The sequence below is a fragment of the Equus przewalskii genome, chromosome 21 (assembly GCF_037783145.1).
Source record: "Equus przewalskii isolate Varuska chromosome 21, EquPr2, whole genome shotgun sequence".
Taxonomy (NCBI): domain Eukaryota; kingdom Metazoa; phylum Chordata; class Mammalia; order Perissodactyla; family Equidae; genus Equus; species Equus przewalskii.
The window spans coordinates 650,178-772,073 of NC_091851.1; the positions used below are offsets into that span (position 1 = coordinate 650,178).

Sequence of the window (121,896 nt, forward strand, 5' to 3'; positions counted from 1 at the left end):
GGGGGTCCAGACCCTGGGACCTGAGAACAGCCATCAGCCTGTCACGAGTGACTTGGGGACCACTGGGCACCCCACGTTTCCTGTTTGTTTCTCAAACTCAGGTTTTATCACAGACCAAATTCACCAAACCTGGTAAAAGTGTATTCAAGTTGACTTTTGGATACAACAAAGTGACCTTGTTAACCTGCTGCCGCTTCTAGGGGGCACTGCCCTATTTCCCCTGCCCTCCCCAAACAACTTTGCCTCTCAAAGTCCATCACAGCCTTGACTGCCATTCATTGTATCCACCTCTCCTCCTGTGCATGTGACCTCCTGGCTCCGTGTGGCCCACAGACCCGCAGCATCGTTGCCTGGGAGCCTCGGGCCCCCAGGCGACGGAGGCAGAGCCCCAGGGGCCCTGTGCACACTGGAGTCTGAGGAGCGCTGCTCTAATAAACAAACTGGCTACACTGTTCTTTGCTATTATTGGCCCAACTTGGTTCATATGTGCTTCTTCAGTAAAAGATTAAGACGCTATGAGTTGGGGGTGGAGGAGCTAACCACTTGGATGCTGGAGATAGAGCAGGTCCGGCGATGGACTGACTTCCTCCCACAGCCCCTCCAGCATGCCTGGACCCTGGGGCGGGTGGGCCCTGTGCCATTCCGCCTTGGCCCTCGCTGGCCGCCGTGTGCATATGGAGCCAGTGTGCAGCTGCCTAGAGCAGTCTGAGCCCCTGTCGAGACATGTGGTTAAACATAAACCACGGGGGAGTTTCAGGGCTGCAGCGGAATGTTACAGCGAAGGACAAGGTTGGTCCCACAGCATCAAAGCAGCCCCAGGCAAGGGAGAGACTTAGAGCACAGGCAAAGGCTCTGCTATTTCTCTCCGAAGATAAGCAGCCTGAAGTGGTTTACAGACTTTAGCGGGGCTCGGGGCCAGATGACTATTTCCATCTACTGTGTGAGTAGAAAGAAAAGTCTGTGTACAGGTTGTCTGTAACTGCAGTGGGTTTTTGAGGGACTTGGGTTAATTATTTTCCTGGTCATTTTAGGTTTTTGACATGAGATTTTCTTCCTCTTCTCTCAGAGGAAAGCCACCTACACACTGCTGCTGGTTGTCCTGCCAGCACACAAGCCGCCACTAAAATAAGTGCTGTCCTGCCCCGTGTCTTGTGGTGGCACCCGAGGTGCCCCAGGACGGCCACAGGGCTTGTTGGCCTGAAGACCACATTCCGGACTTGTAGCCGGGGCCCTTAGGAAGCCCCGTGGGGTGCTGGCAGCAGTGCAGTTTCCTGGGGACCACGCCTGCCTTGTCTCTCTGAAGCTTGGGGTGCCCTGTCTCATTCCTCAGGTGCCACAGCCTCTCTGTGGGAGTCTGCTGAATTCGTTTGACGAGGCGCCTTTCTGAAGAGTCACTGTGGAGCTTGTAAGGTGGCCCAACGACCCCTCCCCCGATGACACTTGGTGGCACCTCCACCCCCTCACTGCAGTCGCCTCTGTGGCTGTGTCTAGGCAGACACACACGTGCACGCACACGTGGGCACACGTGTGTGCACCTAATGCAATCACACACGGACATTTTAAACGTGCTCATTCTCCAGACACATTTCTCCAGCTGCTCTTGTGTTGGAGGATCCGTCTTGGCAGTGTCTCCCAGGGTGCAGGGCGGCCCTGCCCATCCTGGGAGCTGGGCCCGTCCTGGGAGCTGGGCCCTGTGATGACTTGGCTATGGCCTGTGGTGCACTCTTAGGTTGCCTTCAAGTGTCTGCTCTTCTGAATACTGGCGTGTATCTGTAACCTCACCTCCCTTGGGTGGGGGAGGCCTGGGAGGATCAGCTGTAGGAACCTTGCAGAGGCCCCAAGTCCCACCCTGTCCTCACCCCACCTGCCCCATCAGTTCTTTCCCTCTGCGACACCAGCTTCACCAGTTCCCAGGAGCCCCCTACCAGACTGCCAAGGCTGTTGGGGTGCACTCACAGTGTGGTGGGCCTTGGGCTGGCGTGGCCACGTGGCCCCAGGGGTAGGAGAGCCTTGTCAGCAGTGGCTCTGTGCAGCTCTGTCCCGCAGAAGTGCAGTACTCACTTCCCACTGGGAAGCGAAGGGGCAGGAGCGCTTTGCCCGGCAGGGGTCAGCCTGGGATGGTCTGTGCACATCTCCCAGGGATGACGGCAGCCTGTGACCTCAGGCTGGAGCCAAGGCCAGAGGGCTGCCCCAGCCCGATTTCCAATCTCCCTCTGCCCATCGGTGCGTTCAGAGCTGGCCTGAGGAAACTGTTTCCTCATAGTGAACCAGCAGGACTGCAAACTGTGGGCCCCACTTGAACTGCCGGAGGCCTCCAAGGCCATGTGGGTGCAGATAACCCGGGTGGCTCCCCGGGCTGTGCAGCCAGATAGCACCCTGGGGACTGCTCCTTTCAACTGTCCACGTGAGCTTCTCTGGTATGGTGCCTATTTTACAGGATTGTCCTTCATGTCCAGTTGGAGTAGGCAGACTCTAGAGGCCCTGGGGATGGGGTGTGGAGAAACACGAATCCCTTTCCTTCAGGAAGGTGGAGGGGGTGGGTCTTGGGTAGATTCATGAAGCTTCAAGACCACTGCCTGCCTGTAGCCCAGGGGTCTGGGCCAGGCATTTTCAAGCTGGGGAGGGACACCAGGTGAGCAGAGCAGACTGAGGCCCTGTGTGCAGGGGTGTGGGGTGTGCATGGGTACCCTGAAACAGAGGACAGGGCAGGTAGTGGGTGCTGTGCTGGAAGTATTTACCAAAGCTCTGAACTAGCTCATCTTTTATCTGAGTTTCTCTGAAGACGGCCTGAATTTGAACCTGAGCCCAAATGTGACCCTTTTAATTAAGCTGGAACAGGTTTTAGCCCTGGCCAATTCTGTGACCCAGAGGCCCGCCAGCTGTGGGCCTCAGTGTCTTCATCTATAAAACAAGGGACCAGAGGAGACCAGCACTGCCCCAGCACAGCAGGCATGGCTCAGGGCGGTGGTCGCAACCAGCGCTGTGAAACACTGCAGTGGAGCTGGGCATCCGTGTGCTGTGCCAGGAAGGGCAGACGTTTTGCAGGCGCCTGCAACGTGAGCTGAGTGTAGTTTTCATTGTAGGTCGAGCCCCTGGGGGGGGGGGCACAGGGGGTGTGCGTGTGATTTCGCGGTTGTTCCATCTGGGCCTTCTTCCTGGGCAGGGGAGTTGTGCACAATGAGGGACCATGTCCAGAGGAGCAGAGGGGATGCCAGGACCCCTCCACCCGGCCTGACTCAGAGCCCCTCAGTATGCCAAGGGGGCAGCTTTCTCCCTGGGCATGCCAGGCCAGGCATTAGGTGTTGCTGAGACTCTATGTGGCCTGGTGCCTCATGTGTAGGGTCCACAGAGAATACAAGATGGGGCCTGGCCCTTTGGGGCACCCCTCTGGGGCAGCTAGACCAATACATGTGGGCTGAGGGAGCTGGGTGGGCCTGCAGCCTGGAGGCACCTACCCGGGAGGTTTGTTTGTGTCCTTGGTCCTGGGTGTCTTCGAACGTGGCCATTTGTTAAGGTCACAGATGTGGCCGGTCCCTGTGGGCTCCAGCGGTAGGAAGCAGGAAGCCTAACCAGGGACCCCCGGCTGGAGAAGGCCTTGGGGGAGTCGGGAGGGCTGGGTTTGAGAGGCAGAGGAGGGGAAGGCATGCTGATGAAGGCAGAGGGGGTGATGGCAGGTGAGTGTGCCAAGGGCTGAGGCCGCCAGCTTTCGGGAAGGTGGAGGCCTGCGCTCTGCACCCGCTCTGCCCCTAGCTGTGGGACCCGCAGCAGACCCTCCACCTGTCTGACCTCAGTTTTCTCATCTGCAGAATGGAAACATGCTTCTCCTTCCCTGAGTGGCTGAGTGTTGAACAGCACATGGGCATGAAAGCCCAGAATAGTGTCTGGAGGGGCATCTGTTTTAGCTATAGGTCAGAGCCAGCTGAAGGGAGGCCAGCCGAGGATTTCAGATTTGATCAGGGGAAGGCATCAGAGTGGCCCTGTGGCTCCTGGGTTCCGGAGCGGATGGGGTGGCATGTTCAGGGTGAGGACTCCACCTGGGAGAACAATCGCCCGTCAGCTAAAAGGGGGCCCCTCCCCTTCTCGTGGGCCCAAACCTTGCACCTCGCTCTTTTCCTTACCCCCACATTAATTACTTTAGTGAGCAAACGCCTTTATTAAAATATCAGGGCAATGGAGTGGGAGGGTCCTTAATAGGCATATAATGAGGTTGGGTGGGGTGCTTTGAGGTGAACCAGGGCCAGTGATCACCTGTCACACAGGGCAAAGTCGGCTTGTTCAGCGGGCTACCCTGGGCGAGGAGAGGCCAGTGACTCCTGGGCTCACGTGCGGTATCCCAGCTTCCCCGCCTAAGAGGAGGGCATGTCCTGGGCAGATCTCCTTCCCCTCTGACCTCTGAGTAACTCTGATCGCCAGACTTGGCTGGGAATCTGCATGCTGACTCCCAGAATCCGGTAGAAACCCTGGGTCACTTGGATGATGCTGGTTTTAAACCCGCATCTACCTTTCCTTAAGACTCTGCTCCAGATACTGAAGCTGGGAAGTGTTTTGAATCCTTCACTACGTGACCACACATTTTTGTTTGTCCTTTTGGGCAAGCTAAGGCTCTTGGAATTTCGTATTTTAGAATGGCCATATCTTGGGACTGCAGGAAGAATGACCCACGCCGAAAGAGTCTATCTTTATGTCCAGGGAAACCTTCTCGATGGGGACCTTTCTGAGAATTTTCTGGGGTCAAAAAGGGGTAGAGATTTACCTCAAGGAGCACACACAGGCAAACACCTCCTTGGGACTGGATCCCTGCTTTTGTGAACCCCTTTCTGCCATGTAGGGGTATTGGGGGGGCTGGGTTATGGGAGGTGGAGGGTGCAGCCTTGTAAGGGGGGATGCAGGCTGGGGGGGCTGCCAGCTGGGGGGGGCTGCCGGCTGGGGGGGTGCGGGTTGCTGGCTGGGGTGGGTGCAGGCTTGGGGGGTGGTACAGGCTTGGGGGGTGCAACCCTGCAAGAGGAGGGTGCAGGCTGGGGGGGCTACAGGCTCGGGGGGGGGCCGGTGCAGGCTTGGTAGGCTCCCGGGGGTTTGCAGGTTCCCTGGGTGTGCAGGCTCATGGTGGGGGGCGGGGGGGGGGGGGGAATGCAGCCCTGCAAGGGGAGGTTGCAGGCAGGCTCGGGGGTGGGGGGCGGGCAGTGCAGGCTTGGGGGAATGCAGCCCTGCAAGGGGAGGGTGCAGGCTTGGGGTCGGGGAGCAGGCTTGTGGGGGTGGGTGCAGGCTCTGGGGTGGTGCAGGCTTGGCGGGGGTGTAGGCTCAGGGGAGGCTGCAGGCTTGGGGGCCGGTGCAGGCTCGGGGGAGCGTGAAAGCTGGGGGGCAGTAGGCTGGGGCAAGGGGGTGGGGGGGAGTGCAGGTTCCAAGTCAGTGCAGGCTGCGGCTCCGGGCTCATGCAGCCCTGCAAGGGGACGGTGCAGGCTCAGGGGGATGCAGTCTCGGGGGTAGTGTAGGCTCAGGTGGGATGCAGCCCTGCAAGGGTAGGGTGTAGGCTCAGCGGGGAGGGTGCAGGCTCTGGGGCAGTATAGGCTTGGGGGTTGGTGCAGGCTCGAGGAGGGGTGGTGCAGGATGGGGGCTGGTGCAGGCTTGGGCAGGTGGGTGCAGGCTCTGGGGTGGGGGGTTGTAGCCCTTCAAGGGGAGGGTGCAGGCTCGGGGTGGGGGTGCAGGCTCGGGGGGGGGAGGTTGTAGGCTTGTGGGGGTGGGTGCAGACTCAGGGAGGGTGCAGGCTCTGGGCGGAGGGGTGCAGGCTTGCCACTGGTTGCCTGGAGATGAATCTTCTAGAACAGGGTCTGTTGTTCCTGTTTTGTTTTCTTCCTTCTGCTTCTGGAGGGTCAAGACAGCAGGGTAAGCCTGACTCAAAGCTTTGCTGTGGGCTGTGCTGTGGTGTCACGTGGCCCTGCCCGATGTCCAGTCCCCATCAGGGCCTGCCTGGGACAAGGGGCACCAGGAACAAGTCCTGGGAAGGTTGTAGCAGCCATCCTGTAAGCTAGCTTGGGAATGGGGTGTCCCAGCTCTCTGTCCTCCTGAAGTCACACCTGACCCTGTGGCCTGAGGGCCAGCCTCTGGCTGATGAGGCAGGAGCTGATACAATGATCGTGGTTCATATTCACGGTCACCCCTTGTTTTAAAGCCCAGGACCTGATGCCCAGCCAGTTTCAGGAGCTCTCCTGCTCACCAGCTGGAAAGGCCAGAAATAGGGTTTGAATTCAGCTTAGCTTGGCTCTGGCAACGTGCTGAGGAACCTGAGTCTTTCATCCCCAGCCTGAGGGAGGAGGTGAGGTGTAAATGGAGCCCCAGTGCTCTGCAGCACTGACTTGATGACAGGCGCGAGGCTGGCGGTTCCTGGGGTTGTGTGCAGAGGCTGAACTCTGCTGTGTGCAGATGATATGCCCTTGCACTGACCAGGGCTATGTGTTCCAGATGTCGTCCCCCCACCCCCAGGAGAAGCAGACACACATTAAGTTTTTATGCCAGCTGGGGAGGAGGGGGTTCATCAGTGCCGGAGGGACAAGGGACAGCTGCAGGAGAAGGCGAGGCCAAGGGCTGTGGGGTCTTGGTGTGATTGTGGGACATCGAGGAGCAGGAAGTGCATGGGCTCGGGTGCCTTGGAAGCAAGGGGGGGTGTCACTGTGTGTGCCAGAGGAAGGGGTGGTGGATGGGTGCTGGCTGCTCTTCAGAACAGGGGCTGCCCAGCCTGGTGCTCCTGCACCCTTCATTCTTTCTCCTGACCCTCCCAGTGGCTGTCTTGGACCTCATCTGAATGTGGTAACAGTAGGGGGTAGGGCTGGGTGAGAGGCTTGACAGTTTCTCATCAGCACATCCAGTCAAATTTCCCCTGCGAAGCCTGGAGCAAGGTTTCTGGGCCGCTGGCAGACAGGGTGGATTTGTTTGCTCCCTGCCCGGGCCACCACAGCTTCATTCTCCCTGTTGGTTCTGCTTGGAAGGGGACTTGGGGAGAAAAGCCTTGAGCAAGTTGATGAAGCCTTGTGGACATGGAATTCAGAAGAGGCCATGCGGGGTCTTCACAGATGCAACCATCTTCAGAAATTCCCTGTGGTCTCCACACAGCCAGAGCTGGAGTGAGGTGTCACTGGTGGTATCAAAAGCAGTGACTTCCAGCTCTGGGGAGGTTTCTAACAACACAATACCCAGGCCCTGCTTGGGCCCTGCTGAGTCAGAATCTCCCAGTGGGGCCTAGGAATCTTTATTTGAAGATGCATCTCTGGTAATGAGGCTGCCTGCCCCAGTCAGCAGGAACGGATCCATCAGGATTCAGTTGCAGATAAGGGAAGTCACTGCCGCTCTTTTAAGCAGAAAGGGTTTATACAGGGTGCTTACAAAGCCACTGCATGGAGGAGCAGCCTCTGGGCTGACTCCCAGCCCCAACCTCTGGCACAGTCAGAATGGACTCAGGAGACCCCACAGGCACTGCTGAATTTCCAAACTCGCCGCTGTAGCTTTGGTCCAGGGGTTGGGAAACCATGATTACTGCTGGTTCAGTGCCTCTCAACACCCTCGCAGCTGGTGGAACCTCTCCAGGAAAACCCCAGCATCGCCGGACCGTGCTGGCTAGCAGCAAGGCAGCAGCTTACCTTGCATCGCTCTTGCATGCAGCTACCTGGTGCAACCTGAGTCACATGTAGAAGCCCAGATGTGAGGTGTCTGATGTAGAGGATGCACCCTGGGGAGGCTCGACTAGACACCAAATGAGAGAACGCCATGGTGACCACAGGTAGGTCCAGTCCAGGATGGGTTTGTGGACCCATATTCTGCTTGATGCTTGACTGTTACATTATGGGGACTGGAGCTGTAGCTGCCCAGATCCTAGGCGGCTCCAGTGGGGCCTGGTGGTGATGAAACCCTCTGAGTCACTCCTGTGTGCAGGGGCCTTTGGTCACCGCAGCTGTTCAAGGTGTTCTCTAATGAATAGACTCTGGTTTTCACTCTGTAACTGAGTACTTCCACCCAGGGTGGGCCCGACTAGATGTAGATTCATTGCAGGCCAGGCCGTTTTCCAAAGGGATAGCCTTCAATTCTCACATTATAAGCCAATTGTTTTCCTGGACTTTACAACTAAACTGTAGACAGTTTTCCAGGCTGATGTTCTACATGAGGAGGTTTTTGGCATGTTATCAGTCTTGTGCAATTGGGGGCACTTTTGTGGAACTACAGAAGGGTGCCCCTTCTAAAGGGGTGTGAGCCCTACTGTGGACTTCAGCATCCTGGGGCCAGTGCCCTGGAGCAGGGTGGAGCTGCACAGCCATCTGCAGTGGCCCTGGTGACAGGGCTGCCACAGGGTGTGTGAGGGTGATCTCTGCCTTTGTCCCAGGCACGGGAGTGGAGCCTGTGGAAGCCCAGTTTCTGAACCTACACAGAACTCAGTGCCTTAACCCCAGGGTCAGGGGCCTGTGGCCTGGAGGAAGAGGTAACCTGGAGTGGAATAAGAGAGGTGAGCAGGGGCTCCTCGACCCTTCCTTCCAAGTGAATGATTTTCATTTTTATTAGCAATTATTTATTTATTATTAAATGAATGATTATTAAATAAAATGAATTAAATAATTAGTCAACAATTATTGTTTTTTATGAAGGAAAGAATTAGTTGAAGTGGCCTTTAAGGACAGCCTCATGGGTGTCACAGGCTGCTTTTGGGGTGCTGAAGGCCCCCAGGCAGGGTCTGGTGTCACTGGCTCCTCCTCCCGACCCCCTGCTCACTGCTCAGTGAGTCGTGTTGCAGCTGCAAGTGAGCATGGTCGGAGCACTGACACCACAATAACTGGCAAATGCTATACATCAGGCTTTTTTAACCTGAGAAAACTAGTTGTTAAACATTTGCCGGCACAACACTGGGCTCCTACCTCCTGTTCCTTTCAGCAGATTTCATGTTTCTCCGAGCTGCCACCAAGAGGCCAGGAAAGCAGTATGGGCCCGAGGCAGTCACACCAATTCTTGTACCCTCTGAATTCCCATGTTGTGGCCCTGTCTCCCTGCTTACTTTTCTCCAGGCACTAATTTGGAATGTGCCGTGGACTCACAGTAAAGCCTGAGAAATAGGGCAGCCCCCTCCTCACGTCTCATCTCAAAGTTTCCGTGTGATCTCGCCTGCCCTGTGTTTTGTTGTAGTCATTGCAGCCCCGTGGACTTGCGTGGAGCAATGCAGAGAGACCCACTTGATGACACGTGGGCATATAAACCTGGAGCAGGACCTGAAAAACATCCTGTGGTTTTTTTGGTTTAAACCACAGGGGAAAGTAAATGTTTTTAGAAAGTTAAAACCTACATCTTCTTCCAAATTCTGCCAGGGAAAGCACATCACTTCTGTGGCTTTCCCTGGGAGGTAAACAAGCCTGTCTGGTCCGTGGGTGAATGTCCTGCTAGGGCCCCAGCTGTTTTGGCGCTGGTCTCTAGGACTGGAGTCACCAGTGCACTCTTGCCTGGGGTGGCCAGCCTGCAGGAGCTTCTGGGGCTCCTGGTGCACTGGCTCCTGGCTCCCTCAATGATGCGAGCTGGGCTTTGGGTCTGGAAAGGAAGGAACTTCTTTTCCGGAGACAAGACTCAGGCTGAAGGCCAAGTGCTGAGGTCCAAGATGTTAATTAGGGAAGAGGACAGAGCTTTTCTCAAGTCTGACCCTTACTTCCATTCTGTGAGGGCTTGTTTGGAGGCCAGCTGCAGGCGGGCTGTGTTGGAGTCGGAGAGAAAGACTCAGGATTGGGGTTCGACCTGGACATGCCTAGGGAGACGAACCCTGGGGCAGGTGGTCCTGAGGGTGAAGGTCCTGAGTGTGAGTGATGAAGGAAAAGGCCATGCACTCCCTCTCCCCATTCTCCTCCATCCCAATTATCAGAAAGGCTCAATGTAACTACCAAGAGCCGGCTTTTAACTCTTCTCTTGCTAATTTCCCTTTTGAACAGGGTCAGCCTCAGAGCCTTTAGTTTATTCTTAAAGTAAATTTACATTAAAAAAATAAGCCAACCCCTGCCACCCCTAAATGTTACATAAATAACAAGAGAGTTAGTGGATGGCAAAAATCATGAAGTTTGGGAAGCTGTGCAATGGAAGATGGGCTGTTCTGATGCTGAGGGTTATGTGAGGAGCTGATTAAGAGCAAGACCCTTGGAGCCAGGCCTGGGATCAAATCCTGCCCTGACCCTTTCAGCTGAATAGTCTTGAGAAGTCACTTAACTTTTCTGTGCTTCAGTCTCCTCATCTGGAAAATGGGGGTGGCATGGTGATAATAGCTCATAGCCCCCTGGCTGTTGTGAGGGTTAAATGGGTGTTGAAGGATTCAGAGCAGGCCTGGGCACAGCACATTTGCTGAATCGCTGTTACTGTCATCCTTCCACAGGAGAGAAATGTGAATAGGAGTAGGGAGGCAGGAGGACAGCATTCTGGATAGTAACACGTTGGGGCTGGGGAAGGAACCAGCTCCCTTGACGCTGAGGAGGTAGGACACGGCGGGCCTGAAAGTGGCTGTGGCTGGCCTGAGGAGGAGGCTCCCTGTGCTCACATTGGGCAGCAAGTGTGGCTGGAGAAGGTGAGGCAGCTGGTAGAGATGGCAGGGTGACACAGTCGGTGACAGCCTGGTGGCATGCGCAGAGCATGTGGGTGGGCCTGCCTTCTTGCAGCCTCTCGGAACCACAGGCTAGGGGCCAGGTGGCTGGCCCTGCAAGCTGGTAACAGCCCCCTCCTGGAGGATGCGTCCTTCTTAGGTCCACCCCAACCCCAAGGCGAGGACTCCTCATCAGCACCTGCTGCGGGGCATGGAGCGGGTGGGCTGTGCAGGCAAGGGCTTCACGCAAGGCATTCAAATACACTCGTGAGTCTCTCTGCTGAGGTATCCAGTGACATGGATACCTGCGACTTACATGAATGTAAACTGGCATTTTCATTCTCCCTCCTGAGAAGCAGCACTGAGGTGCCAAACTTGTACTAAGGAATCACTGATTTTCACTAATTTTCTTTTTCTGCCCTTTTCTGCAATAATTATAGCTCCTGTTTGTAGGGTGCCTTTATATGCACCTGAGACTCCATATTTGGTCCTTGTCTTAAGTCTGTTCCAGCCGCTATAATCAAACACCACAGACTGGGTGCCTCATCCATAACAGATTCTTACTTCCCACGGTTGTGGAGGCTGGAAGTCCAAGATTGGGGTGCCAGCACGGTTGCATTCTGGTGAGGCCCTCCTCCCGGGTCAGAGCCAGTGCCTTCTCACTATGTCCTCACATGTGAAAGGGGCGAGAGGGCTCTGTGGGGTCCCTTTTAAAAGGGCACTAATCCATCTAAGGACCTCCCAAAGGCCCAGCTCCTAATGCTGTCATCCTTAGGGGTTAGGATTTCCACACATGAGTTTGGAGGGGACACAAATGTTCAGACCATATCAGTCCTCACAACTACCTTGGTAGTAGCTCCTATCATCAGGCTGTTCTATAGACGAGGTAATCAAGGCTCTAGGTGTGGGGACCTGGGGTGGGAGCCCCATCCCTCTGATCAAGGAGAGACTCTCCTGAGAGAATTCCTCCAAATCCAGTGCCATCCACAGAGGATAGCAGCATCTCAAGGAGAATATATTTCTGTAGGAAATTTAGAAAATATGCAGCTTTTGTGATCCCAAGTTCATGGGTTGACCTGGTGCCCTCAGTGGCAGTTCACCTTCTCTCCTGCGAAGCCTGACGTGCCTGTGCCCTCCTTGGCAAACAGAGCTTTGGGAGTTTTTTGGTTGTGTGTGCCTACTACTTTATATTCCACCGCAGCTTCTTTTTGCTAAAGATCATGGTCACGAAATCAAATAATGACGTGTGAGGAATTTCATACTTGGCTTATGCGCCCACTCAGCTGATTCCCTGGGCTTCTGTTCTCTCAGTGGCAACAAGTACCAGAGCGAGTAAATCTCATCACCATTAAATCGGATCTGGTGGGTGCAGTAACATGTGGGTCAGAGAAGGCTGCCTGAGGGCAGGAGTTTGTCCCTAGGCCTGGTTCTGAGACAGGATTCATGAGCCATCCATGTGCCCTGCCCAGCCCTCCACACTCTCCCTGTGGGAGAAAGAGTCCCTCCTGTTATGTTCTGCTTTCCTAAAGCTGATCCTTTCTTCTCTCACTACCTCCGACTTCCAGAAATGGTTTGCTGAAGAGACTATCAAATTCTAGAGACAGTGTACTGAGGACAGATGGGTGTCCCTTCACATTCTGCATCTGGACCATGGAGTGGACCCTCCTGTCAGCACCGAGGCTTGGAGGGGAGCAGTCACTCTGAAATGCTTTGTATCTGTCACTGGCCTTCCATTCACATATCAACACGATTACCTGGCTCTACTTCCCTTATTGGCAGAAGAAAATGAATAGAAAAGTAGCCAGGGGTTGGTTTATCAGTGGGGATGGTCCTTTCCATTTGCCTCTCAAAGGGTCAGGACATTTTCCTGCCAGTGTGATGCTGAGGTGACGGCAGCTTCGCCCTCTCTCTCTCTCGAGGAAGATGTAAGGCATCTGCAGAGTGGACACCTTGTGCCTGCCAGGGCTCTTCTCGTTTCACTTCCCTACTGTTCCCATTCATTCAACAGATATTTATGGAGCACCTTCTCTGAGCTGGGCTCTGCACCAGGCACTGGGAGGAAGGCAGTAAAGCCCCCAATTCCTGCCCAAGTAGAGCTTGTGGTCAGTGGGGCAGATGGCCAGTGAAGAAGGTCAGTCTGTCAGCTAGTGTTTATTTAATGAACACTAAGAGCTAGAGTTACTGTAGGAAGTGAGCAAATCACACACTCCCGATTTGTTTATTTCTTAAATACAACAACACACACACGTGGCTTATCTTATTTCCCCGGGCTGTCACTGGGAAACAGCTAGGAGAGAAAGAGACTTTCAAATAGTAACTGTGAAAAACAGCTCTGATTGGAAGATAGATAAATAAATAAATATGAATGTATTTCTTCCTCTTTTTTCTTCTGAACTCTGTTTCCAGCTATGTCCGGTTTTGGACTGAGCTGGGCCAGGGGGCCTCTATACCATCTGAGTCTGGGCAGGTGTCATGTTGGTTACAAATACTTGTGGTCAGATTATGTCTTTAGCATTGGATAAATGTTATTCCCAATTATGTTTAATAAGAGCTGGCTAGAGAAGGTCTCCTTCTTTCCGCCAAGGCCAGTCAGCATTTTACTGGTGTTAAGAAGCATGAATACAAGGCCAAATTTATATATTTGTGCACATTATTTGCATATGTCTACACTGAAAGGTTGGCCCTGAGGAGTCTATATTGCAAACTTAGATATCTTGCTCAGTGCCTGAACAGATGTTATATTTCTCTTTGCACTTGAAAACATAACTTTAACTCATCTTAGTGAGATCATTTCTCAGAAAGCTGCACGTCACTGTCCCTTGGAAAGATCCCACAGGCAAGGAGGAAGCCAGTGTTTCCTGTAGCGACAGCCCAAAGCACTGGTCACTGAATAGCTGCATTATCTTTTTGATACAGAAACAGCAGCATTTTAGTTTGTGGAAGTCTTTGAGAAGTCACCAAAGAACATGCTTTCGAACAGTTTTTGAGTACTTGGAATAACATTTATTTTTCAATGATTTGAAGACCTAGGTTTGCTAACTATTTTTTCCATTGGTAGAAGTCTGGAGGCAATTGCTAATGAAAAGCGAAAGTTTAAAATGAAAAATCCAAGTTTAACAAATAATGGGTTAGCTGGAAAGACGAGGAGAAACTGAGATAGACTTAAATAGGGACAAATGGAAAGGCTGCTTTAAAAAAATAATTCCCTGATCATAATATGGGAAAGCCCTGGTTAAAGAGCAGCTGTTCTGTGTTTTGGGGGATGAAGGTGGGGTTGGTGACCTCATGTTGAATTTGAGCCACCTGTATCAGGTATTAAAAAATTAACGTCCTCTTAATCTACAGGGTTAAATATAGAGTTGAAGTCAAGAGTCTGGGTGTGCCCATATTCTGCTTTGCACAGACACCATGGGAATGTGGGGACCATTTGGTAACCTGCAGGTGTCTAGAGTGGGGCCCCCGAGGGCTGGACCAGAACCTGGGAGTGGAAAGGGCTTGTGGGGCAGTGGGGGGAGGGGGCGGGTACCGAGGAATTTGAAGAGCTGTTGTCAAATGACAAATGAGATTTATACTGGGCAGCTTTAAAGGGCAGAGCTAGGATCAAGGGGTGGAATTTGAACAGCTACAAATCTTGGTCCAATGTTAGGAAGACTGTTTCTCTACTAAAGTGACAAAGACAAGGCAGCCCTGTGAGGTGGTGGCCTCCAGCAATGTGATGTTTAAGCAGAGGCTGGACTGCTGTGTGCAGCATTCTGGCAGACAGTGTAGCCTCCTGCCCTGTCTGACCTTCAGGGAGCCCTTCGACCTTGAGGTTTATGGCCTTGGCAGAGTGCAGAGGAAGCGGAGTGAGCTCAGAGATTTACCCGGATCAAATTCTTTATCAGAAATTTCTCCCATGGATGCAGCAGCAAGAGTGTGGGCCCCACCAGACACCCAGTTCCAGCTCGCGTGTACATGTCGAGGCCCCTCAGTCCTCCAGGGAACAACACATGGACTACCTTTGCTTGGTCTCCAGACCCTTCCCCAGGGCTGTAGGTACACTACCCAGCTCTGACATTCCGGTGACTTCTGATTGTGTAAGCAGAACTCACTCCTTTCCCTTTTGCTGCCTTGTTACCCTTCCTCATAGCCACCCTTTCCAGAAAGCTGCGCCTTCACTCCCTCGCATGTGCCTTCATCTCCCCAGTCCGAGCTGTGCTCCTGGAGGACACTCCCTCTCATTTCCTTTGTCTATGCCCACTCACCCCATGGTGCCTAAAACGGAATTTTTAACATCTTAGGAATTCACCAAAGTGAATTTTAGAAAATGATTCCAAATAAAGACATCTGATGGGAAACATAATACCTACTGAATGTTTGGGAGAGTCCTCGGTGGGTGACGCTTCTCATCAATACTTAGGACAGTTACCCAAGGTGACGGCGCCTTCTGTTTCTCAGGTGATCTCATGGCAGCTGAGACGGGTAAGCTTCCACGCCTACGCGGCTACTACACAAAGCCAACCAGGCCTCTGTCTGGACAGTTCACGTTTGTTTTCACTCCAAACTGCTGCCTTTGGCCTGCAGAATAAGGGCTGAATTTCACCACCAGTGATGGGACACACACACAAGCCTCTGTCTCCTACAGCGCTGCCCGGACGCACAGGTCCTTAGCGCTGAGAAATGGCGCCCACACTGGACCCGAGTTACTCTTCCGCATTATTGACCACAGCTGCCTCCTCAGCGGTCAGAGGCCATTCCAGCCGCCTCCTCAGCAGTAGGGGGAGTGTTTCTGGACCCAGGACTCTGCGGAGTTTGGTGCTGAGGGCTGTCGAGGGGGGCTGCTCTTCCTTTCATCATAAACTTAGGCGAGGGGTGGGTGGGGTGCCACTGAATAGCGCCTTTGTCCTGCTTCTGAAAGCTTTAAGGAGAAAAGGAGAACGCAGCAGCAGAGGCGCGCTGGAGCCAGCCTGGCAGGAGTCCCGGCGGCCGGCGCGCAGGCTGCACTGGCTCTCGGCTGGTCTCCACGCACGGTGGCTCTGGGCAGTGACGACGCCCGCCGAGGCCCCTGCCTGCGAGGCCGCGGCCTGCGGCGGCCCGTTCATTCCCTTCCGCGGCGGCTTCCGGGCGGCCTCTCGTCGAGCTCTGCCTCCGGGGAGCCCTCCCGGCCGGGCCTTCGCCCTCGCACCCCGGGAAAGGAGCCGACGGGCGGCGGGCGTCCCGGGGCCGGGGCCGGGGCTGGAGCGCGTGGAGGGCGGGCGCGGCCTTGGTTTCCCCTATTCTGTCCTTCCTTGCTACTTCTTTTTACTAAATAATAAATTTAAATCAAACTGTAGAGCAAAAATGGGAAAACGGTTATTAGCCGGGTCCACGTTCGTCAGAGCCAGGGGCGAGCGTGGCTCCCGGCCGCTTCCCCGCTTCCGGCCACGCGGCAGCGGCCGCCGCGGACTTCCGGCTTTCGGGAGGGGCCTGTCGTGGGCTCTGGTTGGGCCGGGTTGGGTCCCGTGCCAACCTCTAAGCCAATCAGCTTGCTCAGGGAGCTGTGGGTTCTCACCGCTGGCGGAACCTCGCGACGTCCCGGGGAGGAGTAAGGGGTGGCGGGGGCGTGGGAGGCGCAGGCCGGGGTGTCTGCTGGGCCTGCCAGGCCCGGGTTCTCCGAGCGCCCAGCACGGAGAAAGGCGGGGTGTTCTCGCTCCCGACAGCCTTGCCCCGGCGCTGCACGGGGAGGCCATCCTGCGCCGCCCCCTGTGCCGACCCGCTGTGGCTTTGCAGCGTTGGGTCTGTCGCCTGAGTCCGGGGCCCTGCCTGGCAGGAGCTGGCTTGGTGCCACTGCAGGTGCTGATTCAGAAAATTGGGGCCTTACCTCCCCCACTAAATATCTTACTTCTGAGGTCTTTCGGAGGCGAATGTATTCAGAAGTCTCAGGATATGACCATCTAGGCTTTGGGCGCTGTGGTCTCTGGGAAGCCCTGCTCTAGATGATGCAAGGACCACCATTTTACCTCAGCAGCGTGGAGGGAATCTCTCAGTACCAGTCTACAAAGTTTAAAACACTGTTTCTGGAAAAGAACTTCCCATGCAATGAGTATTTGATTGCCCGCAACCCTCCAGGCAGTGGTTAGGTGTACAGAACTTGCAGTTTGCAGAATGGTTCTGCCCCCAGTTAGTCTGCGTTTTGGCCCTCCCCCATCTCTGATAGCCTTCTCTTCTCTGTGCCGCAGGGAACTGCTGGAGACCACATGCCGCCTGGCCAACACACTGAAGAGGCATGGGGTCTGTCGAGGGGACCGTGTGGCCATTTATATGCCTGTGTCTCCAGTGGCTGTGGCCGCAATGCTGGCCTGTGCCAGGATCGGAGCCGTCCACACGGTTGTCTTTGCTGGCTTCAGTGCGGAGTCCTTGGCTGGGAGAATCAATGATGGTGAGCTTGTGGGCAGGGTGAGGGAGGGAGGAACGCAGAATCCCCTGCTCTGTGTTCCTTGGGGTGTGGCCATCAGGGAGTGAGAGTGGAGACAGACATTAATGAAAGTCACACAGACAAATGACAGACACTACCAGGGACCGGCACATGGCTGAATGAGCATATGTTCTGTGAGCTGAGATCTGAGTGTATGTGTGGGATTTGACCAGATGAAGAAGGGAGGGAAGATTCTATGGAGGGAACAGCATAGGTGCCCGCTGAGCGGTGGGAGGAGCACAGTGAGTGTGAGGGCCTGCAGGAGGCTGGTATGGCTGCAGGGGAGGAGGGAAGAAACATGTAGGGTGAGGTGGGCCTGGGGATGTACAGGGAAGGTTGCATGGGTCAACAGCTGGAAGGCTTCCCTCGTGAAGGATGATAGGGACCATCTCTGGAGGCCTGGAGTCAGGTGTGGGGGCCTGTGATGTATTTAAGACTTTCTGTCCATAGGTGGGTCAGCGTCTCCTGGACAGTGTGCAGAACGATATCCTTCCTTTTTCAGGTGTCAGAGGGCCCAGTGTTTCAGTGGTGCCCCATGTCCATGCAGTCTGAACCCTGCTCCAGTGAGATTCTAAGAAGAGTCCCTGAGCTGGCTCCCCAAGGAGGGTGCCAAGGGGGCCACTGAGAGTTCTTTGTGTCTCATAGAAGACTTGCCTTTTGGTAGTGAACAGAGCTACAGGGTGGAGTTCTCAGACCCCTGCTGACCATGGGATTTTAGACAAGGCTGGGAAACCTTTTCCACTCCTTCGCCGTGTTTCTCCCTCCACTTTCAAGGGTTGGTGTTGCCATTCCTCTTTCTCTTTCTCTCTGTCAACTCTGTAGCACCTACTATGTGCCAGGCACTGTTCTAAGCACTTTGCAAAGGTCATCTCATTTAACTAACTTAGTCCTCGTAAGTGTTGTATGAGATAGTGTTCTCAATATCCCCCCCCCCTTTATTACCATTGTAACCATTTTTAAGTGTATACTTCAGTGGCATTAAATACATTCACAATGTTGTGCAACCATCATCACTGTATATTCCAGAACTTTTTCATTACACTAAACAGACATCTCATACCCATTAAGCAGGTGTTCCCCATTTCCCCCTCCACCTAGCCTCTGGCAACCACTAACCTGCTTTCTGTCTCTATGGTTTACCTATTCTGGGTGTTTCATATGAATGAACTCATACAATATGTGGCCTTTTGTGTTCAGCTTCTTTTACTAAGCATAGTGCTTTCAAGGGTCAGTCATGTTATAGCATATATCAGTACTTCTTTTCTTTTTATAGCTCAATAATATTTCACTGTGTGGATATACCACATTTTGTTTATCCATTCATCTGTTGATGGACATTTGACTTGTTTCCACTTTTTGGCTCGTGTGAATAGAACTGCTATGAATGTTCATGTGGAAGAACACCTGCTTTCAATGTGTTGGGTGTGTACCTAGGAGAGGAATTGTTGGCATATATGGTAATTCTGTGTTTAACTTCCTGAGGAATTGCAAAACTGTTTTCCAAAGGAGCTCCTCTGTTTTACATTCCCACGAGCAATGTATGAGGGTTCCAGTTTCTCTGAATCCTCATCAACATTTGTTTTCTTTAAAAAAAAAAGAAGAAAACTATAGCCATCCTAGTGGGTATGAATCTCATTGTGGTTTTGATATGCATTTTCATAATGACTAATGTCATTGAGCATCTTTTCATGTGCTTATTGTCCATTTGCATGTCTTCTTTGGAGAAATGTCTACTCAAGCTCTTTGCCCAATTTTTAATTGGTTGTTTGTCTTTTTGTTGTTGAGTTGTAAGTTCTCTATATATTCTGGCTGCTAGACATTTATCAGGTATATGATTTACGATTATTCTCTCCCATTCTATAGGTTGTCTTTTCATTCTCTTGATAGTGTCCTTTGATGCACAAAAGTTTTTAATTGTGATGAAGTGCAATTGATTGATTTTTTTCTTTTGCTGCTTGTGCTTTTGGTGTATTCTTTAAGAATCCGTTGCCAAACCCAACGTCATAAAGATTTGCCTCTATGTTTTCTTCTAAGAGTTTTACAGTTTTAGCTTGCACGTTTAGGTCCTTGATCCACGAGTTAATTTTTGTATGTAGTGTAAGGTAAGGGTCCATCTTCATTCTTTGGCCTGTGGATATCCAGTGGTATCAGCACCATTTGTTGAAAAGACTATTCTTTCCCCCGTTGAATGGTCTTGGCACCCTTGTGCAAAATAATTTGACTATATATACGAGGGCTTATTTCTGAGTTCTCTATTCTGTTATACTGATGTATACATCTGTCCTTGTGCCAGTACCAAACTGTTTTGACACTTTAGCTTTCTAGTAAGTTTTGAGATCAGGAACTGTGAGTCTTCCAACTTTGTTCTCCTTTTTTGAGATTGTTTTGGTTATTCTGGGTCTCTTGCATTTCCATATGAATTTTAGGATCAACTTTTCCATTTCTGCGAAAAAGGCCGTTGGGATTTTGATAGGGATTATATTGAATCTGTAAAACAATTTGGAGAGTATTGCCATATTGACAATATTAACTCTTCCAATCTATGAACACAGATGTCTTTTCATTTATTTATCTCTGCTTTAATTGTTTTCAGCAATGTTTTGTAGTTTGCAGTGTACAAGTCTTGCACCTCCTTGGTAAAATTTGTTCCTAAGTATTTTACTCTTTGTGAAGCTTTTGTAAATGGAATTGTTTTCTTAGTTTTTTGGTGGATTGTTTGTTGCTAGTATATAGAAATACAACTGACTTTTGTGTGTGGATCTTGTATCCTGCAAATTTGTAGAATTTGATAATTAGCTTTAGTAGTTTTTGTGGATTCCTTAGGATTTTCTACATATAGGATCATATGTGCATAGAGATAACTTCTTCCTTTCTAATTTGGATGCCTTTTCATCCTTTCTTTCCTTTCTTTTCGCTTAATTTCTCTGGTTAGAATTTCCTTCACAATGTTGAATACCAGCAGTGAAAGTGGGCATCCCTGTCTTGTTCCTGATCTTAGTGGGGGAACTTTCAGTCTTTCACTATTGAGTATGATGTTGTCTCTGGGTTTTCATAGATGATCTTTATCAGAGGAAGTTCCCTTCTCTTCCTAGTTTATTAAGTGGTTTTATCATGAAAGGGTGTTGGGTTTTGTTAAATGCCTTTTCTGCATCAGTTGAGATGTGGTTTTTGTCTATCATTTTATTAATGTGGTGTATTATATTAGTTGATTTCTGTATGTTGAACCATCTTTGCATTCGGGGAATAAATCCCCCTTGGTCATGATGTATAATCCTGTTAATATGCTGCTGGATACAGTTTGTTAGCATTTTCTTGAGGATTTTTGCATCAGTGTTCATAAGGGATATTGGTCTGTAGTTTTCTTGTGATGTGTTTGTCTGGCTTTGGTATCAGAGTAATGCTGGCTTCATAGAATGAGTTAGAAAGTGTTTCCTCCTCTGAAATTTTTGGGAAGAGTTTGAGAAGGGTTGATGTTAATTTCTCTTTAAATGTTGGGTAGAACTCACCAGTGAAGCCGTCTGATCCTGGACTTTTCTTCATTGGGAGGTTATACTCATTTTTTAAAGATAAGGAATCTGAGACACAGAGATGTTAAGTGACTTGCCCCATGCCACACTGTTAGTGACAGGCAGGATTTGAATGCAGGCATCCTGCCACCAGAGTTCATGGCTTTTATAGCATTACACTGGGCTGCCCCGTCCTCTCTTCCTGATGTGGCCACAGTGACCAAGTGTTTCTGTGAAGATCCTTTGAAACAAGCAACAGCAGTTGACTCTGGGGAATTTAGCATATGGGGATTTAGGAGCTGGATGCTGAGGTAGCTCCAAGTACTACAAACCTCAGAATCATAAACAACCAGGCCATCAGAGGGCAGGGGCCAGGTCAGCTCTGAGGGCCTCAGTTGGGGCACTCCTGTAACTTTTCTGTAGAACTTTGCCATTAAGAGGGCTCTTCCCCAACACCCTTCAGCCTCCATGTCCACCTGTTCAGGTGGCAGGTTCCTGGGGGCAAGACTGTGTTGGAACAGGGTCTGTGTCCTCTTCGCTCATTGAGGGGGTGGTTTGGTTGTCTACTGCTGTGTAACAAACTACTCCAAAATTTAGTGCTTAAAACAGTAATAAATGTATAATAATAAATAAAATATAACATATAAATATAATAAAATATAGTTATATAAATAATATAAAACTAATGAATTTTGCTGTTATATTTCATGATTCTCTGGGGTAGGAATCAGATGGGCAGAGTGGGAATGGCTTTTTTCCATTCCATGATGTCTAGGATATCAGCTGGGTTGGGTTGAATGATTGGAGGCTGGCCAGGCATCTCTTTCTCTTCATGTGGCCTCTCCACATGGCTAACTTGGGCTTCCTCACAGGATGGCAACCTCTGAGTCAGACTTGTTATGTGGTGGCTCATGGCTCCAACAGGAAGGAAGTGGAAATTGCTGGTTGTGTTAAAGGCCAGGCACAGAATACACATGGCATCATTTTCACTATACTGTATTGGTTAAACCAGCCAGCGGCCATTCCAGATTCAAGGGGAGGGGATCTAGACCCTATTTCTCCATGAGACCCCGTCAAAGAATTTGCACCTATCTTTAATCTGCCACTGGGGTGAGATTCTGAACAAGGCCACCAGGGGCTCACCAGGAGCCGGGCAGCCACCTCAGTTAGTATGTACTATTCTAGAGTTCCAATACCCTAGCATGGCCTCCAGGCTCTGACCACTTCTCTTCCCTTTATTTTCCCTCTTACTTTAGGCTGTGTGAGGAGTAGAGAGAGAGGGAGGTATGGTGGATATGGTGGGGGTCGGTCAGGAGAATGGCTCTGAGAGGCAGTGTAGGGACAGAATATGGCCCCCACGAATGTCCATGCTCTAATCCCCCAGAACCTGTGAATACGTTACCTTATAGCAAACAGGCTTTGCAGATGTGATGGACCTTAAAATGGGGAGATTATCTAAGTGGACCCAATCTAATCACATAAGCCTTTGAAAGTAGAGAACATCTCTGGCTGGAGGCAGAAGACATGTGGCAGGAGGGGAGGTCAGAGAGATTCAAAGTGTGAGAAGGACTTGACCTGCCACTGCTGGCTTTGAAGATACAGGAGATCATGAACCAGGGGACGTAGGTGGCTCTAGAGGCTGAGAATGGCCCCTGGCTGACAGTCAGCAAGGAAATGGGGACCTCAGTCCTACAGTCACATGGAACTGAGTTTTACCCACACTCTGAATAGCCTGGCAGCAGATTTTCCCCGAGGGCCTCCAGAGGAGACCCCAGGCCCTGACATCTTGACTTTGGCATTGAGACTTTGAGGAAAGAACCCTGCTGAGCTCACTTGGACTACAGAACTGTGAGCTAAAAATGAGTGTTCTGAGCCACTGAGTTTGTGGTGATTGGCTATGGGAATAGTAGAAGACTAATACAGATGCCAATACCTGCTCAAAAACCAGGGAGGTAAAATGGAATCCTCTCAGCCAAAGCATCAGGCTGATCCTGCCTGTGCCCTGATGCTGTGCACTTGCCCTGTAGCATCGCCCAGCCTCAGGGAACCACAGGCTGAGATGCGCTCCCCAAGCACCTCTCGGGCCAGGCGTGTGCACAGGTTCCTGCCCTTGAGAACTGCTCCAGTGGGAAGGTCTCAGACAAATGAGCACAAGGAATGAGGCATGTGCCATGGGAGGCCGCAGAGGAACTACAACCCACACCACATGATTCCAGCACCTGGGATGGGCTGGGGCTGCTGTTTTCTCCTGGGGGTTCCTGAGCTTTCTCAGTCATTTATCTGCTTGAGAAGAGTAACTTCTCCCTGCTGAATCATCTCCCTTCCTCCCTCACAGGGAACTTACCTGGACCAAACCCATCTCCAGGGCTGTAGGCCCAGAGCGTCTCAGACAGTGTCTGCCTACCTGACTTTGTTTCCTCAGGGCGACAGATTGCCAAGTCCCGAAGAGCAGTGTGTGCAATTGGGGGTCCCTGGTGTGCAGAGCTAGATAACACTTCTCTTGGTGTCCCAGGAAGTCTGGAGTATCTCTCTGACCCCTGATGACCCTCCTGAGTCATCCAGCTGCAAAGGCCTGTGCTAGAGAATTCTCAGGTCACATTAGACAATCCTCAAAGCCACGTCATCTCTAGGGCTCTGGGGAAGAAGAAAGGGTGTATGTATGTTGCTAGAAAGCACTTTCAAATTCAAAGGTTGAGGGCAATTGGTGCCTCGGTTAGGGCTTCCCCAGAGGCAGATGTTGAGTTGAGAGTTCAAGTGGAGGCAGTTCATTTGGGAGGTGGTCCCGGGAAGCGCCGTGGGCCTTAGGGAGTGAGGCTGGATGAGGAATCAAAGCAGACCAGCTTCCACAGTGGGTGCCTGGGGCTTAGTCCCACAGGGAGAAGCTGCAAGATGATGGAACCACATGCATCAGGATGACCCCCTAAGGGGTGAGGTCATTGGTTGAGGGCTGCTGTGGTTGGGGTAATCCCCCAGCACTTCTGCCTGTGGCTCCAGAACAAGCCCTTGGTGCAGTGATTAAAGGTCTGAGGGATGTGTGTAGGGTCCTGCCAGTCGGTACCACAACTGAATATTTGTTTCAGGATCTTCCTTAGAGACCAGTTGTATTGATAACCCACAGCAGCCTTGATCTCTCCAGGTCATCCGAGGTTGGGGCATGGTGTGGAGGGTCATTCTTTTGTCTGTGGTCCTGTGGCTCAGTTTGTGTCTATACCTGATTCCCTGCTCTTGGCCTCGCCATAGGTTAGCGGTGGAAGCTCAGGTCTCCGGGCATTGCCCTGGGCCTGGCTGAGCCTAACTGGGTCGTTGAAGAGCAGGTGTGGAGCCTGGAGGGCCTTCCCCTGAAGGTGAGGGTGGGGCCTGGCAGCTCCTGCATCCCCCAGGGCTGTGGTCCCCGTTCTCTGGGCAGTGAAGGTTCTTGGCCCTGGACAGGGCGAGGACCACACAGGGCCTCTTGAGGCTTGGTCTCTGGCTGCCCAGCTGTCTTGGTCTCTACATCTTGGTGTTGCTCTGCCACCAGGGTGGCTGTGGCTGGGGGCAGTGTGATGGCATCTCACCTGGGAAAGTGCCCAGGGCAGGTGGGAGGGAATGGGTAGAAGTATGGAAGAGTTGAGCTTCAAAGTAACTTGCCTCCAGTCACTTCCCGCTCTTCCTCAGAGCTGGGAAAAGGGCTGGTGTGTGTGCACTGAGCACAGAGATTGCATAGCAGGCAGACCCCTCACTGTTTTGTCGACTCTTTGACCCAGGATTGGACTTTGTTGATCACACTCTTAGGCCTGGATGTGTGCCTGTTAGTCTGGGCTGTGAGGGTCACAATGGGGAGGAAACCTACCAGAAATGTCTGTGTTTGTCTCTGTTAGCCAAGTGTAAGGTGGTTATCACCTTCAACCAAGGACTCCGGGGAGGACGAGTGGTGGAGCTGAAGAAGATAGTGGACGAAGCTGTGAAGCAGTGCCCAACTGTCCAGTGCATCCTGGTGGCTCACAGGACGGAAAACAAGGTCCACATGGGGGATCTGGACATCCCCCTCGAGCAGGTGGGTTTACCTGACTTTGTACAGTTTGAGGAGGAGAGGTTATTATTGGGTTAACTGGGTCTGAGTCTTGTCAGATTTTGGTTCTCAATCTGGATCTCCCAGAGGTGCTCAGGGTTCCCCTGTGGTATTTGATGGGTTTATATCCTGGTTGGGAAGATGGAACTCAAAGACCACAAATATACTGAAACACTTAATGTAACAGAAATGATTAGATCCATCCTTTCATTTTGTGTCTTTTTCACATCTGGAATTGACCTAGGGCAGGCCAGAGAAGGTGAACTCTGAATCTGGTCTGCCGAGTCCTACAGCAGCTGAGGGAGAGCTGTTCTCAGGGAGGCTGAATGGAGGGGAGAGGCTAACTGCCCTGGATGGGGCTCTTTGTGTCTTCCCCTCACAGGAAATGGCCAAGGAGGACCCTGTGTGTGCCCCAGAGAGCATGGGCAGTGAGGACATGCTCTTCATGCTGTACACCTCTGGGAGCACCGGGATGCCCAAAGGACTCGTCCACACCCAGGCGGGCTACCTGCTGTATGCCGCCCTGACGCACAGGGTACGGGCCTCTGTGGAGGCTGGGGGGTGACGACACGTGGGGCCATGCCTCACTGGCAGGGCTCTGGGCAGGGGGCAAGTGGGGCTGGATTTAGGGCTATAACACAGTGCCCATGGGGGCTACTCTTCTCCTGTAGCGTGTTCATGAGCAGGGCTACTGTGAGTTGTGGCACTAGTGCAGTGGACTGGGTGGGCAGAGGGGCCATATTTCTGTCTACTTTGGAAGAGTCTGACTCCCAACCCTGAGTCTCAATGCTGGCCTTTAGCCCCCTCGCGCCTGTGCCTCTGCCGTCTGTCTGCTCGAAGGCCTGCAGGAACCAAGCCCTCACCTGGTCTGACATGCTCACTGGCAGGGCCACGTTCTGATGCTTGGGGGCCCGGGTGCTTTGGCCTTCCTGGGCCCCTTCCTCCATTAAAAAATGTCAAAAATTATATTTTACAACTGTGTTGGTATAAAGGTGAATATATTACTATTATATGTTAAAAGGCTTTCTTCCTCTTAAAGATCTTTTTTTTTTCTGATTTTAAAACAAAGTAAAACATTTTCTTGGGCCCCTAAAAGTATTGTGGCCTACAGGTCCTGCTCACTGGGGCCACATTTTAAAGTAAAATTAAAAAAATTTTGGGGCCTGCCCCGTGGCTGAGTGGTTAAGTTTGTGCACTCCACTTCGGCGGCCTGGGGTTTCACCAGTTCAGATCCTGGGTGTGGACATGGCACCACTTGTCCGGCCACACTGAGGTGGCTTCTCACATGCCACAACTAGAAGGACCCACAGCTAAAATATACAACTACGTACTGGGGGGATTTGGGGAGAAAAAGCAGGAGAAAAAAAAGGAAAAGGAAAAAGAAGATAGGCAACAGTTGTTAGCTCAGGTGCCAATCTTTAAAAAAATAAAATAAAAGTAAAATTAAAAAAACTTTTAAAAGATCTACTTTTACAAGGAAGCTCAAATTTAGTACACGGAAATTGTATTATAGTGGACCACACTTTAGGGATTATAAAGCAAGTGATATGGCGCATTTTTTATTCCAATAAATGCATTTAAAAATCAGAACTCATTTAAATGTGATTGGGGGGATTGCAGTTGAATGTGGCATCCTTGCTCCCCTTGGGGAGTAGTGGACACTTCCCACTTGGGGAGTGGCATTGCCTTTTGAGATACCATCTGTGGACCATGCCGTCTTTGATGCAGAAGGCAAAACTAGCTCCAGCTGGTACAGCAGTAAAGGGAACTGACTGGCCAGGTGATAGGAAGGCCCAGGCCCATCCAAGCGGGGCTCAGACGCTGTCTTGGGTGGTGGTATCTTCCCTGCCTTGGCCCCCTTCCTCTGTGCCAACCAGGATCCCCACCAGGTTTGATTCCCCTGTTTGGCTGCCCCAGGGGCTGGAAGGAGCCTTGACAATCCCAGCAAAATCACTGGCCTGGTTAGGGTACAGGGCCCCATTCCGGCCCAGTCAGAGGCTGAGGGTGGGGGTGGAGTGTGTGGATTGGCCACTGGGTGGAATGGGAGGCGAACCTCTTGGAATGCGTGTGGATGAGGAGCAGGTGCTGGGAGGTGGAAACAGCAGGCATGCACGCTGCACCGGTCCTACTGGTGGCCACTCATGCCCAGCACTAAGGAAGTTGAAAGTGAGGCAGGAAGACAAACGTGGTACAGAACCAGGCTGAGCAGAACACAAATCTATATTAAAACGGTTGTCCTCTGGCCACTGGGTAACCTTGAGTATGTCACAGAGCTTTTCTAGATCTCACTGTTCTCATCTGGAAAACCCCACCCTCCCTCAGTTCTTGGTGGGGAAGTTACAAAGATTGATACATCTTGTAAGTAAAATGCTTTGGAAAACGTAATCACTGAGACGAGATATGAAGAAAGTCACAGAATGGATCAAATTGTTTCCGTCAACTTATGATAAAATTAACATTATGGAATCTGTAAATGTGCTGAGATTCTTAATTTTTTTGTGTTTTCAGAGTGTTTTGAGGACACTGTTTATATGAGCAAAAGAAGTGGGCATCTAGGATGGGGACCATCTTTTGAGTTTCTCTTCAATACATTGAGGTTTTTTTAAGCATTAGGAATAGAAACTTTCAGTTTTCTGTAGATGAGAGTATGTGCGTGTGCACACGTCTCTGTGTACACGTGTGTGTGCACATATACAGAGGGTATTAGGGATGTTGGCTTCTTCAGGGACGATGGCGTGTGAGCAGATTTTGGAGGTGGGCAGTGGGGTTAGGGCGCCAGCTGCCTGCTGGGCCCTTTGGATAGTGGCTGGCCCCAGGCTCCTGCTCTCCATCCAAGAACTGCAGGAAGAGACATCTCCAGCCCCGGGAAGACTTGGCATTTCTGTTCCTGCGTGCCGTGGGGCTTTGGGATGTGGGCATCCTGCCTCACCAGTGTAGAGAAAGTGCAGTCTTCCTTGAAAGAACCCTCTTTACCCCTTGGGGACGTGGCCATCTAGAGACCACCACTGTGCTGTCTGGCAACTCCTGGAGAATCTCAGCGCTCGTGTACAGCAGCAGAAGTTTGGGGCCACTCACCCAAAGAATTAAAAAAAAATCCTTTTATTGCAAAATAGAACACAGATACAGAAAACCACCCAAATCAAATTTGTGCTTAATGAATTATTATAAGGAAAACCCTACTTCACTTGGGAAATGGAATGTTGCCAGCCTCACAGAAGCCCCTCCATGGCCCCTCCGACCACAGGCCCGCCCCCACATCCTGGCTTTTAGAGCGACACTGCCCTGTGTTTTCCTTTTCCTAATTGTCACCCAAATGTACATCCTTGGATACTGTAGCTTACTCTTGTCCACTGACATTTTTGGAATATGTTAAAAGGGGATCTTTTAAGCCTTTTTTAACCTGTAGGCTTCCCCCCATCCCCTCCATTTCCTTAAACTTTGCCTGGCTGTCTGCCCCTCTGTCCTCTGTGTTTCCTGCAATGGGGCAGCTGGATCCAGAGACGGAGTCAGGTTCAGGTTGGACCCTTTGGGAAGAATGCAGGAATGTCCCTCCTCTTAGGCTCTTAGAAGCTGGTGAGGTTTGAGGCATTTCTTGGTCTTTCTGGCTTTTATTTTTTGTAGTTTTTAAGAGATTTTTTAAAACTATGTCATAATGCAGACAGGTGCTCATATTTTAAACATACGACTAGATGAAGTTTCACCTGTGGGTATGCTTGTGGCCACCACCCCTATCAGGACATGGGGCATTTCCAGCTCCCAAAGGCCCTGGCCTGCCCCTCACAGGCAGTCCCCCAGCAGGCCAGCACTAGCGAGGCCTCCTGGACAGATCGGCTTTGTCTGGTTGGGGCGCATACCATATCCACTCTAGACTGCGAGAGTCAGCTGTTGTTGTGTGTAGCAGTAGCTCTGTCTTTTTACTGCCGAGGCTGCAGGAAGCCACCACTGTGCACTTACTCATCCCACTCTCAGTGGCCGCTGAACGACTGTGTCTCGCAATTAGAGCTCACTTTTAGTGACATGTGGGAACGTGGGGCAACAGGCTCCTGATGGCCTCTCCTCCTGTTTCTGCAGCTTGTGTTTGATTACCGGCCAGGCGACATCTTTGGCTGTGTGGCTGACATCGGTTGGATCACAGGACACAGCTACGTAGTGTACGGGCCCCTCTGCAATGGAGCGACCAGCGTCCTTTTTGAGAGCACCCCGGTTTACCCTGATGCTGGTGAGGACTGGGGACCCAAACAGGGTCCCCAGAAGGGAGCTTGAGAAAGGAGGAGAGGTTCATAGGAGGGTAGAGTGGAGGCCTGTGCTCTGGCCTGGCTGTGGTTCTCGTGGTCCCATGGCATAGCTGCTTGGTCTTTCACCCTGTCGGGTGGGCTGAAGCCAGGTGTGCAATAGAAGGGGGTCTAATTTGGTGCTGGAAGCAGTCTCAGGACCACCCACTCGAGCGTTCCTATCCCTCTGATATAGCTGCCTGCCTTGGGCCCTCTCCTTAGCACTGTCTCTCTCACTTCCATGGCCATTTGACCAGATCCAGCCCTTCTGGATCTGCCAGCCTCCCCAGGTCTCCACAGATGGAGGGGGCTTTCCCTGCCATCTGTGCTTTCAGGGCCATTCTGTCAGAGCACGTTGTATGTGGCCTGGAGCCACCTCCATGAACTGAGATCATTTCGAGGGCATGGCCATGTCTTGCTCACCTTGGCATCTTCCTCTCACACAGCACAGTGTCCCCAAGTATTTGTTTTAATGTAGCTAAATGGTGGTGGCTCTGCCAGAAGGCTCTTGCCCATACTTGCCACAGTGCTGCCAATTATGTCCATGGAGCTTGTCACCTCTCCTTGCTGCTCTCCAGCCTCCCAATAGGACTGGTTGCACTCTAGGCAGAATGTTCGGGGGCATAGCTAGGCAGTAAGAGTCATGTCTTAGGTGTGATCTTAGACACGTTACTTCAGCCACGCTAAGCTCAGCTTCCCGTGTGTAGAGGGGTGGTGGTGAGTTGTGGGGGTTTATGGGAAATCAGGTGTGTGCTGGGCAGTTGCCCTGCTCCCTGGGGTCATGCAGTGGTGGCCACTGCTGCACCAGTCACCACTTTAGAGACCATTTAAGTGTGACTAAATGAAAGTTCTATGTTAATGCCACATGAGTTATTTTTAAGATCACGGCACTAGCCCTTTGAACTGATTTCCTGCTATATCATGTGGGATACACCACGTGGCTGCAGCCGTCCGGAGCCAGGTAAAGGCTGGTTCCAAGTGGGCCAGCCACAGGTCGGGGTGTGCTGGGAGGTGACTGCCCTGCAGAGTCCTGTCCCAGAACACCCCCCTCCCCTTTCAGTGGTGGAAGTTGAACCCCAGTTCATGAACACATGCAGTTTTTTGCATGTATTCAGCACACAGCATCTGCTGACTGCTCTCTAAAAAGGTTTAAAATAGATAATGTCTGTTGGGCTCTCAGACCGATAGGGAATTTGGGCCTTTTTGTAGGTCGGTATTGGGAGACAGTACAGAGGTTAAAAATCAATCAGTTCTACGGCGCCCCGACGGCGGTGCGGCTGCTGCTGAAGTACGGCGATGCCTGGGTGCGGAAGTACGACCGCTCCTCCCTGCGGACCCTGGGGTCAGGTGAGCGGCCTGTCCCGCTGCGCGAGAGGGTGTCATGCCGTGTCAGAGCAATGCAGGCCTCAGATAGTTTTAACCATGGAAGCTATGCATGTGGCTGCGTCTGTGGTGGATTCAAACAATGCCAGGCGCATGGAGTAGAAGCAGAGGTCCTGCCTGTGAGCCCCTCCCAGGGGCCCACTGCATTAATGGGCTGGGGCACAACTGTCCAGATATTTTCTGTGCCTGAGTTCTACGCTTTGTCTCTGTTATGAATCCTTACCAACTCCTTAAGGTAAGGCCAAGCCCTTTCCTTCACGGCTGTCCAGGATTGCGCGATGGTAGTCAGTTCACTGAGCATTCCCCTGTGGCTAGGTGTCACCATGGCCGAGTACTGTCATGAATGTCATTCTGCCCTTGTGTGCTGCCTTTACTGTAGACATTTCCAGCAGAGAGTTGTGAGATCAGAGGTTATCTCTGTTTGTAATTTTGATAGCTGCCACCAAGTCACATGATGGTAGGGTGACGTGGGGTTAGTTCAGACAGTACCAGGAGGCGGAGGGTACCCAGGCCTGTTCTCTCTCCTTTTCCCTTCTGTGTTTCATTTCTGCCCCTATGCGTGTTGTCACGTGTGGTCAGCAGGGAAAACAAGGTGGGGAGGCTCCTGGGGTGAATACACAGTTCCTCTTGGTGGTTTTTCATGGGGAAGCACGTGGGGCAGGTAGCACTTGGGCTGTCTTTCTGCCAAACATGTCCAGGGAAAAGGGAGGTGGGTGACGGTGTGCGCATTACTCGGTGATGTGGCATGTGGTGCTGGGACAGGTCTTAGGGTCCTGGTTGGCTCTGCTCCCCTTGCCTGCAATGCCCTGCTGTCCCCTCCCTGCCTCTTAGGATTCTGACTGTCCCTCAAGGACCTTCTCTGTGCCTCGTCTATCCATGGATATCCTTGGCTGCTCTGGACCTCAGGCTCTTGGATGAGCCTGTGCTCCAGTCACAGATATCTGTCCTCATGTTGACCAACTTGCTGGGTGGCGAGCTCCCAGTTGCAGCCATCTGTCTCCTCGGCACCCCTGTGACCACACACAGGGGAAATGTAGAAGGTCAGGCGAGGGTTGACTGCTCATTGTGAAGCTGAGCGGCTGACCCTGGAGCAGGAGGCCCAGACAGTGCCCTGAGGGCTCCAAATGAGACTCTGGCTTCTGGAGGGCACTGCTGCCTCCCTGTCCAGGACGGGCCAGGGCCCCTCCCTGGGAGACACATTTTCATGCTCCCAGCTCCTCCCTCCTCAGGGCCTGCCTCATGGTTTAGGTCAGTTTGTGTCTGGATGACCAAGTACTTTGAATTTTCCAGGTGGGGTGAGCAGAAAGAGTGTTGGGCTCCTTTCTAGATGGTGGTGAGTCTGAGATGCCTCTCTTGGCATGTTGGAGCTTGGAGGGTGAGGCCTGTGTGTTCCTGACTGGGGGCCAGTGTAGCTGGAGAGGACTTGCCCTCCACAGCACAGGGGCCCCGCAGTGTGCCCCTGCACTCTGGGCCAGGCAGTGCTGGGGCATCAAGAGAAGTGAAGGGGTGGCCAGGGCCACAGAAACCATCTCAGGTCCTCTGGGTATCATCTGCAAGGCCACTTGAGTGGACCTAGGGAGCTAGGAGGGGACAGGGGTAAAGGGTGAGGTTTGATTTTCCAAATGCACTCGTGGGATTTGGTTGCTAAAGAAGGCTCACAAGGACCTGAATGACAAGGCGCATGCTCTGAGCATGTCAGGAGAAGGAGGCGCTGTGTGGCTCATTCGAGTGGGCACCCCAGCTGAAAGCAGGCTCAGCCAGGGGTTCCCCGGGGCCCAGTACAGGCTCCTCTGGTACCCCCTCCATAAGGGCTGTGGCCACATACACTTGCTGTCTTGGACCAGGCACCACCATGTGCACAAAAACCTCTGCACCAGGGAGCTGACACGGGGGTTCGGCTGGGCTCTTTGTATTTTGCGGGTCTTGTGGGCATACTCTTGTCATGTAATCAGAACCAACAAGAGAGCCCTGCATGGGTTTCCCTGGGCCCAAGTTATTGATAAACAGTACTGGCAGGCAGGTAGAAAGCACCTGGTGACTCCTCGAATTGGGGCTCCAAGCAGCACTGTGGAGCAGTATGCTTCCTGCCTTGGCCAGAGTCAGCGTGGTGCTGGTCTCCTGCTTCGGTGCCATAGCTCAGGCCCATCCAAGGTGGCTCGATTAGCCCTCACAGCACACCAGGCTTTGGGTGTTTTGACTTCTTTTAATCTTCCCAGTCAGCAGAATCGAGCTCACTCAAGACTTTTACCCCAAGAGTAGTATTTCTTAAAAAAATTTCTTTTTAGCTTTCTGTTTCACAAATAACACAGATATATTATTTTGAAACGAAAAAAATGGAACGTGGAAATGAAAGCTGACATCCTCTGTGAGCACTGTTCCTGGGGACCCTGCTGCTTGTGCACCTTCCGGAGTCTTCTTTGCAGTTGTATTCTTGTGCAAAAGACACAGCTTGGTTCTGAGACGATTTCTTTAATGTGAACGTGTTCACACTGTACTATTATCCTGTAATGGTTATTTTAACTCAACAGTATGCAAAGTTTTCCATATGGTTCTGCCTGCTTGTTCGAAAACTTGCTCATACCCTCCTGTGGGGATTGCTGAGGTCCATGCAGTCACATCCCTGTGGTTGGATATTCGGGCTGTTGGCAGTTTCCCAGCCTATCAACCAGTGCTGCAGTTTTTACCTCCTTGCGGTGTGTGTGAATGCAGGGGTGAGACACCCAACACCCAGCCACCCTGCCAGGACCGGCCTTGGTTAGCTCTGCATGGTGGGTGGTCCTGAGCAAGAGGCAACCAGTATTTCACCCTTTAGCAAAAGTGTATCTAAATTGTTACATTCTGGCTGAATGCCAGTCTAGTATGGGTATTAGGATAGTGTCTTAGCTGTTCAGGCTGCTGTAACAAAACGCCACAGACTAGGTGGCTTATAAACAACAGGACTTAGTTCGCAGAGCTGTGGAGGCTGGGAGTCCCAGGTCAAGGCGTCAGCATGGTCGCGTTCTGGGGAGGGCCCTCTTCCTGGCTCACAGATGGTGCCTTCTTGCTGTGTCCTCATGTGGTGGAAGGGGTGAGAGAGCTCTTTGTGGTCTCTTTTGGGAGAATAATAATCCCGTTCCTGAGGGCTCCACTCTCATGATCTAATCATCTCCCAGAGGCCCCACCTCCTAATACCATCATGTTTGAGGGTTAGGATTTCAGCATATGAATTTTGGGGGCACACAAACATTCAGATCATGGCTTGACACTGAGAAGTCAGGCTACAGAGTCAGAGGCCATAAGCACATTTGTGTATATGTATATACGTGTATATAACTACCACCCAGCTCAAGCCATGGAAATTGCCAGTCCCCAGAAGGCTCCTTCTGCCCCCTCCCTGGCAGTTACCCCCAACCACGACCACTGTTTGACTGCTCTCACCGTGGATTCATTGGCTTGTTCCTGAACTTCATCAACATGGGCTCATGCAGCGTGTGCTTCTCTTGTGCCTGCTACCTTCGCTGGGGCTGTGACTCTAAGGTGTATCCCTGTTGGGTGTGGCAGCCGTTTGCTCATTTTCATGCTGGGTGGTATTCCACTGCATGAAGGTACCACCATTTGTTTCTCCATTCTACTCCTGACAGACAGTTTTAGCTTTCGGTTGCTGTAAACATCTTTGTTCGTGTCCACTTTTGGTGGAGATATGCTCTTATTTCTGTGGGGTATATGCCAGGAGTGGCATTTTTGAGTAATAGGGTAAACATATATTTAGATTCCATCCCAAACAGTTGTCCAAAGTAGTTGTATCGGGTGTATGCACTTTTAAATATTAAAACGTGCAAATTGCTCCCCAAAATTCCTGTACTAAATTCTACTCCCACTGTGCATGTGACACTCTGTTTCTCCCACATTCTTGCCCTCTCTTGGACTTTTGAGCCTCTAATGATGAAAATACCTCATAGTAATTTGTATTTCTTTGATGACCTTAACGTGAGGGATCTCACTGCTTTTTCAAGTCTTCTTGTATGTCCTTCAGGAAAATGATAGAGCTGTTTTCCCCTTAAAAATCTATTTTTTTGGTTTCTGGTTTACTGAGGTCTAGTAATATCTTTTTTCTTTCATGTGTGGTTTCAGTGGGAGAGCCAATCAACCTCGAGGCCTGGGAGTGGCTCCACAAGGTGGTGGGGGACAGCAGATGTACGCTGGTGGACACCTGGTGGCAGACAGGTGAGAGCGTCCCTCAGGAGGAGGGTCAGGGCGTGCCTGGAGGAGCAGGTGCAGGCTCGCTCAGCAGGCACCTCCTGTGACAGCTGTGCTCTCACATTAGTGAGCTGAGAAGGTGCAGCTAACTGCCCAGTGTGGAGGGTCAGTTGTGAGGCTATGTGAATGCAATCCAGCTGCCCCTCAGCCTGTGTGATTGCTGAAAACCTGGTGTCTGGAGTGAGAAAGCTCAGAGGTGTAAGACTTGGGATGTGTCGTGACCACGCTGAGCCTTGGCTTCCTCATGTATGAAGAGGGGGTGTTCGCTTATAGGCCTTGGCTGAGGATGGGATAAGATGGTGCAACTAATGCATGTTGCCCCAGGACTGACGGCTAGTTGGTGCTGAGCTGAATGCCCATCTTCCTTGTAGGGCCGCCTTGTGAACACAGGCACACTGGATGAGCATGGGCCCTGCTGTTTACAAGACCATGAGTCTCATTCAAGTTTTAGTGGGAAAGGAGTTTTTCTGTGCCATTTTGTTTTGATTTGCCCACTCTTCTCTTGGGTATCTGACTTTGGATGTTTAGGGCAAGAGACCACCACAGATGTAGTAATTGTAGCTCTCTGAGGTCTCCTCCTTCAAGAAGCCAGAAAGTGAGAAATTCCATGTAGCTCAATTCTCATCCATTCAGGAAGGCACAGGACAGAGACCCTTGACAGCTGAGTCTCATGAGGCATTTCCACTCAGGCAGCTGGAGCAAAGTGTTTGGGCCATGTGGAATGGGCACTGGCCCAGAAGCAGTTCTTTTCTTCCCTCTTCCTCTGCAAATAGCTGGGCTCTGCCCTTTCCCACCAACGCAAGAAATCGACAGGCAGGGACCTCAGATGAGGGGGAGGCAGCAGCCACCCCGCTGGGGAGCACCACAGCTTCTGGAACTGAACCCTCCACCTTGGGCCCCATTCTTATTTCCAAAGTGGAGGGGACCAGAACCTGAGTCTGGTTTTGCCTCAGACAAAGGTCCTCACATCACTGAGGGCCTGTTTCTTTGCCCCAAACAGGGGCAGTTCCACCCACCTCCCTCTCTGGGAGAGGACCTGTGTGTCCGTCATGGGCTTGCTGATGGCATGGCCTGGATAAATGTGTCACTGGTCCCTCGGCCCATCTGGCGTTTCTTCCCCTTCCTCCCTGCAGAAACAGGTGGCATCTGCATAGCGCCGCGGCCCTCAGAAGAAGGGGCAGAAATCCTCCCCGGTATGGCAATGAGGCCCTTTTTTGGCATCATCCCGGTTCTCATGGATGAGAAGGTGAGTAAGGGCCTCGCAGAGGCATCTCCCTCCTCTGCGTGTGCCCTTCTGAGCTGCCTGGTGCTCCCTTCCCCCTTCCTGGCCTCCTTTGCCCCTCTCCCACGTCGTGCCTGCCCAGGTCTGGCAGGTGGTGGAAAGGCAGGCGTCCTCATGCAGCGTTCACTGCGCAGGCTCCTCTCAGAGACCCAGTGGATAAAACTGCCTTGTGGGTAAGCCCAGGGTCCTCCTCAGAAACCCTCATGGGCAGCTTCCTTGAAGAGGAGAAAGCTCTGGGCAGTGCCTTTTGGGACACGCTCATCATTTTTCTGCCTCAGGCCCAGCAGTTAGGAGAACTATGCTGACCGTCAGTTTTCGTTTCTCATTTCGCCTGTTCTCTCACACATGTGTCTCCCGGGTCTGCAGGGGAATGTCGTGGAGGGTGGCGATGTCTCTGGAGCTCTGTGCCTCTCCCAGGCCTGGCCGGGCATGGCCAGGACCATCTATGGAGACCACCAGAGATTCCTGGATAACTACTTCAAGGCTTATCCAGGTGAGCCGGCTGCAGTGGATCAGATCGTGCCTTCTTCACACACTGCTGGGATCATGGTCTCAGAGAAACGTCTGGAAGGTCGCAGTGACGGTACTGTAGGGCAGCCACGAGAACAGGCTCTTTGGAGGACAAGTTTGAATCCTGCCCCCTCCCCTTTACCTCTCTGACTTTCCAGTTCTCTGAAGTGGGAACAGTCCCACCTCAGGGACCTCCCTGGGGTCAGCAGGAGTGCTCGCAGAGCCCTTAGCACCTGGCCTGTCGGGTGTGCGCTCCTCGGGCTATTAGGAAAGAAGAGGGAAGACTACTCCCATGGCTGTGAGTTTTCTTCCGGTTTACTTTTGATTTTTTTCCCAGTTTGCTTTCGTATCACTGAGGTGAAGTTCATTTACACAGTGTGCCTGCTGGAACCAATCATCTTCAGTCTCAAGCTTGTAAACGAGACTCACTTTTTGAGGAGTTCAAGTGTGCTCCCTGTCTATCTTCTTCTCTCTGGACAGATGCAGTCTTGAATCCTCATGTTCTGCTGTTTCTGAGCCATCTGCCCTGTCACTAGCACACACCAGACAGCACCAACTAGAGAGTGTCCCCACGAGGGGGCAAGGAGGGCCACAGGGCACAGGCTTCAGTGCTTTCTTCTGTAGAGTGAGGTTAGGACGTGGGTCCTGTTGTGTCCCTCGTGGAACAATGGGAGCCCTGCTGCGTCCTGGTTCAGAGGTACTGGTCCTGAAATCCCTTGCTGTGGTGCAGGCTACTACTTTACTGGAGATGGTGCTTACCGAACCGAGGGCGGCTATTACCAGATCACAGGGCGGATAGATGACGTCATCAACATCAGCGGCCACCGGCTGGGCACTGCAGAGATCGAGGATGCGATGGTAAGCACAGGCCAGGCCTTCTCCTTCGCTCCTGTACCTCCATGAGGCCTTGTTGGCCTCAGATTTGGAGTGATAATTTGCATGCTGTGTCAGGTGTCTCACCTCCCACATATTTTGCCTTGTCGTTCTGTCGTGCACAGGCTAACCACCCTGCAGTGCCAGAGACTGCTGTCATTGGCTATCCCCATGACATCAAAGGAGAAGGTGAGCATCCACAAAAGGAACTCCTCTAATTCCTGGTCTTAGACCCATCAAGGCGCCTCTGTAAAAAGAACAGACTCCAGAGGATGGACAGGTGGTAGGGTTTTTTATGAGTCAAGCTGTTGGTTTTCTTCTCTCTCAAGTGGGGATTTTGGGTGGGAAGGCTGAACAGCACGCATGTTAGACTAGAGCCAGATTTCTGAAATGCCCTAGCTCTGCTGTCGTTCAAGGACACGCATCTCTGAGCAGCCGTGACCTGTCTGGCGCCCAGCTGAGCTTAAGGAGTTTCCTCCTCTGTCCATAGCGCCTCTGGCGGCCCTGTTACAGAGGACTTATAATGAAATGCCCTGCCCTGCCCTCAGTGTCTCCTTGTGCGTGCTCGGTCCCAGCAGCTGGTGCCAACTCTGCAGCTGTCACACTGCCAGCAGATGGGAGTGTGCCCTGGAGCAGCCCGTTTGCCGCTCTGGGACTCTTTGTGGAGGAATTTGACCCGCGGTTCCCACAGCACAGTGACGCGCCAGGGAAGGGCAGAATGAGTGAGAATGGTCTTTACTGGGGACACACTGTTCCAAAGCCTGCCCTTCCTAAGCGGGTGGGGCAGGATCACCTGAGTGTTATAATACCAGGTGCACGGTGGCCACACTAGCTTGGCTGGTGTGATCTGGACACTTGCTGACCCTATGCTGCACTGCTGGGCAGACTGACCTCTAATGCCCCGCCGAGTGGTGTGCAATTGCACGCTCTCCTTCCTGCTGTCAGGGACATCCTGTGTCAAAGTATGTCCCAAATGTCACTTGGCTCCCTGCCACGTTTGTGTGGCATTGTTTCATTATTTATTCAAACACTTTCTCTAAATTGATCTATTGTAAAATTTAACATTTATTTAAGTGCTTTAAAAAAGCATTTTCAGTTGCCATGAGAAGGATGAGCCCAGGATGGGGCTGTCCATTTGTTAACAGGAGACTCGGATGTGTGGGAGAGCTGTTAGGGATCGGAAAGGGCCAGAGGCAGGAACAGGTCCTCACGTGTGACTCTCAGTCGCCTAGGGCTGCTTCACGCTCCCGTCAGCAGCTCTCAGCACCTCTTCCTGCATCCTCAGCGACTCTGGTATTGCCAGGTCTTAATGTCTGCCAGGCTGGTGGGGGAGAATGTGTATATCATGGGTATGATGATATGCATTTTCCTAATTTCTAACAAATTTGAGCATCTATCCATTTTAACACATGAAAAACCCATCAACAGTTCTTGGTGACCTCTGAAGCCATCTGCAAAGGCTGTTGTGTATTTATTTGTCCTCGCTCCCTGTTTGCACTTGATCTGACCAGTGTGCTGCACCTGTGCCATCGGCCTGTCTCAGCAGTCCCTGAGCTCAGCCTTGTGCACCAGATCCTAGCTCTCAGCCGGCTCCTCCTCCCATGTTGAGGCTTTCCTGACCCATCTCTGCTCTCAGCACTCAACAGTCCAGGCCCACTTCCAGTCTCATCTCACTAGAGATACAAGTGATTGCAGGGAAGGGCACCAGCTAGAGACGGGTGGCTGGGGGGACACGGCAGGGCATGTCCACTGTGATCCCACTAGGGTTTAAAAGTTGGTTGTATATACCTAGAAATTAATTTTAAATTTGGGTCTGGGGACAGCAGCCAGCAGCCCCCGAGAACCTGCTCAGTGTGGGCTCCATGCAGGGGCTGTCACCATTCAATCCTGACATGCAGCTGTGAGGCAGCTACTGTTAGCTCCCCATCTTACAAATAGAAAACTGGGCATAGAGTGGTTAAGTGGCTTTCCCAAGGCCACACAGCTAGCAGTGGCAGAGCCAGGATTTGGAGCCAGAGCAGTCTCTCCTGATTATCATACCGCACGGCCTCTGAGGGGAAGGATGAAAGGAGAGAGGCAGGGAGGGAAGGCATATTTTTGTTTTATATACTTCTATAGTGTTTTAATTTTTGGTAGTCAATATGTGTTGCTTTGGTGGTTTTTACATTTTAATTAAAGTCGGTTAGACCCTAGCAGACCTCTCTTGGTTGGCCTTCCCAGCCAGCTCAGGTGTTGGCTTTGCCCTCTTCCTCTGAGCCCCTGTGGTGTGGACCTAGACTGCGTGGCCTCTCAACTCCCAAGGTGAACAAATGCAGCTCTTTCCCTCAAAGATCTCACAACCTAGTGGAGCATGAGGGGACCAACAGTCATTCACACAGCAAGTGCCCAGCCCGAGGCAGGGACAGAGTCAGGAAAGGTAGCTGAACACAGAGTGTTAAAATGTGTTAAATGGAACACACAGAACTGGGCCTTGAGGGATGAATAGGAGTTGGCCAGGTGGAAATCAGGGGGCCTTCAGGCAAAGGTTCTAGGTCTTTACAGACTGTAGGTTATTCAGGAAACACTCATGTACTGATGCATTTAGCTGATGCTTGTTGAGCACATACTCTGTTGCAGGCACAGTTCTGGATGCTGGAGACACAGCAGTGAGCGAAACAGACAAAAGTCCCTGCTCCGTAGGGCTGACATGCTGGAGGGTCAGGGAGTAGAGGGGAGAGACAGACAATCAACCATAAACATGGTCAGCGAGGAAACTACCTAGTGTGTTAGGTGATATGTGCCAAGTTAAGATGGGGTGGAGCTGGTGCAGGAGTAAAGAGGCTAATGAACAACGGGAGGGCTGCACATAGAGGAAAACTTCATGATGAGAGAGGGGAGACATTGCAGGTCAGTGGGAAAGGGACAGGCTGTCCAAAATGGTGCTGGGACAGGTGACTCTCATATGGAGAAAACATGAAATTAGATCCCTGTGTCACACCACATACCAGATTATTCCAGGTGGATGGAAAAGCACTGTATTTAGAGACCTGTGGGAGCCACTGTAAATCCTTTCTGGAACGTGGTAGGATATCAACAAACAAAACATAGTGTCTGTGCTAAAATATGAGTGAGCCAGCTCTGCCTAGCAGAGCTCCCTGCCATGACGGAGCTGGTCTTCATCTGTGCTGTCCAGTACAGTAGCCACTAGCTATGGCTCATACAACTGAGGAACTGCACTTTTAACTCGATTTCAATTTAAATAGCCACTGTGGCTAGTGCTTACCGTGTTGGACACAGGCCCACGAGGTTAATGCCATGTGCCGTATTCCCATGCACTGTCTCATGGGAGCTTCTAGTAAATCTCCCATCAGCCCACGTTCTGGGCTATTTCACAGGTGTGGGGACAGTTAGAGAGGTCACATGCACAGCCGGTCAAGACCACAGGGGTGGTGCCAAGCTCTCAACCGCACATGCTTACCCACCTAGGATGTTCAGAGGAGCTGTGAGAATTGCTTCCAGTTTGATGAAAATGATAATGCATCTTTAGGGCTACAACTAAAGAAACCAGCTGCTACAAGGTCACCAACAGGTGATGGCAAAGTCCTTTGGATTTGTGGTGATTTGTGTACAGCACTCTGCCTCAGGACGTGGTTTGGAGTCTGATACATCCGAAACCTCTGCTTTCCTTCCAGCTGCATTTGCCTTTATCGTGTTGAGGGACGATGCAGGTGACTCTGACGTGGTGGTGAATGAGCTCCGGTCAGCAGTGGCCACCAAGATTGCCAAATACGCCGTGCCTGATGAGATCCTGGTGAGTGGAGCTTCCGCCGTAGGTGCAACTGCGCTGCTCGTTTTAAGTCTCCTTTTCTGATTCCCGCAATGAACAAGTAACCATGATCCCTTCCATCAACAGCAAAACTGACGTTAGTGTTTGGTTTTCTGGGTGGTGGGCAAGGATGGCAGGTTGCTACATCCTCAGAGAGACAGGGAGTGGGGCAGAGCGACAGCAGCAAGAGTTTACACAGCTTACCTGTTTAGGGGATAGTGCTGGGCAAGAGGAGGTGCTGTCTTACTTTGGTATATGGAGGCTAGTTACAGGAACAGGAAGACAATTAGGGGTTTTATAGAGAGAAATATGTGGAAAGGACTAGAGTTCTCGAGCCCCTGTGTGCTTTCTGAACACATTTCCTGGTGCCAGTGAGGGAGCTACTGCCAGACCCCTGTCTGAGGGAGTCGGTGTCCGAGTCAGTTCCAGGGAAGAATTGGGCCACCTTTTCAGCCCTGCTAGCGTTTTACTCCTTCCTTTGTTAACGTTTCCCTCACAGTGTTCTTTGGTTTGGAGATGGTCCTCCGAGGCAGGAGAGGCCCCAGCTTCACTTGTTGTCATAGGGGGTCAGACTGTCAGCCTGGTGACCAGAGTTTCAGGGAAACCTGAACTCCCCTTAGGTTACTATTAAAGACCCCCAACACAGCTTTTAATGTATTGCCCTTGCCACTGAATGGGCTGTGGTTGTTTGAAAAGGTTAAATGCTAAATTTTAAACACTAAGCAAGACAACATTTTTCTCTTAAGTAGCTCTCACCTCTTATGTAAGATAAAAGTAGCTGCGGCCTGCACCACGGGGTGCCGACGAGGTGCCAAGTCGCCTGCTGGGTTTGGTTGCTGCCTGGGAGCCCTCGCTGCAGTAACTGAGGAGAGGAGCAGATGTAGTGGCAGTGAGGGAGACCCAGGTAGCGGTAGACTGCTGCCTCCGGAGGGCTTCAGCATGACACATGATTGATTCTTTCGGTTTGATAACAGCTTTCGGTCCAGATTATAGGAGGATAAAACCAGAGACCATGGGCCTGCACCATTCTCTGGGGCGGGATCCTACATATCAGGCATTCATTATTGATTCCCCAGGGAGGGGGTCATCCCTGAGCAGAGCCCCTCTTATCACAATGCCGTCTGACGCTGGCTGGGCGTGAGGGCGCCACCCCAGACTCTAATGCTGCACCCCTTCTTTGCCAGGTAGTGAAACGTCTTCCAAAAACTCGGTCTGGAAAAGTCATGCGGAGGCTCCTGAGGAAGATAATCACGGGCGGAGTTCAGGATCTGGGGGACATCACCACCCTGGAGGACCCCAGTGTCATCACAGAAATACTGAGTGCCTACCAGAAGTACAAAGACAAGAGGGCTGCTGCTCATTGATGGGCTCTTTGACCAAGACCCAGTGCCCAAGCCCCTAACTTGTCCTTCTAGAACACAGCTCTCAAGTTGGTTTATTCCTAGATGTCCCAGAAGCAGTCCTTTCCCAGCACATAAGCTACACTGTCCCTAATGTGAAGTCTGTGCCTAAATCTCTTCCTTCTTTCTGTTGGAGAACCCGTGAAGAGGTACTCTCAGACATGGTCAGGATTGGTTCCACTTGTCCCGAATTTGGTTTCCTGGAATGAAAAGTCATTGTCAGCTGTTTTGGTGTTCTCTGCAGACAGCACAGGAAGGTGAAAAACCTGCTAACGTGTGCCTCCTCAGATGACTGAGAATTAGAAATAACCACGTTTTCCCCAAAAGTTTCTAGATACAAAAGGCAGAGGTTTTATTTTTATATTTTGGAAAGATAATGTGCAAACACACACAAGTAATGAGTGGATTTACTTGTACATGCTTTTTTCAACATTTAGAGATATGAAAATCACTTTTTTTTTTTTTTTTTGCCTCTGCTCATGGGGAAATGTGGAGAGGATCAGAAGGTGCACTTTTAATTATTGTTTGATGTATTTGGAAGTCTGAATTGGAAATGTTTGTACCTCTGTCTAAACACAGCTATCTTGAGAACTTTCAAGCTTGCAGCATCCTTTTTTGGTGTACATTTCTACTTGCCTTGGTTTGTGTATAATGAAACTAACTCCTAAAAGTGATGGCATGAATGTGTCCACCTCTTCTCACGCTCCTCCAGTTGTGTGCTCTGTTCCTCAAGCTTGGATCCGGAAGGATTCCCCTCCCCACTGTAGATGCCTCTTGGTAGGAGTTCAACATGCTCCAAATATGTGGAGTCGTTCAGGGAAGCTAATGAAAACTCAGGTGACTTGTGAGAGCATTAATTCGGCTAGAACTGGGTCCTTGTAAACTCTGCCTGTCCTTCATTCTGTGGCTGGGGTAGTAAGAACCACTGAGACTTGGAGCTCTCGATCAAGTCTCTCTCTCTTTTTTTCAATGTGCCTTAATATTCTGAACATTAGCAAGATGATGTGAATCATTAGGTTACAAAGTGCTTATTTATTAGCCAAGTATACGAGGACCCTTGGGTCCTTGAGGACAGAGAAAGATTGTCTTTATCTTTATGCCACAGTATATGGTGCCCTGCAGCTGTGTAGATGTTCAAGGGGTGTCTGGGGTACTGAACACCTACCGCGGACAGTAGCTGTGCTGGCCTCTCAGTGAATAGGCAAGTACGCCTGTGACGCCCAATAGGGTGGCCACTGCTGTAGCACACAGATACAGAGTGATCATCTGTTGTTCCAGCACTGAGCAGCAGAGAACCACGCACATGGACCTGTCACATTTGTGCTGGACTTGGTGGACGGTAGTTATGGTGCTGTTTGTAAAATGGCTTAGATATAAACTTGGACAGTGACCAGAGCCTCAGAATGATCTACAGGGAAGTTCAAATAAAGCTTTATTTTGTTCATTCTCTTCTGTGTGGTGATGTTTTTGATCAAATAATACCATTCTTTGTTGCTGAATATAATCCTGAGGGCAAAACTGGAAGGGGCCTATTCACTCAGAAGAGAACACTTAAAAAAAATCCATCATCTTACAGGGAGGAAATATACAATAAGAAGTCACCTATCTTAGACTATTACTTGGTAAATTTACCTGCCTCTAGATTGTTGTGCTGTCCAATACACTAATCACATGTGGCTATTTAGAAATAAGTAAAAAAAATAGGATAGAGTAAAATAAATAAAATACTCAGTTCTTAGGTCGCAGGAGCCACACGTGGCCAATAGCTACGAGATTGGACCGCACGGGTAAGACCATTCCTAGCATCACACGTAGCTCTGGTGATGAGTGCTGGCCCAGAACACAGATGAGAACAAGGAAGCAAAAAAGATCTCCAGGCAGCCAGAATCGGTATCAGACTACATCCATGAGGAGCACAAGCTCGCCTGTGAGAGACATCCCAGGACCCAGGTTGTCCTTACTGCAGACGTGGGTGGATGAGGTTTTCTGTCTCCACTGAATGAAGAAGCAGATTTTAGGAGAACACATTGGACTGGGTCCATGACAGGTGGGATCCGAAGGCTCACGTCAGCTTGTACCAAAGCCTAGACCAACTGCTGCTTCCCAAGCAGGAGCAGGGCAGCTGTTCCTGGGGACAACATCTGTTCTTGGGCCCCAGGGATGAGGGGAGAGAGGCTGGGGAGGATTCCCAGAGGCCTGTCTGAGGTAGATTCTGAATGCAGGGAGAGGCAACTCATTGGGAAAAGACATGTTTTTGCACTTCTGGATGCTGTGGGAAGTCACAGCAGGATTGCTGTCTTTCTGGAATAGTGTAGCCGCACACCCTTCCCTGGGGCAGGGCACCACGAGAGGGTTACAGACAGACTTACAACAAGTCATGTTGTCCTGGCCACCCCTCTTCTGGTAAAGCCACCCTGACTTCAGTTGGGGACCATCCCGTCCCCTACTTTGTCAGCAACCCACCCCCGGCTGCTTGGGGGTTATGATGGCCATTCCAAGCATCACAGTCTCTGGCCTAAGTAACATTACAGGTCCAGGCCTGGCCGTGTGATGCTGTCAGGGCCACCAAGAAACAGACACAAAGACAGCTTTGGGAAAGAAGCCATTGCCCATCCACCACTGGATAAGTCAGGATGTGGATTTGAGCGACAGCAACCTCCTGGCTGCCATGGGCAGGGCCTGACTGAGAGGGGAGAAGCACAGGAGAAATGGAGCCCCCAGGGGAGACACACAGAGACCTGGTCCACCCTACACCAGCCTTCACTTCCTGCTTGAAATGTCCTGACAAAGACCCAAGTCAGTGCCACTGAGAAGCACAGAAAAGATCAGGCAGCTACAGTGAAAGCAGAGGTGAGACCATCTCCTGGTGTGGAAACACAGAGGGATCAGACCGAGATTCAGAGACAGCTCATTTGAACATTAAGTACATCTCCAGCCTAGCGTGATACATTACATTCCTAATAACGATAAGTCCTGAAGACAAATTATATTCAGATTTAGAAAGAAGCAGTACGCAGTACCTTTTACGAATAATTCCCATATAAAGTTACTAAAACAAAAGTTCTCCTTAGGGGGCCAGCCCGGTGGTGCAGCGGCTCACGTGTTCCGCTTCGGTGGCCTGGGGTTCGCGGGTTTGGATCCCAGGTGCCGAGACAGCACCGCTTGTCAAGCCATGCTGTGGCAGGCATCCCACATATAAAGTAGAGGAAGATGGGCACGGATGTTAGCTCAGGGCCAGTCTTCCTCAGGAAAAAGAGGAGGACTGGCAGCAGATGTTAGCTCAGGGCTAATCTTCCTCAAAAAGGAAACAAACAAAAGTTCTCCTCAAAGGGAAAATTCAGTTTTTCAACATGATTAATCCCCAAAGGGAAATATATCCCTGTTAAATACAAAAATAGAAAAAAGAAATCACGGCGAACGTTCATGATCTGATTGCACAACATTTAACTAAAAGTTAAGATGAGATGATTGAGGAACACACTCATCCCTGGTTCTCCCGTGGCAATTGAGTTTATGGCGAAGAAAAGGTGGTGTGAACTCTTACCACATTCCCTCGGCCTGACAGAAGAGTGGAGATTTGGCTGTGGACTTAACAGCCTTTAGTCCTTGCAGAGCTGACGTGCACCTGCTGCGTCACTGTCCTCGTGATTCCCAACACTGGAACAATGACAGGAACACTTACATAGCTGAGCACCCTGTGCCGGGAGGCTCTGAGCAGGTTCTCGAGTCCATCACCCCCGTTTGTCCTCATGTCGCCTTCCAAGACAGACACTGCACTTTGCAAAAGAGCTGTCAAAACTGGCAGAGCTGGGGTTTGGGTGGAGCCCGTGTGACCGCAGAGCCTACACCCTGGACCCCCCCGTGCTCAAATTAAAGGCGGGGCCCCTTTGTGAGAGAGCTTTTGAGGAATATCAACAGCACTGCATTTTGCTTTTTTTAAAATTATTTTTTTAAGGCACTTTACTGTTGACCTTTGAGCAGCTCTGTGAATTACCATCTTGGATAGGGGTGAACAGCAGCCTAAAGCCAGGCCAAGAGGAAGGCTTCCTGGAGATGGTGATTTTGGCGGCGAGGAGAGGTGGTGATGCCAACTTGAGTTTTCGTGACCTCTAATCTGAGTTATACATGTTTTTCCTTTATCATTGTTTGGGGATTTTGGTGCATAACAGGACTGAAGTAAATATATCATCTCTGGGCCTGTAAGTAACAATTGTCTTTGCAGTATTATTTTTTGTTGACTATTTATTCTGCTTGGGCTCTGTAGGGCTTCTAGGATCTGTGGCTTTATGTCAATCTTAATCAGTTTTGGCAGTATCTCAGGTTTTTGCCTATTCTCTCCTCTTTTTTGAGGACCCCAAACTTCTCATATGTTGGAACTTCTCATATTCTATTTTCTCTCTTACTGCCTTAGTCTTGATTGCTCTGAAAGCAGAGCCAGATATAAAGGCTCGCATACAGGTAATTTACCTAGGACTGTAATTCCAGAAACAAGTGTTTCTGGAACTGGGGGTGGGAGTGGGTGTGAGACGGGAAGGAGGAAAAACCAACAGAAGCACGTTACTGAGCTGGTGAGCGCTGTGGGCAACTGCTGCTCCATCTTGTTGCCGGACTCACAAGGAATCTTATCAAATGTGTCTCTGAACCAGCTAACTCAGAACTGGCTGTCAGAAATGTGGCTTGGCCTCTCAACTTTCTCCTCTGAAACCTGCAAACGCACTCAAGGCAAAAGTGACTCCCAACATTGGGCGCAAGCCCTCCTGGATCCTGGCCCAGTAATTCCTCACCATATTCAGGCTCTCCAACATCTTCAAGCAAATGTTCTAAATGTTTGCTTCATCACTGTGCCCACTGACAGTGTGAGTCTCAGTTATCTAATTTGCCATCACATGAAAAGAACGTCTTACATAGTATTCCTAAAATGTGGAAGATTCTGAAGTCCAACATACATTTCACCCAAGCCTGTCCCATAAGTTATCAAGGACCTGTATACATTACTTTGTACTTGGTTTTTTCCCTCCGAATATAACATGAATATCTTCCCCCTCAGTACACGGGGACCCGTCTTCTTTATTGTAATGACTGCATATGGCAAGCCATTGAATTTAGTTAATCATTTTTAATGGATATTTAAGGTGATTCCAATTTGTCTACATTAGAAACAAGACTGAAATGGATATCCATGCACATCTTAGTAGCATGGATCAAAAGGTATACTTGACCACTGCAAAGGACTGAATGTTTGTGTCTCCCCGAAATTCCTATATTGAAATCCTAACTCCTAAGGTGATGGAATTAGGAGATGGGGCCTTTGGGAGGTAACTAGGTCATGAAGGTGGAGCCCTCATGAATGGGATTAGTGTCCTTATGAAAGAGGCCTCAGAGAGCTCTCTTGCTCCTTCCGCCACACTGGGACACAAGACAGCTATCTAAGAACCAGGAAGCGGGCCCTCAGCAGACACCAGATGTGCTGGCTTCTTGATCTTGGACTTCTCAGCCCCCAGAGCTGAAAGAAAGAAACTTCTGTTGTTTATAAGCCCCTAGTCCATGGTATTTTCTTATAGCAGGCTGAACAGACTACGACAACTGCTAACCTACAAATGTGGATATTCTTGTGGACAAAACCCAAGAACTACAGACTGTACATAGATTCTTATGCAGTATAGGTGAGAAATGTAGCACAAACAGGAGGACCATTATAATACAAATAAATAAAATCTTGTATGAGATTATCTCGATCCTGAAGCTTAAAGAGCTGGAAATTACTGATAGGGTGTATTATAAATCAGTCATTAGCTGTTGAGGTAGATATTAGTCAGTGACCAAATGTAACAGAATAATTTTCAAATTGTGACTTTTCTAGCCATTCCCTTTTTGGGGAACATTTTCTCTAGAGGGTTGCAGTTAATAATGTAACCTTGAGATTTGCCTCCATGTAGAACTTCGGTTCAGAAATAGCTGTTATGATTTGGTCATATGAAGACAGTTTGTATTACTTTCATATTCAAGGCACAAGAGAGACATTTTATTATGAAATTCTCTTCTAAAAAATCATGTTTTGGAAGCAACTTATTATGTTAACATTTTATTTCCAAACTCCTGGGCTGGATGGAGATTTCTGCTTTCTTGAGTTCAAGTAATTAAGACACCAATAAAAATAAATTCTATTTTCTCTCAAAACTGGCTCTAAACCAGTTGCATGCCAATTGCTATTCCCAGAATTGTGGATTCTTCGGGTCCAGAGGGCTCTCAACGTCCACACGCCCTGCCTGGCCTCTGTTCATGAGGCGCTGCTGTCCATGGAGGGCGTGGTGGTCACCAGGCAAAGCTTCCAAGGGCCAGCACCAGGCTCACCCGGCTGCTTGATGAAAACACAGATTCCTGGGCCCACCTCAGAATTGCCCAGCTTGAATCTCAGGAGGCGGGGGTCTGGAGAACTGGACTTTCAACAATTCCCAGGTGTTTTACGTAGTCGGCCACCCCCTGGTGACCAGCTTTCAGGGATCACTGATGAAGCCCAACACCAACTGTATTTTCTTCTATTTCAATTTAAGAAAGCAACCTGGATAAAGAGAGCTTTCAAGCCAGGCAATAGCTTCTTTTAGACTTTTTTGGTGAAATAAAACAAACAAATAAAAATGTATACAAAACATAAATGTACACAAAACATAAATGTACAGCTTAACAATTTGATGTAAAATAACAACCCAGGTAACCCCCAGCATGTCAGAAGCCACTCCCCGCCCATTCCTCCTCCTAACTTGTGTTCCCACTGCCAGATCACAGCCCTTCAGGGGCCCAGCCCAGAGCAGGGAGTTTCATCCAGTCCCCCCAGCCCCTCTCAGTCAGGAGGTGCCTCTCAGATGCTTCCTGCGGGCAGGCAGTCCTTCAGGCTGGTGGGGGATGATTCTCTGGGTCTCCAGTCTTAGGGGCACTGGACTCAGACCCATGTCCCTCCCTCAAACTGGAGTGTCAGATATATTTCCCTGTTTCCCATTTCCCCTCTAAGCAGTGATGCTCAACTTTGGCTTTTACAAGTATCTGGAGAGCTTTAAAACTCCCAATGGCCAAGCCACACCCCAGACCCATTACATCAGGATTTCTGGGGTGGGATGCTGGCATCAGTGTATTTTAAAGCTTCCCAGATGATTCTAATGTGCAGCCAAAGTTGGGAACCACTGTCTTAAAATTCAGCACCATGCGTGACAGAATTCACGATGACCGGTAGAGGCACGAGCCACCACTGCCTAGCATACGTGTTTATTTTTACCTTCACGTGATGTCTTGACTCCAGTTGCTGACACTGTGAAGGCCACAACACTCCAATTATGGCGTCTAACCTCTAGGATGGTTCTTGTGGCACAGGTGACTTAAGAGGAAGCAAACTAGGAAAACAGCACCATGAAGGGGGAAGGCAAGGAAGAATTGCCCATCTGCTTAGTGGTGTCTCTGGTGTGTAAACGCTAGACAAGGAGCAGAACAAGAAAATGCCCCAGAGAAAATGTAAATACTTAGAATCAGTTTATGGGTTCAGGAAACCTTCCTTCTGTGAATTCATAAATGCCTTGCATTCCAGACTCCTTCCCTGTAAGGACTTTGTGGCACTGAGTGAAATGAAAGTAGAGTGTGTCTGCAGTCACACACTGGTAAACAGTGCAAATAACACCAACACCAGAGCCAGCAGAGTGATCTTCCCACTCCAAGGCAGCACAGGACCTCGGGAAGCGTTACTCACAACTTAGCGTCCATTGCTTCGCCCTTTCCACCCAATGCCCAACAGCAGCTTCCAAACTCCCCGCCCTCCTCCCCGTCATGAAGCATGTGTGCATTTACAGTGACCTTCCTCACGTGGAGGGAAGCTCCCTGAGGGCAGGATTCACCTCCTGTCCCCAGTGCCCAGGTCGGGGCCTGACACACGGCAAGGGCTCTGTATCTGCTGAATGAGTCCACAGACGTCACACCTGCCTAGCAGCGTGTGAAGAATGGGGCTTTGGATTGTGCGGTGGAGTCAGGCACTCGAACTCTACCGTGGAATGAGGGGAGTGGGCCCTGTGAAAAAATGGCACAGGCCTGGGAAGAACGCAACGGTTTTGACCAAACCCCTGTGGGCCACCTGCGTGACACAAAAACCCTCCTGCCTGCTGCCTAGGTTTACAAGTATCAGAGCAGGGGGATAATTTTGTTCTCACCCTCTTTGTTCTCTGGAGGGAAAAGAGGAGGAGGGGAAAAAAAAGCTAGGCCTCTATTTCTACATTTGGGGTGGGGAAAAGGGTCACTCTTTTGCTCATCTGCCCAGATTCCTCTTCTCCCTCTCTTAAGGACATGGGGAGACTGGGGACACCTCATGCCAGAGGCAAGCTGTGACCCTCCAAACACACCACGTGAGGGCTCCATCATGGTGGCTGTTGCTCATATGAAGCTGAAGCCCCTGCCTGCACCAGTCTTTGTTCCAAGTAGTGGAGAAGGAGTTGGTTAGTGCCCCCAGGACCCGCACCAAAGGGTGCCAGCCGTGGCCAAGGAGGTGATAATACAGAGGGCGAGACTCCTGCTCTAAATGAACCCAGAAGTAGAAAAGGGAAGAAAGCTGGACGTTGGCTGTCCTAGTACATTACTAACCAATCTTAAGTACTAAGGAGCTTAGAAAACCTGTTGGAACAGTCAGCCTGCCAAGTTCTCTTGCAACAAGGTGGGATTTTCTTGGTAAGAGCCACCAACTGGGTAACCCTGGGCTGTCAAGTCCCCCTGCTCCTGAAGGCCCACACTTCTGCCAAGCAGCCTCCTGGACGAGCAGACACACCTTGGGCTGATTCCCTTCTCAAAGAAGGACATCACCTCACCCAACCACATATCTCTTTATTCCTGAGAGTCAAGGAAACACTTAACGCTGATAAGTATGTACACGTTTGTTCAAAAAGGCAGAGCAGGAATCACCCAAAGAGAAATGATTAGTTGCTTTCAAGAAATAGTTTCTGGGTGTAATGAAACAAGAGGTTAATGAGTGACCCAAGCCAACCATGAAATGTCAGTGTTAAGAGTCCCCAGGGAATAGTGGAGCTGGCAAGTTCACTTTTCAACAGAGAGAACAATTACAAACGTCCACGCACATGGCAGACACTGACCGCCGCATGTCTTCCCTACTGAGTCTGGGTTGACCTTAAGAATTCTCCTCATTAGGGCAATTAAGGTAGTTTTCTCCAGTCAACCTATGTATAATCCTTACCTCTATCCCTACCTGCTTTTCGCTGGGGCAGACATCATTCAATGTGCTGGTCCTGCCCTGCTCACACTGATACTGCCTAGTCTCCTGTCTTGGTGAATGTTCAGCGGTCCATGGGATCTTGTCGTCTAACACAGATAATCAGTCAGGCTTGGGCACTTTACCAAAGTGGGGAAAACCAGATTCTCAGTCCAGGCATTTGGACTTGGGACAAACAGACGGTAGTTACTTGGTGTGGGAAACTTGAAATGGAAAGTAATGGAGAGCTGGGCTTGAGGCAGTCATTTTCTGCCATGCGCATGTCAAGCAGAGAATGCTGGCATATCATTATGGAACATATTCAGGTGCAAGCACAAACTGCTCAGTTGACAGTGGCTCAAATGCACAAGGGACTGTTTCCCTCATGTAACAAGAAGCCCGGGTAGGTGGCTGCTGGCAGTGGGTCAGCAGCTCAATGGTCCCACCAAGGACCTAAGGTTTTCGGTTCTGTGTGTTCTGTTAGGCATCAAGTGCCACCACAGTCATCAGACACTGCTGCCACTCTAAGCATAACTCTGCAGTTCAAGGCAGGAGAAGAAAGGGCAGGGCCAGTACCATCTCTCTCTTTTACAGGAAAAGCAAAAACTTTCCTAGAGGTCAAAAGATTTCCTAGATTCCTGCTTTTATCTCACTGCCCCAGAACCCTGCCTGTGACCACCTTAGCTTTAAAAGCTGGAAAAGTGACCATCTATCTTTTCTGGCTCTACAGCGGGGGGCAACAAAAGAGAAGGGGCCAGTCAAATACCAGGGATTGCGGCAGAATCACGGAAAGAATGCAGAGACAAAACGCTACAAGGCATCAGGCAGGTGGAGAGGAACTTTGCTCCTGTTTCTCTAGGCCCTCGCCCCAGTTCCTGCGAGGCCTGGCTATCCTTTCTGCACCGGAGTTCCATAAGATATCCCCATGTCTTTCCAATAAATCCCTCCCTCATCTTAAACTGGCTTTTGCGGATGCGTTTTTGGCAAATGAATGATCTCTGGGATGCTCATTCTACTGTGAACAAGCTAGTCTACATTCTTTTTTTTTTGAGGAAGATTAGCCCTGAGCTAACTGCTGCCAATCCTCCTCTTTTTGCTGAGGAAGACTGGCCCTGAGCTAACATCCATGCCCGTCTTCCTCTACCATTTTATACGTGGGATGCCTACCACAGCATGGCTTGCCAAGTGGTGCCATGTCTGCACCTGGGATCGGAACCAGCGAACCCCGGGCCACCAAAGCCGAATGGGCGAACTTAACTGCTGTGCCACCAGGCCGGCCCCTAGTCCACATTCTTTAACTTTCTTCTTTCCACTGTCCCACCTGAGCTGAAATCAGAGCTTCCCATCACAGCTTAGCTTGACACCCTGTTCAGAGCAAGCCCCTCCTTCTCCCGCTTTCCCGGATTCGGGGCAGGGAGGCCGGCTCAGCCTAGCTCTGCTCCTCTTTGGCCCTTTCAGACGATTCTTCTTCCTTGATTACTCATAACCTTGCAGTTTACCTGATCACCACCCCTCGTTGACCAATTCCTGGGCACCCCACATTTCCCTCTTAGCCTGTTGCTTCTCCTTCCCCATCCCCTCAATCTGTCCCTTATAATCTTACTTGTCTAAGACCTGGTTCACTGGTCACTCCCACCTAACGGGACTCTTTCCTCACAGCCCCCAAGGCACTGTTTTGTGGCACTGTTTTATATTGACTATTCTGCTTCTTATCCCCCCTCCCAGACTGTAAAGTGCCTGCAGGCTGGCGCACTTTATCTCACCTTTGTTTTGTCACAGCACTTAGCTGAGTACCTGGAAGGCTTTCAGGAGATACCTGCTGAAGAAACAGCAACAGCATGGGATTGGGAAAAAGCACTGGTTTCTGGTTTTAGTGGTGAGGGCTTCCCAGCATCACTGTCTCTTCTTCCATGCTGTCAGAACCCTGATTTTGTTGGGAATAAATGCCCTCTGTGTGGGCCAGAGTTTCAATGGAAACCTGCCTGATCACCAGTCTCGAGGTGGGGGTTGGGGGGGTGCGCATGGGTTCTGGTTGGTCCAACCCAGTGGATCTCAATCAGTGGTTATTTTGCCCCCCTGGGGACACTCGGCAATGTCTGGAGACATTATTGATTATCAAAACTAGGTGGGATACCACTGGCATCCAGTGGGTGGAGGCCAGGGATGTTGTTAAATATCTTACAATGCACAAGACAGCTCCTACCTGCCTCCCCCAACAAATAATTATCTGCCCGCAAATGTCAATAGCGCTGAGGTTGAGACACCTGGTCTAACCAATCATAGTGGTTCCACCCCCCTGCCAATAACTGGGTGGCAGCTAGGCTGGAGTGTGGGGTGGGGGTACTGAGAACTGGAACAAACCACAACTAGCAAAGCAGACCTCACCATAACTTGCAAACAGAAAAACAGTACTAAACCATGCCATACAACACAATGATCTAAATTCAGATCACTTAACCAGTTTAGTTCATTCAGACCATGTACTCAGAGATAAGACCACAAGCTGATCTCTAATAACTCCGCATGGACTCATGTGTTCCAGAGATAATAAGACCACTGACTCCTGTAGCTACTCTTCTAGTTTACAAATTGTGACCCATCTGGGCCAAGACCATCTATGACTAACTCCAGCCCCAAACCCCACAAGGAACCTTCCATAACTCCCCTATCTTGAGGAGCCTTGTGGGTCCTCTGGGGCATTCCTTTGCTGCAGCAAGTTCAAAATACCTAACTTTATTATGATTATTTTCTTTTTGACATATATTCCTGGCTGTTTTCGGTTGGTGGGCTTTAACACTGGGCATGGAATAGCAATAGGCCCAATTCAATGTCCTAAGTCCTAGAATCGGGATGTGTTCATTAGGCTTTAGAAACAAAGACGTTCTGCTTGAGAAATTAGGAAAGTATTTTCAGCAGTGATACCTGAAGTGGGTCCCAAATGATAAAAATGGTTTTGGCCAAGCGGAGGTGAAGGGAGGCATATCAGAGGAAGAAGGAACAATACAGACAAAGGGAGAAAGTCATAGAATTAGAAACAGCAAGCAATCCTGAGTGTCTGAAACATGGGATACAGGGATAATTCAGAGAAGTAGGAAGGGGCCAATCACACAGTACTGTTAAAACCATCCCATACAGACTGGTTGTATTAGACAGGGAATGAAGTGAAATGTTACCAAGGCCTGAATTACAACCTAGGACCCCTGCAGAAGTGGATTTACATAAGAACTCTTCACCTCCCTCCTACTGGTTCTTCATCTTGTCTTATGGGACAGTCACATGTGACTCTAGTGCCATCTAGCACGGAGAAGGGTACTGGCACGTTTGCATCAGGAAAGCCTTCAGGCGCAATAAGAATATCAGTTCTTAATATACCGCATTTTGAAGATGCCTTTTGAGAGATGATGCAAAGTAACAGGACTTAGTTTCTTCTGCCTGGAAATCCTCCTGTTTCTTCTCCAAACCCTACTCATCTTTCAGATCCTTCATGTGTCAGATGCATTTAGTGCATTTAAAACTTTACATTTACTTTCACAATGATCTGCTTAAAGTCGACTCCATCATTAGTTTAACTACCCTAAGTGAGGGAGACTGTCTGTGGTTTTTGCTCACCATCATCTCCCAGCACCTGGAAGTACACCTGGGGCACTAAAATCCTGTCAAAGAACGAACTGATGACTGCTTCATGCTTTCTTGGACTTTATCTATCGTAATTAATGATAGTTTCTATTTACACCCCGGCCTTTACTGCTAAGGGTTACCCTTTCATAAACTTTATCAAATGTCTGTTTAACACAAATATTTCATACTCAACATCCGGCCCTAACCAAAAGGACAACACTGTCTAGCCTAAGTTTCCCCCTTAACCGGATCGGTTTGGAAAAGTCAGATAACTCTCAGGCGGGGGTGACTGCACTCCCCGCCTCCAAGCACAGGAGCTCGTTGCTTCCCCGCTGCCCGCAGGAACCGGGGGCTCCGTCACCGCGCCCTCCTCTCTGGGACACGAACCCACAGCTCGGTCCCGCGCGCCGGGCGACGCAGCCTGGCGGGGCAGCGGGGAGCGGAGGGCCGGGGGCGCCGCTGCGGGGCGCACTGCGGGCACCAGACGCCTCGCCGCTCGTTCGGCTCGGTCCCGAGCCCCACGCCGACTCCAGCCGCCCGGGCAGAGCAGGGAGGCAACGTCCGGGGCCCGCCCGCCCAGCGGCCGGAAGGGGCGGGGCCGGATCACGTCACTTCCGTGCGCAGCCGAGGAGGTGCTGGCGGCTGGGAGGCGGGGCCGGCTCTGCGCGCGGCCAGTTCGGAGCCAGCGCTGCTCCCGTCGGGCGGTTGGCTGCTGGTGGACGGTGGGCGGCAGTGGCGCCCGCGCCATGAGCGAGGCGGACGGGCTACGGCAGCGCCGGCCTCTGCGGCCGCAGGTGGTCACGGACGATGGCCGGGCCCCAGCGGCCAAGGACGGCAGGTAGGCAGAGCCCGCAGCCCTGGGCCGCGAGCGGCGGGCGCCCTCCTAGCCCCGACGGCGGCGGTCCCGGCCGCGGGCACAGCTCCTCTTACCGCGGAGGAAACGCTCCCACCAGCGGGGGCACCTGCCGGGCCCTGCACCTGCCGGGCCCTCCGGGCGTTATTGCAGCCTGCTTCCCAGGCCCTCGGGTCCCCCGGCCGCCTCGCGCCGCCCGCGCCCCCTCCTTCCCCTCACTCCCGCCCACCTTCCAGAGCGGTGCTTCCCCTCTGGTCCTTTGCTCCCCCTTCCCCTCCGTGCTGTCCTTTTGGCTCACCTTATCCCGGGGGCAGCCTCCTGGCCACGGCCCTGCGCATCCCCGCCCCCCGCTCTTCTTTTCCTGAAGGGAGATCCGAAAGCATCTTGTGGTAATATTTGACCCCGGGGCCAGTGGACGGGCGGGAATATGCTCCGTATGTAGTGCGGACTAGGGTGACCAACCATCACTGCTTTGCCCTGGGCTCAGGGGTTTGCAAGGACGTGGGGCTTTCAGCGCTAACCCTGGGCAAACCGAGACAAGTTGGTTACCCTTTCACTGTGGATGTTGGGAAGTCATCATCTGCTGATGACTGAGGAGCCTTTAGGGATGGACATGCCAGGACTGGCCGTGCTCTGCTGCAGAAACCCTGAAAACAAGGCATTGCTGCATGAGCTTTTATATGAAGCATGAAAGTGCCCCTGGCCCTGCGTTTGTGAGGAGATGCGGTCATTTGAAGACCTGGGTGTACAGTACCTGAGGGCACTTGTTGGACGGGCCCAACTCTCAGCGGCTCCTCGGACACTCCTGGCCCCAGGGCAGAGGCGTACAGTTAATTAAATTGTTTTTCAGTTTCTCTGTGGGGATTTCCGACTTAATGGCACTGCAAATTGAATGTTCCACAGTCGTCCTCTGCTGCTGATCTTTCTTAGTGTGTCTTTCATGTGTTTAAGATAGTTTGACTTCCCTGTCCATGAACATTGTTCTTACTTTCCTGTTTCCCTCTTTCTCTTATTTGTTTGATCTCTTTTCTATATAATCTGAAGTGATGTCTTTTAAAGTGAGGTCTTGTCACCCACTTCCCTTTCTACATTTATTATTATAACTCTAGAGTTGTTTTTTCTTAGTTTTCTCATGCGATTCTCCTCTTTTTCATTTCTTTTGTGGTCATTTCTAGTAGTTCATCTAATTACCTTCTTGGTTATCTTAAAAGTTGAGGGTTCCCCATAAGACAGGAAAGCATTGTGTAATTGTGGGTGAAGTAAAGGAATCGGAAGGAAGTAGAAACGTGACAACTGTAGAATACACAACATGTGCTGCAGGCTAAAGAGAACCTTGAAAGAGCTATTGTTCCGTTAACAGAACAGAAGTGGGACAACAGATTTTAGTGGCAGGGGCACCTAGTGATACCTTGATTGGTCTCCTGGCTCTTGGCACGAAAGGTGGTGTTAGCTCTGTTTTACTGATGAGGTCGATGAGGTCTATGTGGGTGAAGGGGTTTATATAGTTACAGAGTAATGGAGGCAAGAGAGACTTGAAAATGAATGAAGAAGGGTAGAATTGGTGGCTGAACAATGATGGAGCACCATATTTTTAAAATTATGCTTTGGAAATAAGGTTTTATGCCAAAGCTGTTGAATTTCTGTGTTTGAGCTATAATGGGGAATTTGGTCATTAAATCCTTTTATTCAGTGTGGAACGTAGATGAGCTAAGCACTTTTAACATACCAGAGCAAGGTTATAACTATTATCATTTGGCATCAGTTTCCACAAGTGCTTTAGAAACTTTATTGACAGAATGATTGTAATGCTGAAGTGATTCCTTTTTTTGGAATATAATTCTGTCTGGGAAGAGAGAAGAGCTGTTACTAATATCCATCTGTTTAGGAGTGAAGAGCAAATACAGCAAAAATTTGACAGCTGCTTTTTCAGTCTACTTCTAAAAGATATTAGACTAGTTAAAAAATCTCTACTCAGTCCATTTTCCTTTTTCCTTTTTAAGACTGAAGAGTACGAAAGGCAGTGTGGAGGAACGGATGGGGCCGTCGTAAGTTCATGAAGTCATGAGGAGTCAGGAATCCGGAGTTTTTTTCTTAGCTTTTCCCCGGGGTGTATGTTTTCAAATACCTCTTTTAACTTGTTTGTTGTTTATTTTCAATGCTAAAATGAAGACATCTGCAGTCTAGGATTATTATTATTTGGCATCTATTTCCCCAAATGCTTCAGTTTCAAGGCATGTGAAAATGAACAAATTCAAGGTGCAGTCACTTAAAAAAACTGTGTTTGTTGTTGTTTGACTTTCTTAGGTTCCAGGGAATACCTTGACACCTGAGGTTCTTGTCCCATGTGGATTTGGGGCTAACAGGTTTTCCATGAAAATCACAGTTTCTTTTTAATCTCATGGAATCTATTGGTCAGGACTTCAGTCCGTGACTTGAGGCCCTTGTGTCCTGTGTGCAGAAGGGGTTAGAGAACCCCCTTGAGATTAGGCTGGTGAAATGATAGGATAGGATTTTGAAATCAGGCTGAGCTAACAGTGACTGTCAAATCCTGTTGCATCACCATGATTGCTCTCTTGCCCTCAGAGGCTGTAAGAAATTTCAGGGTGCAGATGTCCTCAAGGAGGTGAGCATTGCTTGGGGCTCTTCCAAGAGATTGGGGCAAACAAGTTGATTCCCCTGACGGCACCTGGGAAGGAAGTTTCCAGCCTTTCTGGATGCGTCAGCACAGACTGGGAAGGAGAGTACGATGGGAAGGTGTGGCACTTTGTCAGTGAAGATGGATAAGGCTAAATGGAGTGTGCTTTGTTTAAGTTAAGATCAGGCAAATGTGCAGAGGCAGGGGCAGACATGGAGGAAAGGCAGAGTTGTAGTTGACTGTGAGTTTTCTGGAACCAGCTGTGAGATGGGTCTGCCAAAGAGTTAATGAACTTTGGGCTAAAGTAAGTGCAGTGCCCAGAGCACTCCCACCCAAGGCACTCTGTTCCCCCTGACAGTCATAGACTCATGTGCCTTCAGGGGAGCTGCAGTCCTGCTCGCTGCCATTTGCTGAGTGCCTTTCTTGTGTTCCAGGCCCTGGTCTCAGAACTGCACGTGCATCAGTCACATTGGTTCTCACACCAGCCTGGTGTGGCTGGGTCTGCAGCAAGTGTGGGCACTGAGGAGAAGAGGAGAGTGCACGCCCCTGTGAAGAGTGGATACTGCTGTGCAGCTGCCCTGCAGCTTTGGGTTTTATAGGGCCAGATCTCCCACTTTTTGAAGTGAAGCTGGAAACCCAGATTTTTATGTGAAATCCCCTTATTTTGGAGAATAAAGCCATTTTGTGGAATGATAGCTTATGGTTTAGGCTAGAGCTTTGCTTTGAGTTCTGGGCACCACATTTTGTGGGGGACTTTGACAAACTCTGAAACAACCAGGAGATAATGTTCTGCAGGCCACGCCAACTCAGAAGCTCCCGCAGGACGGGGATGCTTCACCCGGAGAAGAGAGACCCGAGGCGGTGTGACGGCAGGCATCAGTTCTAGGGAGAGCTGTCAGGGAACTCGAGGGTTTGCTGCTCCCGAGGGCAGAACTGGGCTCAGTCACCGTGAGCAAGGGCAAAGCATGTTTCCCAGAACACATTGTGTGGGATGACCTGAGCAGCCGAGGTTCCCTAAGTAAAAGAATTATGGCAGTGCTCGATGTTCTGGCGTTGGTGGATGTCCCCTGTGCGTGCTGGCGGGTACTTCCTCGGCCCTCGGGACTGTGTGGGATCTGTCCCCGCCCCTGAGCTGTTCTAGCAGCTTCCCCTCACTCGCTCTGCCATGACCTCCCTGATGTGGTCACTCCACCTCTGTGGTCAAGGTTTGGAAATGGGGACTTAGAGTTAAACAGCCCGTTAAAGCGTGTATTCTTTTTTAACACCTTTATTGAGGTATAATTCACATACCATAAAATTCACCCATTTAAAACGTCCAATTCAGTGGTCTTTAGTGTGTTCACTGAGTTTTGCACCAATCACCACAATCTAAATTTAGAACATTTTCATCACTAACTTTTTTTTTGAGGTGAAATTCATGTAACATAAAGTTAACCACCTCAGAGTGTACAGTGATATTTAGTGTTGGGTGACCGCTAGTTCTCTAGTTTCAAAACTTTTTCATCACCCCATGAAGACACCTTATAACCGAAAGTAATCGCTCCCCATTTCCCCTTTCCACCCAAACGTTCATTAGTGGATGAGTGGATAGACTGATTGTGGTATAGACTTGCGATGGAATGTTATTGAGCTGTAAAAGCAAAGAATTGTTGATACGCACCGCGGCTTGGGTGAACCTCAAAACATTATGCTGAGAGAGAGAAACCACTTACAAAAGGTCATATATTGTGTGATTCTTTTTATATGAAATGTCCAGAATAGACATATTACCGTTAGCTTTGCAGACAGTGTTTCAAACCCCAACTCTGAGGTCTCTAGGTTTGGGCATCCCCTCCCTGTCCTCTTGTCCTTGGCAGGGAGCATTGCTAATAGTGACTGCAGGCCTTGGGTCAGACCTGGCCCTCAATCATGTCTTCCAGTTCTGGCGGTGGGCTTGGGGCAAGCCACCTGTGCCCTTCTCTGCTGTCGTTTGTAAAGCAGAGAGATACATAGTTCTGCTTAGTTACCCACGTAAAGCACATTGCCTGGCAGGTTCCTGTTTTCACTGTTTTTATCATTACTCTTTTCATGGTCCTTACCCCTTTCCCTGCTGCAGAACCCTCGGGTTGCACTAGCCTGCTGTCGTGTCAGGTTCATAGCTCATCAGTGCCATATATGCATTTTCATACTCTGTGTTCTTGTACCCTTGACCAGCATAAGTCAGTCACATTAGAAGAAAGCTGTGTGGCCCTGGTATTTGGAGACAGGGCTGGGAGGTAGGGGTTGGCCTGATATTTCCCTTTGCGGTCGCCTCTCCTCTTCCAGGAGCTTGGCTCTCTTGGCCTCTCCTAGCCCAGTCTTTGGGACCTGGACCACCTCCTTTCCCAGCTAGCAAAAAGGGTGGAGACTGACAACTTGGCATTTTACCTGGCTGGGGGTGGGTTTTTAACTCTTATGAAAAGGAAGTTAGGGACAAAATTTGTTTTTGGAAGGTTATTAGAAGGAAAATAATCACAGATTAGGATTCTCAATAGCAAAGGGGAAATGTCAAAGGAAAAAAGAAATGGTTAGCACTATCCCCTATGCCTGTCCTGCTCTGTCTGGAGGAGAAAGTAGCAAGGAGAAACCAGGCCACACCTTCAGCTCTGCTGGGAAATGTTCTCAGCTGAATGTCCTGGTTCATCCTTTACAAGTTCTGCTTTCCACGTCACTGCAGGACACAATTCAGCCAAGCTTTCTGCCACCATATATCAAGGATATGCTTTCCTCCAGTATCTAATAACTTGTTCCTGACATCCTTCTCAGCCTTCACCAACAGCGCCCTCAATGTCCATAATTCTGCTAACAGTCTCTTCCTGACAATTTAGATATTTTCTAAGATGATATATGTTTTCTCTGCCGTGCTCCTCACTTCATTCTGAGCCCTCGCTAGCAGAGCCTTTAACATCCATGTTTCTACTAACAGCCTGTTCAAGGAAATCTAGACTTTTTCGATCCTGCTCCTCAAAATTCTTCCATCCTCCACCCACAGCTGATTCCAAAGCTGCTTCTACATTTTTACATATTGTTACAGCACCACCCCACTTCTGCTTCCATTGGCTCCATGAATTTGTCTCTGTCTCTTTCATCCTCAAAACCTGAGATCTTAGGGGCACACAGAACTGAGTGTTGCTGCCTTGAATGTATGTACTAGGAAATAGGGGCTTTTGGGGAACACCTGTCTTGTCTGTAGATGATTGTGTCTTCTTTTCCTCAGGGCATCTCTTTCTCTTGTTACTTTTTGTGTTCATCCATTCTTTGAGTTTGAGCCCCTTTAAAACTCTGCTAGAGGAGTCCAGATACAGCCTAACATACTGTCTGGAAAACAACTGATAAGAGTATTCCACTCAGCTGGAAGATTTTAAAAAAAGAACAAAGGTGTGTTTGCCAATGCTAGCAAACAGTGCTGCAGTTTAATCAGAAGCCACAAAAGTTGGCAGCCTCGTGGTGGGGAAACTGGGTAAGAGGCTGTATGCTGGAGGGGCTTCCAGACTAGCCGAGCTCATCCCCTTCTGAGCCTCTGCTGATGACCTCTGTACCTTCTTTCTGGCAGCTCTTTTAGCGGCAGAGTTTTCCGAGTGACCTTCTTGATGCTGGCTGTTTCCCTCACTGTTCCCCTGCTTGGAGCCATGATGCTGCTGGATTCTCCCATAGATCCACAGCCTCTCAGGTGAGCTGCCCCAGAATGCTTGGGAGTGGTTGCTCAACACAATATGATAGGCTGATGGGCCTGCCCCTCTGGCCTAGTGGTTAAATTCAGCGTGCTCTGCTTCCATGGCCTGGTTTGGTTCCTGGGTGCAGACCTATACTACTTGGCTGTCACTTTGTCTGTCAGTGGCCATACTGTGGTGGTGGCTCACATACAAAAAAGAGGAAGATTAGCAGTGGATATTAGCTCAGAGTGAATCTTCCTCAGCAAAAAAAAAATAAATAAAAATAAAAAATATATATATAATAGACTGAAATAATTTCTAGCATATTTAAACCAATCTGGTCTGAAAGGTAAGTAACTATGAGAAACAGAGATTTGTGATTTGTGTAGTGCCTGTGTTTTATGTGGTATGAGATGTTACACAGAAAATATGTATGGTGGTCCATGGTATTGCTTCAAAAACAAAACTGTACAAACCTAAAATAAAAATCAGAAAAAACCCGAAAAGAGAAATTTAAGTATTAGAGATAATTAACCTGAATTCATTTGAAGTGGCAAAAGCACACACAAATGAAGCTTAAGTTTAAGTTACGTTGTTTAAATTTTCTAAGTAACAGATTTAAGAAAATTAGTGTTCTATTTTTGTCAAGTTACCATTTATCAGTGGGAATCTATGAGTAATGCAGTCTATTATAAATTGAAAGAAAGAGTACATACCTAGAGGTGCCATGAAATGTATTCATGTTTGTAATACTAGTAATATAGAGCCAGGCTCTTATTGGTGTGATTTATGACATTGTCAAGCTGGTGCAGGAAGGTTGTGCAGTCTGGTTCAGTAAGTTCCCTTTTCCTCTTGAAACTGCCCAGGGTGGGTGAAGCTATCTGAAGTTTATTTATTTATTTTTAAAGATTGGCAGCTGAGCTAACAACTATTGCCAATCTTTTTTTTCCCCTTCTTCTTTTTCTCCCCAAATCCCCCCAGTACATAGTTGCAGGTCCTTCTGGTTGTGGCATGTTGGATGCCACCACAGCATGGCCTGATGAGCAGTGCCGTGTTTGTGCCCAGGATCCAAACCGGCGAAACCCTGGGCCATCAAAGCAGATCATGTGAACTTAACCACTGAGCCACAGGGCCAGCCCCATGAAGTTTATTTTAAGAGAGTTAGGCTTTAAAAACTTCGGATAAGAACCATGTCTCATTATAGAGTAAATATAGCATACACAACTGAATAATAGTGTTTTGTAAATAAAAATTAAGGCTTTATATTGGATTCAATTCACTGAAAGTGTATTCAGCACCTCCTATGGTTGATACAAAGAAGACACTTCTGATCTTAGATTGACATATGTGTACAAGAGTCACCTTTGTGTTTTTGGATTTAGAATGACTAAAGATATAGGGTGCTGTAAGCACAGGATTAGCTCAGTGTAGATTGAGAGTCGGTGAAGCCTGTGTGCTCTGCACTCACGACAGTGTTGGCTGTGTAGCTCCTGGTGTGCCAGTGTGCCCTAGCATGTGTCTTTCTGCCTGAACTGCACCTAAGGACATACTGCCTGTCCTCTCCAGGGGGGCTCCCAGGACACGTTGAGGGGAGTGGCCTCTTGCTAACTCCTCTTGACGTATAGAAGGATGCAGCTCAGCCCATCTCAAATAGAAACTGGCCTGGGCCTTTCTGGATAATCCAGTTGACGAGGTGGGTGTGAACTCTCCACAGCTGGAGATGAAAGCCTGGGCTGAGGAGCTAGCCTTGGAAAAGAGGAGGAAAGCAGAGAGAGAAGGTGAAGGTCAAACTGTTGGGTTGGCGGGGGACGGATGGAGCTTCAGTGACTGAAGACCTTTGATCTCAGTAAAGGTGAATTTATGTTGGGAAGAGTGGTGAAGAAATTCAGAGGAAAGATGAGTGTGTACTCCTGACCAGAAATTGAAGGGAAATATGGCCCAGTAAGGAGTTGAAGTTGTACGAAGTGAGTTCTGTCTGTGGAGTAGATGAGCCCAATGAGGACGGAAGGAGAAACCCAGAGAAGCTAGCGTGGCTGACTGGGATCTCTCCCGTGGACTCAGTTTTAGGGAATGACTTGCTTAAAAATTGGAAGCATGGGCCCCCAAAATGCAGAACCAAAAGCAGAGGACTGGCAGAAAGTGTAAGAACAGAAATAAACTGAGTTTTGGGGAAAATGCTGTGATAGCAGCAGGAAGGGCTTCTTTAAAACTCTGTTCAGAACAAAAAGAGCAAGGAAGCGGGAAACCCATGTCTGGGGCAAGTGGTACAGTATTGAGGAGGACAGAAAGCAGAGCTCCCGGCTTCTGCTCTGCCTCAGTCATCTCGGTCAACGCAGAGGTGGGGCGAAATGGTAAACAGGATCAGGCTAACTGGCAGAGCGGGAGGTCAGCTGGTGGATTTGGGGAAGAGGGGAGTCTGTCTCCAGGGCGCTGAGTGACCTCCTGTGAGAGCTTAGACCACGCTTAGGAAACTGAGAAATCAGAGAGAACAGACACACCAGGAGTGTGGCAGGAGACAGAGGGGTGGAAACACTTACAAAGTGGATTATTATGCAGATAGTTTCAGTTCCGGGGAGCAAAGTTACTGGGAAGCTACAGGGCTTTGCCAAAAACCTGCTGTGCAAAGAGACCTTCTTTTCCTTGTTTGGAAGGTTGGAGGGCTGTCAAAGACACATATGTGACATCCTGATTTCTGGAGGATGTTGACCACGACTTTCAGGATGCATTTCAGGACACATGGAGTTAGTGGAATTAATATGAGTTAACAGGAGTTGATAAGAGGCAACAGGAGTTCACTGGCTTTGACAGGAGTCTGCCGGGCCTGGTGGCCGTGGAGTGCTATTTGGGGTTCCTGGAGTGGCTCTTGCTTGCTGCTTCTGCTGCCCAGCTGAATCAGTGGGGGCCCTTTCTTGCCCGGCCTTTGCATTTTCTCCTGAGTTGTCATCTTGTCTCTTTATTGAGATGGTACGCAGGCTCTTTGTGTGCAGGGACAGTGCTTGATATACCCATTAGTTTGACTACAAAAGTTTCTTCAGGACTTCCTGTGTGTAGGGAATCAGGCAGGGTCTAAGGACTGGGTGGGAGGAGGTGGCTGAGTACAGGTGTGCCGTCCTCTCTCCCCACACTCTATGTGCTTGTCTATGTTGTTGTATCTTCACATGTAGGTACCTTGGGAAGTGTGACCTTCCCAGGGTCAGAATTTGAACCCAGGTGTGTCCATCTCCATAGCCCAGGCTCTTTTCACAAAAGCATGCAGGTTGCAGTCCTGCTCTCCTCCTTTGCAAATAAAACTTCTAGTTAAGCCAAGAGTGTTTTTTTAAGCAGGTAGAAAACCATGATTAGGAGGCAGGGTAGAGAGTTAAGGAGGGGAATTTAATTCAGGGGCTGTCTTGCTGACTCAGAGAGGGTGGCAAGGAGGGAAGTGCTTTGCTGGGCAGGGCGAGGGTGGCAAGGCAGAGAGCTTTTCCATCATTCCACATCCTCAACTGCACCCCCTCGGTTCTCCCACTCTTACTCTGGGGAGCTGGCTAGGAAACTGCCTGGCTGGAGGGCAAGGTGAGGAGGGAGTTGGGAGATATCACCCCACCCCTTCCCTTCCACAGTGTTCATCGGGAGCCTCCTGTGTGCCAGGTGTTTGGGATACAGCAGTGAAAACCAGACACAAATCCCTGGTCTCATGGACTGTGTGTTTAGAGGGGACAGATAAACAATGAACATAACAGAGATGTGAGAAGCTGAAAAGTCCTACGGACAAAAGAGGGTGGGTGGGGTAGGAGCTCTGGCTTTTGGGGGTGGTGTTGGTTATTCCATTGGGTGGTCGGAGCAGGCCTCACTGGGAAGGTGAGGGTGGAGGATACAGCAGTTCGAGGACTTAGATGGGAGATGCCTCGTGCTGAACCAGCAGGGAGGGGTGGGAGTGGAGGCTCAGTGAATAAGGCAGAGACAGGCGAGAGAGGTGATGGGCCAGACTGTGTAGGGCCAAGAGCCACTGCAAGGGCTGGCTCTGGGTGAGAGGGGGCCGTTGCAGGTCTTTGAGAGACAAATGCCATGACCTGAGTGTATTTCACAAGGCTCACATGGGCTGCTGGATTGAGAAAAGACTGTAGAGGACAAGGGAGGAAGCAGGGAAGAGAAGATGGTGGCCTGGAGCAGGGTGATAGCAAGGACATGGGGAGAAGACGTTTGGTGAGGTGTCTTTTGAAGGTGGCATTAGCACGATTTGCTGGTGGACTGGGAGAAACAGCGTATTTACCTGTGAGTGGGAAGGACCCATGGAGAGGGAAGAGTTCCTGGAGCTGTTTCTGTGTGAGGGGAGGGATCCAGGGCCCAGTGGAGGCTGGCTTCAGAGGGAAGCCAGGATGAGCACTGAGTGACAGCTGGGAGGCACAGTGCGCCTGTGCTGTACGGTGAGGCCGTGGCACCAGTCCCAGGATAGTCACCTCTAGTTTCTTCTTTCTTCTCCTTGAAGCAGGAAGCAAGTCTGTATTGATACAAATAATCCATAACCAACCTATAAATCAGAATTGGGGTGAGTTTATTATGAGCCAGAGTGAGAATTATAACCCAGGAAGGCCTTAGAAGGCGTTCCAGAGAAGCATGGATTTCAGTACAGTCTTAAATCTTTTCAGAACAAAGAACATATGTTAAACGCACCCAGGATGCATTTGCATCAGTACTTGAAAGAGGTACTCAGTTGCAAATTAGTAGGTCCACATGACCCTGACTTTGGGGAAGGGGCTAATCTGGGCATTACCAGTAGGGCTATGAGGGGAAGAATGCATTCTTAAGAGAGTACCTTATTTAATGGTTAAGCAGATGTGCAATGTATGTCTGATAGGCCCTAAATCAGGCTTTTTAGTTTAAGCTGAATCAGTTTTGAACTCGAATAGTTACCCTGTATGTCTGAATATGTGAAAATCTCTTGTCAGCTGTGAAATGGTGACATGGCTCCCCTCCATCTTAGTTGGACTTTAATGGCTGGGCAGCCACTGGGAAGGTAAACACCAGGGGGTGTGAATCAGAGGGTGTGTGGAGGTCTAACTTGCCATGAGCATGAGGCATTGGATGGCTGATGAGGGACTCAGTTGGCAGAGGCCCCGGGGTGCTCTCAGGTGGCAGGCGATTGCCAGGTTTCTTGCATTAGCCATATTATATTTTCATTTTTGTTTTGTGCTATGACCTTTCCTGATATCCTGGAAAGTTTTTTTCTTGATATTTGTGTTTCTGGCATCTAAGGATGTTTTATAATGTGCCTTCTTTATCAAAGAAGGGGGAGTTATACATGTACATCCTTGTAGGTCCTCAGGAAACACTTTCTTCATGTATTTTTAGTAGGAAAATCCTTATGATTGCATTATTTTACAGCTTCAAAGAACCTCCTCTCTGGCTTGGTGTTCTGCAACCAAATACCAAGTTACGACAGGCAGAAAGACTATTTGAAAATCAACTGACTGGACCAGAGTCCATAGCAAATATTGGGGGTAAGTAAGCCTCTGGGACTGCAAGGCTGTCTGTTATGGGGTGGCAGATTCTGTGGGAGCAGCCGTACTGGCCCCCTGCTCCTGGTGGGGGAACCCTGGCCATCATTCTTAGCTGTGGGTGCCTCTGCTTGTCGCTCTCTCCAAGCTGCAGGCCACTTTAGTCGGGGCAATTTTGAGTTCATGTCTGTGGAGCACTTTATTCTCCTCAAAGTGTTGGACCCATTAAAATGAAAGGAAAAAGGACAAATGCAGACATTGGTGTTTGGTTCGTTTATCAAAGTCAGGTAAGTATTACTTGGCAGTCTGTATAGATTTCACTTTTGAAAAGAATAGGAATGATTCTCGATATTTCCACTGTTCTTTGTTTTTTTTAAAGTTCACTTTGGTGGGTACATTAAGGGTAACTGTCTGCTTCACAGTTTCCCAAACCTGAGAACTAGAATTGGGTCTAGTTCTAATTCTGGAGTCTCTGCTTACCTGGAGCAAGGCATTTTCTGTTTGTTAGAATGAGAATTAAGCTTAGGAATCAAAAGATACAGTTAATGAAAAGGTTGCTGGACTTAAAATGGTGTGAGGACTTCTGAACGGTTTTCCTCAGCACACCGATCGTCGTTCCACGGTACAGTATGTTTTCTGGGGAGTGGTTGTGGACACGTGTATCCAGCGGACTTCTGTTTTATCTTGAAGAGGGCAGGTCAGGGCCGGCCCTCTGGTGGTGTTGACCAGCTTCGCTTTCCCAGCCCTGCTGCCCAATGCCCGACCTAAGGACTGGTGCGTTTATGCAATTGTTTCTTTGTTTGGCTGGTGTAGGTACTTCATAATAGAACTTTGTATTTCTCTTAAGAAGACATTGACGTTTATTAATAAATTTCACAAATTTTGTTTTTTGGTGAAAAATCAAATATTAGTATTTAAAACTGGACCTTCGGCGAGTTAAAGTCATCTTTTTTTGGTTAATCTCTCAAAGAGAATGCTTTCCTTTCTTTTTCCTTTCCACTTGGCCTGACATCTCATTGTGTTCTGTTACCACGTCTCCCCTTTTTCTCTTTGGAGCTAGTTATTATCTTGGTGACATTTCTGGGTAGGCATAGTAGGGACTTCTCTGGTTACTGCCCTGTGGGGGTGAACCACAGAAAGGCCTCCAGGGCCCTGCTGCTTCTGCCTCATTTAGAAGTTGTTGTGGGGGACAGCTGGCCTGTGACTGACAGGAGGCACGAGCCTCAGGAGGGTGCTGGGGTTTGGGCACATGTGCAGTGACTGTATCCACCATCATAGTGTCATACAGAGTTGTCTCACTGCCTTAGAAACCCTCTGTGCCCGTCTGGTCATCCCTCCCTGCCCCGTCCCTGGCAACTGCTGATCTTTCACTGCCTCCATAGCTTTGTCTTTTCTAAAATGTCGTATGGTTGGAATCACAGTGTGTAGTCTTCTCAGATTGGCTTTTGTCACTTGTAATATGCATTTAAGGTCCGCCATGTCTTTTCAGTTTTTGTGTAGACTTTTATTTTCAACTCATTTGTGTAGGTACCAAGGAGCACAATTGCTGGATTGTATGGTAAGAGTATGTTTAGTTTTGTAAGAAGCCTCCAAACTGTCTTCCAAGTGGCTGTACCATTTTGCATTCCCCCCAGCAATGAATGAGAGTTCCTGTTACTCCGCATCCTTACCAGCATTTGGTGTTGTCGGTGTTTTAGATTTTTGGCTATTCTAATAGGTGTGTAGTGTTATTTCCTTGTTTTAATTTGCATTTCCTTAATGACATATGATGTTGAGCATCTTTTTCTATGCTTGTTTGCCTTCTCTATATCTTCTTGTGGTGAGGTGTCTTTTTAAGTCTTTTTGGCCATTTTTTAAATTGGATTGTTCATTTTCTTACTGTTAAGGATTGAGTTTTTTGTATATTTTGGATAACAGTCCTTTATCGGATGTATCTTTTGCAAATCTTTTCTCCAAGTCTGTGGCTTATCTTTTCATTCTCTTGACAGTCTTTCACAGAGCACAAGTTTTTAGTTTTTTTCTTTTCTGTTTATTTTGCTGAGGAAGATTCGCCCTGGGCTAACGTCTGTTGCCAGTCTTCCTCTTTTTTTGTGTCTGAGCCACCACCACAGCATGGCCACTGACAGATGAGCAGTGTAGGTCCATGCCCGGGAACTGAACCTGGGCCGCTAAGGTGGAGTGTGCTGAACTTAACCCTAGGCCACCAGGGCTGGCCCAGAAGTTTTTAGTTTTAACGAAGTACAGCTTATTAGTTATTTCGTCATGGATCATGTCTTTGATGGTGTATCTAAAAAATCACCACCACACCCAAAGTCACCTAAATTTTCTCCTCTGTTATCTTCTAGGAGTTTTATAGTTTTGCTCTTTATATTTAGGTGTGTGGTTTTTGAGTTAATTTTTGTGAAGGGTGTAAGGTCTGTGTCTGGATTCATTTTTTGCATATGGATGTCCAGTTGTTCCAGCACTATTTGTGGAAAAGACTATCTTTGCTCTATTGTATTGCTTTTGCTCCTTTGTCAAAGATTGTTTGAACATATTTATGTGAGTCTTCTGCTGGACTCTGTTCTGTTGCAGCCATCTGTTTGTCTGTTCTTTTGCTATTACCACGTTGTCTTGATTACTGTAGCTTTATAGTAAGTCTTAAAGTCTAGTACTGTCAGTCCTCCAGCTTTGTCCTTTTCAGTATTGTGTTGGCTGTCCTGGATCTTTTGCTTCTTCATATAAACATTAGAATCACTTTGCAGATATCTACAAAATAACTTGCTGGGATTTTGATTGGGATCGCTTTGAATCTATAAATCAAGTTGGGAAGAACTGACCCCTTGACAATATTGAATCTTCCTATCCCTGAACATGGACTATCTCTCCATTTGTTTGGTCCTTTGATTTCTTTCATCAGAGCTTTGTAAAGTTTTCCTTATATAGATCTTATACATATTTTGTTATATTTAGACCTAAATATTTCATTCATTCTTTTGGATGCTAGTGTAAGTGGTATTCTGTTTTTAGTTTCAAATTTCACTTGTTCCTTGCTGATATATAGGAAAGTGGTTGACTTTTGTCTGTTGTTCTTGTATCTTGCAACCATGCCATAATCACTCATTAGTTCCAGGAGTTTTTTGTTGTTGTTGATTCTTTGGGATTTTCTATATAGACAATCATGTCATCTGTGAACAAAGACAGTTTGATTTCTTCCCTCCCAATCAGGATACCTTTTATTTCCTTTTCTTGTCTTAATGCATTATCTAGGACTTCCAGTACAGTATTATAAAGGAGTGATGAGAGGGGACATCCTTCCTTTATTCCTGATCTTAGTGGGAAAGCTTCTAGTTTGTTGCCATTAAGTATGATGTTAACTATAAGGTTTTTTGGGTAGATATTCTTTATCAAGTTGAGGAAATTCCCCTCTATTCTTAGTTTACTGAGTTTTTTTTTTTTTTTTAATCACGAATGGGTATTAGATTTTGTCAGATGCTTTTTCTGTATCTATTGATATGATCATGTGATTTTTCTTTAGCCTGTTGCTATTGTGGATTACTTAATTGATTTTCAAATGCTGAACTAGCCTTGCATACCCGGGATAAATCCCACTTGATGAGGTGTATAATTCTTTTTCTACAATGTTGGATTTGGTTTGCTAATATTTTGTTGAGGATTTTTGCATCTTTCTTCATGAGAGATATTGGTCTGTAGTTTTCTTGTAATGACTTTGTCTGATTTTGTTATTAGGATAATGTTGACTTCATAGAATGAGTTAGAAAGTATTCCTTCTGCTTCTATCTTCTGCAAAAGATTGTAGGTTATTGGTATCATTGCTTCCTTAAATGTTTGGTAGAATTTATCAGTGAACCAAACTCAGCCTGGTGCTTTCTGTTTTGGAAGTTTATTAATTGGTGATTTATTTCTTCAATAGATACAGGCCTATTCAAATTGTCTATTTCTTCTTGTGTGAGCTTTGGCAGATTGTGTCTTTCAAGGAATTGGTACATTTCATCTAGATTATCAAATTTGTGGACATAGAGTTGTTCATAATATTCCTTTATTATTCTTTTAATGTCTGTGGGGTCTGTACTGATGTTCCCTCTTTTATTTCTGATATTGGTAATTTTCTGTATTCTCTTTTCTTGTCTTAGTTAGCCTGGCTAGAGGATTATTAATTTCATTGATCTTTTCAAAGAACCAGCTTTTGGAGTTACTGATTTTCTCTATTGATTTCCTGTTTTCAATTTCATTGATATCTGCTCTAATTTTATTATTTCTTTCTTCTGCTTACCTTGGGTTTAATTTTACTCTTCATTTTCTGGTTTCCTAAGATGGAAGCTTAGATGGTTGATTTTAGATCTTTAATTTCTCTGTAAGCACTGCTTTAGCTGCATACCACAAATTTTGCTAAGTTGTATTTCCATTTTCATTTAATTCAAAATGTTTTTAAATTTCTCTTGAGATTTGTTCTTTGAACAGTGTGTTATTTAGAAGTGTGTGTTGTTTAATCTCCAAGTATTTTGGTATTTCTAGCTGTCTTTCTGTGATTGACTTTTAGTTTAATTTCATTGTGGTCTGAGAGCAGACATTCTATGATTTCTGTTCTTTTAAATTTGTTCAGGTGTGTTTTATGGCCCAGAATGTGGTCTCTCGTGGTCAATGTTCCATGTGAGCTTGAGAAGAATATATATTCTGCTGTGTTTAAATGAAATAGTTGATAGATATCAATTATATCCAGTTGACCGATGGTGTTATTGAGTTCAACTCTGTCTTTACTGATTTTCTATCTGCCAGACCTGTCCATTTCTGATAGGGGTATGCTGAAGTCTCCTACTCTGATAGTGGATTTTTCTCTTTTTCCTTTCAGTTCTATCAGTTTTGCCTCACGTATTTTGACGATTTGTTATTAGGCACAGACATGTTAAGGATTGCTATGTCTTTTTAAGAATTGACCCTTTATCGTTATCTTCTTTATCCCTAATAATGTTCCTTGCTCTGAAGTTGGCTCTGTTTGAGATTAATATAGCTGCTCTAGCTTTCTTTTGTTAAGTGTTAACGTGGTATAATCTTTCTCCATCCCTTTATTTTTAATCTATATGTGTCTTTATATTTAAAGTGGGTTTCTTTTAGACAAGCTATAGTTGAGTTTTGTTGTTTTTGATCCACTCTGACAGTCTCTGTCATTTTATTGGTGTATTTGGGCCATTGATGTTTAAAGTGATAATTGATATAGTTGGATACTATCTACCATATTTATTACTGTTTTCTGTTCATTTGCTTTTTTTTGTTCCTAATTTTGTCTTCTGCTCTGACTTTTGTAGTTTCACTTGAGCATTTTGTATGATTCCATTTTCTCTCTTAGCATATGAGTTATACTTTTTAAAAATTTTTTAGTGGTTGCCCTAGAGTTTGTAATATACATTTTAAAGATATGGAAGATTTCACAAATGTGCACGTCATCCCTGTGCAGGGTCATGCTTGTCTCTGCATTGTTCCCATTCTAGTATGTGTGCTGCTGAAGTGAGCACATAACATGTTCTAGTTCTATCCTGAGGGCCTTCCTAGCAGTTCTTCCCTTTTAGGTGGATATGATCAGCACCAGCAGTGGACACTGACGTAAGGGAGACACTGATGTGTGCCCCTGAGTGCTGAGTGTCCGCCCGAGAGTCCATGCTCTTCTTTTTGTTTGTTTTTAAAGATTTTATTTTTTCCTTTTTCTCCCCAAACTTCCCTGGTACAGTTGTTTATTTTGGGATGTGGGTCCTTCTAGTTGTGGCATGTGGGTTGCCGCCTCAGTGTGGCCTGATGAGTGGTGCCATGTCTGCGACCAGGATCCAAACCAGCAAAACCCTAGGCCGCCGAAGCAGAGCATGCAAACCCAACCGCTTGGCCACGGGGCCGGCCCCTCATGCTGTTTTCAGAGTAGAAAATCTTCACAGTTTTTATTGCTAACTGGTATCTGCTGCATCCTTGCTGCAGTGTCAGGTTCAGGCCCACACACTGATTGACTGGGCCCCCGTAGTTTAAATGCTGCATGATTTAAGGACTTTTTGTTCTCAGGCATCACTTCTTCATCTTCAGAACTGCCATTTCCTCTCTAGAGATAAAAACACAAGCCACTTCTGTTATAGAAGAAGGTGGTATGGTCATAGTTCTTAGACTAACCCAGTAACACTCTTATTCCTTTTTATTTTTTTAAACAGATGTGATGTTTACTGGTACCATGGATGGCCGTGTTGTAAAACTTGAAAATGGTGAAGTAGAGACCATCGCCCGGTTTGGTTCGGGCCCATGCAGTAAGTCAGTGACAGTCCCCCCTGATGTTTGTCTCTTCCAGTCATTCATAAAGGTGGTGAATGGCCATGTGGAACTTCATTTCCCTTGAGGTCAGGTTCCCCCTTGGAGAAAAAGAGCCCCTGACCACTTGGCAGATAGAGCCTGACTTGGGTGTTACGAATTCTTCATTTGCTGTGTGGTCCCTGGACCTCAGGGTGCCTGATTGTCACCTTGCAGGCACAGTTTCCCAGTTAGGTAATGGCCGTGGCGCCTGCTAGTTGCTTCATGGACCCCACCCCTTACCGTTGCAGAGGATGTGTTGTCAGGGTGCTGCTGTAGAAAAGCAGTGGCTTTGTCATTACTTGGATGCTTAAATGTGATTTCTGCATTGGCTTCTCAGGAATCTCAGCAGTGTCATTCAAAGCAACGATGCTCTTAAGTCACTCAGATTTTAGAAAACTAGAGTAGAAGAATCTCACTGTTTAAAAACTGGTAGCCCACAGACTTATTAATTGTCTTTTTTTTTTTTTCTTTTTGAGGAAGATTGGCCCTGAGCTAACATCTGCCACCAGTCCTTCTCTTTTTGCTGAGGAAGACTGGCCCTGAGCTAACATCTGTGGCCATTGTCCTCTACTTTATATGTGGGATGCCTGCAACAGCATGGCTTGATGAGTGGTATATATGTCTGTGCCTGGGATCCGAACCAGCGTACTGCAAAGCAGTGTGAACTTAACCACTGTGCCACCAGGCCAGCCCCTGTCATTTTTTAATAGCTAGAATGTTTTTGTAAAAATGATGCACTTTCATTGTGAAATGTGAACAACAAGAAGGTACAAAGAAGAAAGTAAAAATCACCTCAGAGTCTTCTCAGCTGTAACTTACTAACATTTAAATGAATTACTTTTTAGATATCTTTCGTTCATGGATACTCCCATCCACATATGGTTTTATGTAATGGAATCATACTCTATGTTTGGTTATTTAACCTGCTTTTTCCACTCTGTATTTTGGTCATAAGTGCCCCTGCAGTAAGCCCCCTGCAGTAAATGCCCTGCAGTAAGCACCTTGCAATAAGTACCTTGCAGTAAACACCCTGCAGTAAATGCCCTGCAGTAAGCGCCCTGCAGTAAATGCCTTGCAGTAAGTGCCCTACAGTAAGCACCTTGCAGTAAGCACCCTGCAGTAAATGCCCTGCAGTAAATGCCCTGCAGTAAGCGCCCTGCAGTCAGCACTAGAAGCACCCTGCAGTAAATGCCCTGCAGTAAGCACCCTACAGTCAGCACCCTGCATCAGCTCCCAGCAGTAAGCACCCTGTAGTAAATATGCATTGCCACAGGTTTAAAAAGAGTATAGGTAGTAGAGCAGGAGAATTAAGGAATAAAGTAGTAACTCTTCCTTTATGCCAGGAGGAGGGAAAACTCTCATGTTCCTAGACAGGCACAGTATTCATGTCAGGCTGGTGGACTTAAACCCAACTTCTGAGGTTCTGGGGGGATTCTGGAGTTGGGGCCTGGGTCCTACTGATGTCCCTGAGTTGACTGTTAAGTCTCAGGATGCTGATGTGAACATGATCCTTGGTTACCAGTTGCTGTGTGTATGTCCAGATGCAGATTCTCAGTTGGTCTCAGGACATGCTGGACAATCGTCATAAGTTCTAGTGGGCTGGCATGCGGGGGGCCAAGTCTGTCTCTAATGCCATGAGCTTTTTTGTTCTCTACGTCACAGTGGATATTTAGGAAGGAATGGATGAGGCGTTTGGACACCGAGTGGGGCACGGGTAGAACCTGAGACCAACCACCATTTCCTGTCCATTTGTTTCCCCAGAAACCCGAGATGATGAGCCTGCTTGTGGGAGACCCCTGGGCATCCGGGCCGGGCCCAACGGGACCCTTTTTGTGGCTGACGCATACAAGGGACTATTTGAAGTAAATCCCTGGAAACGTATGTGACAATATCTTGTTTCCTTCTATGATAATTTCAGATCTTTTAGCCAGTATGTGCACAAGTGGATCCAATAGAGTTCATTCAGTACAGTCTACTGGACACTAATATTTTCTTGTTCATTGAATAGTACTGTAAGTATTGCCTCCCAATACCAGCCAGTATCAGCATCATAGAACTCCTTCCTCATGGCTGCTTTGGTCAGTGCCTTAATCTCCTGTGGGTGTTTGTGTTCTACCCACAGGTCTCAAAAGGGCTCATTGTGAGGGTGTTAGACCTCCTCTTTCTGTCTTTATTTTTTTGTGTTTTCACTACGTTTTGTCTTTGTTTGTTTTCTGCCTCTGTTTCTCCTTTTTCCTTCCCCTTCATCTCCGTCTTCATTTTTTTCTTCCTCCAGCTCCTCCTCCCATTTCTCTCCCCTGACGAGCCATGATGTCACCTTGACCAGTGTTGTAATTATTGCTGTGTGTGCTTCAGTGGGGGAGATTCAGGCTGTGGAGGAGTTAGTTATGATGGGTGGGGCGTGGGGTGCTGGGCATAGGTGGAAAGAGCTTAGCCCTCAATAAATTTTTGCTCTACAACTTAAAAAAATTTACTACTGCTCATATTCTTTAAAAGCAGATGAGTGGGACATTTTATATTTCTCTCAAGCAAACAAATAGAAAATTTCCTTGTTATTCAAGACTCGTAATAGATTTTTGAAAGTCAGTGGTCTTCATTAAAAAAAGAGTTCCTCATCCTTAGAGGAAGGATTCTGCCTTTGATGAAGTTCATCTAAAAAAACTCATCACCTAACAGATGAAGGAAAGGACAACACTGTTTTTTACTGTAAGAGGGAATGAATCTTCTGACATAGGACATGGAGAAGCTCATTTTGGCTTTTCTTTTTAAATCGGTCAGGCTGATTAATGTTTTGAAATTATTGAGATACAAGTTCTTAGAGTGAAAGCGGGTCTCTCTTTCCCTCCCTCCTCGCCTGCCTTCTTTCTCTCTCCTTCCCACCTACCTCAGGTGAAGTGAAACTGCTGCTCTCCTCTGAGATACCCATTGAGGGGAGGAAAATGTCCTTTGTGAATGATCTTACGATAACTCAGGATGGGAGGAAGATTTATTTTACGGATTCTAGCAGCAAATGGCAAAGACGAGATTACCTACTTCTGGCTCTGGAGGGCACGGACGACGGGCGGTGAGTGTTCCTTCCAGATCTTGTGCCCAGTGAGATCGTCCGCCAGGCAGATGACTTCAACAGAGCTATTACTTCTAGGAACCCTTGGAGTGTTTCTGAGCATAGTATTTCAGCTTTTAAGATGGGACTTTCATGGCTTCTGGAAACGGGTGATGGGTGCAACAAACAGAGCAGGTGTTCCCACTTTCCCTCGGAAGAAATGAAGTTAAACTAGGCCAGGCCGTCTGAGAGTGTGGTCTAGATGGTCTGGAGATGCCTAACAGACAGGCCTGGGTTTCACGTCATCCGTCTGAAGAGGCACTCCTGCAAGGCTGGAGCCATGGTGGCCCTCCCTGGTGCTGAGCCATCTCCCGCGTCAGTGAGAGAACTGACTGGGGGTTCTCTGAAGGATATCTGGGTCTGCTCTGGGTAGAAGGGGCCCCCAGGGGCCAGCTGGGAGCCAGGTCTGGGCAGAGGACCCCAGGGGCCCTGTCACTCCAGTGTGAGGCTGAGTCCCCTCCACAGGCCCCTGCCCCAGGGCCCAGAGAGGGGCCGTGGACTGACCCCATGTAACCCTTTGCTGTTGGCGCCCCACAGCCTGCTAGAGTATGACACTGAGACCAAGGAGGTGAAGGTCTTACTGGACCAGTTGCGGTTCCCGAATGGAGTGCAGCTTTCTCCTGCAGAGGACTTCGTCCTGGTGGCGGAGACGACCATGGCGAGGATAAGAAGGTGCGTGTGGTGTCCGCCGAGCTGTCAGTGTTCACCAGAGTTCGTCCTTGCCCACAATGGGCACAGCACTGCAGCAGGGCGCCTTCTACTCTGTGTGGTGGTGACACGTAAAATTCAGGCATGCGTTTTCTTTTTCCCTTTCTCAGCCTACCTGAGCGTCGTGGTCTGGGAGAATTTTGATTATTTAATGCTGCCTGTGCATCCCAGGTCCCTTTCCCTGCCGGGTGGTCCTTGGCCTGCCCGTCTCCCCACAGCTGCTTCTGTGCCCTTGCTCGTGATGTACACGTTTACAGTTTTTTCCATAAGCTTATTGGGCTGAGACCAATTCGACACTTGGCTAAAGTTTTCCTTAAATTGAGGGACTGCTGCTCACTGCCTGCTTGGGTGAATTTTTCAGATTCTACGTGTCTGGCCTGATGAAGGGAGGGGCTGACTTGTTCGTGGAGAACCTGCCTGGATTCCCAGACAACATTCGACCCAGCAGCTCTGGAGGGTACTGGGTCGGAATGGCGACCGTCCGCTCCAACCCTGGGTTTTCCATGTTGGATTTCTTATCTGAGAGACCCTATATTAAGAGAATGATTTTTAAGGTAACTATGAAAACTATAATTCCAAAAACCAGAATGAAATGCATCTAATTATGATCTTTTTGATCTTTATAGCTCTAAAAATTCTAGTTCTGCTTACAATATTTAGTACGTCTGGTGACTTAACAGACATTTTATTCTTCAGCCTGAAGTGGAAATTTAAGTATTTGTTGAACCATTTGGTTTTTTTTCTTCTGGTTTCCTTATCTGAGTATTTATTGTCACCCTCATCATGAAGACCTTTTGGGGCCTCTCCCCTGCCTGTCATTTGCGTTCTCCCCTCTCTGCGATGGCTGTTTCAGACCTCCTCCCCTTTCCTCTCTCCTTGAGGCCCTGCAACTTACCACTCCCACCCCAGCAGATGGCAGTGTCCTTCTCAAATGGCCGTCAGGCGCGTCTTCCTGTAGGCACACATATAGGCCACTTACCTCGCTCTCTGTCCCACCTGCTCTCTCCTACCATCTTGGAACCTTCCTATCTGTCACCGTTCTCCATGGGATTCTGCCCTTTGACCTCTCAGCACACCAAACTCTGTCCCATTAGAAAAAACATCACCCACCTCACCAATGGCCACCACAGATCTTTCAACACAGCTTTAAACATCTCTCATCTTGCCATTTCCCAGTGACTTCCATGAAACCCCCAAGCGGAGCTCAGTGCCTCTTACGCTGTGGATGAGTAACTTGCTGACAGAGGTGCTTCTGTCATGCAGAAATCTTCTTTTCCAACAAAATTTTCTTTTCACATGGATACCTTGTGACTGTCCAATCCACAGACCCCACTCAGGTTTCTCCAGTTGCCCCAGTGATGTCCTCTATAGCAGAGGGCTCAACCCAGGATCATGGGCTGAATAGATATTTGAAAGTGATACTGAATATTTGAAGAGGTATTAAAATGTTTGTAACTGAAGGTCTGGAAGGTGCCAGGCAGCAGTGCCTGAGTCTGTATGATGTTGAGCCTGTGAGTGGGCTCTGCCCAGGGCTGCATGCGCCTGCTCGGTCACACTGGCTTTCAGTGTTGTTCCCACTTCAGTAGGCCACTGTGGAAAGTCCTGATCTGCTCAGAAACAACACACTTCTCCTCTTTGTCTTGCCAGCTCCAGAGCCCCCATCTGTTCTCACTGGGACTGGGAGGAGGTGGAATGGTAGGGTGGGCGAGGAGAGGGGTTTTGAGGAAGGCCAGACCAGCTCTGGGACTCTGGGCAGATGACCTGTGGTCTCTCTGCCTCAGTTTTTCCATCTGTCAAATGGGAAGAATAATAGCATTTCATTAGGTTCTGAAAACATTTAATGAGAATATGCAGATAAACCCCTTAGTGGAGTATAATAAGTGTTCAGTTTCTGTGCTGTCAGTTTCCCCACAGCAGGGATGTAGTCTGTGGGTGGTGGTTGTCTGTCTCTCCCTTTGATAGAACGTGTGCTCCATCAGAGCAGGTATTTTTTCTGTTTAGTTCCCTCCTTTGTCCTCAGCACCTAGAACAGTATCTGGCACACAGTAGCATCCGGAAATTAACTGTTGGATGAATGAGTGATGAGAGAGCGGAGACCATTAGTATGAGAAGGAGCCAGAGCGATGGGATGTGTTCCCTGGGCAGGAGAGAGCTGGGTATCTCCTTGTGGCTGGGGAAATGGCAGATGGAGAGCAGGAGGGAGAGGACCACAGGCCTTGTAGACCTGAAAAAGAGGTTAGATTTTATTCAAAATGTGATCACAGTCATTGAGGATCTTTTGTTTTTTCATTTTGAGACTATATCGGAAAAGTAGCAAGGATACAAAGAACGTTTTTCCTTGAACTGTGTGCAGATTAGTTGCTGACCTCATGCCCAGCCACCCTCAGATGCTTTAGTGGGTTTTTCGTGCAACAAGGACATTCTCCCTCATGACCACGCTTCGAAACAGGAAATTCACATGGATACGTTGCAACTGTCTAATCCACAGCCCCCATTCAGGTTTCTCCACTTGCCCCAGTGATGTCCTGTGTAGCAGAGGGCTCAGCCCAGGATCAGGCATGGCCTTTAGTTGTCACGTCTCTCTGTTCTCCTTCAGTCTGGGATGGCTCCTCAGTCTTGTCATTTTGAGGATTGCAGGTCAGTTCTGTTGCAGATGCCCCTCCGTTTGGATTGTCTGGTATTTCTCAGGGTTAGATTCAGGTTGTGTCTCTGGCAGGAAGACCGCAGAAGTGAAGTATCCTCAAGAGGGGCAGAGTCCTGTCAGGAGGTGTGTGTTGTCAACTTTGTCCCATGCTGGTGGTGGCGGTGTTGGCCACCTGATTCAGTTGTGAATGCCAGGCTTCTCCACGGTGAAGTCACTCTTTTTCCATTTGTAATTAATGAGTATTTTGTGGGGAGGTACTTCTAACTAAGTAAATATGAGTATGATCTCATGGTTGCCTATTTTATTCAGTGGGTTATAATCTGTTACCATCAGTATTTATTTCTCGTGGTCACATTGTCCAGCTGTGGCCAGTGCGAACCCCTTCAGTGTGGCTCCTTAACCTTTGGACAAGTCACTGTCATTCTTGGAGTGGATTCCTGGCTTCTGGCACCATGCTTGTCTTGTATTTTCTCTGCTCCAGCTCTGGAATCAACCATTTCTCCAGGGAGCCCTGGTTCCTTTTAGAGAGATCTGGTGCTTTTGGGGTGTTGCTGCTCCTAGGCCCCCTCAATGGACAAAGCCAGGGAATATATGTGTTTGTATTCATTGATAGTTACATGTGTACAACGTACATACACACATTGACACCTATGTTCATTTATCTGTCATTTGTTTATTTAAGTAATGCTGGTATCTCTCCTTCCAGTCCCATACCACAAGATCTTTTCTAGTTTTCTCCCCTTCCATCTTTGTACTTCCTTCTCTAATAGCGAGAAACCTGGATCCGACAATCCTTCATACTTATTTGATCAGATTCCCTAAATGTCACCAATCTGTAGCCATTGTCCCTGTTCAGGGGCCTGCTAGGGCTCTGGCACTCCACACTGGGCCTTCTCCTTCCTCCCAACCACGTGCAGGGGCCTGTCTTTCCCTCAAAGGCTCTGATACCTACTCTAAGCTGTTCCCCTGATAAACACTCTCCTCGCCCTGCTTGGGCTCTCACGGCCCATGCCAGGCCGCCCACTGTGGGGACACCGCCTGGCCCTGCTTGGGCTCTCACGGCCCGTGCCAGGCCGCCCACTGTGGGGACACCTCCTTGCCCTGCTTGGGCTCTCACGGCCCGTGCCAGGCCGCCCACTGTGGGGACACCGCCTGGCCCTGCTTGGGCTCTCACGGCCCGTGCCAGGCCGCCCACTGTGGGGACACCTCCTTGCCCTGCTTGGGCTCTCATGTCCCGTGCCAGGCCGCCCACTGTGGGGACACCGCCTGGCCCTGCTTGGGCTCTCACGGCCCATGCCAGGCCGCCCACTGTGGGGACACTGTCTTGCCCTTCGACTCTGACACCCTACTCCACGCTACTGCCCTCTTCCTTCCCCCAGCGTGGGCTCTCTCTTACCTTGCTCAGACTGACTCCCTGGTCTGGGCCACTGGGGTTCCCCTACCCTCTGCACACAGCTACCCTGCTCGGCCCCACAAGCTGCTTCTTGACTAAATTGTTGGGAGGGGAGTGATGTGGTACAGAGAATGTTCTGAGAAGGTACATGCAGCTGCAGTGTGGAGAGCAGCCTGTCAGGCTCCACTGGTGTGGGACCCTGGTGTGGAGGTGGGTGCAGTGGTCAGGAGAGATGGTGGGACAGAGCCCAGGGTGGGGGTGGTCCATACATAGATGACAAGACCCCATGGTGCCCGGCTTGCGGGGCTTGAAGAGACAGGAGTCAAGTGTGAGGGCTGCATTGCAGCTGCTTAGAGTCAAGCATGGGCCCTTTCTCCTAAGCTGGGGAATCTCTTGGATTTAGGAGCGTTTAGAAAGCCTGTGGAGGAGGGTCTCAGGCACTGGGGTCAGAAATAGAGGGGGGATTTGAGAGCTTTCTGGGAAGGTGACTAGTTAAACAAAAGATAGGGGATGAGATCTCCTAGGAATCAGAGAGAGAGAGCAGAGAGGGGAGGACCTAGGACCGAAGGGAGGTGGCATTTCACGGGTCATGGGAAGCCTTATGGGATATTTTGAGCTATAATGCAACTTTGATCCATTGCTGTAGAACTTTCTAGAACACAGTTAAATTTTTCATTTGGTCATTTCTGGTGACTAGGAGACATTATTCACTGGACATTTGCAGTTGTTTGGCTATTTTCCCTTATGGTAAAAAGTAGAAATCTGCCTATTAATTTTCATTCGTTGGTCTTATGCAGTGGTGTACTTTGTCATCATTTCCTACCTGGTATCCTACCCTGCCAGAAATTGTGTATCTCACCATCTGGTTTCTGTGCTTAAAACCCTTCACTAGCCCTGTTTGCCCCTTGTCTGGCTGAGTCGGCTCAGCATGGAGGTGTTCCCTCCATCTCTAGCTGCTTCAAGGAGAGCCGCCATGTCTCATGGGGTGGGGATGTCTTCATTTAACCTCCCTGGGTTTTTTTTCTTTAATGTGGACCACTCTCAAATCTCCATCATTTGTTCCTTGCACATTTGAAATATTTTAAACCTAATCAGAGGGCTTGGCATTTGTTCAGGTTAGGCTGTGCTGGTTTTAACCTAGCATTCTGGGCTTGATGTCACTCTAGGCCTTGCCTTCAGTGCTGTGCCTTCCTCACTTGTGATTTGTGCTTCAGCTAGGTCATCCAGAGAGGTGCCTGTGTTGCAGGTCGCGGGGGCGTTGTCACAAGGACTGTTAGGTAGCTGCTGTCCTTGTGCTGGACTAGCCTTGCCTCTTTGGGTGCAAGTGACAGGAGGCTCCCTGGCCTGGTTTACATGTGTGGGGGTGGGGAGGCCTGCTGTGGGGCAGGCCCTGTGTACTGGGAGTGGAGAGCTGGTTTAACCTGACTCTGCCCTGGGTGGCTTCCCTGTCACTGGAGGAGCTGGGCCCTTACTAAGTGATGAGGGGCTGTGGGGTCTTTAAAAATAAAAGTCAACTGAGTAAATGTCAAAGAGCTTATTGACTTTGTTCAGTGACTCATGAATTGGGCAGCATCCAATCCAGCAGATAGGAAGGAGCTGTGAAGAGCCCTACAAGGCGAAAGGCTTTATAGGCAGAAGGGAGCAGGAACGAGGAAGTTAGTCCAGGCGAAAAAGAGGGTTGGAGATTGCAGGTCCTTCTCCTTTAGGGGCTGGCAGAGGTCTCTCAGGCAGGTCACCTGTCTAACGCTGATCAAGCAGCTCCTGACTGACTGGTTTAAGATTCCATTTTGGGAGAGCCAGAACTGTAGTTCAGACTTGGTTTGGTGACGTGGGGCTTAGTGTAAGCGATTCCTTTTTGGGCCTGTCGTCTTGTTTTTAATAGGTTGGATCTGCTCACAGCATTCTCTTAGTCACGAGGTAAATTCTTCTTGCACTGTGCTTGCCTTCCAGCTGTTTAGTCAGGAGACAGTGATGAAGTTTGTGCCGCGGTACAGCCTCGTCCTAGAACTCAGCGACAGCGGGGCCTTCCGGAGAAGCCTGCATGACCCCGACGGGCAGGTGGTTTCCTACCTCAGCGAAGTGCACGAGCAGGACGGGCACCTGTACCTGGGCTCCTTCAGGTCCCCCTTCCTCTGCAGACTCAGTCTCCAGTCTGTATAGCAGCCCCAGCTGCAGCTGTGCCTGCACAGCACAGGGGGCACCACACCTGGTCCAGGAGGCACCATGGACACTGCCCTGTCCTCCTGCTCCTGCCTGTCCTGGAAGTATGTGATGTCACAGATGTGTGGGCCCCGGCAGGATGCCCCTCACCTGGGTGTCACTTTGCTTTTAGGGCAGCATAACATCTGCCTAGGAAAGATAAGTCCATGTAAAGCCATGTTCTCTTAAACTTTCTAAGTAGAGCAATTCTCTAGGACTTAGGAGACTTCATGCCCTTTAACGGGCCTCAGGGTTTGGGTATTGAGTAGTAGGTGCACTGTCCAGGGATCTTGTTTCTGCTGTTGCCTCTGTCCTGCCAGCTTCATGTCTTGACTATAAAATGAGGGGAAACCTTTCTTTGGGGGAGGGACATGGGAAGGACGAGGAGAGCTCAGTGCAGAAGTGCGTTGAGGCCAGTGGGTGGAGCTGCGCAAGTGAAGACCTTGGGACCGTATTCTCTAGAGTTGCACAGGTCAGGCCACAGCCCTTGGTGCCTGGGCCCTCCCTTCCATAGCTCCCACCCCCAACCTCCCTCCCTACCAGAGGGCTTTCAAGACTCCCCAGTCTCCCTCAACTTTTAAAGGCAAGGACCTCAGTAATTGCACAGGAAGAGCATGTCGATTCTGAGGACTCACTGGGTTTCTCTCTGTGCACAACCCACCACACGCATCGATGGGTCCAGTGGCTGGGCACCGCAGGGGTGCGTTTAGGAAGTCCTGTTTACACACCCTTGTTCCTCACATCTCGATCCAGAGATGTGAATAGTGTACGTGTTAATGTCATCTTTGCTCGACTGTCACAAGCCTGAAGTTGCTGTGTATCCTGACGAGTATGTCTACACACTGTCCTAATTTTGTCAGGGAGACCCATGTAATAATGATGATTAAATTGATCTTTCTGCTGATTAACCTTTTTTGATGGTGTTGCTTGGGAGGTGTTCTCTACTGTAATATACTTATTTTAACAGTGACTGAAATTTGACTCCATCGAGTGTGGACCGGGGATTGTCTTGGTGGGGATCTTGTTTAGGGAGGAGCAGTTCCTCTCGTTTGCTCAGGTCCCTCCCCTGACCCCTCCCCTGCACGCCTCCCACTGTGTGCCTCCCCCGCACGCCTCCCACTGTGCGCCTCCCCTGCACGCCTCCCACTGTGCGCCTCCCCTTTGCACGCCTCCACACTGTGTGTCTCCCAGCGCTGAATCACTTGGGCAGAGTGATACATGCCGCTCTCCTGTTTTCCAGCCTGCAAAATGGGGCTAATATTGCTTCCTTTCTTTCCTGGGTGTCTATGAGAATGCACAAGAGATTGTGTCTGGAATTGTTTTTAACAGCTTGACAAAGACAATTTTTTAAATTGGTAATGATATTAAAATTCGAAGAGGATTGACAGCCTTGGTAAAATCTGAACCATTTGTGACTTGTTGCACTGGCTGGCCGGCCGCAACCCCTTTGCTCCCTTTCCCAGCAGCAGGCACCCCGACATGTGTGGCTCCGGCCTCATTTTAGGGGAGGAGTCAGGATCTGATGGCTACTCAGGAGTGGCTTTGTGTGCAGCAGGCAAACCAGAGTCACATGGGCTTCTGTCTAGTTGATGCAGTTTGTGTTGTCTCAGATGAATGACTTAATATTGTTTACATGACTTTATAGGAAAGAAATTGAGTCGTGATTATTAAATACTTTTTAATAGATAATGGTGCACCCCATATATTGAGTATACAGGAATAATAAGGTAAAACCTGGTCATTCTGCTGTAAAAAGTAATTTAAATGTGCTGAGCCTGTATAAGTTGACTTCTTGATTCAGAACAGAGGGCTTTGCTTTTAGTGCTTAGTTTTTACTGATGCAAAGAAGCTGGTAGATTGCTTTTCACAGTTTTCAACAAAGGAGTCTTGATTTTGACTCAGATGTTGACTTTCTGTCTCAAAGTCATTTCCTGTGGTAATTTGCCATGGTGAAGTACAAAATATAGCCTCATTAGGTTTAAATGTGTCATATGCCTTTGTTGTAGACATAAAACAGATTTGCTCTAATGTGAATTACTAACATGCTTTTAAAATTAAATCAAGTGATTCATTCATTGTGTGCTTCTTTATTATTACATAAACCCCATCAGAATTCAGTTATTGCCTTTTATAAGACAGAGGTCCCATTTTAAGATTTTTATCATCAACATACACCTGCAGAGAGGTCTATAGTTTTGAAAGTTTTTCATGTACAGTGACCTTTTAATGATGCAAGGAGATATGGCGTCGTTTTACACATGGGAACTGAGGCTAGGGGGAAGTGACTTGGCCAGAGTCACAGCTGATCCAGAGCCCATGCTGTGACTGCAGAATCTGCTGGGGAGGTTGGGACACGAGGAGGGGGCAGGGTGGCGTTCCCAGGACCTGACTCTGTGGTGGCCCCTGCCCAGCCCAGGGGTTAGACCTTGGCTGGACATCAGAGTCCTCTAGGATGCCCAGGTGTCTGGAGTGGCCTGGGCATCAGCGTGGTTTACAGCTTCACAGGGGGCACCTGTGGGCCGGTGGGGCATTCATCACAGCCTGGGCCCATAGCAGCCTAGAAGGGGCTAGGCTGGGCAGGCGTCAGGAGCAGGGGGCAGTAGAGCTGATCCCTGAGAGTGTGCATATAGCTGGTGAGCAGGTGTGGAGGGCCATGGCTGGGGGAAAGTTCTCAAACAGTAGGGCAGGACTGGCTGTTAGAATTTTAACTGATTTTGGTTAGTTGGAGATCTTGAACAAAAGTGTTTCTTTTTGGTCATAGTTCTGGTATATCTTAGAATCCTGGGTACTTAACTTTACATTTTCTCAGTGATAAAGACATTAGATGATAGCACAGCTTCCCTCTGTCAGAATCATTCCTTCTGAGTATGAGTAAAGCTGGTCAGTTTTCAAAAACAGGTAAAATTGCGAGCCAGCCCTGATGGCCTAGTGGTTAAAGTTCGGCGCTCTCACCGCTTGGTGGCCCAGGTTCCTTTCCCGGTCGTGGAACCACACCACCCGTCTGTGAGTTGCCATGCTGTGGCGGCAGCTGACATAGACCTGGGAGGATTTACAACTAGGATATACAACCATGCACTGGGGCTTTGGGGAGAACAAAACAAAACAGGTAAAATTGGTTGGGTATAACGGGACTTAGGTCATCGCTGATTGACATCCGTTATCTGAGGTGAATTACTCCATCTCCACGTGGGTGTTTTGTCTCTTCCATTTGGACCTACCGCCTGGCTTTCTGGCTTTTCGCTCTCAGGTGGGCCTTGGGGTGCCGAGTCTGGAGAGAACAGTCTTCACGGTGGTCAAAGTCATGTTGATGAGACAAGCTGATGGAGTTGGCCAGTCAAATGGGCGCTGTGCCGCGGAGCCCACTCTCCGGTCAGCTGAAACAAATGTCCGTGGTAGTTTGGTTGGTAGATACGTCTCTGCAGAGGGCAAAGATATGCCAGCTGCAGGCTTCCAAAAATCAGGGGAGCCCCACACCGGCTCACTGGCCGGCCCCTTTCCTCCTGGTGTCACTAGCTGGGCTAAGAGAGAGTTGAGGACAAGCCTTTTCTTCTGTCAGGTATAACCCATAAAACAGACCGGGAATAATAAGATGATGACTGGGTTATAAAGTAGAGCTCCCGTGAGGCCCCCACGTAGAGAAAGTTTGCAGAAGCCTGAGGTTGGGGGCCACACGGCCAGCTGGCATCTGCAGTGGCTAGTTTGCCTTAGTTAGAAGACTTCTCTTTGTTTACTGTATAGGAAGGGATAAAGGCCTGGCCCCAAATGATGTTTTGAAAATTGTGGCTATCGGTAGGTATTGAAACCTGAGAGTTCTGAGATGAAGATTTGAGGCTTCCTCTTCCCTCCCTCCTGGAGGGAAGATTAGCCCTGGCTCCCGGCTGGGTAAAGGGGAAGTTCAAATGCAGCTCTCCCCACACCTGCCTGAGCTTTCATTCTCGTTTCTGACCTCTGCCTGTGAGGCCGGGGTGGGGGTGGAGTCTGGAGGCCCAAGTATTTCATAAACGGGGGCGATTGGAGCTCAGGGCATGGGGGCCTCCCCTTCTCTTGCTGCATCATCTTGCGTAAGTCACGCAGACCCCTTGCAGCTGTGTCCAAGGCCCGGTCCAGCTCGGAAGCTCTGTCCCTCCAGGTGTGCCTGCCATCTTGTTAATGTAGGGGGTCAGCAGTGCTGAGGGAACTCGTTTATGGTTATGAAAAGATTGCCTTTAGGGGCCTTCAGAACCAGCGAATAAATTAAATGTCTTGTGGCATAGTTGCCACCGCTGTCACTGATTAAATGTCCAGAAGGAGGCAAGTCAAGGCAGCAAAAATGAATGAGGGTTTGGAATCACAGTTACTCTCATTACGAAAGGACGCCAATGGTAATTCATTTTGGTTGTTTACATTGACTAAGTTTACGACAGCATGCTAAATTGCCTTACATATTTAATGCAGATTTTCTGTTTCCTATGAATTATCGGGTCCATATTTTTTAAAGGCGACAACATATTTTGTACTAATCCATAGTCTGAAGAGGACCTGGAGAGGAATGACAAATAGAAATGGCAAGCAATAGGATATATTGGAGTATATGAGGAAGCCATTTGGTATAGACCTAATTCGGCCTGTTTTTCCAAAAGGACCTGATGTGGCCATTGAGCATGCATTGTGTATCTGCTTTAAACATTTCCTGTGACAAGAACAAATGCCCTTAAGATAAAGGTGCAACTCCCCCTTGCCACATTGGCATTTCATTAAGGATAAGCATCTCTCCTTAGACTAGGAACTGATTCCTGGGCTCACCTGTGAACGCCCAGCTCTAGACAACAGACTTGCCTCCTGCTGTGTCCATCAATCGCTGTGCCCTGTCGACAGGGCAATCTTGTGACTATTGTAAGAGGGACGTTTCAGTCATATGTGAAACATCCTCTTTAAGGGTATGTAGCCACCCCGTACACCCCACTTCTTTGGAGTGCTCCGTTCCTTTGTGGAAGGACTCTCCCAGGCTATATGATCCTCACATTTCAGCTCAGAATAAACTCACCCCAATTTTGATTTATAGATTGGTTATGGATTATTTGTGTCCCAGGAAGAAGCGCAAAGCGAGTGTCCCTTGGGTTTGCACTGGGCTTACTGGTGCAGTGTGTCTGGGCTCATAACTGAGTGAAGCCTCAGGGACTCTGGCCATGGCAAACTCCTGGGCTTCTCCTCTGTGGTCCAGCCTTGCACTGCTTCCAAACAAGTGCAGACACTCTCTCCCAGGGACCCCTGTGCCTTCAGGCTCACAGTCTCTTCTTTCTCCGGCATTCCCAGCACAGCATGTCCATCCCTAACCTTGTTCTCCCTTCCTGGTGGGGCTGTGGGGGTTACTTCCTCTCCTGGTGGGGCTGTGGGAGGTGCTTCCTCTCCTGGGTGGGTCTGTGGGAGGTGCTGCTTCCTCTCCTGGTAGGGCTGTGGGGGGTGCTACCTCTCCTGGTGGGGCTGAGGGGTGCTCCCTCTCTTGGGTAGGGCTGTGAGGGGTCCTCCCTCTCCTGGTGGAACTGTGAGGGGTGCTCCCTCTCCTGGTGGGGCTGTGGGAGGTGCTACCTCTCCTGGTGGGGCTGTGGGGGGTGCTCCCTCTCCTGGTGTGGCTGTGGGGGGTGCTCCCTCTCCTGGATGGGGCTGTGGGGGGTGCTCCCTCTCCTAGGTGGGCCTGTGGTGGGTGCTTCCTCTCCTAGTGGGGCTGTGGGGGGGGGGTGCTCCCTCTGCTGGCTGGGTTTTGGGGCCATGCTCCCTCTCCTGGTGGTGCTGTGGAAGGTGATGCTTCCTCTCCTAGGTGGGCCTGTGGTAGGTGCTTCCTCTCCTAGTGGGGCTGTGGGAGGTGCTCCCTCTGCTGGCTGGGTTCTGGGGGCATGCTCCCTCTCCTGGGTGGGGCAGTGGGCAGTGGTCCCAGCACTCTGTCCCATCCCACCTGCCCATATGCTGAGCCTCTGAGGCAGCAGAGAGAACTTGGGTGGATGGCCCCCAATCAGAAGAAGGCACAGCTGGAGGGTGAGTGCCCCCTAAGGTGGAGTGCTGCTGACCCTGCCGGCTCATGATGTGGAGACAGGCTGGCCTGTTTCTGGCTGCCTTGGTCTCCAGTACATTTTAGCCAGCAGCTAATGGCTGGAAAGCCTCCTGGGGCATTATGGAAGTGACTTAGACTCGCCAGAGCACCAGGGAGGCGGACTCCTCACAGTGCTCGCCTCACCCCCTACTCCCCTTTAACAAGTACAGCCACAGCCACTGCTTTGAGATGGCCAGTTCTTTATTCATATTTATTCATAGCTCTATTCATCCACGAAAGGTCAAGATGCTCTATAGCAGACGTGGTCCCCTGCCCAGGGCTGGAATGATTCCCACTAAGGACTGATCTCTGGGCTTTCATCAACGAGCCTGGCACCATGGGGTAATCGAGTGGGGGGCTCCCTCAGGGGGTGAGAACCCGAATAATTCCCATCGGAGGACTCAGTCCTGTATGTTCAGACCCTGAATCAGGTGTACAGCATCAATGAAATTAATTAAGTTTAGAAGAAAATGCGATTTAATCTAGCCATGGGGCAGTGTCTTCCATCCCAGCTACTCTGCAGTGAACCCCTGGCACTTCCATTCTGCTCACTTGTGAGATACTATTTCTGAAGTCCCAGAGGGCCTGTGCCAGCCGGAGTGGAGCTGTGACTGAGGGCAATAAAGAGCACAGGTGTCTCGCGATTGTCCCAGCAGCAGTCTGGCTGAGAGGAAGTCAGTGACAAAGGAGAACGGGCACCTCGAGCCTCTGGAGCCAAGGGATGACCCAGACTTCAGAGTAGCAGCTGAGAGTCTGAAACAAAGAAGGGCACCTAAGCGCCATCCTGCCCGCCACAGCAGCCGCCCCCCCACCCCAGGCTCTCCTCCTGATGCTGCCCCTCCCCCACCGAGGCTGGTCCCCCTGCTCCAGCCCCGGGCCATCCTCCTGATGCACTCTGCAGTCAGTTCCCAGGGCCCTGCCTGTGGGGCATGGGGGTGTGTGTGTGTGCATGCGTGCATGCACATGTGTACGTGTGCGGGTGTGCATGCATTTTCTTTACTGAGGAATTTTCTTCCTGCCCTGAGTTTTTATTTTGAAAAATTTCAAACCTACAGAAAAGCTGAAAGAATAATTCAAGAATATATATACTTTTTGCCTATATTTATGAATTATTAAATTTTGCCACATTTACTTCTCTCCCTGCATGTATGTGTATGTGTGTATATATATATATATACATGTTTGATTTCTTATATATATATATACACGATTTCTTACATATGTAAGTTCTTTTTTGGCTCTAACCTCCCCCACCCCAAACCCATGGCATTTATTCCTTGGATATGAGCCTCTTGGAATGAGGGGGTAGGGTGGGTCATTCAAGGTGTTCTCTGGGGGAGACTCCCCTCCATCCCCCCATATCTGTGGGTGCTGCACGGTGGCTGGGAGGCCTGGCCCTCTCAGGAGTGAGATGTGGAACTGTGCTGGCAGAGAAGTGAGGACGGGGGTGCTTCCCAAAGCCCTGGAGAGTGGGTGGGCCCGGGAGGTGGCAGGCAGTCTGAGGAAGCCAGACTCCATTCCTTACCCGCTTTAAGGTGCTATTGGTCTGAAAGTCACAGTTGTCCAGACTGGGGTGCTTGGTTTTCTTGCAGATGGTTCTGCTGATTTCCAGGTTGAGCATGTACTTCAGGCCTTTCACTATCTAAAGAGAACCAAGGGCCGGGCCTGGGTTACTTGGTCCAGGATAGGAGGGATGGCAGCGCCTCCATCAGCAGGAGGTGGCATGAAGGCAGGTGGTAAAGATGCCCAGCTCTGTCCCCTGGAAAGGGAGTGAGTGATGTAGAGGGAATGTCCGGAACTTAGCACAAGAGCTCTGGGAAGGAAGCCGTTGCTTGGAGCCCAGACCCCTCCCTGTCCCTTCCTTATTCATTCATCTTCTCATTCCTGCTCACGTGCCAGCTCTCTGTCCTGGGGATAAGACGTGGGCTGTGTGTCCTATCCTAGGACGTCTCCTTCCTGCCCAGAACTCTCCATCAGGAGGGACATCAGACTAGGGTTGTCTGGCCCCCAGCCAAAGGTGAGTCCTGCCCCTCCGTGCCCTATCAGCCACCTGTGGCCTGTGCTGACTGCCGGTCCCTGCCCTGGGTGGCAATATTGGGTTTTTTGTTGTTGTTTTTGTTTTTAGTTTCAAAATAGCCCTTCTCCATTTGGATGTGATACCAACCTGGGTCATTCTCCTCATTTGTGGTCTCAGAGGAGATGGAGAAAAATTTCTGTTTTTTGTCTCAGCCCCATCAAATACCAAGGGAAGGAAAGTTGTCCCCACACCACACTGAGGAACAACTTCCTGTCCCCCATCATAAAGGCCTTGGGCAGTCGGTTGGGCACAGAGCATCTTGCGCTTGCAGCCTTCCTGCAGGAGGGGGAGAGCCTGGGAGCAGAGGCCCCACCATCCTTGGGGCTGGGCCCTTGGTATGATGATACTTTGCCTATTTCCTTGGAAAGCCATAGAAGCCCGTCCCACAAAGACTGTCTTTCTACAACACACTTTTGTAGTCGTAAAAATATACTGCTCTTAAATAGTTTGTAATTGCCGAACAGCATAAAGATTATAACCATCACCTGTAATCCTGTGACCAGGGGTAACCCTTAGAATGTGTCAACGCCATTAGCCACCACAGCCTCTCCTCCTTCTGTGCTCCACTGCGCATCCATGGGAGTGTGTGGGTCCTGTCCAAGAAAGCCAGCCTCCACAGCAATGAACATGACATTTGCTGTTGAACGGCTGCACAGGTCCCTGGGTTTAGCAAATGGCAGATACCACTGGGCAGCCACCTCCTGATAGCTTCTCCTCACTGTTCTGCATCCCGTGTCTTGCACTGACCCTATGTTCTCAGGGCACAGAGGCAATAAGACCTGTTCTGCCCTCCAGCATCCCCCTAGGAGGGAGAGTGCCAAGTCGTCTGTAAGAGGTCACTGAGAAGGCGTGAGGACTTCCGCTGTGTGCAACCTTACAGGTGTGTCATTCTGGCTGGGCTGGAGCAGAATGATAAGTCCTGTGGGGCTGCAGGGTGGGTGAGGTGAGGCAGGCCGGGCAGCTCTGACAGGGGTGTGTGGGCCAGCTCCAGGGCCCAGCACCTTCCTCTGGTTCCTGTGTGCTGGCTCCCTGATCCCTTCGGTAGCCTTCAGCCCCCACCTATAGTACCTCCTCAGTCCCACTCCTGTTGTGCTGTGGGCCATTGGCCTGGTGGCTCTGCCCAGGAGAAGCGTGGTTTCAGTAAGAGGCTCCAGGCCTTTTTGCTCCTCTCTGGGTGACACTGGTTTTGGCTGCTCATGGGCTATTTGTGGCTTCTGCTGTCAGCCTCCTGGCCTGGGTCTGTATTCCAGATGGTCAGGACACTAGGTGGGTCAGCCCCTGGTAAGACAGGAGCCACTGCAGCCTGGCTTCCTAGGGGTGTCCCTGAGACGCTGGTGGCAAGAACTCAGACACTCACCTGGACCAGGGCTCTGCTGATGTGGGACTCCTTGAACAAGAAGATGTCGTTTGTGCAGTTGTTGAACCTTTCAACGCTGTGTCTCGCTGCTTTGAGGACTCCTGGGTTGTTGGTCTTTATTGTTTTTGGAGATCCTGGAATCACATCTGAGTTAAGGATCTGGGAACAAAAATCTGAGAGAGAAACACAGAAATGGACAAGAACATTGCTGTTAGCCCTCGGTCCAGGCGTCACACCTCATGCCTTGGGCCTGGTGCTCACTTCTCCTCCCTGCTCCCAGTGTGGCCATGGGCCCATCCAGCCCTGCCTATCCACCTGACCCTGTTCACCCACCCATCACCCCCACAGTACTTTTGTTGTGCATACCCATGGTTGCACATACTTAAAGCTGAGGACCAGGTGTGGTGGGTGGTACAATGATGGATAGACAAGATATAGTCTCTGTCCCCCCATCCCTGCCCACACAGCCCCTTTCAGGACCCAAGGTTATTGCCAATATGTGTTAAAGAAAACCTGAACACATCCCCAGGCAGTGGAGCCTCTGGACAGGGTGCAGCCTCAGGGCATTAGGAGAAGCCACCCCAGCTGGCCTTCAAGGCTGCCATCCCACCTGAACTAAGCTTGTCCCCAACTGGACCATGAGGAAGTGCCTGAAGGCCCGTCCTGCCTTCTTACGACGGCTGCTGTCGTCCTCCACCTCAGTGACTCTTGTCAGAATCCACCCAGCTTCCAGGCTCTGGGTCAGCTCACCAGAGGGCCCCTGCTCCCCGAGGGCCCCTGCACCCTGGCAGCGCCATAGCACCTGATGCCCCTTGTGTGCTGCCTCCTGCTGTGCTGTTTTGGGTACAAGTCTGAAGATAGACGCCAGGCCCAGGTGACTTTATCCCACACAGCTCCACTGTGCAATGGGCACTTGGTAGAAAAGGGAGGGTTGCTCTTGGGAGGGACGTCAGTGACATGGTGGAGTGAGCTCACCCTGGACTCTCTCCCCTCCAAACTACAACTAAAAGCACCAACTGCTTTCCAACCAAAAAGAAAAAATCATAACAACAGCAATCGTCAGAGACCCACAGCAGCCAAACAATGGAGGGCAGAGAGGCTGGAGCTGCCCTCAGAGGAGCTGGAACAGGGTAAGAGAGAACTTCACTCCCTGCCCTAGAGACTGGGATCACTGCTGGGTGAGGGAAGGAGCAGGGGAGAGGCCACACGTCTGTGGCATCGTCCAGGACTCCCACAGACCCATGCAGCGGGAACCCTCTAACAAGGGAAAGCATTCTGTGGGGGAGCCCCATCAAGCCAGTGCCCCGGGAGACCAGAAAGCAAGAGCTGCTGGGAATCCAGGTCTGTGCGCAAGAGAAAGTGCTCCTTCTCCCCCAACCCACGGTGCACACGGCCATAATGGCTGAAGGCAGAGGGCTCAGAACGCACAGCTCTTGACCACCATCTAGTGGTGACAGGCTGTAACTGCAACCAAATAATAGCATCATGCGCAAAAACCGCTCCTCTACCATCCAGCAATTAATAAAAGCTCCAGACCGGAAGGAAAACAATAAAAACACAGAATTAAGTCCTGAGGATTTGGAAATAGGTAAACTAAGTGAAAATGAGTTCAGAGTAGCTATCATCAAAAAACTCAATGAGGTAAAGGGAAATATGGAGAAACAAGTCAACGAGTTCTGGAGTTACTTCACAAAAGAGATTGAAACTATAAAGAAGAATCAATCAGAAATACTAGAGATGAAAAATACAATGGATCAGATAAAACAGAATACGGATTCCCTGAATGCCCGTGTAGACACCATAGAGGAGCAAATTATCATAATTGAAGATAGACAGGCTGAATGGCTCCAGACAGAGGAAGAAAGAGAATTAAGAATTAAAAAAACTGAAGAAAATCTCCAAAAAACAGCGGACTCAATGAGAAAATCCAACTTAAGAATTATCAGAATCCCTGAGGGCGTGGAAAAGGAAAATGGAGCAGAAAGTGTGCTTAACGAAATTATAGAAGAGAACTTCCCAAATCTAGGGATTCAAAGAGAAATGTGTTTGGAGGAAGCTTTCAGATCTCCTAAATCTGTCAATGTAAAAAGACCTACTGCAAGGCATATAGTAGTAAAAATGGCAAAAATGAATGAGAAAGAAAGAATACTCAGGCCAGCAAGGCAGAATAAAATAACTTATAAAGGAACTCCTATCAGACTTTCAGCAGATTTCTCCACAGAAACCTTACAAGCTAGGAGAGAATGGAATGACGTATTCAAACGTTTAAAGGATAAAAATCTTCAGCCAAGAATCCTCTATCCAGTAAAAATATCCTTCAGATAGGAGGGAGAAATTAAATCTTTTCCAGACAAACAAAAGCTAAGGGACTTTGTAGCCACAAGACCTCCACTACAAGAAATCCTCAGGAAGGGTCTCATACCTGAAAAAAGAAAAAAGGGAGAAAGGGGTCACAAAACACAGAGTAGGGAGACAGATAAAATCAGAATAGGATAACAAATATTCAACTATAGCGTTAGGATCAAGGGAAGTAAATAACCAAAGCAAAGACAATCTTATCACTCTAACCACAAACTCACAAAACAAGTTGGAATAAGAGATGAAAATAATATTTTAGGAGGGGACGAGGAAAGGGACTGAATCAGTCTAGGCTAAGGAAGTAAGAGACCACCAGAAAATGGACTATGTTATACACGAGATTCTGAATACAAACTTCAGGGTAGCCACTAAACTAAAAAACAGAACAGAGACACAAAACATAAATAAGGAAAAAATCTAAGAAACCCAGCATAAGAAATTGCAGAAGTCAATGGGTAGGCTAAAACACACAGGATGAGAAACAAAGGAAATGCAGGAAAACCGGAAAACGAGTGACAGAATGACAGCATTAAGCCCTCATGCATCAATAATCACCCTCAATGTAAACAGATTGAACTCTCCAATAAAAAGACACAGAATGGCAAAATGGATTAAAGAACAACATCTAACAATTTGTTGCCTCCAGGAAACACACCTCAGCTCCAAGGACAAACACAGGCTCAGAGTGAAGGGATGGAAGACAATATTCCAAGCTAATAACAAACAAAAGACAGCAGTTGTCACAATACTTATATCAGACAAAACAGATTTCAAGATAAGGCAGGTAAAGAGAGACAAAGAGGGCCAATATATAATCATCAAAGGGACACCCTCAAGAATAAATAATGCTTATAAATATCTATGCACCCAACAAAGGAGCACCAAAGTTCATAAAGCAACTATTAACAAACCTAAAAGAAGATATCAAAAATAACACAATAATAGTATGGGACCTCAACACCCCACTCACATCAACAGACAGATCATCCAGACAGAAAATCAACACAGAAACAGTGGAGCTAAACAAAAAGCTAAAACAGTTGGACTTAATACGCATATATAGAACACTTTATCCAAAAACAGGAGAATACACATTCTTCTCAAGTGCGCATGGAACATTCTCAAGGATAGACCATATGTTGGGAAACAAGGCAAGCCTCTACAAATTTAAAAAAATTGAAATAATAACAAGTATCTTCTCCAATCATAATGCTATAAGGCTAGAAATTAATTACAAGAAAAAAGCTGAGAAAGGCACATGGATGTGGAGACTAAGCAATACGCTATTGAACAAGCAATGGATCATTGAAGAAATTAAAGAAGAAATCAAAAAATACCTGGAGACAAATGAAAATGATAACGTGCCATACCAACTCATATGGGATACAGCAAAAGCTGTATTAAGAGGAAAATTCATCGCAATACAGGCACATCTTAACAAACAAGAAAAATCCCAAATCAGTACTCTTAAACTACACCTAACTGAATTAGAGAAAGAAGAACAAACAAAGCTCAAAGTCAGCAGAAGGAGAGAAATAATAAAAGTCAGAGCAGAAATAAATGCTATTGAAACAAAAAATGCAGTAGAAAGGATCAATGAAACAAAGAGCTGGTTCTTTGAGAAGATAAATAAAATTGACAAACCCCTAGCCAGACTTACAAAGAAAAAAAGAGAGAAAGCCCAAATAAACAAAATCAGAAATGAGTGAGGAGAAATAACAACAGACTCTGCAGAAATACAATGGATTTTAAGAGAATACTACAAAAAACTCTATGCCAACAAAATGGATAACCTAGAGGAAATGGATAAATTCTTGGACTCCTACAATCTCCCAAAGCTCACTCAAGAAGAAGCAGACAATTTGAACAGACCAATCACAAGGAAAGAGATTGACATAGCCATCAAAATCATCCCAAAGAATAAAACCCCAGGACCAGATGGCTTTCCTGGGGAATTCTACCAAAGTTTCAGAGAGGATTTAATACCTATCCTTTTCAAGCTATTCCAAAAAATTAGGATGGATGGCACCCTTCCTAACACATTCTATGAGGCCACATCACGCTGATACCAAAGCCTGACAAGGACAGCACGAAAAAGGAGAACTACAGGCCCATATCACTGATGACCATAGATACAAAAATTCTCAACAAAATTTTGGCAACCCAAATTCAGCAATTCATCAAAAGGATCATATATCATGATCAAGTGGGATTCATACCAGGGACACAGGGATGGTTCAACATCTGCAAATCAATCAATGTGATACACCACATCAACAAACTGAGGAATAAATCCACACGATCATCTCAATAGATGCAGAGAAAGCATTTGACAAGATGGAACAGTCATTTATGATAAAAACTCTGAACAAAATGGGCATAGAAGGGAACTACCTCAACATAATAAAGGCCATATATGACAAACCCACAGCCACCATCATACTCAATGGGCAAAAACTGAGTGCCATCCCCCTGAAAACAGGAATGAGACAAGGATTCCCTCTATCACCACTCTTATTTAACATAGTACTGGAGGTTTTGGCCAGAGCAATTAGGCAAGAAAAAGGAATAAAAGGAATCTAAATAGGGAGGGAAGAAGTGAAACTCTCACTGTTTGCAGATGACATGATCTTATATATAGAAAACCCCAAAGAATCCATTGGATAACTTTTAGAAGTAATCAACAACTACAGCAAAGTTTCAGGGTATAAAATCAATTTGCATAAATCAGTAGCATTTCTATACTCTAATAACGAACAGAAAAAGAACTCAGGAACACAATACCATTCACAATCACAATAAAAAGAATAAAATACCTTGGGGTGAATTTAACTAAGGAAGTGAAAGACATATACAACAAAAATTACAAGGCTTTTCTGAAAGAAATGGATGACGACATAAAGAGATGGAAAGACATTCCATGTACATGGATTGGAAGAATAAATACAGTTAAAATGTCCATTCTACCTAAAGCAATCTACAGATTCAATGCCATCCCAATCAGAATCCTAATGATATTCTTTACAGAAATAGAACAAAGAATCCTAAAATCCATATGGGGCAACAAAAGACCCCGAATTTCTAAAGCAATCCTGAGAAAAAAGACCAAAGTGGGAGGCATCACAATCCCTGACTTCAAAACATACTACAAAGCTACAGTAATCAAAACAGCATGGTACTGGTACAAAAACAGGCACACAGATCAATGGAACAGAATTGAAAGCCCAGAAATAAAACCACACATCTATGGACAGCTAATCTTCGACAAGGGAGCTGAGGGCATACAATGGAGAAAAGAAAGTCCTTTCAAAAAATGGTGCTTGGAAAACTGGAAGGCCACGTGTAAAAGAATGAAAATTGACCATTCTTTTTCACCATTCACCAAAATAAACTCAGGATGGATCAAAGACCTAAAGATTAGATGTGAAACCATAAGGCTTCTAGAAGAAAATGTAGGCAGTACACTCTGTGATATCAGTATTAAAAGGATCTTTTTGGACACCATGTCTTCTCAGACAAGGGAAACAATAGAAAGAATAAACAAATGGGACTTCATCAGACAAAAGAGCTTCTTCAAGGCAAGGGAAAACAGGATTGAAACAAAAAAACAACCCACTAACTGGGAAAAAATATTTGCAAGTCATACATCTGACAAAGGCTTAATATCCATAATATATAAAGAACTCACACAACTCAACAACAAAAAATCAAACAACCCGATCCAAAAATGGGCAGGAGACATGAACAGACATTTCTCCAAAGAAGATATACAGATGGCCAAGAGGCACATGAAAGATGCTCATCATCGCTGATCATCAGGGAAATGCAAATCAAAACTACACTAAGATATCACTTTACACCCATTAGAATGATAAAAATAACTAAAGCTAATAGTAACAAATGTTGGAGAGGTTGTGGAGAAAAAGGAACCCTCATACACTGCTGGCGGGAATGCAAACTGGTGCAGCCACTATGGAAAACAGTATGGAGATTCCTCAAAAAATTAAAAATAGAACTACCATACGATCCAGCCATCCCACTACTGGGTATCTATCCAAAGAGCTTGAAGTCAGCAATTCTAAAAGTCCCATGCACCGCAATGTTCATCACAGCATTATTTACAATAGCCAAGACATGGAAGCAACCTAAGTGCCCATCAACAGATGATTGGATAAAGAAGATGTGGTATATATATACAATGGAATACTACTCAGCCATAAAAAAGAACAAAATCGTCCCAGTTGCAACAACATGGATGGACCTTGAGGGAGTTATGTTAAGTGAAATAAGCCAGATAGAGGAGGACAATCTCTGTATGACTCCACTCCTATGAGGAATTTCAACATGTGGACAAAGAGAACAGATGAGTGGCTACCAGGGGAAAGATGGGGTGGGGGTGGGCACAAAGGGTGAAGGGGTGCACCTACAACACGACTGACAAACAATGATGTACAAATGAAATTTCACAAGACTGTAACCTATCATTAACTCAATAAAAATTAAATTAAAAAAAAGAAAAAAGAAAAGAGAGGGTTGGCTGGACTTCCATTTTTCCATGCTCTTCCTTTTCCAAGGAGGCCCAAATTTGGATAAAAGATGGGGGAAGCAACATGAGGGGTTCCGCCCCAACAGTTGCATCTGACAGAGCCGAGCAGAACAGGGACCCCCTCCTCCTCCTCTGCCCTCCACGTCCTCCATTCCCAGCTCCCACAGAAGCAGAGCCCGGGCCGACCCCGAGACCCCTTGCTGAAGAAGAACCTGACTGTTCCGCCCAGCTTGCTCACAGGCGCTTGCCAGGCCCTGTCCGAGTCCTCCTCATCCTGCGGGCTCTAGAATGCAGAGGCTCCATTGCATAAGTCAACAGGCAAGAGCATCAGAGCCGCAGGAGGCAGGGTAGGAGCTGCCCAGGGCTCCATCTGCACAGATCCTGATGGAGGGTCCAAGAGTGAGCGCTGGGCCATGGAGCAGAGGCGTCTGGGGGCTCAGGAGACCAGGGTCCTGACGGGCCCAGCTTGGGTGTTTGCTAATTCAAATATGCACTTTGGATTTTATTATAAAGAACATAGGATATAAAAAGCCCCCAGGATCTGTGTAGCAACAACTGAATGGTGGCCTTTTCTGACTGGTGGCTCATGAGTGACTGGACTTTAGGATTCTCTATGTTTCTCAATTTTTCTACCATGGCCATGGACTCCTTGTATGTTCAAGTAACAAAAAGTTTAAAGTTTTGGGGAAAATCTAAGTAAATTGGGGAGAGGAGGAGGGTTTTTGGGTTTGTAAGCTGCTTCCCTTTACTAAGAATTTCCCCTAGATTCTCCTGAAACGTTAGTGTGCCAGAGACGAGCCAGGGTTGAGCGGTCGCATGAGGCGGGCAGTGGCAAGTCTGCTATTTTATTACATTACGTAAGTTAAATGGAGGGTAAAGTTCAGCTCCTCAGCAGCACTCTAGCCTCTCTGGCGCAGATAGGGACGCTGCCTCCTTGCAGAGGGTCCCACTGAACTGTGCCGTCCTGGAGAGTACACGCTGCCTCCCTTGACCGTACCCCCAGGGGGCAGCTGCTGTGTAGGCATCCGCGTTCAGTGGGGAGGCTGGGCTTGGCTCGCCTACCCGTGGAGGTGCCGAAGCAGCAGGAAGTGGAAACTTGGGGTGTGTGGTAGCAGCAGCGCTAACCAGACAGGCTTCCGGGGGCTCAGAGGACGGAGAGCGAGGAGATCAGGGGTCCCCTCCCCCTCCTCACTGGCAGTGTCCACTGAGACTGGAGACCCAGGTATATTTGGGTTGTAACATGTGCTGTCTGAGAAGATAATGGTGGCAGGTGATTCGGGCTTTCTGGGGCCTGAGATACCAGCTGGTTCCCCGGGATGTGAAGAAATCTAAGTGGTAGGCAGGAAAACAGCACTAACCCACAGAGCACGCAGCTTTAATAGAAGCATTATTCCCGGGGGGGCTGAACTGGGATGTCCCACTGGGGACAAGAAGTCCCTTCCTCATGGGGACTGACAGAAGGGACCTGAGAGGAATTAGGGGCTGGGAATTAGGGCTGGTGGGTTGGCTCGGCCGGGCACAGGAAGTCTGAACTGCAGGAGGATTGACGCCCAGCAGGATGGCGCTGTGTGTGCTGTGTGCCTGCTCTGGCCCGCTGGTCAGGGCTGACCCAAGAGCCCCAGGGGGTTGGGGTCTTAGGGGGAGAGAGGAGACATCTTTATAGGTGGGTGCAGGGTCTCTGAAACAGACTGTCCATATGGCCTCAGGGTGGGGTCAGTCTCTCGGGGAGGGGCCTGGGTGGGAACAGCTGCAGCAGAGGGTGAGAAGAAGGCCTGGCCAGGGCATCAGATCTTATCAGCTTAGGAAGCAGGGTCTCAGAGGAGGCCATTTCCACCCCCGTGGGAGGTCTGCCCTCCCTAGAACCTGGACGTCTGTCCCCCTGCCCCCCAAGTGCGAGAACCAGGATGGGAGGGCATCTGGCTGGCATGTCCACCGCACAGCCACCTACAGGTCTCCTCTCCCTGTGGGTGGTGCAGCGGAAAGCGTGCTGGGAGTCGGCAGAGTGGGCATGGTCCCGGTAAGTCCTGTGACCCTAGGGGGCATGCTGCCATCGGGGGAGGGCTGGCACCACCTGACCAACGGGACCACCTGGCAAACGGGTCTTCCCCAGCTGGTCCCCTGGGCCTGAGGGCGGAACGTCAGGACGAAGGTCATGGTTCCTTTGTGAGGCTCCCCATGCTTCAGCACCTGAAGAACCTGGCCCTCTGTCCCCCTGACAAGAGGACAGCGCTGGGGCCCTTCCCAACACACAGTTAAGGCTGTCTGCTGGTCTGCATCTGCCAGAAAGCCTGTCCTCACCAGCCCACTCTGGGATCTCCTTTGCAATAATCCAGCCCTCATTCGACATCCCCAGAGGAGTCGGGCTGAAGGCTTCGTTCAGGGTCTCTGAAGATGGAAACAAGGGAAAGCGCCAGCAGCCGGCTTGGTCGAGCTGAGTCAGCCCTGAAACCTGTGTTTCCCCAGGCTGCCCAGGTGGTTCTGCCCCAGGTGGTGCTGGGAGGTCTCCTGGCGCCAAGCACGCTGATGCTAATGTCGGGGGGCGGGGGGTCCCAGGCTGCTCCTCTGGGACCAGCACTTATTGATGACAGGAGGTTGAGTGTGGATTTCAGTTTTAACAAACAACATTTTGGAAAACAGCTTGGTTACTGCCCATCAGTGCGGTCTAAACAGCTGAGGAGGAAGCCACCTTTGTGGACGGGATCGAGTCTTCAGCAGATCCGTGTCAGAGACTGGAGGCTCCCCTCCCGACCCCTGGGGACTAACGTGGCTAGTCTCCTCTTTGTTAAAAATTGTGTCTATTGCGGGGCTGGCCCGGTGGCCGAGTGGTTAAGTTCGCGCTCCGCTTCAGCGGCCCAGGGTTTGACCAGTTCAGATCCTGGGCGTGGACATGGCACCGCTCATCAGGCCACGCTGAGGCAGCGTCTCACATGCCACAACTAGAAGGACCCACAACTAAAAATGTACAACTAGGTACTGGGGGGCTTTGGGGAGAAAAAGAAAGTAAATAAAAAAAGAAGATTGGCAACAGCTGTTAGCTCAGGTGCCAAACAAAAAAAAAATTGTATTTATTGCTTTTTCTGATTATAAGCTTACTTATTTTGGGTAGGAAATTTGGAAAATACAGGAGTATAACAAAAACATTAGAAATCCTTCTAAATATCTCAAAGGTAACCACTGTTTGTTTTTTTTAAAAGTATTAATTTAGTTTTACTTGAATTAAACAGAATTTAAAAAATGAAGTGAAACTGGGTTATGGGGAATCTCAGATGACTATCTCTTCCAAACATGTGATGTCAGTTCCTAAGCAATTTTGGTAAAGTTACAAAAAGGTTATGAAAAATACTGAAGTTGGTTTATTTTTATTTAACTATATGTTTCCTAAAATGTAGCCTTCATGTCAGTAAAACCTCATCAGCAGGTCTCTAAACAAACAAGGAAGGCTCCGTTTCTAATTTTAAAAAAGTATAAAGGTCAAACCTATTTTTAGGATGGTTCCTCAGGAGAAATCAACAGGGAAAGGCTGATGTGAAGAATAGCCATCCCAAAGGGGATGAGAACAAGTGACCAGGCGGCTGAGCACACGGCCGGGCCCTGCCCAGCCCCTCCCGCCCCTGCAGGGGCCTCGTGTCCTCTGGGGCCAGGATCTGGGGTTTGTGCCCACAGCTGAAGTCTGGGGCGGGGTGAGTGCAAGCTGTTCTCGGAAGCCCCCTCTGCTCCCGCTTCTTCTCATCCTCTGCAGGGGTGGCGTGTGTGTGCCCATCCTACAGGTGAGGAAACTGAGGCCTCAAAGGAGTGCAGGCGGGTATAAACTCAGGTTTGGCTAATTCCAAAGACTGCTCTTTGTCACTCATTTCAGAAGTGTCTGTTGGTAGGTGCTGTGGGCAGTCCGGTGGGGGGGAGGCCCGCAGACCCCGCGGGCAGGTTCCAGGAGTGACGCCTGCGCACAGGGAGCTGAGGGAGGGAGGCAGCTGGGCGGGGACACCAGTTACAAGGCGGTGGAGTCGAGCTAGGTGAGAAGTGAGAGCTGAGTGTGGAGGCAGAAGTGGCAGGACTCAGTGGGAGGCTGGGTGTGGGGGCGAGACAAGGGGGCTCTGTGACTCAGACTGGTGGCATGGTGACGCCTGGGTGACGTGAACTGAGGGCAATCAGTAGAGGAGCAGGTGTGTGAGAAGAAACAAAAACTGCACAGAGACGACGCCGGGTGGGGCCGGGCCAGGCAGGCTCAGAAAGAGGTGAACCATGGCCCATGAGCGGCACTCCCTCCCGCCCTGCCTGCCTCAGACCGGCCTCCCGGGAGAGCCCAGAGAGAAGACACCAGGGCGCTGAGCCCTCTGGAGGGAGGGAGCCACACACAGCCTGTCTACGGCCGCCTGGTGTGAAGCCCTCTGGGAACAGAGAAGATGGAGGCGGGCAAGCCACCACATGGGTGGCCAGGATGGCTTGTGAGGAAGGAGAGAAGATGCAGGAATTCGCTCCCCACTGCAGACTGCCCCGGAGGCAGGACTGTCCACAAAGGACCCCCTTACTGCTCTTAGGGGAGAAACTGCTCTTTACTTGTCCTGACAGCCTGACTCAGATGGCAAGAGACCGGGCGTCAGGGGACTTGGAGGGATGATTGGATGACAGCCCCTGGGCACTGAGCAGGGTACGATCTGCCTGCCACCAAGGTGCCACCCCCAGGACGCACAGGTGTAGCTGTAGAGGGGAGCAGCACAGTGCAGAGCAACATGCTGAAGGACTTGGAGGGAGCACCCCTGAGTTCCGGCGGGCAGACCCTTCCCTGGGGCCATGCACGCTGCTGTCCTCAGACAACAGGCCCAGCAGAGCGGGCACTAAGACCAAAAATGTAGCCGGGAATCAGCCACGGAAGGGCGTCGGCAGTTCCCCCCACCCTGCCGGAGAACAGCAGCAGACCTGCTGCAGGGACCAGGAACCTGGGGATCCCCGGGGCTCCTCGGCTGCTCCGGGCCCTGCACAAGTGCCTTCCCCGGACCATCCTTTTCTGTAGGATCTCCCCAGTCCTGTCAACATTCCACGATTCAGAGAAGTCGAGGCTGCCAGCCTCTTCCTGGTGATCAGAATGGGGAGCAAAGCTTCAAGGAAACATTTTGATATCTCTCCCTTAAAAATGTAACTTTTCCATCTAATCACAAATGATTTCTACTCTAACATCCTGTCCCATTCCTGTTCCACTTCCAGACCCCCTTCTTCAGAGCTGTAACACTGGCCCCCGGTTCCTGGGCCGGGCTCTGCGGCCCCCCTCCGAGGGCTCTGACCCACGTCCTCTCTGAGTGGAGAACTCCACTTCCAGGCCCCACACGCTGCATGAAAACATCCACGAGTTTAAACCAAATCTGCAGGAACGGGCGGCTCTGGAGCGGGGACACAGGCAGCGGCCAGAGCGTTAGCTGCAGCAGCGGGTAACTGTTTCCATGCAGAGTTAAGAGAATTGAATCTGCCCTCCATTTACCACCCAGCCTACAGGCAGCTGTTGAACAAGAGGTGGGACAATGACCTCCTGACAAAGAGCAGCTGGTACAGTAATCCGGTAGCCGATGTTTTTGGTAAACATCCCTTAATTTACTTTTCTGAGAAACCACGGCCGCACTGTCCCGAGCACGTCCTGTAGGAGGCGCCAGAACGTGGGACACAGCATGTGTCCGTGGACTGGAGCTGTGGGGAAGACCAGGCCCTCTAGACAGAGCTCCTGCGCTTTGGCCTGCCCCGCCGGGGAACTCCTGCATCTGGAATGGAAGGGGGGGTGCGCTTCCCCCCACCTTCCTCTTTCAGGAGTGTTCTAGATGTGGCCCAGGAGGTGGAGGGAACCCCAGCTTGTGAAGCCATCCCGAGATGGGAGCCAGGATAAGGGCCAAACACTGCCAGTCCCTGCTGGTGCCCCACCCCGTGGCACCTGGGGGCAGTTTCCTCTGAGAGTGGCACTTGAGCTTCCCCACCAGCACTGGAGTCCTCTGAGCCCTTGTCGTGGGTGTGGGCGGGAGCTGCCATCTCTGGGAGGGCCCTGGCCCGGCTCCTGGGGCTCAGTGTGGAGGCTGTGCCTAAGGACCGGGCTGGCGGGCGGCAAGTACCAAGCCCAGAGGTCCACTGTCTGCCCACCCTGAGCCCTGTGCCCTTCTCATACAACACCAAAATTCAGTGAGTTGGTCGTTGCCATTAATTCTATGGGGCCACACCCACCCAGCTGTGTTCTGGGGGCTCAAGGAATGAGTTAGGCCCATCCTTTCGAGGGCACATGTGTCCGCCTAGCACAAACAGGAGGCTGGTTAGTCCTGGCCTTAACCCACTGGGACAGGCCCAGAGTCTGCATGCCAGCTCTGCCCCCCACAGGCTGTGCCGCTCAGCCTCCCTGAGCCTGCGTGTGCTCACGTGTAAAATGGGGACGACGGCGGCGACCTCACAGGCCAGTGGTGAAAAGGCAGGAGACAACACGCATGAACAGCAGTGTGATGATGACCAAATGTCCAATACACCATACGGCTACAGCGAGGGGCTCTCAGGGACGCCCTGCTGGAAAAAGGAAATCTCAAAGTGCAGAGGGTGGGTCAGCAGCCTGCACAGCAGACGCAGCCTGCAGCAGTTTGCAGGGCCCCTCCCAGGAGGCAGGGCGTGGACCCTCCCTTGCTGCGGGTGGTCTGGCGTGGCAGGCGCTCCTAGCTCTGGCTACTGGCAGCCCAGGTCCAGTGTCACCTTGCAAAAGGAAGAGTAGTGGCTGCTGGACCCCAGGCCCTGCCCAGGAGGTCCCTTAATGAGAAGATGGGACGCTGAAAGTTTGGCTCGGGGTGCGAGGGGGCAGAAAGTGACATGGCAGCCAGTGGGGCTTCCCAGGAGAAATGACAGTCGGGTTGAGAAAGAAGGGCTTTTCATTTTCAACTGAAGGCAAAGGGCTGAGGAAACCAATGTAGCAATTTCCTAAGTTCTGATGGGCTCAGGCAGAAGCTGCCTGGGGAGGGTCAGCACAGGTTAGCGTCTAGGTGTGGGGAGAAGCCAGATGCCTACATGGTGCCACCCTGGGGGGTTCCTGTCACGCCCTCCCCATGGGAAGGTTCTGGAATCTGTTCTCAGGAGGTGAGGGAGAGGCTGTGGGAGCCATGGCAGGGGCAGATTCCAGTCGGGCTGCGTCTTCGTCTGCCTGACCACTAGACAGAGGGTCCTCCGAGCCCGTCCTGCAGACGAGGCCCGAGGCCTCTCTGCCAAGCGGAGGAAGCCTCTGAAGGGATCTGTGTGGCACGGGCCAGGGGCGTGCAGCCAGGAGCCACCAGCACAGCAGAGACTCAGGAGCAGGGGTGGCCGGGAGGCTGCCAAGCACCCCAGGCCATGAGAGGGTGCTTCTGTGGGCCACTGCGGTCAAGCCTCTCTAGGGCCCAAGGGGGATGCGGTGATCTACCCATTTCATGGATGATGAGATGTCACCATCTCATCATGGTGGCTCCAGGGTCCACAGCTAGGTCTGGGGAGTCTGTGTGCCCCAAGGCCCTCTGCGTGTGAGCGTGGACTCTGGATCCTCCATGTGGGGCTCAGTGGCAGAGAGCAGGTGTGACAGGGGAGGGCCCGGCTGGTCCAGGAGACTGGGGCAGTGTCACCAAGAGGGGATGTGACCCCTTCCATGGACTGAAAGGTTCTGGAGCTGTCCCCTTGTCACTGGTCACCTTCCACCTGGTCACCTGTGACCAGGCTCCAGCCCTCTTCCCATGAGGGAGGAGGGCAGAAACCAGCCACTCCGGCACTGTCCTCACTCACTGGGCAGTGGGCCTGTGACTTCAGCAGGTCACTTTAGCCCTCGGGCACCAGATTCCTCGTTGCTTGAATGAGGTGGTGAGGGGCCCCTCCAAGTCTCCACCAGCATCCATGGCCAATTCGGCCATGTGTGGGGGGCAGGCTCTCACTGGCTGTGTGACACCGGCAAGTCACCTAAGCTTGCTGTGCCTCAGTTTCCTGGCACACAGACAGGTCTCCCTTCCTTCCCTTCCCCCCGGCGCTGGCCTGGCAGGAAGGGTGAAGGGGTCTGATCTTTAGGGTCCCTCAAGCCAAGTCTCAGGACAGCAGCCTGCAGGCAGGAGGGACGAGTTAGATAGAAGCCGCCTAACCGCCACTTCCCCGCGAGGGGCCGTGGGGGAGCCTCCCTGGGAGGGACTGTTCTCAGGTCACCGTGCAAACCCCGGGAGCGACGGGAAACAGAATGCCCGAATGTGTTGCCCTCGTCCCCAGGCGGCCCCCAGACCCCGGATGCCTGCTCCGGCAGAGGCAGCCACGGTAGGAAGAGGATCTCTGCCCTCCGCCGCCAGGCAGGTCAGCGACAGTGCCCAGGAGCAGCGGAGCCCCAAGTCTGGGGGGAGGCGCTGAGGGGAGACTCTTACCTCGGGATGGGTCCCCCGTGGTGCTCAAGATCAGGCTGCAGAGGGCGAGCGCCCCAGCCGGCCACATGGCTGCGTGAGGCCCCCAGAGCCTGCAGGGCGGGGGATGGCGGCCCTGGGGCTCGGCATGGGATGGGGGGCGGGGGGTGGTTTCTTGCTGAATCATTTGACCAGAAGCTCTTCGCCTCCACATCTATGGGCCACAAAGTCAACCGCTTCCTTTATAAAAGTTTCCAAACAGCGATTATTTGCTGGGGGAGGAGGAAGAGAAGTAAGACCATGAACAAAACCCTGGGCGGCGCTCCACCCTTGAGACACACATGCAAGAGACCTTGCACTAAAATACTAGCAGAGATTTTCAGAAGCAGCATCACTTGGGTTTCCTTCTCCATACAGCATGCTTCTCAGGCCCAGGATTCGGCTCCCAGAGGCCGCGGGCAGGAGACTGTCTGCTGGGATGTGTGGGCATCTCCACCTGGGGAGTGGGCGGGGAAACTGGACGCAGACTGCAGCTTCAGAGGGTGGACATCTGCTTGTCAGCCCACACACCCCTTTGGGGTGACTTCTGCACTGGAATCGAGTGAGAGCGGTGTCTGCTGACTAAGGGACTGATCCCCCTCCCATCTTAGGCTCAGAGCTGGCAAAGGAGAAGAAAGGCCAGGCCCTGGCCCAGGGATCTGGGGCCCTGGCAGAGCGCTCTTGGACGTGCCCAGCCCAGTGGGTAGGAGTAGGGGCTCTGAAGCCAGATGGTCTGAGTTTGTTCAAATCTGGCTCTGCCTTGTAACATCTGGGTGACCTTAGGTGGGGGACACCCTCTCTGTGCCTCAGTTTCCCCCTAATAGGGCTGTGGTGAGGATTTGGGGACTCCCTCAACGTAAATGCTCAGGGCTGGGATAGAGGAAGCTGTATGGTCTCAGCTTCAGGGCGGTTCATGCACCTTCCTGGCTTTGGGGTTACAGAGGAGAGAGGAAGGAAATGGCCGAGCCGCTATGCTCCCAGGGCCATCTGGACTGTGGGTGCACGGACGTCCCCGGGGCTGGCTGGACCAGACTCCCTGAATCAGGACCTGCACTTTCACGCCATCCAGCGGAAGCTCTGCCCTCGGTGGGTCATGCTGGGTCGTACTGGATTTCAGGCAGGGACGTTTGGGTTTGTGTGACTGGACAAGCCACATAAACTCCTGGGACCTGTCTCTTGGGTTCCTGGCTACTCAGAAATGCGTTGCGAGGACTGCTGTGGGCGCAGTGCGTGGTGGAGGCGGCCTTCAATAGACAGTGACTGCTTGTGACCGTCCCCATGTTCTGCCGGTCCTGGGATGCTCACCCTTTGGCAGTCGGTGGCTGTGACACAAGGGCTCCAGGGTGGCGTCTCCTTGACAGGCTCTGTGCCTTCATCGCTGTGCCACGTCTGGGATTTGTCCCAAGCAGGGGTCTGGGCGGGGGGAGAGGCGGGGGGCATGGCCCTGCTGTCCATGGCCATGTGGGGCCGGCCATCACGACCGCTCACTGCTGGTGGTGTGGGTCAGTCTCCCTTTCAGAAGCTCTGGGTGAAGCTCAGAGCAGTTGTGGGACTCGCCCCAGTCACTGCATTTTCCTTGGGGCTGGGCCCTTTCATCTGTGAATGTGCGTCATGGTCATCCCTATTCGCAGCCTTGCCACCCCCAGGCCTGGGGGGCAAGCGACGGCACGAGGAGGCCCCCGTTAAGTCACACGGCGCCATAACAGGAAGGAGCTGATGTTCCACAGCACTGTGGCAGGATTCTCCAGGGGAAGTGTGCATGTGTATGTGTGTGCGTGGCGTTACATGTGCAGACCTGTGTGTCTGTCTGTGTATGCGTGTGTGTCTAGGAGTCTGTCTTTGTTTCAGTCTTTATACGTGTCTGAGTGTGAATGTGTGTAGGTATGTTTATCTGAGTGTGTATGAAAGGTAAGTATGTGTGTGCTTATGTGCATATGCGTGTAAGTATGTGTGACTCTGTGTTTGTGTACATATGTTGTGATGATTGATTTTACATGTCAACTTAACTGGACCACAGGGTGCCCAGGCATTTGATTAAAGATTATTCTGGATGTGTCTGTGAGGGTGTTTCTGGATGAGATTAGCATTTCTTTTTTTCAAGATTGGCGCCTGAGCTAACAACTGTTGCCAATCTTCTTTTTTTTTCTGCTTTTTCTGCCCAAATCCCCCCAGTACATAGTTGCATATTTTAGTTGTGGGTCCTCCTAGTTGTGGTATGTGGGACGCTGCCTCAGCATGGCCTGACGAGCGGTGCCATGTCCACGCCCAGGATTCGAACTGGTGAAACCCTGGCAGCCCATGAACTTAACCACTCGGCCATGGGACAGGAACCGAGATTAGCATTTCAATTGGTAGACTGAGTAATGCAGATTGCTCTCTCCAATGTGGGTGGGCCTCATCCAATCAGTTGAAGGCATGAGTAGGATAAAAGGCTAAGTAAGAAAGAGCTCTCTCTGCCCGAGTGTCTTCCTGCTGGGACACTCATCTTCTCTGCCTTCAGAGTGGAGCTTACATCACTGGCTCTTCTGCTTCTGGGCCTTTGGACTTGGACTGAAACTGTGCTGTCAGCTCTCCTGTGTCTGGACTTAGCCTTCATAACTGCAGGGGCCAGTTCCTTATAATGTATCTCTTTACACACACGGACACACAGACACAGATACACGGACACATGGACACACACACTCGATTGGTTCTGTTTCTCTGGAGAATGCTGACTGATAGATTTGTGCACATGTGTCTGTGCCTGTATGTGTCTGTGTGTGCAAGCGTGTATTGTTCGTGTGTTTGTGTGCTTGCATGTCTGTATGTTTACAGGTGTCTATGTGTTTTTGTGAGTCAGGGTGAAAGGCTTTGTGTATGTGTCTCTGTGCGTGTAAGCATGTGTGTGCACAGGTGCATATCTCTGTGCATATGTGTAATTGTGTGTACATGTGTGACGTGCACTATTTGTGTCCCCTCCAAGGCATGCCTGACTGCTTCCGGGTGGTGTACATCACTCGTCCGTCCTTCAACCCCTTGCTGCTTCAGGTGCGGCCCCTGGACCAGCAGCGTCAGCATTCCCCGGGAACCTGATGGAAATGCCGACTCTCGGGCCGCACCCCAGACGTTCTGAATCAGCCTCTGTGAGAGAAAGCACCTCTCGTCCACACCCAGATAAACATACCTACACACGTTCACACTCAGACACATATAAAGGCTGAAACAAAGACAGACTCCCGGACACACACGCATACACACATGTGGGGCCCAGGGATCTGTTTCACAAACTGTCCGGGAAAATCTCTGGCCTCTAAGGTTTGGGAACCCAAACGCTGACTGAACCCATTTTGTCACTCCTCCTGTCCTCTCTTCTCACTGGCATGCGTCGTGTCCTTCTGACCTCCGTGCTGCGCCCACTGCTTGGCCACTCGTCATCCCACCAGGTGAAGAGCACGGGTCAGCCACTAAGTGGGTGACAGCAGGGCTCCTCCTTGAGAGCCTGCTCCCCAGGGGGGTGGGTGGATGTGGCGGGAGGAGGGGCGGGCCGGGCACGCCTGGTGCGGGGAAGCCGAGGCCGTGCCCCAGAGCCATCTCTCTGCTGCTTCTGAGGCCACTGAGTCTGGTGTTGCCGGAACCTCTGGAGTCAGGACTTCTAAAGCCTGGCCCGCGTGGCTGGTGAGCCTTCTGTCTCTGGCTTGGTGGGCAGGAAGTGCTGTCCGTGTCATTTGAGGAGCTCCAGACTTCTGGACCTCAGCAGTGACAGGGTGGGCCAGGACCCCTTCTCCTCAGGGCATCTCCTGGGAGCGCCTCCTGCCTCCTCTGGGATGAGAAAGAGGGGTGCACAGGCAGCCGGGTCTCCCTGTCTCTCCTCTGACCCTTCCCTTTCCTGCCACCCCATCTCCGGCAGCTCATGGGTCACAGCTGGAGGCCACCCAGTCGGGTGCTGCACACTGCACATTGCCACGTGAGCCTCCGGCAGGTCCTACGCTCAGGGTGCTTGACTTGTTGCCTCCACGGTGGATCTCTTTTCAATTTGAAAGGAAAATCAGCGAAGCATACCCCGTTATTGGGTTAGTTTTCTGCTGCTGCGTAACAAACAGCCACACGCTCAGCAGCTTCCAACAGCGCACGCTCCTGACCTCACAGTGGCCGCGGGTCAGCCTGTGGCACGGCATAGCTGGGCTCCCTGCCTCAGGGTCTCACAGGCTGCAGTCCAGATGCCTGCGGGGGCTGCGGCCCCACTGAAGGCGCCACTGGGCAAGGATCCACTTTGAAGCTCACACGCTCATGGAGGGCTGTCAGCTCCCTGTGGGTTGTTCTTAGCCACGTGGGGCTTCCCAACATGGCCACTTGCTTCCTTAAAGCCAGCGAGGGAGAGAGAGAGTGTCCCAGAAAAACGAGGTACAGTCTCATGTAAGGTTATCACAGGGGTGACCACCCATCACCTTGGCCATATTCTGTTGTTCAGAAGCAAGTCACAGGGCCCATCCTCAAGGGGAGAGGACAACCAGGCCCGAGTACAAGGAGTGGGCATTGTGGGAGCCCCCCGAGAGTCTGGCAGCCACACTTGCTAAGTAAAAGTCAACACACACACTTAACCTCTTCACTGAGGACGCCTCCAAAAAACGGCAGCCAGGCAGCCCTGAGCACCTCTCAACGCAACTTCTCAGCAGAAGGGACCCAGCTGACCCAGAGGAGCGGCCGAGTCCAGGGAAGGGCAGGAGACGGGCAAGATGAGCCAGGATGTCTCGTCTTCCCAGAAACCCAGGAGACCACCCAAGACCACTGTGGTGCTGTCAAAAGAACACGGGAGCCAACCCAAAGAGGCTCCCACTGGCCCCAGCAGACGATTTAGCATCAGTAAGAATAATGGCCACAGGGCATTGAAGCACACCAAATGTTTGTAACTGGTGAGTTTATGGTGATACTTCAATGATTGTAACAATGATACTCCCTCTATGTCCTCCAGGGCTGAGGGCTGTGAGGACAGTGGCGTTCCTTCTCTGAGCCGTAGCCAGTGCCCCTCACTGAGCTCTGAGAAGGAGGAGCCAGTGTCTAGAAGTTTCCGCACAGAGGAAGCCCTGCAGCCTCCTTGACATGCAGAACGCTGTGTTCTTGAGGGACAGTGAGGGTGGGTCCCTGGTGCTAGCTGGGGGACGCTGGGTGGGTCACCAAGCTTCTCCAAACTCCAGTCTCCTTGTCTGCTACAAAACGAAAGAAAGAAAGAAAGAAAAAGAGAGGCATGACAGTGTTCACCTCTTAGGCTTCTTGTGGGGTTTAGATGAGATGACGTGAAGGAGGGCATTATGAGTTGGGAGATGGCCCAGAGTGCTCAGTGACAACAGGTTGTTAGGTTCTCATCCTCAGGACTGGAGTAGCGTTTCCCAAACCGTTGGATATCAGGTGTGCACCTAAAAGTTTCCTTGCACAAATATGCACGAGGTATGCAGGACTTCTCAGAGCCTTTAGAAAGCAGGTCTAGTGTGCAGACACCCAGATTTATTTGCAATGGCAAAATGGAGCCACTTCTGCCCGAGGTGTCTGCGACCACCATATAGGGCTAGGGTTTGAGGGTTCTAGTGTGGGCAAGGTAGGGGGCCATGGAGACAGGTGACAGGGCAAGGCCAGGAGCCCAGCAGGGAGCTGTGGTTATAACCTGCAGCAGCCTGCCCTGGGGTTTTGGGTTCATGGAGGAGGCGTTCCTGGAGGCGGCCACTAGGAGGGCTGCTGCCACTTTGGGCACCAAGCAGTTGACTCTGATTGGAGGGCGGGCGGAGGGGGCGAGGCAGTCCGCCCCGGAGCCGGCGCCTCTGGGTCCTCCCGGCCGCGCCTGCGCGTGTCCCCCGCTCGGGGAGGGCGAGGGCGGCAGAGGATCACAGAGCCTCGCGGAGGAGGGAGCCGGCCTCGGAAGGAGCCTCGGGGGTGTGCGTCTCAGGAGTGAGTGTGTGTGCAGGGGCGTGTACCTCCTACTGGATGGAAGAAACACAAACGCTGGTCGTCCCGGAGAGGCATCACATGGGCTTCTGAGACCTTTACACCCTGCTCGTCCTTCGTGTTTTGAAGTCAGTGGTGGTCACCCGAGCGGCGGGCTGGAGGACGCGGTTTGGTCCGGTCCGTCTGCGAAGAGCGCAGCGGAAACGTTTCCCCAGGGCTGTGGCTGCGAGGAAGGCTCGGTCCCCACGGCGGCGCCGCGCCCCGAGAGACGAGCCCGCTCCCCGCCTCTGGGGGCGCCTGGCTCCCGCCCTCCCCCGTTCTTGGACTGCTCCAGGTCCCACGCTGCCTCCGGAACAGTCACGGGGCTTTCACGGTCCCTTGTCCTTTCTCAGGAAATGCAGTCTGTCTAAACCACAAAGCTCTCTGTGGTTCAGTTTTCAGGGAGTGGGGAGAACCTGCAAATCTTGAGGGCCTGGGGCCCTTCACACTCACCCTGCTGGGCCTGGTCCTGGAGAATCTTGGCACCTTGTAGGAGTGGGGTTCCCTCACCTAGTGCTGGGCAGCAGCCACCACAAAGCTTCGTGGTGTAAACTGACAACCACTCTATTATGATCACACATTCTGTGGGTCAGCTACCGTGTGAGGACAGCCTGTCTCCATGAAGTCTGGGGTGTCACCTGGGAAGATCCGAAGGCCGGGGCCTGGGATCATCCAAGGCCTGCTCACACCCACGTCTGGAGTTGATGCTGGCTGTTGGCTGGGCCTCAGCTGGGGCTGTCACCGGAACACCTCCACGTGGCTGCATGGGCTTCCTCACAGCATGGTGGGCTGGTTCCAAGAAAGATGCTCCCCTGGAGTGTCAGGGGAAGCTGCATCATTGTTATGACTTAGCCTTGAAAGTCGCGTAGTGTCACTTCTGCCATAACCACAGACCTACCCAGATTCAAAGAATAGGAAACAAAGAAGACCTCCCTCAATGGGACCGTGTCACTATCACATCATAAGAGCATGTGAGAGGGACATACTGTTTTTGGTGTCCTTGGAAAGTGACCTGCTTCATGTGGGTCCAGAAAGAATTAGGGTCTAAATCTCCCTGGAAGGCACCCTGCCTGCTGACTTTCCTATCCAGTGCAGGTGCCACCTGCCTGCTGTCATGCTGGATGTGGCCAGGGGCAGGGCAGTGGGACAGGGATGCTGGCCCTGCAGCCGAGGTGTTCGAGAGGGACTCCCACCACTGCAGCTCATGGAGTGGGTTCTGCTGGTCTCATGTCAGCTCGTCAGCTCGGTCGGTTCAGAGGTGGGCAGGTGACTGACGGGAGCTCAGACAGAGCCCAGTGAAGGACCGTGCTCTGTAGTTGGGGGACGAATAGCTGTCTTCCGCTTCTCCACCCTGCTCCCCCTTCCTTCCTTCTTTCTCACGTCGGGGTGAATGAAGCAGCACGCAGCCCCCAGAGCTGCCAGTGGCCTTGGCACACGAGGATGGCTCGGCCGAAGAGGAGGCTGTAAGAGAAGTGTGGAGACTCAGGCGGGACACACCCCGGGGGCCAGCCCACCGGAAGCTCACAGACTGCTAGAGCTTCCAGTTTCGAGTCCCATAGATTTCCCTTCTGTTTAAGACCGTTTGAGTTGGGTTTCCCAATTGTTTTCTTTTTCTCAGCATGAAACCGCCCAAGTGACACAGATGGGAACCAGGTTTGTGGCTGGGTCAGTAGCCGGTGGCCAGCAGATCAGGGAGGTGGAAAAGTAGATAATGCTATTGCCATGAGAACCGAGAATCTTTCCAGATTGTCAGGTGACGGAAGCCCGGATCCGGGGGCGGAGCTGGATCCAGGGGCCCCAGGCGTGGCCAATTTTCAGCAGACTCACATCAGGTTGGTCCTTGGAAGCTGAACACAACCTGCCTTACTTGTTGCCAGTGCTGTGGCATCTGCCCAGAGGTGACATAAAGGCCTGGCATGGCTTCTGACATCCTATTCCTACGGTTGCCAGTTAAAATACAGGGCACCCAGCTAAATTTTAAGCTGGGAGAAACAGCAAATACATTTTTAGTATATCCTAAATATTGCATAGTATGTACTTATGCCGAAAATTATGCATTATCTGAAATTCAAATTCAGCTGGGCCTTCTGCATGTTTCTTTGCTACACTGGCGGCCCTCTCTTTCCATCGCCTGGTGGACTTTGCAGAAGGACGGAGTTGCCAGTTCTTTACACGTGATTCTTGCTTGTGGAATGGGGAGCTCTCAGCCCAGGACTTTGGAGCTCAGGGCCTGTGGGTCAGCCTGGTCACCTGACCACACTGGCCAGCCCCTGGGTTCTGGTTTGGTCACCAGAGCAGGAACAGAACCCGGGACCGACAGGAAGGGACGAGCATCCTCTAGTCCTCTCGCCTTGCGTTTTGCAGTAAGACGTGTCCTCAGAAGCCCTGATAGACGCTCTCCTGTGTGGGCCCCAGCCTCTGCACCAGCCCGGTGGCTCCGGGAGGCTGGACCCCTGCTGGGTTGCTCAGGCTTCCGCTGCGTCATCCCAGCAGTGACTCTGAGCGCTGCTACTTATGAGGGTTAACCTTAAGTTATTCTGAGGGGGACAGCAGCCTGTCACTCAGACCTGGGTGGGTGTCCGGAGACCAGAGCTCTGCCTACAGAGTGGTCTGTGCCTGCCCTGACGGAGTGACCGGGTGACTGAGGCCCAGGCCTGAACCCCAGGAGCTCACCTAGAGGAGAGATGGGCATCGCTCAGCTGGCCAGTGCCGTCCAGCAAGAGCTGAGGGTGGCATTGCTCACTCTGCCTGTGCTGCCTGGTGGGCATCGCAGGCCCCACCGCAGAACCAAGGGGGTCATTCCCTCCGCAGCTGGGAGGGTTGCCCTTGGCTGAAGGGATCTGCCTGGCCCAAGGCCATGCCCTTTTCCAAGGGCAGCCTGAAGCCCCTCAGCTCATGGCAGGACACCTCTGCAGGCCCATGGCCACTCCAGAGTTCCAGCTGCCCTGATTCCCTGCCTGGCTCCTGCTTACCTGGTGCCATCTCATTCACTCCTGGGGAACTCACCACAACAGTGTGATGCACAGTCTCCACAGAAGGGATATTTAAGTTGGGTTCTGATGACTATGTAAGAGTTTTCTTGGAAGGAAAGGAGAGGGGCAACAGCAGAGGGAACAGTGTGAACAAAGGCATGGCATGCAGGTGCTCCTTGTTAGGGCATTTGTGCTGCTTCCATGTGGCTGCAGCTGGGGGCAGAGGAGGCCACTCTGGGCCTCGTCATGTGGTCCTGGATCTTTGGGTCATTCTTGGAGCTGCCTGACCTGAGAAAGTTTTGCTCGAGGGTAACAAGTATGCTGTTGAGAGAGAAGTTTGTTCCGCAGTCATCAGCGAGACACACGTCCAGGGGCTGTTTAAGGTCCCCCTGCAGAGCAGCAGCAGCCGTGTGACCTGTGCACTGGCGTCGCGAGAACGGAGGCCCAGGTGTAGATTTAGTCTGTGTCCACCCTACATCGTCCTCCCCCTGCCCTGCTGAGATTCCACCGTGCGCTACAGACTCCTCAGTTGGGTTTTATATCCAAGGGCTGTTGAGGGTAACCTTTCCTCCAGGGGCTTGGAGTTGGGACTCTGGGCAATTCCTCGAAGAGGCTTGGACCCGAGGACAAGGAGGAGAAGGCACAGGGCAGGATGGCTGGCTGCCCAGAGCCTGGTGCAGTCCCAGGATGGGGACATGGGGGCTGCTGACCACCGAGCAGAGGCGTCTCTCTGACCCGTCTTCCCCTTCACGTCTTTCTGTCCGAAGCCAGATTCTCTGCTCCTAAGGATTCATGTGATTATGGTAGGTCCCCCCTGGGTGGTCCAAGGTAATCCCCCCACTTCAAGGTCCTTAAGCACATCTGCAAAGTCCCTTTTGCCCTATAAAGTGCCGTATTCACAGGTTTCAGGGTTAGGATGTGGACATCTCTGGGGGCCATTACTGTGTTGGCCACAGGGTGTATCAGGGAGAGGAAGACCTCCTTCTCCTGCTTCTGAGCTCTCGGCTGGCCTGAGATGGGCCCGCCCTGCAGCCTTGCCAGGTGGGCAGAGAGCTGGTGAGGCCTCTGGGGGTGGCCCCATGGCTCAGCTGATTTGGAGGCCCCGTAACCATAATCATCCCTCGGGCTGACCTTGTACTAAGTCCCCAAGAGCAGACCCTGAGACAAAGGTTGGAGTGTGCCTAGCATGTGTGGGAGGGTGCCAGTGCGAGACACATACACTGACAGACAATGGCCAGACCAGGCATGACGACAGAACCCTGACCGCAGGCTGCAGCACCAGCCAGAGAGCCAGACCTCAGCCTCTGCAGCAACTGGCCCGATGGCCAGGCTTGGTCAATAACTGCCAGCTTCCCTAATTTTTGTCCCCGCGTCCAACTTAGCATCAACCAGAAGAGAAAGCCAACTGTGCCCCCTGACCTGTCACAGGAGACGCCCCACTCTAGTTGCCCGCATCCGGTGCTCTCAGGCACCCTGATCCTCCCTTTTTCCATCATAAAGCTTTCCCACCCCTGGCCTGCCACATGCAGGTGATGCTGGCTGACTCCCAGGCTGCCGGAAGCTCTGAGTAAGTGACTTTTCTTGATCTCATCTGGACAGCCTTTGTTTATCTGCACACCAGGGGACGTGGGTGGGGGAGTGGGGCAGGCAGGCAGCCTGCACGGTGGACTAATGAGTAGGGTCCTGCAGGGCCCCGGGGAGTCTCAGAGCTGGTCCCCTGGAGGGGGAGGAGGCTGCTGGGTCCTGAGCTGAGGGCTGCCCCCGCGGGTTGGTGGTGGCGCCTGCAGCGTCCCTCCTCAGCACCGAGGTGCTGGGCTGCGGGGCCCAGGGCGCCTGCCTCCAGCCCGGGGAGCTTCCAGGGTGGGGTTCTTGGTTCTTAGTGTGGCCGCTTGTCCGAATAGCCCCGCAAGCTTGGTAAAAATGCAGACCATCTGTCCCTTAGTGAACCCCGTTCTGTGGATCTGGGGGTGGAGCTGGGAATGAGCACTTTAAAAGCTCCTGGTAGACCCTTGGGCACAGCTGAGTCCATATGCTTCTCGGGCAGACCGCCCACCTGGCATACCTGCCCTGATTCGCCTTTGTCCACAGGTTCCCCTCTCGTTTTTCACAGAATCGTTGCTGATTTAAATGGTTGGAGATGGCACTCCCGCCTCAATCCCCATTCTGCTCTGAGGACCCACTTATCACCTTGTTAATTAAGTGCCCTGGGTGGATCTTCTCTTGGCGTCTGTAAGTCTCGGGTGTCATTCATTTGGCTTGATGCTGACACGGAACGGAGGATAACCTATTTCACTGGCTTTCCTTCCTCCTTAGTTTCTGTAGCCCTTGTATAAAATTTCCGGATTGTAGTTCTAGGACCCTGAGGTGCTCCCTCTGGAGGAAGCCCCTGGTGTGGGTGAGTCGAGGCCTGGGTTCCGTGCTTCCCTTGCTTTTGCCCCATCCTTAGTGACCTTCTCTGCTCCTGCAGCTGAGCCTGCCGAGGAGTTCCCCTGGGCACCTCTGGGATTGGCCAACGCAGGGTGGGCTGGATGTGCACATTGTGTATGAGGCAGGTGTGGGTGCCAGAGAACCACGGATGCAGGATCCCAGGATGGTTGTCAAACTCAGTTCTTCACTTGATTTCTTCTCACAACATTTTATTATAAAATTTTACAAACTTTTCCAGAGAAGTTGAATGAATTGTTCAGTGGATACTCATATGCCCACCTCCCAGATTCCACAGTTAACTTTTTCAACTTTTGCTTTTTCCATCCATCAATGTGTCTTTTTGGTTTTGCCCATTACAAATTCACTGCCCTTGAGTTGATGCTGAATCCTGGGGATCCCACCCTGCCCAGTGACTGCTTGACCTCTATTTAAACTCTCCTGGAGACGGGAAACTCAGTACTGTTACACTTCTTCATTCCATCTGCTCTGGCTGTCACCAAGCCCCCTTCTGTGCCAGGGCTCCAATGACAGTCTCTCCCAGGTGTGACCTCTCAAAAGAAGGGCCTGGAAGGGAACTGCGAGTCAGAGGCGCTGGGGCTGTTGGCGCCTGGGCCGGGCCTGCTGCAGGACTTCCCCATCAGGAGGCCTCTGGCGGGTCCGCGAACGGGCATTTCCGACAAGCTCCCAGCTGAGACTGCTGCTGTGTGTCCAGGACCCCAGGAGAATCGCTGGCCCAAGCTCACACAGCGACTGGGAGGCACGGCCACCCCTTGAGTAAGTGGAAGGTCTACGCTGGCAGCCGGGGTCTTGGGCGTCCTTTTGGAACAGGTCTGGAAGCGTGCTTCTGGCCTGAGGATGCCAGCCTTCACCCTGAGGGAGGCCACCCTGCCCTCTCCTAGGTGGCCCTGACGCCTGGCCGCTGGCCGTGGGGGCAGGGTTTTCCCTGTGGCGACTTGTTCTCCTCTGTATGTGGTGTTTGGCAGGCTGCCTGTCTCCTCAGGGGCCGGCTCAAGTCGTCCTCCCGGCTTCCTTGTGGCTTTCCTCTCTACCTGAGTGTCCACTGGCTCTGCTGACCCTCAGGACTCGGGATCCTGGCCAAGGCCCCAGAGGGAGGTGTCATTATTAGACGTGGATGAACTATCACACACAATAACCTTTCTTTGCCCAGTTTATTTTCTCACCACCCAAAGCTAAAATGTTGTGGACAAAAAGCAAACATGTCTGTCCAAGAAGGCCCTTGTCTCTTTCTGTAGACTGGGGAACGCTGTCTTTCATACTCCACGTTTCCAATTGTCATTAAAGAAAGAGTAAACTTGCACTAATTGTCAATGGCTTATTAGTACCTATGTAGCTGACCAGGCTGGGGATGAGTGTGAATTTCATTAGTTTCTCCATGCCTTGGGGTTTGGCTCAAACTCTTGTAAAAGCTTTAATTAACTCTTGCCAGTGTCAGTATGTTTTATTACTTTCCGTGGCCCACAGCCTTCCCCGGTGACTAATTTACTTGGAGATTCCGACAGCTGTAATGAAGACAAGTGCTTTGTGCGGAAGTGGAGAGGATTAAGTCACTTTA

General features: G+C 50.2%; 3 protein-coding genes, 2 long non-coding RNA genes and 1 other non-coding gene across 9 annotated transcripts in view; 4 read left to right on the forward strand and 2 right to left on the reverse strand.

Moving 5' to 3' along the window:
• The window catches only part of ACSS1 (acyl-CoA synthetase short chain family member 1), a 53,857-nt gene extending 10,081 nt beyond the window's left edge, over positions 1-43,776 (forward strand). Inside the window, exons 3-14 of the mRNA XM_008506644.2 lie at positions 16,780-16,979; positions 24,379-24,554; positions 24,952-25,104; positions 28,641-28,788; positions 30,050-30,187; positions 34,334-34,426; positions 35,593-35,705; positions 36,108-36,234; positions 36,982-37,109; positions 37,250-37,313; positions 40,796-40,914; positions 42,114-43,776. Coding sequence (XP_008504866.2) covers positions 16,780-16,979; positions 24,379-24,554; positions 24,952-25,104; positions 28,641-28,788; positions 30,050-30,187; positions 34,334-34,426; positions 35,593-35,705; positions 36,108-36,234; positions 36,982-37,109; positions 37,250-37,313; positions 40,796-40,914; positions 42,114-42,293 — 1,639 coding nt within the window. The 3' untranslated portion in view covers positions 42,294-43,776. The remainder of the gene's footprint in view (positions 1-16,779; positions 16,980-24,378; positions 24,555-24,951; positions 25,105-28,640; positions 28,789-30,049; positions 30,188-34,333; positions 34,427-35,592; positions 35,706-36,107; positions 36,235-36,981; positions 37,110-37,249; positions 37,314-40,795; positions 40,915-42,113) is intronic.
• Positions 43,777-55,772: 11,996 nt separating this feature from the next.
• Positions 55,773-86,258, forward strand: APMAP (adipocyte plasma membrane associated protein). 2 transcript variants are annotated; one of them, XM_070588953.1, is made up of 9 exons: positions 55,773-56,017; positions 62,239-62,355; positions 67,703-67,818; positions 74,001-74,093; positions 75,898-76,014; positions 77,026-77,200; positions 77,777-77,911; positions 78,309-78,501; positions 83,935-86,258. In XM_070588953.1, the coding sequence occupies exons 1-9, from the start codon at positions 55,926-55,928 to the stop codon at positions 84,142-84,144; spliced, it is 1,248 nt and encodes a 415-aa protein (XP_070445054.1). In that variant the 5' UTR covers positions 55,773-55,925; the 3' UTR covers positions 84,145-86,258. The 2 variants fall into 2 exon arrangements, with proteins under 2 accessions (XP_070445054.1, XP_070445053.1); XM_070588952.1 differs by having other exon boundaries at positions 55,837-56,017; positions 59,102-62,355.
• On the reverse strand, positions 73,223-73,325 carry LOC139078325 (U6 spliceosomal RNA). Its single transcript, XR_011531263.1, has one exon. It is a non-coding gene; the product is annotated as a U6 spliceosomal RNA (small nuclear RNA).
• CST7 (cystatin F) lies at positions 86,251-109,393 on the reverse strand. Of its 3 annotated transcripts, none has more exons than XM_070588954.1 (4): positions 108,958-109,160; positions 93,682-93,854; positions 91,773-91,889; positions 86,251-87,557 (listed from the first exon to the last, which is right to left on the reverse strand). In XM_070588954.1, exons 1-4 carry the CDS (start codon positions 109,145-109,147, stop codon positions 87,483-87,485), a joined length of 555 nt encoding a protein of 184 aa, XP_070445055.1. In that variant the 5' UTR covers positions 109,148-109,160; the 3' UTR covers positions 86,251-87,482. The 3 variants fall into 3 exon arrangements, with proteins under 3 accessions (XP_070445055.1, XP_070445057.1, XP_070445056.1); XM_070588956.1 differs by lacking the exon at positions 86,251-87,557 and adding an exon at positions 90,431-91,000 and having other exon boundaries at positions 108,958-109,393; XM_070588955.1 differs by lacking the exon at positions 86,251-87,557 and adding an exon at positions 90,431-91,000 and having other exon boundaries at positions 93,682-93,815.
• Positions 109,394-118,574: 9,181 nt separating this feature from the next.
• LOC139078074 (uncharacterized) lies at positions 118,575-120,136 on the forward strand. Its single transcript, XR_011530821.1, has 3 exons — positions 118,575-118,699; positions 119,397-119,463; positions 120,007-120,136. It is a non-coding gene; the product is annotated as an uncharacterized lncRNA (long non-coding RNA).
• Positions 120,137-120,963: 827 nt separating this feature from the next.
• Positions 120,964-121,641, forward strand: LOC139078075 (uncharacterized). Its single transcript, XR_011530822.1, has 2 exons — positions 120,964-121,097; positions 121,324-121,641. It is a non-coding gene; the product is annotated as an uncharacterized lncRNA (long non-coding RNA).
• The last annotated feature ends 255 nt before the right edge of the window (positions 121,642-121,896 follow it).

Bases quoted from the DNA above. Each gene is read 5' to 3' on its own strand.
- APMAP (XM_070588953.1), top strand. From the start codon at position 55,926: ATGAGCGAGGCGGACGGGCTACGGCAGCGCCGGCCTCTGCGGCCGCAG. The intron at 67,819-74,000 runs GTAAGTAAGCCT...TTTTTTAAACAG, and splicing joins GTCCATAGCAAATATTGGGG to ATGTGATGTTTACTGGTACC. The intron at 77,201-77,776 runs GTGAGTGTTCCT...GGCGCCCCACAG, and splicing joins GAGGGCACGGACGACGGGCG to CCTGCTAGAGTATGACACTG.
- CST7 (XM_070588956.1), bottom strand. From the start codon at position 109,147: ATGTGGAGGCGAAGAGCTTCTGGTCAAATGATTCAGCAAGAAACCACC. The intron at 93,855-108,957 runs GTAAGAGTCTCC...TTTCTCTCTCAG, and splicing joins CACGGGGGACCCATCCCGAG to ATTTTTGTTCCCAGATCCTT. The intron at 91,890-93,681 runs GTGAGTGTCTGA...GGTTCTCTTTAG, and splicing joins TCAGCAGAGCCCTGGTCCAG to ATAGTGAAAGGCCTGAAGTA.